At 45.3% G+C, this 144,179-nt stretch overlaps 3 protein-coding genes across 8 annotated transcripts in view; all 3 read right to left on the bottom strand.

Moving 5' to 3' along the window:
- Positions 1-67,942: 67,942 nt before the first annotated feature.
- On the bottom strand, positions 67,943-109,501 carry SLC25A10 (solute carrier family 25 member 10). The gene is made up of 11 exons (XM_030205155.1): positions 109,352-109,501; positions 104,401-104,520; positions 97,833-97,947; positions 76,424-76,472; positions 75,729-75,770; positions 74,729-74,772; positions 73,898-73,968; positions 72,048-72,140; positions 71,808-71,885; positions 69,976-70,032; positions 67,943-69,462 (listed from the first exon to the last, which is right to left on the bottom strand). Exons 1-11 carry the CDS (start codon positions 109,439-109,441, stop codon positions 69,361-69,363), a joined length of 861 nt encoding a protein of 286 aa, XP_030061015.1. The 5' UTR covers positions 109,442-109,501; the 3' UTR covers positions 67,943-69,360.
- A 12,368-nt stretch (positions 109,502-121,869) lies between these two features.
- On the bottom strand, positions 121,870-125,691 carry MRPL12 (mitochondrial ribosomal protein L12). 3 transcript variants are annotated; one of them, XM_030208671.1, is made up of 5 exons: positions 125,543-125,691; positions 123,815-124,001; positions 123,572-123,652; positions 123,027-123,167; positions 121,870-122,378 (listed from the first exon to the last, which is right to left on the bottom strand). In XM_030208671.1, exons 1-5 carry the CDS (start codon positions 125,596-125,598, stop codon positions 122,262-122,264), a joined length of 582 nt encoding a protein of 193 aa, XP_030064531.1. In that variant the 5' UTR covers positions 125,599-125,691; the 3' UTR covers positions 121,870-122,261. The 3 variants fall into 3 exon arrangements, with proteins under 3 accessions (XP_030064531.1, XP_030064532.1, XP_030064533.1); XM_030208672.1 differs by having other exon boundaries at positions 123,027-123,164; XM_030208673.1 differs by having other exon boundaries at positions 123,027-123,171; positions 123,588-123,652.
- A 6,219-nt stretch (positions 125,692-131,910) lies between these two features.
- Positions 131,911-144,179, bottom strand: part of HGS (hepatocyte growth factor-regulated tyrosine kinase substrate) — a 24,722-nt gene continuing 12,453 nt past the window's right edge. Inside the window, exons 11-22 of one of the 4 annotated variants that reach the window (XM_030208667.1) lie at positions 143,920-144,018; positions 143,704-143,799; positions 143,303-143,341; positions 143,074-143,217; positions 142,572-142,785; positions 136,733-136,905; positions 136,215-136,355; positions 135,934-136,114; positions 135,409-135,539; positions 134,665-134,781; positions 134,172-134,267; positions 131,911-133,206 (exon numbers count right to left, since the gene is read on the bottom strand). In XM_030208667.1, the coding sequence (XP_030064527.1) occupies positions 133,105-133,206; positions 134,172-134,267; positions 134,665-134,781; positions 135,409-135,539; positions 135,934-136,114; positions 136,215-136,355; positions 136,733-136,905; positions 142,572-142,785; positions 143,074-143,217; positions 143,303-143,341; positions 143,704-143,799; positions 143,920-144,018 (1,533 nt within the window). In that variant the 3' untranslated portion in view covers positions 131,911-133,104. The remainder of the gene's footprint in view (positions 133,207-134,171; positions 134,268-134,664; positions 134,782-135,408; positions 135,540-135,933; positions 136,115-136,214; positions 136,356-136,732; positions 136,906-142,571; positions 142,786-143,073; positions 143,218-143,302; positions 143,342-143,703; positions 143,800-143,919; positions 144,019-144,179) is intronic. The other 3 variants (XM_030208668.1, XM_030208669.1, XM_030208670.1) reach the window with 3 other exon arrangements.

Below are 144,179 nucleotides of genomic sequence, written 5' to 3'. Positions count from 1 at the left end.
CCTTTTGATTATGCCCCTTCGTCTCTCTCAGCCAATCACAGACAGGGGTCTTTCAACCACTCACAGACAGCTAAATGTGCTGTGATTGGCTGAGAGAGACCCCCCGTCTGTGATTGGCTTAGAGAGACCTGAAGGAGCATAATCAAAAGGGAGGGACATCCAAGTAGGTGGAGCTGTGGCCAAGTGGTTAGAGCACTGGTCTTGTAATCCACAGGTGGCCCATTCAAATCCCACTGGTACTACTAAAAAAGCCAAGCAACAGTAGTTTTGATTTAGGACGTCCCTGACGAGCACTTCGATTTTTTTTTTTGGGTGGGAGGGGGTTAGTGACCACTGGGGGAGTAAGGGGAGGTCATCCCTGATTCCCTCCGGTGGTCATTTGGGGCTCCTTTTTGAAGCTTGGTCGTGAAAAAAAGGGACCAAGTAGAACCGGTGAAATGCTCGTCAAGGCCAGCTTTCTTTTTTCCATTATCGGGCGAAGCCGGCCATCTCGTGAGCATGCCCCCGTCCCACCTTCACTACCCTACCGACACACCCCCTTGAAATTTTGCCGGTTCCACGATGGAAAGCAGTTGAAGCCGGCCAAAATCGGCTTTCAATTATACCGGTTTGGCCAGTTTCAGGAGATCGCTGGCCATCTTCCAATTTGTGTCGGGAGATCGCCGGCGATCTCTTTCGAAAATGAGCTGGTTTGTGTCATTAATCCATGCTTTTGAATATGCTCTGTAATTTTGTTCTTTATAATAGTCTCTACCATTTTGACTGGCACCGACATCAGGCTCACCAGTCTATAATTTCCCAGATCACCTTTGGAACCTTTATAAAAAATCGGCATTACATTGGCCACCCTCCAATCTTCCGGTACCATGCTTGATTGTAAAGATAAATTACATATTACTAACAATAGTTCTGCAAGTTCATTTTTCAATTCTGTCAGTACTCTGGGATGAATACCATCTGGTCCAGGCGATTTGCTACTCTTTAGTTTGTCAAATTGCCCCATTATATCTCCCAGGTTTACAGAGCTGTCATTCAGTTTCTCTGACTCGTCAGCTTTGAATACCATTTCTGGCACCAGTATCTCTCCCAAATCTTCCTCGGTGAAGACTGAAGCAAAGAATTAATTTAATCTCTCTGCTATGGCTTTGTCTTCCCTCAGTGCCCCTTTTACCCCTCAGCCATCTAGCGGTCTAACTGATTCTTTTGCCGGCTTTTTGCTTCTAATGTACCTAAAATGTATTTACTATGTTTTTGCCTCCAACACAATCTTCTTTTCAAAGTCCCTCTTTGGCTTCCTTATCAGACCTTTGCATTTGACTTGCCATTCCTTATGCTGTTTCTTATTATTATCAGTCGGTTCCTTCTTCCATTTTCTGAAGGATTTTCTTTTAGCTCGAATAGCTTCCTTCACCTCACTTTTTAACCATCAGGAGTGTCTACTACCTAGTGCAGATTTTGCTATCATCCGCAAAGAGGCAAACCTTACCAGACAGTCCTTCACCAATATCACTTACAAATATGTTAAAAAGAACTGGCCCAAGAACCAAATCTTGTGGCAGAACACTGGTAACATCCTTTTCCTCAAAGTGAGTTCCATTACCACAACCCTCTGTCGCCTTCCACTCAACCAGTTGCCAACCCAGTTGGTCACTTTATGGGTCATATTGAGGGCAACTCAGTTTGTTTATTAGTCATCTATGCGGAACTGTGTCATAGGCTTTGCTAAAATCTAAACACACCACATCTATTGCTCTCCCTCGATTTAACTCTCTGGTCACCCAGTCAATCAGATTTGTCTGACAAGACCTGCCTCTAGTGAAGCCATTTTGCCTTGGGTCCCATAATCCATGGGATTCCAAAAACTTTACTATTCTCTGTTTGAAAAGCGTTTCCATTAAGTCAGACTTACTGGCCTGAGGTTCCCAACCTCTTCTTTACTTCCGCTTTTGTGCTCTTCTCCAGTCCTTCAGGACCACTCCTGACTCTAGAAAAGCATTGAAAAGATCAATCAGCGAAGCCGCTAGAACTTTCCTAAGTTCTCTCAGTACCTTCGGATATATGCCATCCAGCCCAATCATTTTGTACATAAGAATAGCTATCCTAGGTCAGACCAATGGTCCATCCAGCCCAGTATCCTGCTTCCAACAGTGGCCAATCCAGGTCACAAGTACCTGGCAGAAATCCAAATAGTAGCAACATTCCAAGCTATCAATCCCGAGACAAGCAGTGGCTTCCCCCATGTCCATCTCAATAACAGACTATGGACTTTTCCTCCAGGAACTTGTAATTTCATTCACTGTTCCCTGGTCTTTGTACTTTTTGAAAGAGTGAAAAATCAATTCACTTTTACCTATTCTACACTACTCAAGATTTTATAGACCTCAATCATATCCTCCCTCAGCTGTCTCTTTTCCATGCTGAAGAACCCTAACCTCTTTAGCCTTTCCTCATATGAGAGGAGTTCCGTCCCCTTTATCATTTTGATCACTCTTCTTTTAACCTTTTCTAATTCCGCTATATCTTTTTTTGAGATAAGGCGACCGGAATTGAATGCAGTACTCACTTTTAGTCTAAACACAATCCTCTGAAAATTGATCAGGGGCTACAACCCCCTCCATTCCTATTAGTGTTTGTCTTCTGTGGTCCTGCTCCAGGCCCTTCAGCTGTGAACACAGAACAGAAATATTTGTTAAGCAATTCTGCCTTATCTTTATCAGCTTCTACGTATTCATCCCTGTCACCTTTGAGTCTCACAAGGCCACTTTTGCACTTCCTCCTATCACTAACATAAAATGTCTTGTTCTCCCCCCACCCCCCCATTTTACCATATTGGCTATTTTTTCTTCCATTTGCATCTTTGCTTTCCTGACTACTCTACCAGCTTCTCTCAGCTTTTCCAGATACTGTCGCCTGTCTCCCTCTTGTAGTTTATAAAGGTTAACCTCTTTTTCCTTAACTTTTCAGTTACTATTTTGGAGAACCAAAGTGGCCTCCTTTTTCTTTTATTTACTTTCATGACAAAAAAGGTTTATTGCCCATAAAATGGCTCCTTTCAATTTTGCCCACTGCTTTCCACCTTCTTCCAGATGTTCCTGTTCAGACAAAATTCCTTGAGGTAATCCCCCTTCTGAACAAAGTTAGTTTTTTTTTTTAAGTTACCCAGATATATCTTAGCTATGCCCCACCAGTAATAATTTACGAACCTGTTACTGATTAAAATTTGGATTAAGGGCAGTAAATCTTCTGACTTGAAAAATTGCAGAAAATCTTGGTAACCCGGGGCCTCATTGTGAGTTCCATACCTAACATAGTAACATAGTAGATGACGGCAGAAAAAGACCTGCATGGTCCACCCAGTCTGCCCAACAAGATAAACTCACATGTGCCATTTTTTGTGTATACCTTACCTTGATTTGTACCTGTCTTTTTCAGGGCACAGACCGTATAAGTCTGCCCAGCACTATCCCCGCCTCCCAATTACCAGCCCCGCCTCCCAACCACTGGCTCTGGCACAGACCGTATAAGTCTGCCCAGCACTATCCCCGCCTCCCAACCACCAGTCCCGCCTCCCTCCACCTGCTAAGCTTCTGGGGATCCCTTCCTTCTGAGCAGGATTCCTTTATGTTTATCCCACGCATGTCCCACAAGGACTCCTCAAATTCATACTTTATCATACTTATGTCTGGTTCACCCCAAGTGCTCAGACTCTCCACGCCTGAGAATTGAGCATGAAAAATTATGTCAGGGGATCATTCCTGTTACATTGAAGGAAGACTTTAAAGTGGGAATTAATGGACCAGTACTGTCTGGCAGCTCAGTGGCAGTGCTGGGGGTTGTGCCAGAAATGAAACTGGCAGGCTGGTTCTCCTCTGTCATCACACTCTGCCTTTCTACCTGGAGTGATGTCTACCAGCACAAATAAGACCCATGAGAAATGTTCCGGGACTTTGGGTGTAAAAGCCACAGGTACACACAGTGCAGAAAGGATTTCCTGTTGCTAGTTCCACTGACCTTTCACAGGTCTTCTGTGGTTTCATGTGCTTGTGCAAGCAACTACGGAATGAATTACCGATTGCCATAAAAACAACACACGACCTGACAACCTTCTGAAAGTTATTAAAGACCTACTTATTCATAAAGGCGTACAATAAAGATTCCCCATAACGATCTGACTTCCTAATTATTCCAATCACAACTATTAAGGAACCCTCCTATCTGTTCATCCTAATTACATCCTCCTCACGACTGAATATTATATCTTGTCCTGATATCAATATGTTATGTTGATCTTTCAATCCACTTCCAATCCAATATGATTTACTTATGCACTCTTGTAATAATTGTAAAATTATTATTCTGTTATTATGATTGCTTTGATATTCTACGTACCCATCTGTATCTATATTTTGAAATTCTTATCCTATAATGTGTACATGTTGCTATAACATTTGGAGGGGCATAATCGAACGCAGACGCCCATCTCCATGGGCGACTATCTCCGAGGACGGGTCCGCGAAGGGGCGGCACAGACCGTATTTTCGAAAAAGATGGGCGTCCATCTTTTGTTTCGATAATACGGTTGATGCCGGGCAAATGCATTGGATTTGGGCGGATTTGAGCTGGGCGGTATCGGTTTTCAGCGATAATGGAAACCGAAGCCGCCCAGCTCAAAAACGAACAACTCCAAGGCATTTGGTCGTGGGAGGGGCCAGGATTCATAGTGCACTGGTCCCCCTCACATGCCAGGACACCAACTGGGCACCCTAGGGGGCACTTGTAACAATTAAAAAAAAATTAAAATACCTCCCAAGTCCATAGCTCCCTTACCTTGGGTGCTGAGCCCCCCAAATCCCCCCCCAAAACCCACTGCCCACAAGTCTACACCATTACCATAGCACTTATGGGTGAAGGGGGACACCTAGATGTGGGTACAGTGGGTTTTTGGGGCGGTTTGGAGGGCTCCCACTTACCAGCACAAGTGTAACAGGTAGGGGGGATGGGCCTGGGTCCACCTGCCTGAAGTCCACTACACCCACTAAAAACTGCTCCAGGGACCTGCATACTGCTGTGATGGAGCTGGGTATGACATTTGAGGCTGGCATACAGGCTGGAAAAAAAAGTTTTGAAAGTTCTTTTTTTTTGGTGGGAGGGGGTTAGTGACCACTGGGGGAGTCAGGGGAGGTCATCCCCGATTCCCTCTGGTGGTCATCTGGGCAGTTGGGGTACTTTTGGGGGACTTGTTCGTGAAAAAAATGGGTCCAAAAAAAGTGACCCAAATTCTCGCTTCTGGCGCCCTTCTTTTTTCCATTATCGGCTGAGCGCACCCATCTCTCCTCAGCTGATAAACATGCCCCAGTCCCGCCTTCACCACGCCTCCGACACGCCCCCGTCAACTTTATCCGTTCCCGCGACAGACTGCAGTTGGAGGCGCCCAAAATCGGCTTTCGATTATACCGATTTAGGCGCCCGTGAGAGAAAGGCGCCCATCTCTCGATTTGGGTCGAAATATGGGCGTCTTTCTCTTTCGAAAATAAGCTGGTTTGTAAGCCACATTGAGCCTGCAAATAGGTGGGAAAATGTGGGATACAAGTGCAGCAAATAAATAAATAAATAAATATGAGCTCTATCCAGTTTATGATATCTGTTCTCTTATCCCAGACCCATTTTCAAAGCAGAAAGATATAAAAACTAAAAACAAAGCCAAACACCCCATTCTTCAGAGCAGGGGGTCCACAGATGGTTAAAGAGACTGAAAATAATGGAACGAGACAGTGGGTTGGGGGGGGGGAGGTCCCCCTTTGAGATTGCCAGACTGTATTACCATCATCATCTTCACCTAGTGGAGACAGGGAATCTCACCAACCTTTGCTGCCTTCGTCTCTCTCACACATGTGGGGGAAAAACCTCTTTCTGGGGCCTGGAAAAAAGTGGGGAAAGACCTCTGTCTGGGGCCTGGATTCAGCTACCGGCAGGAAGAGTCTAGTGGGCCAGAAAAATGAGCTGTACAATGTGAGATCTGAAAGCAAACGTGAAAAAGGAGACTTTAACTTCACGACTTTGAATTGGCAACTTATTCCGTAATCTCGGATCTGCTATAGAAAAACATGATTAGATATCTTGGCTAAACAAGCCTGTTTCAAGGAGAAAACTGACAATAACACTGTCCCATGGCAGCAAATACGCCATTCAGTCTTTAAATAAACAGAGCCATCCCTTTAAACTCAAAGGTGAAAGCCTTCTCCAAACTCCTGCAGTCACCAGTGTGATCTTTTAAACAAGCAGTAGCCTGACCACAGGGGCTGGGATTAGTAATTAACCTGGCTGTGGCATTCAGCCCCGGTCTAGAGAGAATGACAGTCATCAATAGGGCTGAGTTTCTAAAATCCCTCTGGACAGTAGAGCTTTCCACTGGCTCCTGGTCCAAGATTGTAAAACGCAATGCTGGGTTTTCCAGAGTAAGGCAGCTCTAGATTTCAAACTTCACAGGGAAAAGGAGAGTGGGCTTTACTGGAATAAAACTGGCCAAAAATTCTGAGGTCTTCTGAGATTCAAGGTTACTTGTACAACATTTAGCTGTTCACCACGGTCACCATTACTTGTGTGCCCTGTGTGTAAGGCTGTAGGTGAGAGCTTTTTATTGGGCAACCTTAATAAATCTGTATAAAACTTGTTTGTACACTCGGAACTTCTAGATAATCAAGTGGTCTAAGACGTCAACCACTAAATTAGGTCATGACAGAGGAGCCTTGAGTATATTCACACAGGATGTGTGGCTGGCAAGGGACAGGCAGAGAGAGATCCACACACAGGGACTGTTAATACAGAGCAAGACAGAGAGACAGAGTTACCCAGACCCAAAGACATAGAGAGAGACACAGACCCTCCAATATTCAAAATTAATTTTGCAACCAGGAACGGCTCCTGTTTAAAAGCCTAACCGGGGATATTCAGTGGGAGATAACCGGTTATCTCCTACTGAACATCCTGGTTAGTGAAAGAAACCCTAAGGGTTAGAGCAGTAGGCTCAGAACAGGGAAGCAAGGTTCAAATCCCAATACATGGTAACCTGGGGTTGACATTCAAAGGGTTTAAGTGAGCAGGAGAGCTCCCACTGACCTTGACTGGATAGTGTCACTGAATATCCCATCTGACTGCCAAAGCACTGACTGGAGTAGGCGGAGCTCAGCACTTAAAACAAATAGCAGGAAATATTTTTTCACTCAACGAATAGTTAAGTTCTGGAACTCTTTGTTAGAAGATGTGGTAACAGCGGTTAGCATATTTGGGCTTAAAAAAAACGTTTGAATAAGTTTCTGGAGGAAAAGTCCACTGTCTCCTATTGAGGCAGACATTGGGAAGCCACTGCTTGCCCTGGGATTGGTAGCATGGAATGTTGGCATGATTTGGGTTTCTGCCTGGCACTTGTGACCTGGATTGGCCACTGTTGGAAGCAGGATACTGGGCTTGATGGACCATTGGTCTGACCCAGTATGGCTATTCGTATGCTTTTATGTTCTAATATTTAGTCCACTAACCGGTTAAATGAGTGGATGAAGTCACCTGTCTGACACAGTTAGCTCCTGGGTGGCTGCAGTAGCCTGGATAATCCATTCTGGAGACCAGACACACACCAGCATTGAATATCCAGGGTGACAAAAATAATAAAGAGGATGGGACGAGGCTAAAGCAGCTAGGGCTCGTCAGCTTGGAGAAGAGATGGCTGAGAGGAGATATGATAGAAGTCTAAAATACTGAGTGGAGTTGAATGGGTAGACGTAAATTGTTTGTTTACTCTTTCCAAAATTACTAGGAATAGTGGGCACGCAATGAAGCTACAAAGTAGTAAATTTACAATAAACCAGAGAAAATATTTCTTCACTCAACGTGTAATTAAATGTAATTAAATTCTGGAATTCATTGCTAGAGAATAAAAGCAGTTAACTTAGCAGGGTTTAAAAAGGGGTTGGATAGCTTCCTAAAAGAAAAGTCTGTAAGATTATTAAGATGGACTTAGGGAAAATTCACTGCTTATTTCTAGGATACACAACTAAATCATGGATGGAGCCTAACCAGCTGTATGTATCTTTATATAATTAGATGGAAGTGTCTCATACAGTCACTGAAGCACCATTGTAGTGTGCAGTATCAAAGCATATGCTTATGTGACATTTTCTAATCATAGACAACCTCCAACCTCTGATAGTGCATACAATTGCTTAATCAGTGTCCTCAAAATCTTAATCCAAAAATAAAACACCGTGAAAAAATGTTTTTGTTATTTTTTTAAGCACTAACGGTATACATAAAGCTTAAAAAATATATCAGCAGGAAAACACTGATCTTGATATTAGATGTTCTGTAATCTTGTTGTAGTTTAAACTTCCTGTGTTTTCAATTCTCCTTAATGATTTTTCCGTTCTAATCCCGGTATATGCCAAGTCCCGACAGGAGCCTGTTTCGCAATTCATTGCTTTGTCAAGGGACAACTTTACATATACCTGTTAAAATATATAAAGTGTTTAAATACTAGTTATTCCTGCAAACATAATGAAAAATAGAATATTTGGCGTCTGGACTCACTTCAATAACACCCGGCACCGGCAGAGAACTAACAAACATGGCGCCAATGTGCTTTTAAAGTCTATGAGAACCGCCCACTGACGGTTACGTCGTAATCAGCTGTGTCCAATCATAGGAAACAATTCCACTGGAGGTATGTGTTTAAACCATGCGGTTCCAGCGTGTCAAGAGAATAGATCCATTGAGTCTCCTTCTGCAAGAGTAATCTATCAGTATTCCCTCCACGGGCATTAGGTATAATGCGATCGATGACCATACATCGTAAAGATTCACTAGAATGTTGTTTGTCTTGGCAGTGTTGTACAAGTGGAGCACCGGAACTCTGACTCGCTATCCTGGATCTGTGTTCCACCATTCTAGCATTCAAAGATCTGTTCGATTTGCCAATATATACTTTCTGGCAAGGGCAAATGATATAATATATGACATTAAAAAATAATTTAAAAAATAATTTAAAAAATAAAAAAAAATTTTCACTTGATGGACCTTCAGTCTTTCCCAGTATGTCAAACACTTATGTTCTTAGACAACTACAGACACACACACACACACACACACACAAACAAACAAACAAACAAACAAACAAACAGAAACACACAACCACACACACAGACACGGACATAGCCATAAAGACAGACCACAAGGAGAAACAGACAACCACACACATACACACACACACACACACACACACACACATACACACACACACGCACACTAACAAAGACAGACCAACAGTCAGGCACATACCCACAAAGACACAACAACAAAGCATTTATATACCATCTGTACCAACAGCTCTAGTTCAGTTCACAAAATATTAGGAATTACAATAGACAACTTAATACACAACTACAGACACAAACACACACACACACATACACAAAGACAGACACACGGACATAGACACCCACACCCACAAAGACACACATACAGACAGGCACATCCCCACAAAGACAGTCACATAGACTGCGCACACCCTCAAACACACACAACCAAGACAGATACACAATCACAGACACACACACAGACATCCACACATAGACAAAGACACACACACACACAACGACATGTATCTCATACAGTGGTTTCTAACGTGTTTTCACTCTCATTTCTCACTCAGACATACATGAGTTTGCACTGGAGAGAGGGAAAACTGGTATTTTATAGATGGTTCACAGTAGGCTCAGGCAGACTTCGTCATGTGACACAGAGACATACACCCTCACAAGTGTTACCCCTACAGAATTCTTTTCCTCCATTACAGCTCTGTGAGGTTCCTAAAAATAGAACTGAGCCAGAAGAAACAGCAAAAGAAATTAAGGTGGAACAAAAAGATATGGAGGGACCCAAAGACAGAAAACACACCAAAATATCAAATGTTGAAACACATACCAGGAAATGTAAATGGAAAGTGATGACCACAAATGCTCGCAGTCTTGGCAACAAAGTTCATGACCTTCAAGCCCTGATGTTGGAGGCAGACTTGGACGTTGTTGCAATCACAGAGACATGGCTCAATGGTTCCCATGAATGGGATGCAAATATACCAGGCTATAATCTGTTTAGGAAGGATAGAGAGGGTCGTAAAGGTGGAGGAGTAGCTCTATATGTGAGAAATGATATCACAGCAACCGAAATGACAGGGACCTGGGGTAAGGAAGAAGCGATATGGATCACCTTAAAAAGAGATGATAGAACCTCTGTCCACGTGGGTGTTGTCTACAGACCTCCAACACAATTGGAAGAATTAGATAAAGACCTGATCGCAGATATTCAAAAGTTGGGAAAGAAAAGAGAGGTGCTGTTGCTGGGAGATTTCAATCTGCCGGATGTAGATTGGAAGGTTCCGTCTGCGGAATCGGAAAGAAGTAGAGAGATTGTGGATGCTTTCCAAAGTGCTCTGCTCAGACAAATGGTCATGGAACCCACGAGGGAGGGAGCGACGCTGGATCTGGTGCTCACAAATGCGGATAGCGTGTCAAATGTCCGAGTGGGTGCCCACCTGGGCGGCAGTGACCATCAAACGGTTTGGTTTGATATGACGGCTGAAGAGGAGGGTGGCCACTCAAAACTCAAAGTCCTGGATTTCAAGCATGCTGACTTTAGTAAAATGGGGGAATACCTAAGGAAGGAGCTGATGGGCTGGGAGGACATACGAGAAGTGGAAGGACAGTGGTCCAGGCTGAAAGAAGCTATAAATAGGGCCACAAACCTTTATGTAAGGAAAGTAAATAAAAGCAAGAGAAAAAGGAAACCGATATGGTTCTCCAAGCAAGTGGCTGAGAAAATAAAGGCTAAAGAGTTCGCATTCCAGAAATACAAAAAAACTCAAGACGAGGAACACGGGGGAGGAATACCGGAGGAAACTGAAAGAAGCCAAGAGAGAGGTACGTCTGGCAAGAGCGCAAGCGGAAGAACAAATGGCTAGAAAAGTAAGGAGGGGTGGCAAAAATTTCTTCAGGTATATTAGTGAAAGGAGAAAGACTAAAAAGAGAATTGTGAGACTAAAAGATACTGCAAACCGCTATGTAGATAATGATGAAGAAAAGGCAAATTTGCTAAATAGATACTTTTGTTCTGTTTTTACTGAAGAAAATCCTGGAGACGGACCACGATGGACTGGCAAAAGTTCATTTGAGAATGGAGTGGATATACAGTAGCACCGTTCACGGAAGAGAGTGTGTATCAACAACTAGAAAAACTAAAGGTGGACAAAGCCATGGGACCGGATGGGATCCCCCCCAGGATATTGAGGGAGCTCAGAGAGGCTCTGGCGGGTCCTCTTAAAGATTTGTTTAATAAATCCTTAGAAATGGGAGAGGTTCCGAGGGATTGGAGAACGACGGAGGTGGTCCCTCTTCACAAAAGTGGTGATAGGGAAGAAGCTGGAAACTACAGGCCGGTAAGCCTCACTTCGATTATTGGAAAAGTAATGGAAGCGATGCTGAAGGAAAGGATAGTGAATTTCCTGGAAGAAAATGAGTTGCAAGATCCGAGACAACATGGTTTTACCAAGGGGAAATTGTGCCAAATGAATCTCATTGAATTCTTTGATTGGGTGACTGGAGAATTGAACCATGGACGTGCTATAGATGTAATCTACTTAGATTTCAGCAAGGCTTTTGACACGGTTCCCCACAGGAGGCTCTTAAATAAACTGGATGGGCTGAAGATAGGACCCAAAGTGGTGAACTGGATTAGGAACTGGTTGACGGACAGGCGCCAGAGGGTGGTGGTGAATGGAGTTTGCTCGGAGGAGGGAAAGGTGAGTAGTGGAGTGCCTCAGGGATCGGTGCTGGGGCCGATTCTGTTCAATATATTTGTGACTGACATTGCCGAAGGGTTAGAAGGTAAAGTTTGCCTATTTGCGGATGATACTAAGATTTGTAACACAGTGGACACCCTGGAGGGAGTGGAAAACATGAAAAAAGATCTGAAAAAGCTAGAAGAATGGTCTAAGATTTGGCAATTAAAATTCAATGCAAAGAAATGCAAAGTGATGCACTTAGGGCGTAGAAATCCAAGAGAGGCATATGTGTTAGGCGGTGAGAGTCTGCTAGGTACGGATGGGGAGAGGGATCTGGGGGTGATAGTATCTGAGGATCTAAAGGCGATGAAACAGTGTGACAAGGCGGTGGCCGTAGCTAGAACGTTACTAGGCTGTATAGAGAGAGGTGTGACCAGCAGAAGAAAAGAGGTGTTGATGCCCCTGTACAAGTCGTTGGTGAGGCCCCACCTGGAGTATTGTGTTCAGTTTTGGAGGCTGTATCTTGCTAAGGATGTAAAAAGAATTGAAGCGGTGCAAAGAAAAGCTACGAGGATGGTATGGGATTTGCATTACAAGACGTATGAGGAGAGACTTGCGGACCTGAACACGTATACCCTGGAGGAAAGAAGAAACAGGGGTGATATGATACAGACGTTCAAATATTTGAAAGGTATTAATCCGCAAAAAAAACTTTTCCGGAGATGTGAAGGCGGTAGAACGAGAGGGCATGAAATGAGATTGAAGGAGGGCAGACTCAAGAAGAATGTCAGGAAGTATTTTTTCACGGAGAGGGTGGTGGATGCTTGGAATGCTCTCCCGCGGGAGATGGTGGAGATGAAAACGGTAACGGAATTCAAACATGCATGGGATAAGCATAAAGGAATCCTGTGCAGAAGGAAGGGATCCTCAGGAGCTTAGCCTAGAATGGGTGGCAGAGCTGGTGGTTGGGAGGCGGGGCTAGTGCTGGGCAGACTTATACGGTCTGTGCTGGGGCTGGTGGTTGGGAGGCGGGACTAGTGCTGGGCAGACTTATACGGTCTGTGCCGGGGCTGGTGGTTGGGCGGCGGGGATAGTGCTGGGCAGACTTATAAGGTCTGTGCCAGAGTCGGTGGTGGGAGGCAGGACTGGTGGTTGGGAGGCAGGGATAGTGCTGGGCAGACTTATACGGTCTGTGCCAGAGACGGTGGTGGGAGGCGGGGATAGTGCTGGGTAGACTTATACGATCTATGTCAGAGCCAGTGGTGGGAGACAGGGATAGTGCTGGGCAGACTTATAGGGTCTGTGCACTGAAGAGGACAAATAAAAAAGTAGCACATATGAATTTATCTTCTTGGGCAGACTGGATGGACCGTGCAGGTCTTTTTCTGCCGTCATCTACTATGTTTACTATGTTTATCACACCGTGAGTGTAGAGTGTAATTTGTTACTGATTGTTATTCTTGTACACACATTCTAAAGATAATTATGCATTATTTCTATGCTACTTCTGTTCCTTCTTCCCCTATTTGTTGTTTGAAACGTAGCTTTTATTGTGAGGATACAATACTAGTTGAACTTATTGTTCTGATTTTATTATGAGAAATGTTTAGTTTCCATTTTATGCATTTTCATTTAATGAAACACATAATAGAATTGAGCTAATATCTCTTTGTTTCTTTCTCTTCCCCCTTGATTTTGTTTTTCTTTGTATGAAATGTCTTTTCTACTTGCTTGCCGAAATAACCCCTGATTCTGACAATGGTTGGGCCTTTTTGAATTATCATGTTCGAAGGACACATGAAATGAACTCTTTCATTCATCCAGTGGTTCATCCTCTCTTTTTTTGGTTTCTGAAAGAAACTGGGGCTCGGGTAATATTTGTATGAACTTTTATTCCACAAATCCAAGGGAAACTCCCCAATTCTTAGCAGATTACCATAAATACTGTACATCTATCCTTGCAATGAGACATAATGGCATAGCTAGGGATGGACTGATGACGGAGATGAATACATGGCTGAATGGGTGGGATTGACCAAGGGGTAAAGAGGGCACTCAGGGAAGACAAGGCCATACAGGAGAGATTAAATTAATTATTTGCTTTGGTTTTCACCGAGGAAGATGTGGGAGAGATAAGCAGTGCCAGAAATAGTATTCAAAGCTGATGAGTCAGAGAAACTGAAACAAATGTCTGTAAACGTGAAAGATAAAGGTGAGCCAGTTGATATTGTGTATCTGGATTTTCAGAAGGCGTTTGACAAAGTACCTCATGAAAGACTCCAGAGGAAATTGTTCTATTGTGGATTAAAAACTGGTTAAAAGATAGAAAACGGAGAGTAGGGGTAAATGGTCAGTATTCTCAATGGAGAAGGGTAGTTAGTGGGGTTCCCCAGGGGTCTGTGCTGGGACCGCTGCTTTTTAACATATGTATGTGGATTAAAAACTGGATAAAAGATAGAAAACAGAGAGTAGGGTTAAATGGTCAGTATTCTCAATGGAGAAGGGTAATTAGTGGGGTTCCCCAGGGGTCTGTGCTGGGACCGCTGCTTTTTAACATATGTATGTGGATTAAAAACTGGTTAAAAGATAGAAAACGGAGAGTAGGGGTAAGTGGTCAGTATTCTCAATGGAGAAGGGTAGTTAGTGGGGTTCCCCAGTGCTCTGTGCTGGGACCGCTGCTTTTTAACATATGTATAAACCATCTAGAGATGGGAATAACTAGTAAGGTAATTTGATGACACAAAGTTATTCAAAGTTGTTAAATCGCAAGAAGATTGTGAAAAATTGCAAGACTTCTACATCCTAGTATCATCCATTATCCTTTCCTTAATGTTTTTAGTCTCACGCATTACACCAATGGTCTCTAATATGTCTCATACCTCACACTAACACTATCTGCTTTTGTCTCACCTAGAATGTAAACCACATTGAATCCTGGAAAAGGGATATTAGCGGTATACAACAATTGATTTGAATTGAATTGAAAAATTGCAAGAGGGCCTTATGAGACCGGGAGACTTGGCATCCAAATAGCAGATGATGTTTAATGTGAGCAAGTGCAAAGTGATGTATGTGGGAAAGAGGAACCTGAACTGTAGCTGCATAATGCAAGGTTCCACATTAGGAGTCACGTCATTGTTGATGATATGTTGAAACCTTCTGCTCGGTGTGTGGCGGCAGCTAAGAAAGCAAATAGAGTGTTAGATATTATTAGGAAAGAAATGGAAAACAAAAATGAGGATGTTATAATGCCTTTGTATTGCTCCATGGTGCGACCACACCTTCACTATTGTGTGGAATTCTGGTCACCTCATCTCAAAAAAGATATAGTGGAATTAGAAAAGGTACAGAGAAGAGCAGCAAAAATGATAAAGGGGATGGGACGACTTCCCTATGAGGAAAGGCTAAAGCGGCTGAGGGGAGATGTAATAGAGGTCTATAAAATACTGAGTGGAGTGGAACAGGTAGATGTGACTTGCTTGTTTACTCTTTCCAAAAATACTAGGACTAGGGGGTATGCAATGAAGCTACAAAGTAGTACATTTATGTTCAAACATTTTTATTTAAAATAAAGTATAATTGATACAAAACAGTAAACTGAGTTGCATTTTGTTTTGAACATCAAACGCTATCTCCCCAAAATTCCCTTGTAAACCGCTCCCCAACTCTTCGTCTGATGCCCTACTCCCGTCCCCCATTTCTCCTGTGCTACAAACAATTATGCAAGATGCATATAGAACATTATGACCAGGGGTGTGCTGGTCAATTTTTAACAACAGGCTCTTTCTCCGGACGACATAACCAGCTCTGCAGTTGGAAGGGCCACCCTTGGCTACGCCACCACTCCAGCCTACCCAACCCGGCCTCCCAACACAGAGACAAGACCTAAAACAAAGATTAATATTCCTCAAAGATTTGCTCTAGACTCTCTCTTCTTGCAGTCAGTGGTCCCAGTTGTCATAGGTATCTCTGAGCTTCCTCCACTGAAGCGTAGGTCTTTGTTTCACCTTGATAAGTGATCTACAGCTTAGCAGGATACAGAAGGGCAAATCGTTTATTAAAATGGACTTGGGGAAAATCCAGTACTTATTTCTAGAATAAGGACCATAAAATATATTATACTGTTTTGGAATCTTGCCAGGTACTTGTAACCTGGATTGGCCACTGTTGGAAACAGGATACTGGGCTTGATGGACCTTAGATCTGTCCCAGTATGTTCTTATCCTATATAATAAAATGCACCTCCAATGTTCTGAAGCCGAGAAAGTGAAGTCTTGAAGCATTTGTGCGCTCTGTAAGGCTCCATCTTCTGAATTGACGACACGTAGTTCCCGGTACATCACCTGCAGCACTGACCAACCACACGACAGCAGGACGAGGCCCCGCCCCTGCCGCACTCGCCGCAATGCCCCCCCCCAGGTCGGAGCGCACAAATGCTTCAAGGCTTCGCTTTCTCGGCTTCAGAACATTGGAGGTGTGTTTTATTATATAGAAAGTGGAGGAGTGGCTGGAGAGGGAGCAGGGGAGATAGGACAATCGCTGGGTGGCTGGAGGGGGGGCAGGGGACACAGGAGAATCGCTGGGTGGCTGGAGGGGGGGCAGGGGAGACAGGAGAATCGCTGAAAATAACAAGAAGCAGCATGAGGAGTGTCAAAGCAAATGCAAGGCACAGATAAAGAAGGCCAAGAGGGATTACAAAAAAAAGATAGCATTAGAGGCAAAAAAACATAGTAAAAATTTTTTTCAGTATATTAAAAGCAGGAAGCCGGCAAATAATTCGGTTGGGCCGCTGGATGACCGAGGGGTAAAAGGGGCGATCAAGGAAGACAAAGACATAGCGGAGAGACTGAATGAATTCTTTGCTTCGGTCTTCACTGAGGAAGATTTGGGTGGGATACCGGTGTCGGAAATGGTATTTCAAGCGGACGAGTCGGAGAAACTTACTGACTTCACGGTAAACCTGGAGGATGTAATGGGGCAGTTCGGCAAACTGAAGAGTAGCAAATCTCCTGGACCGGATGGTATTCACCCTAGAGTACTGATAGAACTGAAAAATGAGCTTGCGGAGCTACTGCTAGTGATATGCAACTTATCCTTAAAATCGAGCGTGGTACCGGAAGATTGGAGGGTGGCCAATGTAACGCCCATTTTTAAAAAAGGCTCCAGGGGAGATCCGGGAAATTATAGACCGGTGAGTCTGACGTCGGTGCCGGGAAAATGGTAGAGGCTATTATTAAAAACAAAATTACAGAGCACATCCGAGGACATGGATTACCGAGACCGAGTCAGCACGGCTTTTGTGTGGGGAAATCTTGCCTGACCAATTTACTTCAATTCTTTGAAGGAGTAAACAAACATGTGGACAAAGGGGAGCCGGTTGATATTGTGTATCTGGATTTTCAAAAGGCGTTTGACAAGGTACCTCATGAAAGGCTACAGAGGAAATTGGAGGGTCATGGGATAGGAGGAAATGTCCTATTGTGGATTAAAAACTGGTTAAAGGATAGGAAACAGAGAGTGGGGTTAAATGGGCAGTATTCACAATGGAGAAGGGTAGTTAATGGGGTTCCTCAGGGGTCTGTGCTAGGACCGCTGCTTTTTAATATATTTATAAATGATTTAGAGATGGAAGTAACTAGCGAGGTAATTAAATTTGCTGATGACACAGTTATTCAAAGTCGTTAACTCGCGACAGGATTGTGAAAAATTACAAGAGGACCTTAAGAGACTGGGAGACTGGGCGGCTAAATGGCAGATGACGTTTAATGTGAGCAAGTGCAAGGTGATGCATGTGGGAAAAAAGAACCCGAATTATAGCTACGTCATGCAAGGTTCCACGTTAGGAGTTACGGACCAAGAAAGGGATCTGGGTGTCGTCGTCGATAACACACTGAAACCTTCTGCTCAGTGTGCTGCTGCGGCTAGGAAAGCGAATAGAATGTTGGGTGTTATTAGGAAAGGTATGGAAAACAGGTGTGAGGATGTTATAATGCCTTTGTATCGCTCCATGGTGCGACCGCACCTTGAGTATTGTGTTCAATTCTGGTCGCCGCATCTCAAGAAAGATATAGTAGAATTGGAAAAGGTGCAGAGAAGGGCGACTAAAATGATAGCGGGGATGGGACGACTTCCCTATGAAGAAAGACTAAGAAGGCTAGGGCTATTCAGCTTGGAGAAGAGACGGCTGAGAGGAGACATGATAGAGGTATATAAAATAATGAGTGGAGTGGAACAGGTGGATGTGAAGCGTCTGTTCACGCTTTCCAAAAATACTAGGACTAGGGGGCATGCGATGAAACTACAGTGTAGTAAATTTAAAACAAATCAGAGAAAATTTTTCTTCACCCAACGTGTAATTAAACTCTGGAATTCATTGCCGGAAAATGTGGTGAAGGCGATTAGCTTAGCAGAGTTTAAAAAGAGGTTGGACGGTTTCCTAAAGGACAAGTCCATAAACCGCTACTAAACGGACTTGGAAAAATCCACAATTCCAGGAATAACATGTATAGAATGTTTGTACGTTTGGGAAGCTTGCCAGGTGCCCTTGGCCTGGATTGGCCGCTGTCGTGGACAAGATGCTGGGCTCGATGGACCCTTGGTCTTTTCCCAGTATGGCATTACTTATGTACTTATATGGGTGGCTGGAGGGGGGACAGGGGAGAGAGGAGATTCGCTGGGTGGCTGGAGGGGGGGGGGGCAAGGGAAAAAGAAGAATTGCTGAGTGGCTGGAGGGGGGGCAGGGAACACAGGAGAAACACTGGGTGGCTGGAGGGGGCCAGGTGAGAGAGGAGAATCGCTGGGTGCCTGGAGGGGGGCAGGGGACAGAGGAGACTCGCTGGGTGGCTGGATGGGGGCAGGGGAGATAGGACAATCGCTGACTGGCTGGAGAGGGAGCAGGGAAGATAGGACAATCGCTGGGTGGCTGGAGGGGGGCAGGGGAGAGAGGAGAATCGCTGGGTGGCTGGAGGGGGGCAGGGAACAGAGGAGACTTGATGGGTGTCTGGAGGGGGGCAGGGGACAGAGGAGACTCGCTGGGTGGCTGGAGGGGGGCAAGGGAAAAAGTAGAATCGTTGAGTGGCTGGAGGGGGAGCAGGGGAGAGAGGAGAATCGCTGGGTGGCTGGAGGGGGGGCAGGGAACACAGGAGAATCGCTGGGTGGCTGGAGGGGGGGCAGGGGAGATAGGACAATCGCTGGGTGGCTGGAGGGGGGCAGGGGACAGAGGAGAATCGCTGGGTGGCTGGAGGGGGGACAGGGGAGAGAAGAGCATCGCTGGGTGGCTGGAGGGGGGACAGAGGAGACACACTCGCACCCAGCAGTCTCACTCTCTCTCTGACACACACACACACTGTATCTGTGTGAAATACACTTTCTCTCTCTCACACTCACTGTGTTTCAGATACGCAGTTGCACACACTTTCATTCTCACACACACACTCTCTCACAGACACACTCGCAACCAGTCTCACTCTCTCTTTGTCACACACACACACTCGCACATTCACTCTCTCTCACACACACACGCAGTCAATCTCACACATACTCTCTCAAACATACACACTCCGGGGAAAACCTTGCTAGCGCCCGTTTCATTTGTGTCAGAAATGGGCCTGTTTTACTAGTGTTGTTATAATGCTTTTTGAATTCAACCGGGGGAGTGAGTCTGATGGAGACTGACCTTGAAACAGCTGCATGGCGAAACATGGATTTGTATTGGTATTCAATGTCTCCTACATTTGGATTTTACATATAAAAGAAAAAAGAAACAAAACAAAACCAAGAAGGGATAGAAAAGGAATAAAGATAAGCACTAATTGTACTATAATACTTGAATGGAATAATTTGGATCAGGGAAGTTTAAGAGTTTGCCCTGTTCTATCAGGCTGTTTAAGGACTGAACGATACCATTTTGATGGATCCAATGTTATAACTTTTGTTAAAATTAGATGATTAATAGTATTCTGGAGAAAGTAGATATTCAGACCGCGGGAGTTAACCCGGCTAAACCAGCGCTAAACCTGGTTATTCAATGCCGAGCGAATTCCAGTGACCGGCATTGAATCTTCGCTTTGTTTTTGGCTGGTTTGAACATAACCAGCTGAATCGATATTCAGAGTTAGCTGGTTATGTTTAAACTGACTATTCACGCGGCCAAATGGAGCTGCTAAAGTGGGGCTGAAAATAGGCAGCATCCTAGCTATTAAAAGCTTTTGTTTCTGATTGCCGTAGACTTCCTTCATTTGAAAGTAGAGTATGCGATTGGGTGGGTGGGATTGAAGACAGCTCTCTGGCTTCCTGGGTCATAATACCATAGTATATGAAGAGGAAAGATGAGATGTGATTATCTTTCTTCACTACTGAAGAAAGCTTGAAACTAGATACATTAAGGAGCAGTGACAAAAGCTGGCAGGGGAGCAGGATGTGCAAAAGCCAGAATGAATGAATAGGAATAGGGAAGTGTGGAGGCCAGAGGTCTATTCTAAGAAACGGGAACACTGAAGCAGTGCAGACCGCACACATACTGTTTGTTGGATAGTATGAGGGGAGGTGGTTTCTGTGCATAAACCCTCTGAAAATTGCTCCCAGATTCTGAAGATTTGTTTCCTCAGAAGCATGACCTGGCCCTCCATACGTGTATTTTTTGTTAGATAGTGTGGGGGAGGGGAGGAGATGCGGTTTCTGTGCATAAACCCTTTGAAAATTGCTTCCACATTCTGAAGATATGTTTCCTCGAGAGCACCTGGCCCTCCGCACATGTACTGTTTGTTGGATAGTGTGAGGGGAGGTGGTTTCTGTGCATAAAGCCTCTAAAAATTACTCCCAGATTCTGAAGATGTGTTTCCTCAGAAGCATGACCTGGCCCTCCATACGTGTATTTTTTGTTAGATAGTGTGGGGGAGGGGAGGAGATGTGGTTTCTGTGCATAAACCCTTTGAAAATTGCTTCCACATTCTGAAGATATGTTTCCTCGAGAGCACCTGGCCCTCCGCACATGTACTGTTTGTTGGATAGTGTGAGGGGAGGTAGTTTCTGTGCATAAACCCTCTAAAAATTGCTCCCAGATTCTGAAGATGTGTTTCCTCAGAAGTATGACCTGGCCCTCCATACGTGTATTTTTTGTTAGATAGTGTGGGGGAGGGGAGGAGATGTGGTTTCTGTGCATAAACCCTTTGAAAATTGCTTCCACATTCTGAAGATATGTTTCCTCGAGAGCACCTGGCCCTCCGCACATGTACTGTATGTTGGATAGTGTGAGGGGAGGTGGTTTCTGTGCATAAAGCCTCTGAAAATTGCTCCCAGATTCTGAAGATGTGTTTCCTCAGAAGCATGACCTGGCCCTCCATACGTGTATTTTTTGTTAGATAGTGTGGGGGAGGGGAGGAGATGTGGTTTCTGTGCATAAACCCTTTGAAAATTGCTTCCACATTCTGAAGATATGTTTCCTCGAGAGCACCTGGCCCTCCGCACATGTACTGTATGTTGGATAGTGTGAGGGGAGGTGGTTTCTGTGCATAAAGCCTCTGAAAATTGCTCCCAGATTCTGAAGATGTGTTTCCTCAGAAGCATGACCTGGCCCTCCATACGTGTATTTTTTGTTAGATAGTGTGGGGGAGGGGAGGAGATGTGGTTTCTGTGCATAAACCCTTTGAAAATTGCTTCCACATTCTGAAGATATATTTCCTCGAGAGCACCTGGCCCTCCGCACATGTACTGTATGTTGGATAGTGTGAGGGGAGGTGGTTTCTGTGCATAAAGCCTCTGAAAATTGCTCCCAGATTCTGAAGATGTACATAAGTACATAAGTACATAAGTAGTGCCATACTGGGAAAGACCAAAGGTCCATCTAGCCCAGCATCCTGTCACCGACAGTGGCCAATCCAGGTCAAGGGCACCTGGCACGCTCCCCAAACGTAAAAACATTCCAGACAAGTTATACCTAAAAATGCGGAATTTTTCCAAGTCCATTTAATAGCGGTCTATGGACTTGTCCTTTAGGAATCTATCTAACCCCTTTTTAAACTCCGTCAAGCTAACCGCCCGTACCACGTTCTCCGGCAATGAATTCCAGAGTCTAATTACACGTTGGGTGAAGAAAAATTTTCTCCGATTCGTTTTAAATTTACCACACTGTAGCTTCAACTCATGCCCTCTAGTCCTAGTATTTTTGGATAGCGTGAACAGTCGCTTCACATCCACCCGATCCATTCCACTCATTATTTTATACACTTCTATCATATCTCCCCTCAGCCGTCTCTTCTCCAAGCTGAAAAGCCCTAGCCTTCTCAGCCTCTCTTCATAGGAAAGTCGTCCCATCCCCACTATCATTTTCGTCGCCCTTCGCTGTACCTTTTCCAATTCTACTATATCTTTTTTGAGATACGGAGACCAGTACTGATGTGTTTCCTCAGAAGCATGACCTGGCCCTCCATACGTGTATTTTTTGTTAGATAGTGTGGGGGAGGGGAGGAGATGTGGTTTCTGTGCATAAACCCTTTGAAAATTGCTTCCACATTCTGAAGATATGTTTCCTCGAGAGCACCTGGCCCTCCGCACATGTACTGTATGTTGGATAGTGTGAGGGGAGGTGGTTTCTGTGCATAAAGCCTCTGAAAATTGCTCCCAGATTCTGAAGATGTGTTTCCTCAGAAGCATGACCTGGCCCTCCATACGTGTATTTTTTGTTAGATAGTGTGGGGGAGGGGAGGAGATGTGGTTTCTGTGCATAAACCCTTTGAAAATTGCTTCCACATTCTGAAGATATGTTTCCTCGAGAGCACCTGGCCCTCCGCACATGTACTGTATGTTGGATAGTGTGAGGGGAGGTGGTTTCTGTGCATAAAGCCTCTGAAAATTGCTCCCAGATTCTGAAGATGTGTTTCCTCAGAAGCATGACCTGGCCCTCCATACGTGTATTTTTTGTTAGATAGTGTGGGGGAGGGGAGGAGATGTGGTTTCTGTGCATAAACCCTTTGAAAATTGCTTCCACATTCTGAAGATATGTTTCCTCGAGAGCACCTGGCCCTCCGCACATGTACTGTTTGTTGGATAGTGTGAGGGGAGGTAGTTTCTGTGCATAAACCCTCTAAAAATTGCTCCCAGATTCTGAAGATGTGTTTCCTCAGAAGTATGACCTGGCCCTCCATACGTGTATTTTTTGTTAGATAGTGTGGGGGAGGGGAGGAGATGTGGTTTCTGTGCATAAACCCTTTGAAAATTGCTTCCACATTCTGAAGATATGTTTTGTTAATACATCAATACACCCTCTTCTTCTGCTTTCCATCTGCTCGATTGTTTGCTGTTGGACTCGTGTGCATCATCCTACTTTGTATAGGTTTGGTTTTGTTTTTCACTACCCTGTTTACCTATACTGCTGACAGTAACCTCCTTGATCTTTGGATCACACTTACTGCCTTTCCCACTGGCAACGTTACCTTGCCAGCCGGAAACGTCACGGTACTTGCAACTACTTCTGTACTTGCAACTACTCCAGCAGTACTTGTAACTACTTCGGTACTTACATCTACTCCTGCTCCACCACTTGCTACAGCAGCCTACACAGAGCCCCAACAATACACCGCATTTACACGCCTGTTTGGATACAGATCCCCCCAGACGACCTCAAAGATAGGTCCCATTGCCACCAGTCATCCCACCCCCTGGGCAGACACATCTGCCACGACAGAAGTTTCAACTGGCAATCCCCCAGAGCCTATTGAAACCTCTGCGACTACTCCTGTCCTCACTGATTCTCCTGTTTTGCATTCTACAACTGTTCCCAATAATATCAGTAGCTCGGTCCATATTGTCCCCAATCTTACAACTACTTTTGAGGATAATATTACCTTGCTTGAACTACGACCCACCCCTCCTCCTTATTCTCTGGTTCCTCCTAGTGACGCTCCTCCTCCCACGAATACTACTTTAGCCACTCCAAACATCACCGTCCCAGCCACTCGACCTCCCAGATAGCTCATCATCCTTAAGTAACCATCAATATATGTCCCAGAATTTACCAGATAACCCGCCCTCTCCACCTGATTCTCCCCCACCATCGCCTTTTAGTATAGGTGTACACTTAATCCCTGAACCCCCAGAGTACCTTTTTGATCTAAGAGAGTTAATACATCCTCATTGGGACCCTGCTCCAGAAGACAATCCCAATTGGGACCCCTTCACCCGATATCTGACATTGTGTGAACCTTTGTTTGAGAATTGGACACTAGGTCCTAGCCGAACGGTTACAGACACTGTGATACTGTTTGGAGGAACCTTAGGTTTACAAATAGAACAAACCGACGACCTCCTAATAAGACCAGAAACTGGTGACGTTGTAGATTTTTGGATAATCACATACGCCGTACTGGGCACTGATTGGATACCCTTTGTGTTCATTAGAGAGGTTGGATTGGGACCTTTGGAAGTATACAGTCTTTTCGATATCCCCGACCCTCCTGAAAGAGGAGCTATTAGAATTTACCCACCCTACCCAGTCATTAGAATTTACCAACCCAACCCAAATTCTTCCTAATGATATATCAAGCTTTGGTATACCTAGGAATATTAATTATAGCAATTACAGTTCTGGTTAGGACCCTAGGATTTATTGTGTTACTCATTTTCATTAACCGCCAATTACCTTTGGTACAATCCAGATCTTACATTTAACCATGAAAACTACCAACATGAAGTCCTTAGTCTTCCTCCTGTTGGGTGTGCTCACCATGCCCGTGATACAAGGAACACAGCATCTAGAAAGTTTTCTAAAACAATTCATTACCACTTACGAAATAGCATTACCCACCACCGCGGACACAACCACAATAACCCTGGATGTCTGTGCTTACACAATGTGTGGGGCACATCCTGTACAGCAATACTTGTCAGCTTTTGAGGTATACCTGTGTCCCTTCTCCAATTGCGGAAGTTGGGCACAGGTATGGTGGTATACAGGTTCATGGGTCCCCTACTCAGGTAGTGAGATTCCAGATCTAAAGAAGAGCATATCTATCATGAAATTGCGAGTGACTGGCCTTTGTCCAATGACCAAATGTAACCAAGTGGCTATCACTTTCAGAGGAGTAACATCCACTACATACAGAACTTATTCCATAGGAATTGATGCCACAGGTAGAGATCCGGTTGGAACGTTCAAGATTGTTCCACCCCCAGCCCAACCAGAAAAAAATCCTTTGATGCCAACTAAAATCCCAGAAGTAAAGATTCCTTACCAGATCGTGCCAATTAATAACTCCAAAGATTTAATAGCATTAGAAACAGGATTTGGAGAAACAAACCTATGGCTCGAATGGGCACATTATACCACAAAGAGCTTGAATGTCTCTAATTGTTATTTTTGTTCCCATGCAAGAGCAGAACCAACGGTAGTTCCTTTCCCTTTAGATCTCCACAATGATCCAGATGGTTTTTGGTGTATGTTAGAATTATTGCAGGTAAAAGAAGAAGTCAATCAGTCTTGTCAGCATCTTGACAAGCATCACCCCTACTTGCCCCCTCGGATGAGGGTTCCACCTGCATTCAGGATTCCAGATCCTGCTACCAGATATCATACATGTATAGAACGATTTAGGGTGAAAAATACACGGTTTTTAGGAAATTTGACTAATTGTAACACAACCTTAGGAAATGGGAGTCTGCGAAATCTTAATCTCACAGACTTTTCACAAGCTAGAGCAGACATATGGTGGTACTGTGGAGCCCATACTATCCACCATACACTTCACAGAAGTTGGACAGGCAGATGTGCCTTAGTAAAATTGGTAATTCCAATCATAATAGCATCCTTACTCCCTCCTCACAGCAGCTCTTCCTCACGAGTGAAGAGAGATGCAATGCCTGGATCTTTTGATGATCGGGTCTATATAGATGCTATTGGTGTTCCAAGAGGGGTCCCTGATGAGTTCAAAGCCAGAAACCAAATAGCTGCAGGATTTGAATCAGTTTTCTTTTGGTGGTCTACTATAAATAAGAACGTAGACTGGATTAATTATATATATTACAACCAGCAGAGATTTGTGAACTACACTAGGGACGCAGTTAAAGGAATTGCAACACAATTAGACGCCACCAGCAGGATGACGTTAGAAAATAGATTAGTTCTTGACCAACTTCTAGCAGCGGATGGCGGGGTGTGCCAAAAGATAGGTACACAGTGTTGCACCTTTATCCCCAACAATACAGCTCCAGATGGATCAATCACCAGAGCTTTGGAAGGCTTAACCTCACTGTCACAAGAGTTGGCAGAAAACTCTGGCGTTGATACATCCTGGACTGGTTGGATGGATAAAGCTTTTGGTAAATGGAAGACATTTATCATTTCAGCAGCCACAACTATAATCATAGTGGTAGCGATTTTTGTGCTAGTAGGGTGTTGCATAATCCCTTGTGCTAGAGGCTTAGTAGAACGCTTAATTGAAACCGCAATCACGAAAAAGACAACAGCAGGACAATATGTCCTGTACGAAAATCTCCTTCCCAACACCACAGGAGATGACACATTGGACTATCTCCCTCTGAGAAGGACCAATCGCTATGCAACTGCTAGAGACACTAGAGAGATGTCTGCATCTGTATAATCAGGTAATAGCACACACAGGGATACAATATAACCATATAAAGCTTTATAAGATAAGATAAGCAGTATATAACCAAAGAATTAATGATAAAATAGGTAAGAATAAGATAGAATCTGCATATTAAAGGGTAGAAGTATAGTAACTATAAGTTTTTGTATAACCATAGATATAGATAAGTAGGAAGGATAGAAATAATTGAAGTGGTGTCAGGATGGTAATCTGAAACCAAATAATTCAGACTGTACCGGTTTGCATTGATACACAGAAAATTTGATGGCCTTGTAGGATACCTTCTGGAATGGATGGTACCATGGTACATTAACCCTGGTGTCACCCTATGGGATAGGGTGAAGAGGGGAATGTTAATATATGGCATGGTTTTAGATCTACCACTGGAATTGTGATGGACAAAGCCACAGAGCCAAAAACATCTGAAAAAGTACTGATTAGGCCAAACAAGTAACAAATGAATTAATATTTGAGAATCTGCAGAAAGCAGGTCTGAACAATGATTCAATAACACAAACAGGTACAATGTTCAAATAAAATATAGCACCTGTAATGAGAGAAGGATGGATAAAATGGAAAAAAATGTGGCTCTCAAAATGGGGCTTATTTTTGTATATTAAAGTATAAAATGATACAGAGATCAGAAGATGTGATGAGAGGTGTTGCAAAAACATTATGTGAAACTGGTATCTCAACAGAAAATTATGTTAGTAACCGCAAAAACAGTTTGTTCTAAAAACATGTTGACATAACCGGAAAATGTGGCAACCTGTTGAAATAGATGGAACGGAAGGAGCTGGGTACAAATGCACAGATGGCAGGACGCGAAAGTATAACCGCAGAAATTGAGAAATAACTGACAAAATTGTACCTCACCATAGACTTCTATGGAGAGGTAAGTGTATAAAAGAAGAGAGATTTTGGCTTAATTTGAGAAGTCGTCCTCAGCACTTCTCAGACGGCGGAGCGCTGTGCTATTGAACCCAGAATCAGTCCGATGTCTGTACTGAATTGAAACTTTGGTAAGAATAAATATCTTTCTATCTGAAATCTATTTCTGTCTTTATTTTCAAGTATCCCTTATTTTACTAAACAAAACTATATGTGGGAACATAAATGGCCCAGAATATACCTAGATCCAGAAAGACAGAAAGCTGTAGTTATGGGAATTAGTTTCGAATTGCGGCTGTTGATGCCTGCCCAGACCAGACCCCCATGGGACTGGGTGACAATGGAAGTAAGAAAAACAATTCAGAATCTTCTGGATGAACTTAGTACGTTCAATCCTCCATATGGAATAGCCCAAGGAGGACGAAAACGAGGTCAAACAAAACAGTAACAAAACATTAAGGTCATCTAAATTATAGCTACAAAACAGTTTCCTCGAGAGCACCTGGCCCTCCGCACATGTACTGTATGTTGGATAGTGTGAGGGGAGGTGGTTTCTGTGCATAAAGCCTCTGAAAATTGCTCCCAGATTCTGAAGATGTGTTTCCTCAGAAGCATGACCTGGCCCTCCATATGTGTATTTTTTGTTAGATAGTGTGGGGGAGGGGAGGAGATGTGGTTTCTGTGCATAAACCCTTTGAAAATTGCTTCCACATTCTGAAGATATGTTTCCTCGAGAGCACCTGGCCCTCCGCACATGTACTGTATGTTGGATAGTGTGAGGGGAGGTGGTTTCTGTGCATAAAGCCTCTGAAAATTGCTCCCAGATTCTGAAGATGTGTTTCCTCAGAAGCATGACCTGGCCCTCCATACGTGTATTTTTTGTTAGATAGTGTGGGGGAGGGGAGGAGATGTGGTTTCTGTGCATAAACCCTTTGAAAATTGCTTCCACATTCTGAAGATATATTTCCTCGAGAGCACCTGGCCCTCCGCACATGTACTGTATGTTGGATAGTGTGAGGGGAGGTGGTTTCTGTGCATAAAGTCTCTGAAAATTGCTCCCAGATTCTGAAGATGTACATAAGTACATAAGTACATAAGTAGTGCCATACTGGGAAAGACCAAAGGTCCATCTAGCCCAGCATCCTGTCACCGACAGTGGCCAATCCAGGTCAAGGGCACCTGGCACGCTCCCCAAACGTAAAAACATTCCAGACAAGTTATACCTAAAAATGCGGAATTTTTCCAAGTCCATTTAATAGCGGTCTATGGACTTGTCCTTTAGGAATCTATCTAACCCCTTTTTAAACTCCGTCAAGCTAACCGCCCGTACCACGTTCTCCGGCAATGAATTCCAGAGTCTAATTACACGTTGGGTGAAGAAAAATTTTCTCCGATTCGTTTTAAATTTACCACACTGTAGCTTCAACTCATGCCCTCTAGTCCTAGTATTTTTGGATAGCGTGAACAGTCGCTTCACATCCACCCGATCCATTCCACTCATTATTTTATACACTTCTATCATATCTCCCCTCAGCCGTCTCTTCTCCAAGCTGAAAAGCCCTAGCCTTCTCAGCCTCTCTTCATAGGAAAGTCGTCCCATCCCCACTATCATTTTCGTCGCCCTTCGCTGTACCTTTTCCAATTCTACTATATCTTTTTTGAGATACGGAGACCAGTACTGATGTGTTTCCTCAGAAGCATGACCTGGCCCTCCATACGTGTATTTTTTGTTAGATAGTGTGGGGGAGGGGAGGAGATGTGGTTTCTGTGCATAAACCCTTTGAAAATTGCTTCCACATTCTGAAGATATGTTTCCTCGAGAGCACCTGGCCCTCCGCACATGTACTGTATGTTGGATAGTGTGAGGGGAGGTGGTTTCTGTGCATAAAGCCTCTGAAAATTGCTCCCAGATTCTGAAGATGTGTTTCCTCAGAAGCATGACCTGGCCCTCCATACGTGTATTTTTTGTTAGATAGTGTGGGGGAGGGGAGGAGATGTGGTTTCTGTGCATAAACACTTTGAAAATTGCTTCCACATTCTGAAGATATGTTTCCTCGAGAGCACCTGGCCCTCCGCACATGTACTGTATGTTGGATAGTGTGAGGGGAGGTGGTTTCTGTGCATAAACCCTCTGAAAATTGCTCCCAGATTCTGAAGATGTGTTTCCTCAGAAGCATGACCTGGCCCTCCATACGTGTATTTTTTGTTAGATAGTGTGGGGGAGGGGAGGAGATGTGGTTTCTGTGCATAAACCCTTTGAAAATTGCTTCCACATTCTGAAGATATGTTTCCTCGAGAGCACCTGGCCCTCCGCACATGTACTGTATGTTGGATAGTGTGAGGGGAGGTGGTTTCTGTGCATAAAGCCTCTGAAAATTGCTCCCAGATTCTGAAGATGTGTTTCCTCAGAAGCATGACCTGGCCCTCCATACGTGTATTTTTTGTTAGATAGTGTGGGGGAGGGGAGGAGATGTGGTTTCTGTGCATAAACCCTTTGAAAATTGCTTCCACATTCTGAAGATATGTTTCCTCGAGAGCACCTGGCCCTCCGCACATGTACTGTATGTTGGATAGTGTGAGGGGAGGTGGTTTCTGTGCATAAAGCCTCTGAAAATTGCTCCCAGATTCTGAAGATGTGTTTCCTCAGAAGCATGACCTGGCCCTCCATATGTGTATTTTTTGTTAGATAGTGTGGGGGAGGGGAGGAGATGCGGTTTCTGTGCATAAACCCTTTGAAAATTGCTTTCAGATTCTGAAGATATGTTTCCTCGAGAGCACCTGGCCCTCCGCACATGTACTGTTTGTTGGATAGTGTGAGGGGAGGTAGTTTCTGTGCATAAACCCTCTAAAAATTGCTCCCAGATTCTGAAGATGTGTTTCCTCAGAAGCATGACCTGGCCCTCCATACGTGTATTTTTTGTTAGATAGTGTGGGGGAGGGGAGGAGATGTGGTTTCTGTGCATAAACCCTTTGAAAATTGCTTCCACATTCTGAAGATATGTTTCCTCGAGAGCACCTGGCCCTCCGCACATGTACTGTTTGTTGGATAGTGTGAGGGGAGGTGGTTTCTGTGCATAAACCCTCTAAAAATGGCTCCCAGATTCTGAAGATGTGTTTCCTCAGAAGCATGACCTGGCCCTCCATACGTGTATTTTTTGTTAGATAGTGTGGGGGAGGGGAGGAGATGCGGTTTCTGTGCATAAACCCTTTGAAAATTGCTTTCAGATTCTGAAGATATGTTTCCTCGAGAGCACCTGGCCCTCCGCACATGTACTGTTTGTTGGATAGTGTGAGGGGAGGTGGTTTCTGTGCATAAAGCCTCTGAAAATTGCTCCCAGATTCTGAAGATGTGTTTCCTCAGAAGCATGACCTGTGCATAAACCCTCTGAAAATTGTGCCCATATTTTGAAGGTGCATTTCTTCGAGAGCACCTGGCCCTCCTGTGTTTTCAATGCTGTTGGTTTTGTTCAGTAAGCGCAGCTGGTGGGTTTCCGAATTCAAGTCAGAAGGCTGTAGTTATATAGAAGCAGAGTTTGTATCAAATCTTGTTTATATGTTACTCTGGTTTCAGATGAAATGAGATAAGCTGAACACCCACATGTCCATTATCTCTGCAGCTGCTTGGAACCTTGCAAGCAAAATATTTACCTGTTGCATGTTAAGCATGAAAAGGGCCACAGGTATTTCTTCTTGAAACTCGAGAGGAAGTCAGAAGACGGGGGCAGGAGAGACAGAAAGCAAAATGGGACAGAGAGCAAAGAGGGAGAAGAGAAAAGTGGAGGATACCCTAATGGTTAGAGAATGAGGTTCAAATCCCACTGCATAGTAACCTGGGGTCGACATTGAAAAGGGTTTCACTGAGCAGGAGAGACTCTGCTGAGCTTGACTGGATAGTGTCACTGAATATCCCCTCTGACTGCCAAAGCACTACTACTACTACTACTATTTAGCATTTCTATAACGCTACAAGGCGTACGCAGTGCTGCACAAACATAGAAGAAAGATAGTCCCTGCTCAAAGAGCTTACAATCTAATAGACAAAAAATAAATAAAGTAAGCAAATCAAATCAATTAATGTGAACGGGAAGGAAGAGAGGAGGGTAGGTGGAGGCGAGTGGTTACAAGTGGTTACGAGTCAAAAGCAATGTTAAAGAGGTGGGCTTTCAGTCTAGATTTAAAGGTGGCCAAGGATGGGGCAAGACGTAGGGGCTCAGGAAGTTTATTCCCGGCGTAGGGTGCAGCGAGACAGAAGGCGCGAAGTCTGGAGTTGGCAGTAGTGGAGAAGGGAACAGATAAGAAGGATTTATCCATGGAGCGGAGTGCACGGGAAGGGGTGTAGGGAAGGACGAGTGTGGAGAGATACTGGGGAGCAGCAGAGTGAATACATTTATAGGTTAGTAGAAGAAGTTTGAACAGGATGCGAAAACGGATAGGGTAGTCTGGGGTGGGTGCAGACGGGGCTCAGCACTTTAACTGGTTAGCGGAAACATTCAGTCCGCTAACTGGTTATGCGCGTGGATGAAGTCAGGACAGCTAAAAGGCTGCCCCAGCTTTATCTGCCAAGGTAATGGCACACCTATCTGACATGGTTAGGTCCCGGGTGGCTGCAGTAACCTGGATAGTCCATTCTGGAGACCAGACACACCCCATCATTGAATATCTACTACTACTACTACTACTTAGCATTTCTATAGCGCTGCCAGGGTTACGCAGTGCTGTACAAGTTTAAACATGGGGAAGGACAGTCCCTGCTCAAGAGAGCTTACAATCTAAAGGTAAAAACTATGCAGTCAGTGTAGGTATCAGGAATGGGAAGGGGAGAAGAGATGGGCCTTGAGTAAGGAAAATGGGCAGCGAGGGCGCATGGCGTATGGGCTCGGGAAGTCTGTTCCAGGCATAAGGTGATGCGAGGCAGAAGGGGCGGAGTGGAGACCAGACACACCCCATCATTGAATATCCAGGGTTCACTCAAGCTGTGGCTTTGCTGCGGGCTGAATACCGACCCCATATTAAATTCCACCAGATAAAGACTTGACAGTCTATCCAGTCTGCCCAACAAGACTGATTATTAAAGCTGCAGCATAGTTACATTATGGTGATTATACACATGATTCAACCAATAAACCAACAATCCAACCATAGTGTTCACTAACAACATGGTACCCCGCTAATTTCATCCTTGAGATGCCTTCCTCGTCCTGAGATACACAGCACCCGCACTCGTAGCATACTGTACGAACATGAAGAATGATCTAAGGTCTGGCAGTTAAAATGTAATCTACTAAACCTCAGAAAAACAAATTAATCAAAAAGTAATATCTCACTACAACAACTATCTCACACAATGTGATATGTGTTTTAATGTGCTCAGTCCGTACCCATTCCAACCATTATATCCCCAAAAGGAATATGTGGTAGTGTCACAGATGGAACCATCACAGCACATTAGGTGTTCTGCCGCCTCCTTATGACGTGGGATGGCTCGGTGGAAGATCTGCAGCATTTTGTGACCTCTATTAATGGTGTAGATGCTCATATGAGCTTCACAGCTAAGTGGAATTCCAAATGTCACCATTAGCTTTGAGGAAGGAAGACTGCTTACCTCTATATACAGGAAAGACAGGGATAGCAACATGGTGCTACTTTACTCTACCTGTGAGGACTTGGTTACAATTCCTGGAATGTTTGTGCAATCAATAGCGATGCATTCGTAATCTATGATGGGCAAAGCAAGTGAGGACTATAGGGGACTAGACAGCTGTTTTTGTTCAACCAATGAGTGAGGCTGTGCTGGGTCCATACAGGTATTTAAAGAGTGCGGGAAATGTGATGTCACACGCTCTTGTGAGAAGGTGGATCCCGGATGCAGACCCGCTCGGGGTTTCGTGTCCGTTATTGGTTTTGTAAGTAGTTTGTGTCTTGAGTGTTAGTTTTAGGAGCTCAGGGTAAAGAGCATGTTCCAGTACATGTGGGGCTGGTTTTTGGTTAATGTTGATGTTGATTCTGGGTTTTTTTTTTGTTACATTTGTACTCTGCGCTTTCCTACTCATGGCAGGCTCAATGCGGCTTACATGGGGCAATGGAGGGTTAAGTGACTTGGCCAGAGTCAAAAGGAGCTGCCTGTGCCTGAAGTGGGAATCGAACTGAGTTCCTCAGGACCAAAGTCCACCACCCTAACCACTAGGCCACTCCTCCTTCCCTTTCTGATGATGCTATGTGAAACTTGGCCAGAGTAAAAGGGAACCTTCATTAAAATAGCAAGAACGGACAGGATGAATGGATTATGAGTGGAGTATGTGAAGTACAAGCACAAGCATGTCATATCCTCAAGGGAAGTGATACTCATATGGATTTGCTTTGTAACTTGTCACCTACTCTTAACCCTTATCTTGTCTTCCTCTCTTCAATAGTTCCCTTTTCTCTGTGTGTCCTGTCTGTCTGTCATGATTTAGATTGTAAGCTCTTTTGAGCAGGGACTGTCTTTTCTTCATGTTCAATTGTAAAGCGCTGCGTACATCTGGTAGCACTGTAGAAATGATTTGTAGTAGTAGTAGAAGTATTGGTTAAATCTTTAATAACATATGTATATGTGGGGATTCATACAATATTTTCTGGCACAAGTTATAATGATGTGCCTCCTTATGTTTTAATGTTTAGAAACTTGCATCATACGTATTTTGCATAAATGTGCATATGTGATATCTTGTCTACTGTACAACATTGTGTTGGAGTACAGATAAATAGATATGAATTAGAATTTATCATCAACTGCAGTATATATGTGCCAGTGGCATAGCCACCCAGTAGCAGCACACCTATGATGTGGCTGGCAGGGATCCCCAAGCCCCACCAGCTGAAAACTCCCACCAGCGGTCCCTCCTGCGTACCTTGTAAACAGCAGCGAGAAGCAACTGATACATACTGCTCGCACCGGCCCCACAACCTTCTCTCTGATGTATTCCCACCTATGTGGAAACAGGAAGTTGCATCAGGGAAGGTTGTGGGGCCAACACGAGCAGTGTGTATTAGTTGCTTCTCGCTGCCAGTGAAAATCTATTTAAAAGGTATGCGAGGGAGGGGGGATGTATGATACCATATGGCATGTAGACGAGAGAGAGAGAGAGACCAAATCACTTGTGGGACAGGGCAGAGTTCTTCTGCCCACCAATCTTGGGCCCAGGCCCACCCAACACTGGGTGTCTGCCCCTGATATGTGCACATGTAGTTGGATGTAGTGATGCGTTATAGATCTATATCAGAGAAGCTATGGATGGCTTAGTTGTATGTAGCCAAAATTGGGTGGTGGAGCCGGTGGGGGGAAGAGGGGTTGGTGGTGGGGAGGCGAAGATAGTGGTGGGCAGACTTATAGGGTCTGTGCCAGATCCAGTGGTGGGAGGCGGGACTTGTGGCTGGGAGGCGGGGAATAGTGCTGGGCAGAAGTATACGGTCTGTGCCAGAGCCGGTGGTGGGAGGCGGGGCTGGTGGTTGGGAGGAGGGGCGTTTGACAAAGTGCCTCATGAAAGACTCCTGAGGAAACTGGAGAGTCATGGGATCAGAGGTAGAGTATTACTATGGATTAAGAGCTGGTTGAAAGATAGGAAGCAAAGAGTAGGGTTGAATGGTCAGTATTCTCAGTGGAGAAGGGTAGTTAGTGGGGTCCTGCAGGGGTCTGTGTTGGGACCGCTCTTTTTAACATATTTATAAATGACCTAAAGATGGGAGTAACTAGTGAGGTAATTAAATTCGCAGATGACACAAAATTATTCAGGGTCGTCAAGTCGCAGGAGGAGTGTGAAAGATTACAGGGGACTGGGGGATTGTGCGTCCAAGTGGCAGATGAAGTTCAATGTTGACAAGTGCAAAGTGATGCATGTGGGAAAGAGGAACCCGAATTACAGCTATGTCATGCAAGGTTCCGCGTTAGGAGTCACAGACCTAGAAAGGGATCTGGGAGTCATCGTTGACAAGACGTTGAAAACTTCTGCTCAGTGTGCTGCGGCGGCCAAGAAAGCGCACAGAATGTTGAGTATAATTAGGAAAGGGATGGAAAACAAACACGAGGATGTTATAATGCTGTTGTATCGCTCCATGGTGCGACCGCACCTCGCATATTGTGTCCAAGTCTGATCGCCGCATCTCAAAAAAAATATAAAGGAATTGGAGAAGGCGCAGAGAAGGGCGATGAAAATGATAAAAGGGATGGAAAGACTTCCCTATGAGGAAAGGCTGAGAAGGTTAGGGCTCTTCAGCTTGGAGAAAATGCGGCTGAGGGGTGATATGATAGAAGTCTACAAGATAATGAGCGGAGTAGAGCGGACAGATGTGAAGCGTTTGTTTACACTTTCAAACAACAACAAAACCAGAGGACACAAGATGAAGCTAGAATATGGTAGATTTAAAACAAATAGGAGAAAGTTTTTCTTTACTCAGCGTATAGTTGGACTCTGGAACTCGTTGCTGGAGAATGTAGTGACAGCAGCTGGCCTTACGGAATTTAAAGGGGGTTTGGACAGATTCCTGAAGGAATAGTCCATTGAACATTATTAATTTTTTTTTTTTTTTTGGGGGGGGGGGGGGGTTGCCGGGTTCTTGAAGCCTGGATTGGCCACTGTTGGAGACAAGATGCTGGGCTTGATGGACCCTTGGTCTTTTCCCAGTATGGCAGTGCTTATGTACTTATGTACTAAGGGCTAGATCTAGAGGACATGAATTGAGGTTTCAGGGGGGCCGACTCAGAAATAATGTCAAGAAGTATTTTTTCACGGAGAGGGTGGTGGATTCCTGATTTGCCCTCCCACGGGAGGTGGTGGAGATGAAAACGGTAAAGGAATTAAAAAATGCATGGGATAAACATAAAGGAATCCTGTATAGGTGGTGTGGAACCAAACAAGCTTTAGCGGTGATTAAATGGCAACACCTGTAATTGGGAAGCAAAGCCAGTGCTGGGCAGACTTCTACGGTCTGGGCCCTCAAAATGGCAAAAACAAAAGTTCAAGTTTACATATGTAGTATGTATACATTTATTTATTTAATACATTTATACCCCGCATTTTCCCACTAGTTGTAGGCTCAATGTGGCTTACATAGAACCGTAGGGAAGACAACAGTACAGAAAAGTACAATTAAACAATGTAAGGTAATAGACAGATAGGTATCATTTAAACGAGTAAGGTAGCAAAAGATAATACAAAGTTACATGTTAATAAGGTTGATGAATCTTGCTGAAAACCAGGAATGGGTGGGTTAGGTTGAGTCAGGAAAGTAGGCCTTCTTGAACAGGATGGTCTTCAATCATTTTCTACAATTTAGATAGTTCTGGGTTGATTTTATGGATTTGGGTAAAGCATTCCATAATTGTGTGCCTATGTAGGAGAAGTTGGAGGCGTAGGTACATTTATATTTAAGGCCATTACAATCAGGATAATGTAAATTTAGGTAGGATCGGGTTAAACTGGAACTGTTTCTAGGTGGTAGGTCAACCAGATCAAGCATGTATTCGGGAACTACACCATAAATGATCCTGTGAATCAGGCTGCAGACCTTAAAGGCAATACGTTCTTGATGGGAAGCCAATGTAATTGTTCACGAAGGGGCTTGGCAGATTCAAATTTACATTTACCAAAAATCAGTCTCGCCGCTGTGTTCTGGGCTGTCTGAAGTTTCTTGACTAGATGTTCCTTGCAGCCTGCATAGATTCCATTACAATAGTCCAGATGGCTCAATACCATTGACTGTATCATACATACTTTATGCTATGAGTTTATCTTGTTGGGCATCCACTGAAAACCTCCAAATCGCAATTTTCAATAGGCAGAATTTGGACGTTTTACACAGCAGCTCATCCAAATAGCAAGGGGGGTATGTTGGAGGCGTGTTTTGGGTGGGACTAGGGGGAGCCCATAATGAGGACGTCTTTTAGTGATAATGTAATGGGAAGAAACATCCGAGGCAAAATAGAAGGATGTTTCATTCACATCCAGGGTACAAAAAGGTGTCCTGTTTGAGCAGCTCAGCACTGGAGGGATGAAGGCATGACCCCTCCTTAATCCCCCAGTGGTTACTGACCCCTCCCACAAGTGACAGTGGATACCAAGCTCTATGACAGCTTCAGGTATTATGGCCATTCAGTAGCAAGTGTAAGGAGTAGCCTAGTGGTCAGTGCAGTGGACTTTGAACAAGGGGGACCCAGGTGTAACTCCCACTTTAACTCTTGTATTTCTGTACTAATGTGTGAGTTCCTCCTGGAACCCAGGACCTGAGTTTATGGTACCTGCAAGTGTGAAGGGTCAATTGTAGTAGTGGACCTTTAGGTACAAGAATTAAGGTGGGATTTGTACCTGGGTCCCCTTGTTTAAAGTCTATTGCACTGACCACTAGGCTGCCCCTCTGCAGGGATGTCTGTGTTGGCCACTTATTTTTTTTTTTTTTAACAGATGATGCCAGACATTTTTGTGCCTGCTTTTCTGGCATTCATAGTTTGGATGTTTCGGTTTGGAAAATGGCTGTTCATTTTGGATGTTTTAAATGCCAGAATGTGCTTCTTGTGGATTTTCAAACAAGAAATCCCAACATTTTTCCTGTTCACAAATGGCCATGAGATGGACATTCTTTTTAGACGTTAAAAGTTTTTGCACAAGGACAGTGCTGGGCAGACCTCCATGGTCTGTGCCCTGAAACTAGCATGAACAAATCAAGATCTGGTGTTTAGATGTTGGATCACCTCATACCTTTATGTAATGACAGTGGTGTTCCTAGGGGCGCTGACACCCGGGGCGGATCGCCGATGCACCCCGCCCCCCCCCCCCCGGGTGCAGCGCCCCCTCCATGCAGTGCAACCCCCCCCAGCGAAAGGACACCCCCCCACCCCAGTGAAAGAACCCCCCCCGGGTGCACGCCACTGGGGGGGGGGGGTGCCGCGCGCCGGTCAGCATCGTTCGTTTCCATGCTCCCTCTGCCCTGGAACAGGTCACTTCCTGTTCCGGGGCAGAGGGAGCATGGAAACGAACGACACTGACCAGCGAGCGGCACCCCCCCCCCCCAGTGGCATGCACCCGGGGCGGACCGCCCCCACCTTGGTATGCAACTGTGTAATGAGTTTATCTACTCGGGCAGACTAGATGGACGTATAAGTCTTTATCTGCCATCATCTACTATATATCACTATTAGCAGAACATCCCAATTCTGACTTGGACATTCCTTCAAAAATGCCCCTCCACATTACTAGATTACTCGATTGTGTTCTGTCTTTGCCATTTTCAGGACACAGACTGGAGAAGTCTGTCCGCCACTGGCCTTGCTTTCCAACCACCCCTGCCTGTCATAACACATCTAGAGCCATGAGGTCATCTGAGTTTTGTTTTGTTTCCAATTTCTTTCTATTTAGGGATCCTTTGTGTTTATCCCATGCATTTTTGAATTCCATCGCTGTTTTTGTCTCAACTGGGAGGGCATTGCATTTCGGACATCTCCCACCCTCTCAGCGAAAAAGTATTTCTTGATGTTACTCCTAAGTCTATCACCCTCCAACCTCAATTGATGTCCTCTAGTTCTACCTCTTCCTCATCTCTGGAAAATATCTGTTTGTATATTAATACCTTTCAAGTTAAACATCTGTATTATATCTCCCCTTTCTCTAGCAGTTCTTCACATATGTCTTTTGATACAAGCTCCATATCATTTTTGTGACCTTTCACTGAATCACTTTTTTTTTTGTTTTGTTACATTTGTACCCCGTGCTTTCCCACTCATGGCAGGCTCAATGCGGCTTACATGGGGCAATGGAGGGTTAAGTGACTTGCCCAGAGTCACAAGGAGCTGCCTGTGCCTGAAGTGGGAATCCAACTCAGTTCCTCAGTTCCCCAGGACCAAAGTCCACCACCCTAACCACTAGGCCACTCCTCTACTGTTGCTACTATTTGAGATTCTACATGGAATGTTGCTATTCCACTAGCAACATTCCATGTAGAAGTCGGCCCTTGCAGATCACCAATGTGGCCACGCAGGCTTCTGCTTCTGTGAGTCCGAAGTCCACCACCCTAACCACTAGGTCACTCCTCCACTTCAAGTCTTTTTACATTTTTAGTGAGATACAGTCTCCGAAACTGAACACAGCTCCTTATCTGGGTTGAGTCACTTAACCCTTCATTGCCTCAGGTATAAACTTAGATTATAAGCCCTCTGGGACCCTGGAAAATATTTCCTGTACTTGAATGTAAAGAGAAGTCGAAAGGAGGTGAGAACAGGAAAGGAAGAAAATAAAGAGGATAAAGAGATAGAGGGAGACTGTGTTTCAGCAGGAGCAGGTCCTGGGAAAGTCTCTCGGTGGCACCTCCCTCCCCCAGCCTATTGGCTTTTCAGGATACCTGTGATGTATGCATGCATTATGCAAATAGCTCATGCATATATTCATGAGAAGGAATTCATTGTGGAAGGAGTAGTGCAAGGATGTTTGAAGCAAAGAAAGAGGTAAGCTAGATATTGAGGCATTATTTTCACCCGAAAATGTGATGGAGGAAGTGATTTTTTTTAAATTATTTTTATTAAATTTCAGCAAAAGCATATACAAATGAACAATACAGTTAAGAAAGATACCAACAGTAGTTACTGTCCAAGATATGATGTACATTTCTCAGTGAATCTCCTTCATTTTCTATTCCAGTTACTTAAACCCTACTGCCCCTCCCCTAGAAATTAAGAGGGGAAAAAAACCCTAATTGCCTCCCTGCTAATCCTAGTGGTGGAAGGGTCAAAAATTCAGTATTTGACTATGTGCCGTTGATGTCAAGGTGGTCCAAAAAGGCTCCCAAGTTTGACAAAATGGCACCCCTGTACAGTGTCTAAATTTTGCTCAGCACTTCATTCTACTCACACTTGCTGTATCATCAGGGATCTCCATTGGGATATTGAGGGAGGTTTACCAGTGAGCCATTTTTGCAAAATACATTTCACGCCCAACAACATGGTTCGCTTTAGAAAGGCTAAAAGTCCCCTTGGCAAAGGTTGAGATACAACAAATTTGGCAAACAGGGATAGTGGCTTGGGGGGGGGGGGGGGTCCATCGCACCCCCACATCATAGAAATATGATTGCCCAGGTGAGTCCAAAAAGTTTCGAGCAAGGCCAAAGCTGATGTCCTAGAGTCGCTGTTGGGGCAGCACATTTTAAGCAGGATGCAGAAGATCTAAAGTGTGGTGTGTACGACCGATACGGTGAGATATGTAGACACAGCACTAATTTGTACTGCTGTTCCCAACGCAGTTTCTCCTTGGTAGCCAAACGATAAGTTTGGAAGCGGGTCATCAATGTTGAGGGATGAATTATGGTATGAAGTTCCTCCAACCACTTCTCTCAGGTTGTAGGGAGAATGCAAGGGAACCCATAACTGGGCCTCCAGGCTATGGAGTTCTGTCATTTCTTTGTCTGCTTTATTGTTCAACACAGATTGCAATAAGGAGCGAAAATAGTGTTGCACTTGCAAATATGGGAAGTTGTCTCCAATTTCAAGTTGATCCTTCTCCCGCTAGGAGGCAATTGGCTTAATGTCCCCGTCTTCGCCCAGCACATGAAATAAATAACAAATACCTTTCTGATACCAGGAGCGGAAGGGAGCCATAGTCATTCCCCGGCGTAAAGTCTCCATTGCAATCTAGGGATAAAAAACAGGAGATCTCCAAAGGTCTATCCAGTGCTTTGCATACCCCACTTCTAAGTGGTCCGCAAAGGTGAAAATATGGGACAAGTATTCATATCGTTTTCCAATAGCAAAACTCTTGCATGCAGCACACGTCAGATGTAGTGCTGTTTTAAATGCAGCGCACAGTGGCGCAGCGCTGCTTGCTGCGTTGCCAAAAGTATGCTTCTTAGCCGTCTCCTTTGCACAGCAACTTGAGCAGCGATTTGAACAATTAATGCTAAATAGATTGTTATCAAACAGTACTAGTCCTGTCGTGGTTTCTACTAGGCCCAATGTTATTAGAAAGGGGTTTAATGTTTACAGGCCATGTGTCTTAACATCTGTTCCTGTTGAAAAGTCAAAGACATCATCGCAGCAGATAGAGTGACCTAATAAATGTTGGAGCAGTAGGAAAAAAGAAGGTTGATATTAGTAATTGGATTATTCAGCATGGGTTGCATTTCTTATGCTTAACAGAAACATGGATGGGAAGGGTGATCGCTCATCACGCCTACTGTATGTCCAACAGGATATGCCTGTGTTAATAAATCACAAAGTTTTAAGGGGGGGGGGGTGGCTTACTTTTATCTATCACTCACAATTGATGTTTTCACAATTTCTAATTCAATATTTTATTTTTATTTTATATTTATTCATGTATCAACAAATTATCAAGACAACTCTTGAAGATAGAAATAATTGAACAGTGGAAAAATGTCATATAATAATAAATCCCTCCTTAGACCACGAAAAAGGGGGTAGGAGGAGGAGAAAATCAAAATCTAGGAGATGAAACAAAAGGTAAGAATTGCTGAAACACAAGCTTAACAGGTCCTACCTCAAGGTCCTTTACTAACATGCAGGCAGAGTTGTTATACACACTATAACTTCTTCAGATCCAAAAAGGAGCACAACTGCTCTGGAACAAAAAAATACATCCTTCAATTGAGTATATCTGATCCTACATTTACAGGGAAAAGCCAACAGGAAAGTACCCCCAACATTCTTGATCTCTTGTCTCATTGAGAAGAAAGCTGTCCTCCTCACTTGGGTAATTTTAGCAACGTCCAGGTAGATTCTTATTTTCTGACCATAAAAAAAGATCTCGAGAGAGTCTAAAATATTGATTCATTATAGCATTACCCATTTTGTTCAAAAACCATAGACACTAATAAAGTGGTCCGTTCTGAAGATTCAGTGATCGATTCCTCCAAAACAGCAGAGATATTTTTCAGATCCATCAATGGTTCAGGCTCTGAACCAACTATTTTACCTTGGACATTTTTTTGGACATACCAAGTAACATCTAACACGACCATATCAGCCCCATGCACACCTGAATGTGGAGTCCCCCAAGGATACCCCCTCTCACCAACCCTATTCAACCTAATGATGATACCCTTAGCCAAGTTACTAGCCAATCAAAGCCTCAATCCATACATATATGCAGATGATGTCACGATCTACATCCCGTTCAAACATGATCTAAAGGAAATTACCAATGATATCATCCAAAGCTTCCAAATCATGCATTCCTGGCAGACGCATTTCAGTTAAAACTCAATGCAGAAAAAGCACAATGTCTTATACTCACCTCACAACATAACACTAGTAAGTTCACTACCATAACCACACCAAATGTTTCCCTTCCCGTCTCAAACACTCTGAAAATTCTTGGAGTTACCAATGATCGAAATCTTACACTCGAAAGCCATGTGAAGAATACAACTAAGAAGATGCTCCACTCCATGTGGAAACTCAAAAGAGTAAAACCTTTCTTCCCAAGATCCATTTTTCGCAACCTAGTACAGTCAATGGTACTAAGTCACCCAGACTATTGCAACGCACTCTATGCCGGCTGCAGAGAACAGACTGTCAAGAAACTCTAAACAGCCCAGAATACCGCAGCCAGACTCATATTCGGAAAAACAAAATATGAAAGTGCAAAACCCCTAAGGAAAAAACTACACTGGCTCCCACTCAAAGAACGTACCACGTTTAAGATCTGCACGATTGTTCATAAAATTATTTATGGAGATGCCCCATCCTGCTTGCTAGACCTTGTAGACCTTCCTCCCAGAAATGCTAAAAAATCTGCCCGCACATTTCTTAATCTACACTTCCCTAGCTGCAAAGGAGTAAAATACAAACTAACACATGCGACCAGCTTTTCCTACATGAGCACGCAGCTGTGGAATGCACTACCAACTAGCTTGAAAACAATTAACGAAATAACTAACTTTCGCAAATCTCTGAAAACACATCTCTTCAACAAAGCCTACCTCAAGAATCCATAGCTTAATTATAACACTTCACCACTCCACTCTTCCCTGAGTATCTTCTTTTTATAATTGTTTGATTAGTTCTTTTTGTTATCCTTGATCTCTTGTAACACCAATTGTAACTTTTACCCTGGAATGACAATGCCATAACAGGTCTCTGTAAGCCACATTGAGCCTGCAAATAGGTGGGAAAATGTGGGATACAAGTGCAATAAATAAATAAAGAAATCAAAATATAATACATCTTGTTTACTGGAGGAAAACATCAGAGGAAAACTTCAATATGTCAACTAAATATTTTTTGAAGATATCCAAGAGAGGAGTGGCCAGAGCTTTTGGAAAGTTCAAAATAAGTAAATTGAGCTTCAAGGTTTTAATTCTATCAAATGTCTGTTAGTTGAGTCCAAAATGTTGTCTGCATTCCATATTCTTATTGTTCCCCAGACACTCCTGTAATTCACATTCATTCATTGATTGAATATATTTCTGATTTGTCTATAAAATGAGACAGACTTTTAATTTTAGGAGATTGGAAGAATGGGTTTGCACCTTGGCTTATGGACACCATGGGGTTCATTTTCAAAAGAGAAAAATGTCTAAAAAGTGGTTTAAATCTGCATTTGGATGTTTTTCTCACAAAAAGTCCAAAGTGGTATTTTCAAAACCAATTTTTGGGCTTTTTTTTTCTGTCAGAAGTGCATTCAAATCAAAAGAGGGCTTGTCAGGGGTATGTTAAGAGCGGGAGCTGGGTGTACCTAACACTTGGACATTTTTCAGCAATAATGGTACAAAACAAAAACGTCCAGGACTAAAATTAAGACGTTTTGAGCTAGACCTGTTTTTTTTTTTTATAACGAATATGGCAGAAAAAGGTGCCCTAAATGACCAGATGACCACTGGAAGGAATCAGTGATGACCTCCCCTTACTCTCACAGTGGTCACTGAACCCCTCCCACCCCCACCATGTGATTAAAAACATTACTTGCCAGCCTCAGATCTAATCCAGAGGTTCATTAGAGCATCGTAAGCTCTTTGAGCAGGGACTGTCTTTTTTTGTATGGTGTACAGCGCTGCGTATGCCTTGTAGCGCTATAGAAATGATAAATAGTAGTAGTAGTAGAGCCACATGTCGGTCTCTGTAGTCTAGTGGTTGGTGCAGTGCACTATGGACAGGTGGACCCAGGCCCATACCTCCCCCTACCTGTTACACTTGTGTTGGAAACTGGGAGCCCCTCCAAAACTCACCAGAAACCCACTGTACCCACATATAGCTGCCCCCATTTTTTTTTTTGAATGGTGAGAAAAAGCAAATGCAGCATGTTAACGCTGTTAGGTTAAAACAGCAATTATCAGACACTGATTCAAATGCAACCCTGGCTCCTTCTCTGCCCAATACCTTAGACTTTAATTTGGTAGAAGGTGTTGATAACTGGTTTAACACCTTACAGACAGTAGCAGATGATCTGTTGGAAGTTAAAGTAATTTCTAGCTCTTCAGCGATACCACCAAGGGCTATTTTTGTTAAGATGACAATTATTTCAGCTTGAGCGTAAATAGTGGAAGAATCCCTGACAAGAGCTTAAAAATAGATGTAAAAACACACCTAAGTTTTATTATTCCGAGGTGTGATGCAGCAAGAGATGACATGAAGAGTAAACTGCATGAAGTGGATAATAATCCTCAGCACCTCTTTAAAACTGTGTGAGATTTGACATCTCCTTCGTTGGTATTCCCAGGATGCATCTTTCATGCCTTCTGGAAATGCTGACTTTTTTCATAGTAAGGTTGACAATCCGATTAGCGTTAGCTTTTTTTTTTTAACTAGAAACTGTGTCTGTTGAAAAGTGTTGGTCTCAATTTTAAAAGTTACTGATAATACAGAGATTAAATACCTTCAAAGCTTATGTTCCTCTGTGAAAGCTCTGGATTTAATTCCTTTTAATACTTTATTTCAATGAAATGAAGTCTTATTACCGATGGTGGTTTATTTGGTCAATCTTTCTTTACAAACTGGAGAGGTACCCGTTAGATTAAAAGAGGCTGCCACTAACCCTATTTAAAAAAAGGGAAGGAAATCTGAGGATGGATATTCCAGTTTCCGTCCAATTTCAAATTTGTCACTGTTAACTAAGCTGCTTGAGAAGTTTGTCTTACAGCAGCTAAGTGACTTTCAGGCTTATTTTCAAAAGAGAAGGGCGTCCATCTTTCAACACAAATCGGGAGATGGGTGTCCTTCTCGCAAGGTCGCCCAAATCAGCATAATCGAAAGCCGATTTTGGGCGTCTTCAACTGCTTTCCGTCGCGGGGACGACCAAAGTTCACAGGGGCGTGTCGGAAGCAAGGCGGGACTGGGGTATGCCTAACACATGGGCGTCCTCGACCGATAATGGAAAAAAGAAGGGCGTCCCTGACGAGCACTTGGGCGACTTTACTTGGTCCATTTTTTGTTACAACCAAGCCTCAAAAAGATGCCCGAACTGACCAGATGACCACCAGAGGGAATCAGGGATGACCTCCCCTTACTGTCCCAGTGGTCACCAACCCCCTCCCACCCTAAAAAAACCTTTTTAAATATTTTTTTGCCAGCCTCAAATGTCATACCCAGCTCCATGACAGCAGTTTTAGTGGGTGCAGTGCACTTCAGGCAGGCGGAGCCAGGCCCATCCCCCGCTACCTGTTAAACTTCAAAACCCACCAGAAACCCACTGTACCCACATGTAGGTGCCCCCCTTCACCCCTTAGGGCTATGGTAGTGTACAGTTGTGGGGATTGGGGTTTTTGTTTTGGGGGGGGTGTTGGGAGCTATGCACGTGGAAGCAATTTCTGAAGTCCACTGCAGTGCCCCCAAGGGTGCTCGGTTGGTGTCCTGACATGTGAGGGGGCCCAGTGCACTATGAATGCTGGCTCCTCCCATGACCAAATGGCTTGGATTTGGTCGTTTCTGAGATGGGCGTCCTCGGTTTCCATTATCGCTGAAAATTGGGGACGACCATCTCTAAGGTCGACCTAAATTTCGCGATTTGGGCGTCCCTGACCGTATTATCGAAATGAAAGATGGACGCCCATCTTCTTGCAATGATACAGGTTTCCCCGCCCCTTCGCCGGGACGTCCTGCAAGGGCATTCTCAGGAAAACTTGGGCACCCCTTTCGATTATGCCTCCCCTCGTGGAAAAAAATACAAACTTTGCGTGTATAATTGGGGCACAGGGTCTCATCACAGCACTGGGGATCTTCTGGCGTCTATTATTAATGGGTAACCAGGGGTGTGATGCGATCTGGATACAATTAGATGTCGTGCAGCTTTCGAAACTGTTTCTCAGTCAACGTTACTTGGTCTTTTGTGTAACAGTTTGGCATTGGCTCCACTTGTTTTGCATTGCTTTGAATCCTGTTTCTCTAAACATTCTCAACGTGTATCTCTGATCTGAAGAAGGATCACCTTCGAAAGCTAATCAAAAAATGGATTTAGTCCAATGAAATATATACCATTTTATTTTATTTTCTCTGTTTTATTTCTATTTATTACCTTTAAAAGTGGACTATTACGGCTACCACATCACTTTACCCAATGTGTACGTGCAATTATGAGTCATCTTCAGAGAGACGAATACCACAAGGTTCGTTGCTTTCACCCAAGATCTTCATGTACATCTTGTTCCTTTAGCTGAATTGCTTGAGACCTGGAGGTTTACTTTTCATCTTTTTGCTGATGACATACAAATAATTGTTATCATGCAGGAAGATCAGTTTCAGGAGATGTCATATCTCAATTGTAAATTTGATCTGTTAGAGAAATGGCTGACAAATCTTGATTTAATTGTGAATATAGAAAAATCAGCCATGATTTGGTTATCTCACAAGAACGAGCCTTTGCTTGTTCATCCAAAATTGTGGAGCAAACGAATCCCTCTTAAAGAGGAAATAAGTACCTTGGGATTTCACTGTGATAATTCTTAGAAATGCAAAAAAAACCCCAATTAATTATGCTGTCAAATCTTGTTACTCTCAGTTGAGACAGATTCGGCAACTGAAGCCTCTTGTGATTCAGGCCAACTTGGTAAAGTTAGTGCATGCATTTGATTATTGTAATTCCTTGTAGCAGGGCAGTGGTTCCCAAACCTGGTCCTGGAGGCACCCCAGCCACTCAGATTTTCAGGATTTCCACAATGAATATGAATGAGATAGATTTGCATGCAGTGGAGGCAGTGCATGCAAATCTTGGTAAGACACTGTACCAGGGTCTTACCAGGACTAGTCAGAAGAGACTTCAATTGGTTCACAACACTGCAGCTCATTTAAATAGTTAATGGCAAAAGAACAGATCATAACACCAATTTTAAAAGAATTACACTGGTTGCCCATTTCAGCCAGAAACCAGTGTTTGGTCTTTAAGGTTTTCTTTTTGGATGCTCCTAAGTAAAATTCTCATACATTAAACAAGAATAGCAGGCATTTTCTGTGCACTTCTCAGTGTTGCTTATTACAGCTTCCCTCATAAGTACATAAGTAACTCCACACTGGGAAAAGACCAAGGGTCCATCGAGCCCAGCATCCTATCCACGACAGCGGCCAATCCAGGCCAAGGGCACCTGGCGAGCTTCCCAAACGTACAAACATTCTATACATGTTATCCCTGGAATTGTGGATTTTTCCCAAGTCCATTTAGTAGCGGTTTATGGACTTGTCCTTTAGGAAACCGTCTAACCCCTTTTTAAACTCTGCCAAGCTAACCGCCTTCACCACGTTCTCCGGCAACGAATTCCAGAGTTTAATTATGCGTTGGGTGAAGAAAACTTTTCTCCGATTTGTTTTAAATTTACTACACTGTAGTTTCATCGCATGCCCCCTAGTCCTAGTATTTTTGAAAAGCGTGAACAGACGCTTCACATCCACCTGTTCCACTCCACTCATTATTTTATATACCTCTATCATGTCTCCTCTCAGCTGTCTCTTCTCCAAGCTGAAAAGCCCTAGCCTCTGGGAGGCGGGGATAGGGCTGGGCAGACTTATACGGTCTGTACCAGAGCCGGTGGTGGGAAGCGGGACTGGTGGTTGGGAGGCGGGGATAGTGCTGGACAGACTTGTACGGTCTGTGCCAGAGCCGGTGGTTGGGAGGCAGGGCTGGTGGTGGGGAGGTGAGGATAGTGCTGGGCAGACTTATACGGTCTGTGCCAGAGCCGGTGGTTGGGAGGAGGGGCTGGTGTTTGGGAGGCGGGGATAGTGCTGGGCAGACTTATACGGTCTGTGCCCTGAAAAGGACAGGTACAAATCAAGGTAAGGTATACACATATGAGTTTGTCTTGGGCAGACTGGATGGACCATGCAGGTCTTTTTCTGCAGTCATCTACTACGTTACTATGTTACTATGTTCATAGGGAAGTTGTCCCATCCCCGCTATCATTTTAGTCGCCCTTCGCTGCACTATACAGATGGTTGACTTCCACGAGAAAAAGAGCCTTCCGTTATATCTTATCAACAGGTTATATACTGCTTAATCCAAACAAATGGTCTTAGGCGGTTTACGGGAACAGCAAGAAACACAATATTACATCTTTACACAGAATCAAGAAAAACAAAATATTTTGAATAAAAACTAAACCAAGAAACAATCCATAGTAAAAATAAAAATTTACAAAACATAAGAATTTTCAAAAAAGTATATCTTCAGCTTTTTCCTAAAGGAATAGTATGAACTTTCCAGCCTTAAATTCCTTGTGGAATTCATTACCTGTTAATCTAGTTATTCTGGTTTCTGTAAGGCTCTGAAAAGGTGGATCTTTGAAAATGTTTTTCAGGTCTTGCTTCTGTTCTACTGCTGTTGCTTTATTAGTAATTACTACTACTACTACTTAACATTTCTAGAGCGCTACTAGGGTTACGCAGCGCTGTACAATTTAACAAAGAGAGACAGTCCCTGCTCAAAGAGCTTACAATCTAATAGACAAGTGAACGGTCGGTCCGATAGGGGCAGTCAAATTGGGGCAGTCTGGATTCACTGAACGGTAAGGGTTAGGTGCCGAACGCAGCATTGAAGAGGTGGGCTTTAAGCAAAGACTTGAAGATGGGCAGGGAGGGGGCTTGGCGTAAGGGTTCAGGAAGGTTGTTCCAAGCATAGGGTGAGGCGAGGCAGAATGAGCGGAGCCTGGAGTTGGCGGTGGTGGAGAAGGGTACTGAGAGGAGGGATTTATCCTGTGAACGGAGGTTACGGGCGGGAACGTAAGGGGAGATGAGGGTAGAGAGGTAGTGAGGGGCAGCAGACTGAGTGCATTTGTAGGTAAGAAGGAGAAGCTTGAATTGAATGCGGTATCTGATCGGAAGCCAGTGAAGTGACCTGAGGAGAGGGGTGATATGAGTATATCGGTTCTGGCGGAATATGAGACGTGCAGCAGAGTTCTGAACAGACTGAAGGGGGGATAGATGGCTAAGTGGGAGGCCGGTGAGGAGTAAGTTGCAGTAGTCCAGGCGAGAGGTAATGAGAGCGTGGACGAGAGTTCGGGTGGTGTGTTCAGAGAGGAAAGGGCGAATTTTGCTGATGTTAAAGAGGAAGAAGCGACAGGTCTTGGCTATCTGCTGGATATGCGCAGAGAAGGAAAGAGAGGAGTCAAAGATGACTCCGAGGTTGCGGGCAGATGAGACGGGGAGGATGAGGGTGTTATCAACTGAGATAGAAAGTGGAGGAAGAGGAGAAGTGGGTTTTGGTGGAAAGACGATAAGCTCGGTCTTGGACATGTTCAGTTTCAGGTGGCGGTTAGACATCCAGGCAGCAATGTCGGATAAGCAGGCCGATACCTTTGCCTGGGTCTCCGCGGTGATGTCTGGTGTGGAGAGATACAGTTGGGTGTCATCAGCATAGAGATGATACTGGAAACCATGAGATGAGATCAGGGAGCCCAGGGAAGAGGTGTAGATTGAGAAGAGAAGGGGTCCAAGGACCGATCCCTGGGGAACACCAACAGATAAGGGGATGGGGGTGGAGGAAGATCCATGAGAGTGAACTTTGAAGGTGCGGTGGGAGAGATAGGAGGAGAACCAGGAGAGGACAGAGCCCTGGAACCCAAATGAGGACAGTGTGGCAAGAAGTAAGTCATGATTGACAGTGTCAAAAGCGGCGGATAGATCCAGGAGGATGAGGATGGAGTAGTGGCCTCTGGATTTGGCAAGGAACAGGTCATTACAGACTTTAGAAAGTGCTGTTTCTGTCGAGTGAAGAGGGCGAAAACCGGATTGAAGCGGATCAAGGATGGCATGAGAGGAGAGAAAATCAAGGCAGCGGCTGTGGACTGCGCGCTCAAGTGTCTTGGAGAGGAAGGGTAAGAGGGAGATGGGGCGGTAGTTGGAGGGACAGGTAGGGTCTAGTGATGGTTTTTTGAGGAGTGGCGTGACTACAGCATGCTTGAAGGTGTCGGGGACAGTTGCAGTGGAGAGAGAGAGGTTGAGGATATGACAGATGGAGGGGGTGATAGTAGGAGAGATGGTGTTAAGTAAGTTGGTGGGGATGGGATCAGAGGAACAAGTGGTGCATTTTGAGGAGGAAAGAAGGCGGGCGGTTTCCTCCTCGGAGATATCAGGAAAGGAGGAGAAGGAGGTCTGGGTTGGTTGGTTGAGGGAGAGGGTTGAAGGGTGAAGAGGAGGAGGTGGCTTGGTAGTGAACTCAAGGTTGATCTTTTGCACCTTGTCGCGGAAGTAGTCAGCCAGTGATTGAGGAGAGAGTGACGGGGGGGGGTGGGAGCGGAGGGCACTTTGAGGAGGGAGTTAAGGGTGGCGAAGAGACGACGAGGGTTAGAGCTGAGAGAATTAGTCAATTGGGTGTAATAGTCCTGTTTGGCAAGGAATAGTGAGGACTGGAAGGAGGATAGCATGAATTTGTAGTGAAGGAAATCTGAATGGGTGCGAGATTTCCTCCAGAGGCGTTCAGCAGATCGGGCGCAGGAGCGAAGGTAACGGATGCAAGGGGTCAGCCAGGGCTGGGGATTAGTACGCCTTGTGGGACGGGAGGTGGATGGTGCAAGGGTGTCCAGAGCAGAGGAGAGAGTGGCATTGTAAGCGGAGACAGCCTCGTCAACAGACTCGGAGGACATGATGGAGGGGAGGAGATTAGAAATACTAATTGTGCAATGCTATTTTTTTTAATCTAATGTGCACGCTATGTTGTTATCTTTTGCTATTTTTAATGTAATGTGCCCCTCTTTAAAACTTTGGTATTTAGCGCTATATCAAGTTAATAAATCCAATCCAATCCAAAGCCATGTGTCAAAAGCTTCTATAAACAGCCAAGTCTTTCCCTTGGCACAAAAAACTTTTTGAGAAATCAGGGCCGGTGTTAAACAGGATGGGGCCCAGGGCAGAAATTTGGGTGGGGAGCCCTGCAACCTCCCGACAGACTGCATCTCATTCAGATTCCGATAGGCTTGGGCCCCCCCCCCCCCCCCCCCAATGCCGGCCCTATGAGAAAAAGATCACAAGAGGAATAGAATGAGTTCCAGCCAGATCTCTGGATTTCCAAGATGTGGTGCCCTCAACCGATTTCTTTAACACTTACAGGAAACCTCCTCTGTATGAATTTCCAGCTATTTGCCATTGCTGTCCAGCTTTGACAGGAGCTATTTGAGTGTCACCTTTTCCAGTTTCCCCCAGATTGCCCCTTAGTGCACTGGTAATAAGGAAGACTATAGAGAAATTGCAGGTGTTCTGGGTAAGGCCCCCCCCCCCCCCCCATTTCCAATTAGAATAAATACCTTGGTGTTGCCTGTCTGAAACAAGGTAACGTTGGGTTGCTCATTCTTTCTTTAGCACCTTGAGATATCCTGCAACAATTACAACCTTCCTTTCCCCACTGGATCTGATGAAAGTGCCACGTGGGGCTTTTACCATTTTGATGTAATGCTTTAGTGTTCCCGAGAAGAGCTTAAATTATTACACAAGACGGCTGTAGGATCTGATCTACTACTACTACTACTTATCATTTCTATAGCGCTACAAGGCATACGCAGCGCTGTACACCATAAACAAAAAAAAGACAGTCCCTGCTCAAAGAGCTTACCATCTAGATAAGACAGGCAAACAGACAGAACAATAAGGGTAAGGGAATAAAGATCTCTGAATTATAGAGCCACTAGTTACCAGACACTTCCTTGATATTAGGCAGTTTGCTGTCTGAGATCTGCTTCCCGGGGGTAACTAGTGATTCCAGACCAAAAGGAGGTCATGGTGGTACCTTAACTCCCTCCTCAAAGTGCCCTCCGCTCCCCCGCTCACTCTCTCCTCAATCACTGGCTGACTATTTCCGCGACAAGGTGCAGAAGATCAACATCAAATTCACCACCAAACCATCTCCTCCTCTTCACCCTATAACCCACTCCCTCAACCAACCAACCCAGGCCTCCTTCTCCTCTTTTCCCGATATCACCGAAGAGGAAACCGCCCATCTTCTCTCCTCCTTGAAATGCACCACCTGTTCCTCAGACCCCATCCCCACCAACTTACTTAACACCATCTCTCCTACTGTCCCCCCCCCCCCCCCATCTGTCATATCCTCAACCTCTCTCTCTCCACCGCAACTGTCCCTGACACATTCAAGCATGCTGTAGTCACACCACTCCTCAAAAAACCATCACTTGACCTACTTGTCCCTCCAACTACCGCCCCATTTCCCTCCTACCCTTCCTCTCCAAGTTACTTGAACGCGCCGTTCACAGCCGCTGCCTTGATTTTCTCTCCTCTCATGCCATCCTCAATCTGATTCAATCCGGCTTTCACCCCCTACACTCAACAGAAACGGCACTATCTAAAGTCTGCAATGACCTGTTCCTTGCCAAATCCAAAGGTCACTACTCCATCCTCATCCTCCTTGACCTATCCGCCGCTTTTGACACTGTCAATCACAACTTACTTCTCGCCACACTGTCCTCATTTGGGTTCCTGGGCTCTGTCCTCTCCTGGTTCTCCTCTTATCTCTCCCACCGTACCTTCAGAGTACATTCTCATGGTTCTTCCTCCACCCCCATCCCGCTCTCTGTTGGAGTTCCTCAGGGATCTGTCCTTGGACCCCTTCTTTTCTCAATCTACCCTGGGCTCCCTAATCTCATCTCATGGTTTCCAATATCATCTTTATGCTGATGACACCCAGCTGTATCTCTCCACACCAGACATCACTGCGGAAACCCAGGCCAAAGTATTGGCCTGCTTATCCGACATTGCTGCCTGGATGTCCAACCGCCACTTGAAAACATGGCCAAGACTGAGCTTATTGTCTTCCCTCCCAAACCCATTTCTCCTCTCCCTCCACTCTCTATCTCAGTTGATAACACCCTCATCGTCCCCGTCTCATCTGCCCGCAACCTCAGAGTCATCTTCAACTCCTCCCTCTCCTTCTCTGCGCATATCCAGCAGATAGCCAAGACCTGTCGCTTCTTCCTCTATAACATTAGCAAAATTCGCTAATGAGCACACCACCCGAACTCCCATCCACTCTCTCATTACCTCTCGCCCTGACTACTGCAACCTACTCCTCACTGGCCTCCCACTTTGTCATCTATCCCCCCTTCACTCCGTTCAGAACTCTGCTGCACGTCTTATCTTCCGCCTGGACCGATATACTCATATCACTCCTCTCCTCAAGTCACTTCACTGGCTTCCGATCAGGTAACGCATACAGTTTAAGCTTCTCCTTTTAACCTACAAATGCACTCGATCTGCAGCCCCTCCCTACCTCTCTACCCTCATCTCCCCTTACGCTCCCACCCGTAGCCTCCGCTCTCAAGACAAATCCCTCCTTTCAGTACCCTTCTCCACCACCGCCAACTCCAGGCTTCGCCCTTTCTGCCTCACCCCATGCCTGGAATAATCTCCCTGAGCCCATACGCCAGGCCCCCTCACTGTCCATCTTCAAAGCCTTGCTCAAAGCCTACCTCTTCAATGTCGCCTTCGGCATCTAACCACCATACCTCTATTCAGGAAATCTAGACTACCCCAACTTGACATTTTGCCCATTAGATTGTAAGCTCCTTGGAGTAGGGACCATCCTTTTTTGTTAAACTGTACAGCGCTGCGTAACCCTAGTAGCGCTCTAGAAATGTTAAGTAGTAGTACTTGTCAGTCCTCCCTCCTTCCCTGTGCACACATTCAAATATGGCTGTTCCAACAAGAGATTTTGTACAGAGATTGTACGTCCCCTGGAGGAGCGCAAGCACACGATTTGCATATCTGCGCATTGAAAGGTATAACCTACATTTCTGCCTTTCAGCGCATTGCCCATCATTCCAGTCACGCCACCTCCCTCTTAACCCTGCACTTAGTGACGTGATCATCACTGTCCCCTCCTCCCCCATCGACTCATCCCCTTCAATAAAATCAGAAAAGAAAAGAAGCAGGTATGAAACCCTCAATCTTGCTACCCACAGAAGAAAAAGCCAACTTTTTATTCCTCTAAAGCCCTGATGCTAGAAAACGGCTCAGCGCTGATGTCTGTGCGAGGCCTTGTGCACTAAACTCCTCCGCGCATTGGGTGGTTGAAATAGTGCACAAGACTCACTAAGTTGTGCCCCAGCTTCCCCCCAGTTTACCCTCATCTTAAGGTGGCCAAAGAGGTGGAAAAGGCTTCACTCAGGTCTGATGAGTGAACCGTCCATCTTTGGTTTGGGCTCATCCGATCTATCCTTCTACATAATCTAAACCTGGGACCCCTTTACCACAGGTTGTGTTCTGGGTCGGACAGACATACTAGCGATAATACACTCAGGGATTTCAGCCTCTGCCTAGACCCAAATGCTGGAACCAAATCGCCATCAGTCACACAGCGCACAACCAGGTTTACTGATATCCTGATTCCTGGCACCAGAGCAGAGGGTTTATATTAGTTTCAGATTATTAGTTTAACTATTGGGAGAGGCTAGGAGCCCACAGGTGCTGTCCTGCACCCTTCCCTCTAGCACCTCCTACTGGGAGAGATTGACACTGCAGCAACTGGTAGCTCCTCCCAGCTGCTAACAAGGACATTCTCCCAGTTCCAGATCAGGGCACAGCCCTTTGCTGTTTTATCCAGGATTACAGGATGAACTAGATATAGAGCTGCTAGGATTACTCTCAAGTGTGTGTCAAGACATTAATTACCGACAAAGACTTTATGCTTCCTGCCACCTGCAGGCTCTGATAACAACTTTATGGAAATGGGAAACTGTCACAGGCTGCTGGCAGCTTTCCCAAACTCTCCACTTTAACCTTCTGATGCTCAGATAAATATTTCTTGGGAGATGAATTGTGTGTTTATGCTGGGGTTTGGCATTCATCTCTGGATTACAAACAGAGAAATTCACTCACACTGGAGCACACGATGAGGCTTATAAGAGCGGGGTTTTAAATCCTCATCAGGGCCTCGGAGTTCTACAACTACCCTACAAGCAATACCTGTCATGACAACAGGAGAAAGAAACTTGCATTAGATTTAGTCAAGACAGAGAGATGCAATTATGATCCAGTAATGTGTCAAAACGTTTCTTTCCCTGTGAGCTTGGGGTTGTTTTAAGATTCTCAATGACTGTGGAAGCTGCAGTGAACAGTTTGATTCAGATCATTGCTTCATCAGTTACAAGTCTAACGTAAGATCAAATCAACGCTCCCAGCTGATGAGTTTCAGATAGCGGTTGACAGCCTGGTCCTGCCTGTCTAGATTGGATTAGTGTAATGTGCTATGTCTGGGTTTGACGCAGACAAGGTTTAGGACCTTACAAATTCAAAATGCAGCAGTGAGACTAGCATTAACTCATAATGGGCCTGTTACTCCTGTCTGCCTTTTATGGCATCAGATTCAGACTTTGAACTTTGCTGTACTGAACGGCAGGGCTGCTGAGAGACTAGGACGGGCCCGGGGCAAGGCCACCCCGCCTCCGCTCCCCCGCCGCTGATGCCCCCCGTTGCTGCAGTCCCCTGTCTCACCTGCCTACCTCCACAGCTCCGGGCCCCATGCATTCAAAGCGGCAGTCGCAGATCGCCTCTCTTCTGGCCTTACCTCCCTGTATCCCATCCTCGGCTGATGTAACTTCCGGTTTCCATGAGGGCAGGACACAGGGAGGGAAGGCCCGAAGGGAGGCGATCTGTGACTGTCGCTTCGAATGCAGGGGTCTCGGAGCCGAGGAGGGAGGGAGGCAGGCAGGTGAGACCAGGGATTGGAGCGCCAGCGGCCTGACCCCGGCGCCGGGCCCCCCTTGGAGGCCCGGGCCTGGGGAATTTTGCCCCCCCCCCCCCCCCCCCCCCGTCGGCAGCCCTGCTGAACAGTGAATCATTTGACCCCAGCACCGGGGCGCTATCAGGCAACGCGGGTTCTGAAGGATCATGACGTGTGATGCCTTCATTAACAGAGCTGCCTTATTCCTACATGAGGGACACGGTATTTGCATGTGCTGGTCCCTTACTATGGAATACGTTACCCAAGAACTTGCACCTTATTCTTGAAGTGTCAGGGTTATATCTGTTCTGCCCTGAGATGAACATATCAGAACTTATGAGGCTTAGACCATGAACAGAGATGGATCTGTGGATTTCAGTAGTGTCATTTAACTTATGTTTTTCATTGTAACCTGCTTAGTTAATAGGCCAGGCTAAAAATGAGAATACTAATTAAATACATAAAGAACACTGTGTATCCTAATTACACTATCCAAACTCACTCCTTCAGTATTAAAAGGACCCCCAGCGCAGGGGTAAGTTACCTCAGACCTTAGAAAAATTATAGTTCTGGATGACATAAAACTCTTCAGATTTGTCAAAACGCAGGTGGATTGAGAAGAATTTGCAGGAAGACCTTAGGAAACTGGAAGACTGAGCATCCAAATGGCAGATGAAATTTAACGTGGACAAATGCAAAGTGATGCACATTGGGAAGAATAATCCGAATCAGAGTTATTTGATGTTAGGGTCCACCTTAGGAGTCAGCACTCAAGAAAAAGATCTAGGTGTCATTGCAGACAATACGCTGAAATCTTCTGTCCAGTGTGCGGTGGCAGCCAGGAGAGCAAACAGAACGCAAGGAATTATTAGGAAAAGGATGCAAAATAAGACCAAAAATATTATAATGACTCTGTATCACTCTATGGTGCAACCACACCTTCTGTATTGCGTTCAATTCTGGTCGCCGTATCTCAAAAAAAAGATACAGTGGAATTAGAAAAGTGGAATCAGAGAACAGCGACCAAAATGATAAAGGGGCTGGAACTGCTCCCATATGAGGAAAGGCTAAAGAGGTTAAGGCTCTTCAGTTTGGAAAAGAGACGGCTGAGGGCGGGATATGATTGACGTCTATAAAACCCTGAGTGGACTGGAATGGGTGGAAGTGAATCGGGGCCACTCCATGAAATTGCATGGGAATACTTTTAAAACAAATAGGAGAAAATATTTGTTCACTCAAAGAATAGCTATGCTCTGGAACTCGTTGCCGGAGGATGTGGTAACTGTTTAAAAAACGATTTGGACATGTTCCTAGAGGAAAAGTCCATAGCCTGCTATTCAGATGGACATGGGTGAAGCCACTGCTTGCCCTGGGATTGGTAGCATGGAATGGTTCTACTGAGTTTCTGCCAGGTACTTGTGACCTGGATTGGCCACTGTTGGAAGCGGTACACTGAGCTGGATGGACCACTGGTCTGACCCAGTATGGCTGATCTTATGTTCATATCAGGGAGTGGCTGCAAATGAGCCCCCTGCATTGCTCACACTCACTGATGAGAAAGTTTCATTCAAACCCACTACTCAGGAGGACATAAAAAAATACAGACCAAAGGTCCAGCATCCTGTCTCCAACAGTGGCCAGTCCAGGCAGTGCCGTTAGCAAGGGCGGCTGACACCCAGGGCGGGTCGCTGCTGCGCACCCCCCCCTCTCCGGAGCGCCCCCTCCCCCCCGGAGCGCATTCTTAATTGACGAAGAAACGAAGAAGCGAGGGGCAGGAGGGCCGATCCGCCCCCGAGTCCATGTCGCTGGGAGCTGCGTCGGCTCCGTTGGTTCCTTGCTCTCTCTGCCCCAGAACAGGAAGTAACCTGTTCCGGGGCAGAGGGAGCAAGGAACCAACGGGGCCGACACCCCCCCAGCGGCATGCACCCGGGGCGGACCACCCCACCGCCCCCCCCCTTCCTACGCAACTGAGTCCAGGTCAAATTCCCAGCAGATCCCAAACCGATGATGCAACGACTCTCCCCGGCTAATATATTTTTTATGAACTTTTTCTCCAGGAACTTATGTTCTTATGCAAATGTCTTTTAAATCCTGCCACGCTGGTCACTGGGGTCACATCCTTCAGCAACAGATTCCACAGCTGAATTACACATCATGTGGGAAAAAAAAACTTTCTAGGATTCGTTTTTAATCAGCTGCTGATTAGATTCATGGATTCTCCTTTTGTTTTATTGCTGTTTGAAAGGTTAAACTTTTCTATTTTAACCGGTCCCCCCACTTGTGCTTATATAAACGTCTATCATCTCCCATCTCAGCCTTCTCTCTAATTGGAAGAACCCCAACCTGTTCAGTCTCTCTTCATAAGGGAAGTTTGCCATCCCTAGCACAGTGCTTCTCTCAACCCAGTCCACGAGATCTGCATGCACTGCCTCCTTTGCTAAGCAAATCTCTCTCATGCATATTCATTGTGGATATTCTGAAAACCTGACTGGCCAGGTGTGGCCCAAGGACTGGGTCGAGTACCCCTGCCCTAAAGAGGATGTGTGCCAGCCCTGCAAGGACGTGAGATTTAGACACTGGCAGGAAAAGAACAACAGCATTCAAATTTATAGCTAAATATTTCACTGCAAATCCACTAAAGACACCTCCCTAGAGTCAACCCATAATGAAAGCCAAACTGTCACTTAACTGGATTACACTTTGTTTAGTTACAGCGACCAGGGGATAAATTCTTCCTGCTTTTCGAAAGCCTAAATCAGGAGCTGTTCTGTTGCAAGCTAAGCTTTGCAGACACATGCTTAAGCAGCTGCAGCTCTGCTGCTCATCCAGGGGAAACCCAAGGTCTGAAAGCCTGAGCAGAGGTGAGCAGAGTCTGCAAACACTTCCTCTGCTCTATTTTTGAAACATGGTTTCACAGTCAGATTTCTTTATTTGCAAGGAAAGATGACACGTGTTGTCAAAATCATAGTTTACAGCGAAGGACCCAAACAATTTGCAGCTTCCGGTCCATATTGTCCCTAGTCAGGTCACGTTCTCCTCAGAGGAAGATTACAACATCTTTTGCTGCTGGAGCTCCTGTTTCTCCTCTTTTCCCTAGCATTGCACAGATTTTCCTGCTCAATCTTTTGCAGAAAATCTTTGAGTTTCTCTGTTAGTTTTGGGGCAATTCTGGTCGCCATATCTTAAAAAAAAAAAAAAAAAAGATACAGCGGAATTAGAAAAGGTTCAAAGAAGAGAGACTAAACTGATAAAGGGGATGGAACTCCTCTGGTATGAGGAAAGGCTAAAGAGGTTAGGGCTCTTCCGCTTGGAAAAAAGACGGCGGAGGAGAGATATGACTGAGGTCTGCAGAATCCCGAGTGGTGTAGAACGAGTAGAAGTAAATCAATTTTCTACTCGTTCCAAAAGTAAAAAGACTAGGGGGACACTCAAGGAAGTTACATGGAAATACTTTCAAAACAAATAGGTGAAAATAATTTTTTTCACTCAAAGAATAATTAAGTTCTGAAACTCTTTGCCGGAGGATGTAGGTAACAGTGGTTAGCATATTTGGGTTTATAAAAAGGTTTGGACAAGTTCCTGGAGGAAAAGTCATAGTCTGCTATGGAGACAGACATGGGGAAGCCACTGCTTGCCCTGGAATTGGAAGCACGGAATGTTGCCACTATTTGGGTTTCTGCCAGGTACTTGTGACCTGGATTGGCCACGGAAACAGGATACTGGGCTAGATGGACCATTGGTCTGACCCAGGATGGCTGTTCTTATGGAGATGTGTATTCCTGATGGCTTTCCATTTTGGACAGTGCGATATGAAATGCATGTGTGTTTCTCTTTCTCTAGTATTGCACTGCTTTCGGGGTCTGGCTTGGTGCAATGATCTGTAACAGTCCAGCTTGTTCTGTGTTGCTTTTCATAAGGCAGGATGTAGGTATTTGTGTTTCAAAAAGATGGAGACCAGAGTGGAACCGAGGATATTGCTGGTTAGATCGAAGAGGGATTGAGAACAAAGGCACCACCTCATCGAGGGCCAAATGCAGTATTAAATTCCATGAATTAATCCGATCCACCAATGAAAGAACTCTGGTGGGGAAAGAGTCCAATGACAGGTGAAAGTATCCTGACCAGGATCCACAATCTTGCAGAAAGTTTGCAGAGATGAGCAGGAGAAAAAGATGAAGCCCCCCAAAATGGAGTAAGTGGGTTCTCTGTCCATGGAAAGGAGTAGACACAAAGGTGTGGGTACAGCAGAAACAGAGGATGCAGTGGCAGACCAGGAAGAAAGGATTGTTAAAGTGGACAAGCGACTAGGACTCAGACTCAAGATGTCAACTTTGCAAACAGTGGCTGCATCAGCTTAGCTTTGGATAGGCCACGTGGTCTTTTCTCTGCCTTCATTTTTCTCCGTTTCTATTTGCAAATGGACGTTTTGGAAAACGGCTGTAGAGGAGGGGTTCCCACGTTGGGACACACCTAGCCAGTCAGATTTCCAGGGTACCCATAATGAATATGTATGAGACAGATTTGCCTGCCTTACCTCCGTTGTATGCAGATTTCTCTCATTCACATTCATTGTGGGTATTCTGAAAAGCTGTCGGGTTCAGCTAGGAACCCTGAGATTGTTTTATTTTGGCACAACGTGCGGGTGATACTAAGGTGCTTTTATAAGAGCAACATTTCAAAGGATTTTTTCTTCCTTAGGCATAAGCTTTGCAGTGAATAGAAGCCAGTGTTGTGTATTTTACCCTCTTTTTGAAGACTGCATGACCCCTGATGCAAGCATACTAGCCAAAACAAAGCGTTAACTAGTGATATCTCTTGGTTGTCCTGCTTTCTCAGCCTCCTCTGCTCTTCTGTCGCTGTGTTTGTGTGAGGAGGTCAAAGCTGGCCCTGGGTCTGGAGAAAATTCTTATGCTACGACTGTTACAAACCCGTTTAATTCTGTGCATCATTGAGGAAAACCTAACGGCCTCATTACCATTCCACTGCATGCAAATCTCTCATGAATATTCATTATGGATATCCTGAAAACCTGACTGGCTGCCACCGGGTGAGTTAACTGCTGTGCTGAACCCCTTTCAGCATCATAGGGCCAGTAATACGCTGACAGAACGCTTCCTGCTTGTGGTACTTTTCTGTATCAGCTTCATTATTCATAAGTAGTTGGTCAAACTCAGCTTCATCTGGACAGTGATTACAGCCCCAGTCACAGCAGATATTTTGAAAATCTATATTACTCATGGACAAGTAGCCTAGTGGTTAGAGGAGAGGAAAGAGAACCAGGGTTTAAATCCCAATCACCCTGGGCAAGTCGCTTCAGGCAAAAAAAAAAAAAAAAAAAGATTATGAACCCTTCATGGACAGGAAAAGACCTTCCGTAACCAAATGTACCACACCTTCAGCATGGGTTTGGAAATGCGAGTCTCAGATCTAAAACCCAAACCCTCCTTTAAAAGCTGTAAGCTCTCCTGACCAGGAACTGTTTTATATATTTGTGTATAGTTGCTATATATCTAATAGCGTTACAGAAATAAGCAGAAGAGCAACAGCAAAACCTACATCTCGGGATTACGCTGAAAACATGAAAATGCGAAGCAGAGCCCAAACCCTGGGAATCCAAAAGTCCTTCACTTCCTGCAACAGAGGTATGGAAGCTGGAAAGGGCCAGGGCTGCTTTAGCCACTCATGGAGCCCTGGGCAAAACCTTTGACAATGGAGCCCCCTTTATTTTATTCCAAAGTAAGCCCAGGCCCATGTGAGGAACAGAGTAGCATAGTAACATAGTAGATGACGGCAGAAAAAGGCCTGCACGGTCCATCCAGTCTGCCCAACAAGATAACTCATATGTGCTACTTTCTGTGTATACCCTACTTTGATTTGTACCTGTCCTCTTCAGGGCACAGACCGTATAAGTCTGCCCAGCACTATCCTCACCTCCCAACCACCAGCCCTGCCTCCCAACCACCAGCCCCGCCTCCCACCACCGGCTCTGGCACAGACCGTATAAATCTGCCCAGCACTATCCCCGCCTCCCAACCACCAGCCCTGCCTCCCAACCACCAGCTCTGGCACAGACCGTATAAGTCTGCCCAGCACTATCCTCGCCTCCCAACCACCAGCCCTGCCTCCCAACCAACAGCCCCGCCTCCCACCACCAGCTCTGGCACAGACCGTATAAGTCTGCCCAGCACTATCCCTGCCTCCCATCCACCAGCCCCGCCTCCCAATCTTGACTAAGCTCCTGAGGATCCATTCCTTCGGCACAGGATTCCTTTATGCTTATCCCACGCATGTTTGAATTTCGTTACCGTTTTCATTTCCACCACCTCCCGCGAGAGAACACAATGCAAACTTATGAAATCTTATAGACCGCAATTACCCTGTAACTTAGCTCAACACAGTTTACAAGAACTGAAGAGAGTCAGCAAATGCAGAATAAGCGACCTCAAACAAGCTGCTGGAAACCCTGAGAAGCGAGACGCTTAGAGGGAGGGGTAGGGTGAGATGAGAGAGAAGAGATACTGGGGAGCTGCAGAATGAACGCAGTGATAAGCTAATAATGAAACAAAAGCAGTTATGAGAGTGTAGGCCACAGCGGCAGGAAATAAGAATACAAGTCCTGCAGCAGAATTTTAAACAGACTGAAGGGGAGAGAAATCTTTCGTGAGAGACTTGTGAGAAGCAGGTTACAGTAATCTAAACGTGAGCTGATGAGCGTGGATAAGGGTTTCAATTCTCTGTTCTAATCTGATATAGGAGTTGAATAGGTCCTAAGCAACTTACAAAAGAGACCTCAACAATTGTGGGGGGGAGATAGTAAAAACAGATAAAATTATATAAAATCCTAAAAGGAATCAAACAAAAAGGTTTATTTCAACCTCTTATGATTATCAATAGAAATCAAACAAAATAAAACATGGAAAAGAAAATAAGATGATACCTTTTTTATTGGACATAACTTAATACATTTCTTGATTAGCTTTCGAAGGTTGCCCTTCTTCCTCAGATCGGAAATAAGCAAATGTGCTAGCTGACAGTGTATATAAGTGAAAACATTCAAGCATTACTATGACAGTCTGATAGGGTGGGAGGAGGGGGGTGGGTAGGAGGTATGCATGGGGACATCAAAGCATATCATTGATATTCTAACAGGATGGGTGTGGATAGGTGAGGGGTGGGGTGATCAACAGAGAAATACAGCTTTATGGTTTATAATGGGCTAGGAACCCCAGATCCTTGTTAAGTCCTTCCTGTTGGGTGTTAAAATATTCAATCATTCTGATTTCAAAGGTCTTACGTTCTTGTATGGTTTTAAAGTTACCTTTCAGGATTCTCACTGTGAAGTCACTGGTACAGTGTCCTGGTCCTGTAAAATGCTGACCAACAGGGGTGGGAACCCTACTGGCACCAGTATTGTTCACGTGATGCATACCTCCTACCCACCCCCATCCTCCCACCCTGTCAGACTGTCATAGTAATGCTTGAATGTTTTCACTTATATACACTGTCAGCTAGCACATTTGCTTATTTCCGATCTGAGGAAGAAGGGCAACCTTCGAAAGCTAATCAAGAAATGTATTAAGTTATGTCCAATAAAAAAGGTATCATCTTATTTTCTTTTCCATGTTTTATTTTGTTTGATTTCTATTGATAACCTTAAGAGTGGACTAACACGGCTACCACAAACCTCTTATGAAAAAGAGTCTACAGTTTAAAATCATGCTAACAGAACTAGGTATTACATTCCAAACGTTAATAGCCAGAAATGAAATCACAGAAGTTTATGCTTGTAACGGATAACAGCAGAATATCTCAGTAGCAATTGGTCTTGAAATTGGCGAGACCAACAAGTAGAAGATTGAAAAAGTAAATGAGCTACTGGTTCTGGGATGCTGTCTTGTAAAATAAATAACACAGGCTATGTTAAAAGCAACACATGGGTTTAAAAAAAAGGTTTGGACAAGTTCCTGGAGGAAAAGTCCATGTTATTTAGACAGACATAAGGGAAGCCACTGCTTGAGCCTGGATTGGTAACATAGAATGCTGTTACTAATTGGGTTTCTGCCAAGTATTTGTGACCTGGATTGGCCACTGTTGGAAGCAGGATACTGGGCTAGATGGACCATTGGTCTGACCCAGTATGGCTGTTCTTATGTTCTTAACAGAAGCCAAAGCAAATCCTGTCGGTGTTTTGCAACACTTTAAAACTTAGTGATTAAAAAAAAAAAAAAAAAAAACATCAAACGGGCTGCCGTATTGAATTAATTACAATTTTTTTTCAGCAGGGTAACATTCAACCAATATATAGGGAATTACAATAATCTGAGGATCGTTTGCTAAGGTGCGCTAGCATTTTCGTGCTAAACGCTGAGACGCCCATTATATTCCTATGGATGTCTCAGCGTTTAGCACCAGCTGATTTTTTGCACACCTTAGTAAAAGACCACCTAAATGAAGTCAACATTTGAACTAGGTAAGCAAAGTGATGTTTGTGAAAATATGATTAAACTAGCCGGAGTTGTCTCATTTGAAAGGAAGTGTTTTTCCAAAAGGTGAGCAACGAAGATCAAAACCAAGAGAAGAATCTAAGCCAATACCTAAATCCCTTGAGCTTTCCTCAACAGGTAAGGACAGTCCCAACAGTGGCGTTCCTGGGGGGGCTGGCACCCGGGGCGGATCGCAGATGCGCACCCCCCCCGATGCAGCGCGGACCCCCCCCCCCCCTTAGGAATGCCACTGAGTCCCAATGATAAAGTGATTTGCTGTTGGAACCTGAACATTAAGATTTCTAAACCATAAAACCCTAATCTTGGTACATAAGTACATAAGTACATAAGTAGTGCCATACTGGGAAAGACCAAAGGTCCATCTAGCCCAGCATCCTGTCACCGACAGTGGCCAATCCAGGTCAAGGGCACCTGGCACGCTCCCCAAACGTAAAAACATTCCAGACAAGTTATACCTAAAAATGAGGAATTTTTCCAGTCCATTTAATAGCGGTCTATGGACTTGTCCTTTAGGAATCTATCTAACCCCTTTTTAAACTCCGTCAAGCTAACCGCCCGTACCACGTTCTCCGGCAATGAATTCCAGAGTCTAATTACACGTTGGGTGAAGAAAAATTTTCTCCGATTCGTTTTAAATTTACCACACTGTAGCTTCAACTCATGCCCTCTAGTCCTAGTATTTTTGGATAGCGTGAACAGTCGCTTCACATCCACCCGATCCATTCCACTCATTATTTTATACACTTCTATCATATCTCCCCTCAGCCGTCTCTTCTCCAAGCTGAAAAGCCCTAGCCTTCTCAGCCTCTCTTCATAGGAAAGTCGTCCCATCCCCACTATCATTTTCGTCGCCCTTCGCTGTACCTTTTCCAATTCTACTATATCTTTTTTGAGATACGGAGACCAGTACTGAACACAATACTCCAGGTGCGGTCGCACCATGGAGCGATACAACGGCATTATAACATCCGCACACCTGGACTCCATACCCTTCCTAATAACACCCAACATTCTATTCGCTTTCCTAGCCGCAGCAGCACACTGAGCAGAAGGTTTCAGCGTATCATCGACGACGACACCCAGATCCCTTTCTTGATCCGTAACTCCTAACGCGGAACCTTGCAAGACGTAGCTATAATTCGGGTTCCTCTTACCCACATGCAAATTATCAGCAGTCCAATGCTGAAAGCTCATTAATGTCTCTAAAATATTTTAATATTCTATATGTCACATACTGGAACAAGCATAAAAATACATCAGCAGCAAACGAGAAAAAAAAAAAAGAGACATTCATTCATCTTGGAGCAATTTAATTGAGCCAAACGAACTCATAAAAAGATTGAGCAACATCAGGGAAGGGGAAAGCCTTGGGGCTGATCAGAAAGGAAGGGACAAATTTGGGTGATGTTATAAACAGGTTTTAGTAGTGTGTTGAATGAATATTTACAGAGAACAAGAAAGAAGGACCCCATGGTTATGAGCTGACGAGACAGGGAGGATGAGAGTGTTATCCACAGAGATGGAGAATGGGGGAAGAGGAGAGGTAGGTTTAGGGGGAAAGATAAGAAGCTCAGTCTTGGCTATGTTTAGTTCTAGATGGCGGCGAGATGTACAGACCGAGACTTGAGCCTGGATTCCTAGTGAAATTGTAGTCATCGAAAGGTGGATTTGGCCAGAGTCAGTGTAAAGTTGCTGCTGAAAATCCTCGTATCTTCAGGGGCCAAACTTAAAAGTAAGTGGCTCTACCCAAACTACAGCTTCCTACCTACATCTCTGCAGCTATTTCAAGAACCTAAGAGCAATAGCCCTACTGGGTCAGACCAATGATCCATCTAGCACAGTATCCTGTTTCCAACGGTGGAAATCCTGGTCACAAGTACCTGGCAGAAACCTAAACAGTGGCAACATTTCATATCTGCCTCAATGGCAGACTATGGACTTTTCCTCCAAGAAGTTGTCTAAACCTTTTTTAAACCCAGATACACTAACCGCTGTTACCACATCCTCCGGGAATGAGTTCCTAACTATTCGTTGAGTGAAAAAAATATTTCCTCCTATTTGTTTTAAAAAGTATTTCCATGTAACTTCCTTGAGTGTCCCCTAGTCTTTGTACTTTTGGAACAAGCAAAAAATTGATTTACTTCTACTCGTTCTACACCACTTAGAAGTTTGTAGACCTCAATCATATCTCCCCTCATCCATCTCTTTTCTAAGCTGAAGAGCTCTATCCTCTTTTAGCCTTTCCTTATGCGAGACAAGTTCCACCCCCTTCATGATCTTGGTCACTCTTCTTTGAACCTTTTCTAATTCTTGAGATACGGCTACAAGAACTCAACGCAATACTCAATCTGAGGTCACACCATGGAATGATTCAGGGGCATTATTGTAATTTCGGTTTTATTGACAAATCTCTTTTCTAATAATTCCTAGTATCCTGTTTGCTTTTTTGGCCGCTACCACACAGCGTATTATCTACAATAAGTCCTAGCTCTTTTTCTTGGGTGCTGACCCCAAGGTGGACCCTGTGATTTCCATGGAAGTAGGCAGGGCAGGCTCACTCATACAGGATGGAGGACTGGAGACGAGCAGATCAAGTCTTTCAACTCTGAAAAATATCCCAATGAGGTTGACATCCTTCTAGCTTCAGACATGAATGGGAAAAAATCAGTGGAATCCTGAAAAGCCAGACAGTGGCCATTTGTAACCTTCTGAGCTCCCCTCGGGATGTCCATGACCATAGCGACAAATATTAGTTGGCAGTAAAATTCAATCCAGATTCCACAGTAGAAATTAAGAACGAGGAAAATGAAATCTCTTTCTGAAAAACACAGCTGGAGAATTATTTGGAATCCGTGTGTGTTTGTGTGCGCGATTTGCATGTGTTGTGTCTGTGGTGATTTTTGGGAGTAGAAGCAGCTTGTGGGTCAGTGGGGCAGCTGCAGGGTGGGACAGTTTCAAAGGAGCAATTTTCACTGTAGTTCTATGGGCCATTTCCTTTTGGGGGGGGGGGGGGGAGAAGCTAATTTCTTCTGAAACCCATGGTTCAATTTGATCCATTTTTTTTTTTAACTCAAGTTACCTGTTTTTCCCATTCTATTAAAATTTTGGAGCATTATTTTGCTCCCCAGAAGACATTCTTACTGCTCTGTTTCTACCACAGACACCATAAAAAGAATCTAATAACACATTTGTGACCCCTTTGCTATATTTCTTTCCAACTTTCATTGGGTTGGAAAGAATAAAAAGAAAGATAACACAAGTACTGACTGGGCCATTATCTTTTTGTAAGTTATTTAATCTAAAAAAACAAAACACCACCGTTATTCTTCACAAGTTTTAAAGCTGCTCCAGAGGGACTCCCGTGTTTGGCTCGTCCGTGCTCCGTATCGAGCAGGAGATCCTGGTGGGCACAATGTGCTCCACCCGGCAGGGCTTGTGTCAGGTCCCAGCCGGCATGAGCCGATTCAATGACGAAGCGCTGTCAGGGCTCAGCGTCTAATCTCCTTTACTTAAAAACACCAGACCCAGTTAGCCAACAAGTGGAGTTTTACAGAGAGTCCAACATCATGCGACACGATTATTACGCAGCCATTTCTGTTGAACAAATGTACTCAAAACAGAGCAGCAAAACGGCTGCGTTTCTCAGAACGATGGAGCTGGAATGAAGTTCCGTTTGATGGTGAAGACTTTTCCATATGACCCTTCCCCTGCTCACTTCTCAACATGATTGCTAGACATAATCCCAATAACCCGTTTCAGAAACCAAAAACCTTCCTAATCATCTGGGATGAGCTGCAGTTTCTGAAGCCTGGCACCAAATTCCATGTCTGCCTCAGGACAGACGACGCCCCAAACTGAGCGATGCAAACAAGCTGTGTGCTGCTCCCGCTCTGTAATGTACTTAAAAACACAAGTTTTCAGTGTGTGAGTTGTCTGAGCTGCAAAGACCACCTGCACCAACTATTTCAAGGGCTGGGGTCCCCAAATAAGCAGTGGACTCGTCTGCAGAGAGACCACCGATGACCCCATTCCCATGTTTTCAGGAAGGTGGCATGATTAACCTAATCCCTTCAGAGTTATTTGTGGCAGAAAAGCCCGCTCTCCTCCCCCCACCTCCCAGTAACTGGAGCATTGACAGGTTGGAAATAAAGATAATTCACCCCCACCCCAAATAAAAAGGTTTCCATCCTGGGATAAGTCTGTGCAAGGGGATTTAGTCCTATTGGATTGAGGGCAGAGCAAAGGGTGGAGGAGATACGAGTCCTTCTCCAAGGTCAGAAATGAGGAAAGGGGGAATCTGAGGGACAGATAAAAGGCTTCACTGTATTCCAATTCAACAGGGGACCTGTGGAAGGTGTGTGGCCCTTGCCAGTGGGTGACGCCTCTACAGCTCATGGCGACTCTGTATGGAAAACGTCGCTGAATCAGGCCAGCACTTTGATTCCAAAATGTTTGCGTAGCTGTTCCAGGAAGATGAAGGTCAGTACAGTGTGAGGGATCAGTCGGACACCAGCAGGAACGAGACCCTGAAACAGCAAAGCAAAAAAATGCCAGATATTGCAAGAGCCAATGAACAAAGACCACCCCTTCCCCCCCCCTCCCCGTGTCCTGCAGAGAAACATCAAAGAACCCTCCACACCTAAGTATTTATCTGTCATTTTTCTCAAATTCCCTCTTGGCCCTGGAGGGATCACACAGAAAACATCAAATAACATTCCATCAATATAACAAAACATAAAACCCATCGCAAAGCAGCAATCAGATGAACACACAAACGGCAGAACTAGGCAGTGTCTGAATCAAAGTCATCAGAAGTTCATCCCACCAACCTCTTCCTCAGGCTTCTTAGACTTACCACACTTCCATCATAGATTAAACTCCAAGGAAGAGTCAGGTCTGTCCCTTTTTTCAAAAGATAAAACCTCAACTACAACCCAATATCCCCTGGCAACTTGCTTCATATAGAAGGTGCCGGAACTGAAAGAGAAATGTCGGCTCAACAAGCACCTGAAGAAAAACATTGGTTAACGATCTCTTACCTTATAAAATGCCAAAGGACCCAGTTTAGCAGTTTCCACTGCGCAGTGAATAACTCCCTGATTAAAAAAAAAAACCACACACACACACAGTTATCACGTGGTCTTGCCCTGATGCACAAATGGTGTTTCACAGACATAAGCACAAGCAGAGGGGGTCTGTGGGAAGAACTGCGGAGTGAGGCATATATTTGGTAACTTACTGATATATGAGGCAGTTACCTTCTATATATAAGTAATGCCACACTGGGAAAAGACCAAAGGCCCACCAAGCCCAGCATCCTGTCCCCGACAGCGGCCAATCCAGGTCAAAGGCATCTGGCAGCTTCCCAAATGTATCTTACTAGAAACCCTAGATGTATACAACACTTCAAGCTTACTCGGTCCTAGATATACAATGTTTTCTTATACACTTATCTTCACCATACTTTCCAACGTTTACACTTTATTCAACTTTTTTTCAATTTTTTTGCCTCAGTTGTGCTCATTTGCCAATAATTGTTTTTTCTGGCAATTCATTTAGCACCAAATTCTTTATTGGCTTTTATGCAATCATTTTGGTTATATATTAACTAGCCGTTAAGCCCGTTAAAACGGGCGAGTATTGGTATGTTCTATTTTGATGTCTAACTCCCTCCCTCCCTCCCAGCTCCAAGGCCCCATTTCCTCCCCCTCCCCTCCCAGCTGCAAGGCCCCCGCCCTCCCTCCTTCCCTGCCAGCTCCAAAGCCTTCTGTCCCTCCCTCCCAGCTCCAAGGCCCCTCTCCGTCCCTCCCTCCCTACCTCCCAGCTACAAGGCCCCCGTCTCTCCCCCTCCACTCCTAGCTCCAAGGCCCCCTGCCCTCCCTCCCAGTTCCAAGGCCCCATTCCCTCCCAGCTCCAAGGGCCCCCCTCCGTCCCTCCCTCCCAGCTCCAAGGCCCCCCTCCTTCTGACCTCCCATGTCCAGCATCCTCCCTCCTTCCCTGCCAGCTCCAAGGCCCTCTGTCCCTCCCCTCCCAGCTCCAAGGCCCCCTCCCCCTGTCCCTCCCAGCTCCAAGGCCCCCCCTCCATCCCTCCCTCCCAGCTAGCTCCAAGGCCCCCCTCCCTCCCAGCTCCAAGGCTCCCCTCCATCCATCCCTCCCAGCTGCAAGGCTCCCCCTCCTTCTGAGACCTCCCATGTCCAGCATTTCTCCTGCCCTCCCCTCCCTCCCCCCACTGAGGTTGCCGCTACCGCTCCCCCCCCCCCCCCCGGGGTCGCTGCCACCCCCCCTCCACCCGGGCCCTCTCCATTAAACGTACAGCGCCTCACCTCCGAACCCGCAGCAAGCAGATTGCCTCCCGTCGGCCTTCCTTCCCTGCCTATGCCCCACCCTCGTGTGACATAACGTCGGTGAGGGCGGGACACAGGCAGGGAAGGAAGGCCGATGGGAGCTGATCTGCCTGCTGCGGTTTTGGCGCTGTAAGTTCAATGGAGAAGAGAGGGCCCAGCGGCGACCTCGGCGGTTCCCTCCCTCCCCTTCCGTGTGGTGCACTCCTCAGCGCAGTTTCCCTCTCTGTTCCATCATCACGTCTTGACGCGGGAGCGGGACAAAGAGGGAAGTCTCTACTGCACATTTGCAGGTGAGTCGGTCACTTGCCATTTATATGTTTGATGCTTTAAACACTTATCTTTATAGATAGTCAGACTGGGGGCTCAAAACTATTCGACATGCATGTTTCGCCTGCTAGGCTGTGCCAAGGACGTCCCCCTTTGCCGTATTCAGCGCCAGCTTTGCTATATTATTTTCGGGATTACCCCTGCAAAGATATATTTGGTAAGACACAAGTTCGGAGGCAGGGTACAGAACCGACACTCACTTTGTATTCGCCTTTGGCGTTCATAAGACGGGTTTTGAGTACATCCAACGGCTGGCACAGGAATGTAGCACATCCACCCTTAACAGAAGAGGATGCATCGTGTTAGTAAGGAAGGGCCATGTCCTAATTCCACATCTCCACCACCGAGGAAAGCCCCTGCCCCTCCCCCCGTCCTCCCAAAGGGGTTCATTACGTTAGTCTCTGCCATTTGATGCCTACCCTCCATGATCACGGACTTACAGCAATGAAACTGGCCAGGAAGTGAGTGAAGATGTTGTCGGACAGAAGGCCGGTGGTGAGAACCAGCTGCTTGGCCTGATCATAACAGGAGAGCTGCAAAGAGAGAGACAGACAGGATCAGTCGTCACTTAGGGCACATGGCAAGTGACACACCCACCCATTTGTCACAGAACACAGCAAATGACAACACAAAGACCAACTAAGCCATCCAGTCTACCCAGTTTCCTGTTCGCACTGGTTAGAATCTTTCTCCAATGACAAACAGGTACCACCTCAGTTCTTTTCGCTCCACAGAACCCAAACAGATGCGACACCCCAAGTATCCAGTGGGATGTTGCTTCTCTCCATGCACCCTGTGGGTCTTTAGCATAGACTACGTTTAAGGAGGGAGCCGGATGGGAAGAGCCCGATGCCGATTCACCATCTACCAAAACCACTGCACTGGCACACAAGAATTCACGCTAGCACCTGAGGAACAGCATGGAAGCTGCTGCCTCAATTTCCCTCAAAGGGCATCAGATATGCTGATGACCATCTTTGCTGCGTCACCGACACTTCAGTCTGGATTGAAGTCTAGGCCCCAAGAGTCAAAGAGACCCTCACTGAGGCCTTGAATGCTATCCAGGCTCACACAAAACACATCTCCACCAGAACATTTTTCCAACTCCAAATACGACTGGTCCTGAGAGGGTATTAATACGGACTTGTGAACTGTTCTTATCTGGTCTTCCCACCACAGCCAGAGAGTTTCCACTAGAAGAACTGTCCTGCACAGATTTGGTTACAGAAATGGCAGAGGCCAATTCCATTTTCATCACTACACTCTGTCTCTCATTCAACTAAGTTCCCAGTCCACCACCTCGGATGCCAACTCCAGGCTGGCTCAGTATTTTCATGAGCTTCTCATTCAGGACTGTATTAAAAGCTTACATAAGTACTGTCACACTGGGACAGACCGAAGGTTCGTCAAGCCCAGCATCCTGTTTCCAACAGTGGCCAATCCAGGTCACAAATACCCAGCAAGATCCCAAAAAAGTACAAAACATTTTATACTGCTTATCCCAGAAACAGTGGATTTTCCCCAAGTTCAATTTAATAATGGTCTATGGACTTTTCCTTTAGGAAGGCATCCAAACCTTTTTAAAACTCTGCTAAGCTAAACGCCTTTACCACATTCTCTGGCAACGAATTCCAGAGTTTAATTACAATTAAAACACATCCACCACATGCTCAATCTAGTTCTCTGGTCATGTAACAAAGAAATTAATCTGATTTGTTTGACTCAATCTCCTGTTGGTAGATCCTGCGACACCCCACCCCCACCCTGAATGCTAGATAATTTACTATTCTTTCCTTCAGTAGCCTCCCTTTATAATCTCAGTGATAGGAAAATTCTCAAAGGCCTGTAACTCAATTTTTTTTTTTTAATGAAGAGGGACATGTGTCCTCCCCTCCTCCCCCCCCCCCCCCCCTCCGAATGAACCCATGCCTGTTATGTCTGGCCTGGAGTGAATGTTACTTTCCTATTTTAAAATGGCGTTCCTTTCTAATTTGTTTTTACTTTTTTTTTTTAAACCGCTTTGGCCTACTGCTTAGTAAAAGCGGTTTACAAATTTCCTGAATAAACATATATAAGACCATTCCTACTTCCAAAGATATGTTTAAATGGATCCTTCGGCAAGAACCTCTCTGCGCTCCTTTAATATTCCAGGATGGAAACCATCTGGCCCCAGAGCTTTGTTCACTTAAAGTTTTGCTAGTTCAGTATAAAAAGGTCTCTTCTGTAAACGGTAAAGTATCCACCGCAGTCAGTGGATCAGCAATCCCACAGACAAGAGATGCTCACCCACCTGGCCCACTGTAACCAGTGCACCTCGAGATGACGCCATTGTAGCTCCTGAGAACAACTTCTTCAGGCCCTCTGAGGGAAGAAAGAGCATAGAACAGAACAGAAGATAAAGACCAACTGCCCAACTTTCCCATCTGCACAGTTCTAACACTATATCCCATCCGTTAGCTGTAGAAGCCGGATCACCTGCTGGACATCGCTCATCTGCCTTCTCTGTTGCTTCATCGTTCTGAGTAGATGAACAAACTCCTTCAGATTCCCACGTGCATTTAAGTTACTATTAGACTATCTTAAGCATCCACCACCCTGCCAGCAAAGAAGCTCCCCTTGTTTTTGTAGAGCATTCTCCCTTTAACTTAAAACCCTGATCCCTTATTTTCCAATTTTTTTTTTTTGGGGGGGGGGGGGGGAATTGGAGAATGCCACACCTTCTTATTATATGCTGCTGAAGCCTGAGAAAAATATCAATTGGTTTAATGGCTATTGCTTATAAATAAATATGAAGTTTTTTTCTCTTTTCTTCAGAGAGCACAATGTCAGTGCTTTAAGGGTCTTATGTCCTGACAAAGGCAGAATCAATCTCTAGCAGTGAGCTCAGAACACAAGGTGGAGTTTCATTAATGACCCAGACAAGACCAACATCACCCCTTCCTCCTCCTAGTCAAAAAAAAAACTTTCCTTACATTTATTTCTCATAAAGGCAGAAAATCATAATACCCACAAAGGGTCTCCTTACTACTACTACTAGGGTTACGCAGCACTGTACAATTTAACATAGAAGGACAGTCCCTGCTCAAAGGAGCTTACAATCTAAAGGACAAATGTACCTTACCTTCCCGCAGAACCCGGTACAGTCCGTCCAGCGCATGGGCGTAGCTACAGGGGAGAAAAACAGTGGCGATTTGCTCACAGTGCGCCATCATCCTACCTAATAGACCAACTAATCTGAAGAAGTCAGCTAATGCGGTCGCTTCTGCCTTCTTTTTTTATTACAAGCTTTATTAACTTGTCAAAGAGAGTCCATAGTCAATAACAATAGAACAATGCACAACCATGTTCAAATCCCACCCCCCCCCCCCCCCCCCAAAACCCTCTTCTTCAAGAGCCAAATTACAGGAAACAGAAAGAATAACAGCCTTAACCAAGAGCTGCTTCTGCCTTCTTGAGAAACAATTCCAGGATCAGGGCCATGAGAGGATCCTTTTTCCCGTGGGATAGGATCTGTGTGATTATGGATGTGTGATGGGGAAGATTTTGTGAACGTGCACTTCAAATGCATATCTAGCAAGCTGACATGTGTTTCTATGCACTGCAGAAATGACAACCAGTTTGGAGTGAGAGAATGTATGAGGATACACACACACACAAAGACATACATGACAACCTGTCTCTGAGGATTGGACCGAGTGATTCTGGGTCTCTGCATCACTGCCCCCCTTCATCGGGGCAGGTGATGGGCTTCCTAAGTTTTGAACAGCCCAAACAAGAAGCCAGTCCCTGTGTACTGTGGTGCGAGGTCAGCAAGCTGAATTCTCCTCTCAACAGAGTCAAGTGGACACGGCAACCCCATACACCCAACTATCACTTATTGCCACCCTTGGGGGAAACTTTACAGTGCTTGTCCCTCGTCACTCTGGATTGGGTGTGGCCACGGGTGAGCTGCTTCCAGTGTCTCCAAAATTCCACTGAAGCAGACATTGTCTCTTAAGAGCAGAAAAACATTTCCAAGAACCTCCCCAGTCAGACCACAGGAACAGTAAATGATAACACATACATTGGCCCCTCCAACCTGCCTCACCCAGAGCTACCCACTCCAGTCCAGATAAACTTACTTTCTTCTCAGGTGAGCTGGAAGTTTCATGTCATTCTGCATCCTAGAACAAGGGAGAACACGATCAACACATGTCCACACCTAGGGAGGAAGGGACGAAAGAAAAAGAAGCAAGGATGCTTCTATAGCCCCAGTGTAAAACCTGAACAGATGTGAGTAGGTTTCCACATACAGTGTGTGTCCCTGCCCCACGAAACTTACATCTAAGAGGATTCCTGAGGCAGTGGGAGTTAAAAACTCACCCACTCACCCAAGGTGTGTCAGAGGCAGAAGTGGGATTTGAACCCTGGCTTCCCTGGTTCTCAGTCTGTGCTCTGCTAGGCCACATCCTCTCTCCATGGTCAATTTTAATTCTGAACACACAAGTAACTAGAGGACTGTACCTTCAGACCTCTGTAGGGTACCCTGTTTAAACCCTGCTGTTAAGTAACCAGAGACTCAACTGTTCAAGGGTCACAACCTCAGGATGCAGCCCAGGGGATTCCCCTCTAAGCCACCATTTTCAGGTTGATGGCACAAAGATTATGTATTATGTATAGAGGGGGCTCAAGAATCTTTGATCAAAAGGATTTTTGTGTTCTCATCAGCATCTCAGTGTTGTACAGCTCAACACCACCACCTGCTGTTTCCACAGGGCACTGCAGGGACAGTGGCAGAGATATGGAAGGATGGGTAGACGAAGCGTTACTCACTGACCTAACATTCACCATGTCTGCAGGAGTCCCCACAAACCCACCAGTGAACCCTGAAACAGAAAGAAAAATACAGTAACAATAGCCAGATTGTCTGCATGTTACATATCACAGTAACAGTGGGATACCACAGTACAGGTGTGCACGTGTGTATATGCACATACATGACAGCAGGATATTATCTATCACTATACAGTAACACAAGGAATTGATCCATCCAGGTTCTACTTCTCTAAGTCGTTCTTTGCTTGGCCACTTACAAGGTCTTAGGCCACTGAGGCCAGATTTTGTTTCCTTTCCTCATCCTAAGTAATGAGCTCACTTACGTTCAATGATTTATAACATTCAGCAATAAGCTAAACAGCTCCAAAACAGCAGCCAAGACTCAGCCACCACAAACACCCTTGGCTTCTGGGTCATTATAATTGAACGGCAGCCAGATTGGTACTCTGTGGCCTGTGACATCACTAAGCTGTGCTTCCTCTCCCGTGGCCTGTTCTATCACTATTCTGCGCTTCCTCTTCCCGTGGCCTGCGCTATTACTATTCTGCGCTTCCTCTCCCATGGCCTGCGCTATTACTATTCTGCGCTTGCTGTCCTGTAGCCCGCGCTATTACTATTCTGCGCTTCTTCTCCCATAGCCTGCGCTATTACTATTCTGCGCTTCTTCTCCCATAGCCTGCGCTATTACTATTCTGCGCTTCCTCTCCCCATTACCTGCGCTATTACTATTCTGCGCTTGCTGTCTCGTGGCCTGCGCTATCACTATTCTGCGCTTGCTGTCCTGTAGCCTGCGCTATTACTATTCTGCGCTTCTTCTCCCATAGCCTGCGCTATTACTATTCTGCGCTTCCTCTCCCCATAGCCTGCGCTATTACTATTCTGCGCTTCCTCTCCCATGGCCTGCGCTATTACTATTCTGCGCTTGCTGTCCTGTAGCCCGCGCTATTACTATTCTGCGCTTCTTCTCCCATAGCCTGCGCTATTACTATTCTGCGCTTGCTGTCCCCGTGGCCTGCACTATTACTATTCTGCACTTCCTCTCCCCGTGGCCTGCGCTATTACTATTCTGCGCTTCCTCTCCACGTGGCCTGCGCTATTACTATTCTGCGCTTCCTGTCCCGTGGCCTGCGCTGTTACTCTTCTGCGCTTGCTGTCCCGTGGCCTGCGCTGTTACTATTCTGCGCTTCCTGTCCTGTGGCCTGCGCTGTTACTATTCTGCGCTTCCTGTCCCGTGGCCTGTGCTATTACTATTCTGCGCTTCCTCTCCTGTGGCCTGCGCTATTACTATTCTGCACTGTCTCTCCCGTGGCCTGCGCTATCACTATTCTGCGCTTTCTCTCCTGTGGCCTGCGCTATCACTATTCTGCGTTTCCTGTCCCGTGGCTTGTGCTATCACTATTCTACGCTTCCTCTCCCTGTGGCCTGGGCTATTACTATTCTGCGCTTTCTCTCCCGTGGCCCGCGCTATTACTATTCTGGCCTTCCTGTCCCGTGGCCTGCACTATCACTATTCTGCGCTTCCTCTCCCATGGCCTGCGCTATTACTATTCTGCGCTTGCTGTCCCGTAGCCTGCGCTATTACTATTCTGCACTTCCTCTCCCCGTGGCCTGCGCTATTACTATTCTGCGCTTGCTGTCCCGTGGCCTGCGCTGTTACTATTCTGCGCTTGCTGTCCCGTGGCCTGCGCTGTTACTATTCTGTGCTTCCTGTCCCGTGGCCTGCGCTGTTACTATTCTGCGCTTCCTGTCCCGTGGCCTGTGCTATTACTATTCTGCGCTTCCTCTCCTGTGGCCTGCGCTATTACTATTCTGCACTGTCTCTCCCGTGGCCTGCGCTATCACTATTCTGCGCTTTCTCTCCTGTGGCCTGCGCTATCACTATTCTGCGTTTCCTGTCCCGTGGCTTGTGCTATCACTATTCTACGCTTCCTCTCCCTGTGGCCTGGGCTATTACTATTCTGCGCTTTCTCTCCCGTGGCCCGCGCTATTACTATTCTGGCCTTCCTGTCCCGTGGCCTGCACTATCACTATTCTGCGCTTCCTCTCCCATGGCCTGCGCTATTACTATTCTGCGCTTGCTGTCCCGTAGCCTGCGCTATTACTATTCTGCACTTCCTCTCCCCGTGGCCTGCGCTATTACTATTCTGCGCTTGCTGTCCCGTGGCCTGCGCTGTTACTATTCTGCGCTTGCTGTCCCGTGGCCTGCGCTGTTACTATTCTGCGCTTTCTCTCCTGTGGCCTGCGCTATCACTATTCTGCGTTTCCTGTCCCGTGGCTTGTGCTATCACTATTCTACGCTTCCTCTCCCTGTGGCCTGGGCTATTACTATTCTGCGCTTTCTCTCCCGTGGCCCGCGCTATTACTATTCTGGCCTTCCTGTCCCGTGGCCTGCACTATCACTATTCTGCGCTTCCTGTCCCGTGGCCTGCGCTATCACTATTCTGCGCTTATCAGTTCTCCTGTGGCCTCAGCTCCAGATGGAGTGAAGGATGTGTTACCTGCAATACTGTAACCTCCAGGCCCTGGACTATCACTGACCTACAATTGGTCAGGAGATAATGGTCATTTATCCCTGGTTGAATGCCATGGACCCAGCTAATCTCAAACTTTCCCATCACTTCTCTACCACTAGGCAAATGCTGTTTAGCTTCAAACATTTTAAGTTATACAGTGGTCTATCTATTAGTGCCAGCTTCGAAAATCCATGTAAAACTTTAAATGTTTAAGCTAAAAACGTAAGAGTTACACTGGCACTTTAAAACCAAATCAAGGGGTCACATGATGATGTGCTGAGAGTGCAGACACAAGTGGGAAGAGCTCCCAGCTCGGATCGCCAAAACTCACCCTTCTAAAGTATTTTGCTGGAACCAAAAGCTGGGCTTGAAAGGCACAATTCCTTCTGAAACATACGCAGAAGCAGAGAAGCCGATTGCCTGCATTTATGACTACAAACGGCTCACAGAGAGAAGGAGAAGCTAGCGAGGTGCGACTCCAAGACGGCAGCGGAAGGCGACAGAGGCCCCTCCTCGGTCAGCTCCGAATGGGTGTCTGAAATTGTTACGGACGTAAAACAAGCTATCGATGACTCCCTAGATAAAAAAAATGCAAGTAGTTTTGGATAAATTGGACAGTGCTGATGGGAGCCTGGAGGCCCTGAAAGGGGAGTTTTCGGCTTACTGTCAGCGGGTCTCTGATCTGGAAGATAAGGTGCAACAGCTTACGACCATGACGGCTACGTTACAAGATAAACTGAGATCTCTTGAGGATAAGACGGAGGAAATGGAGAATTTGCGATTGGTAGGCCTTCCTGAGTCTATACCAGAGGCAGATTTGAGGAAGTTTCTGGAGACATGGCTGATCTCCACCTTGTGGTTACAGCCGGTAGCGGGGCCCTTACGCATAGAACGGGCACATAGGCTGGGACCTAAAAGATCAGAAGAGGCACGTCCACGTGTTGTAATCTGCAAGATTTTGAATTATGCACATAAGATGGACATTTTGAGAGCGATCAGAGCGAAAGGTCCCTTAACATATGAAAATAAAACAATATTGTTTTCAGGACTTCTCAGCCAGGGTCTCGAACTTAAGAAAGGCGTTTGCGCGGATCTTCACCGGCGTCATATCCAATTCGTCCTGCTCTACCCAGCGCGCCTCAAGGTCTTCACGGGAAGGCAAAATTTTTTTGATTCTCCTGAATCGGCTAAATCATGTGGAAAGAGTGAATGTGGACTGTGGAGATTATATTGTTACCAGTATGTGGACTTTTCACTGGGGCGGTTTTGCCATGGACTGTTTATGAGTAGAGGGTATCGATCTTGAAGAGGGCATAATGCCTGGATGTATGGACCCTCACCGAGGCCATAGCTAATGTACTTGAAGTATTTAGCGCGCTTTCAGACCCTCATAGAGGGTACATTGTGCTATGTGTAATTCACTTGGTGAGGCTGAGTTGTTTCGCCAGGGTTCGCAATCTTAGCCAACCCCTATTGCTGTCATGTGGAGAGAGCCTGTGGATTGTGGGGTTCATCTGACTGATAAATGGTGCTGGGTCTCGACGGGATCACCTCTCACTGGACTGGGCCTATGATTGGAAGACTGGGAAGTGGAGTCATGCGGGGTCTCTGTATGTGGTCCTTATGGCTGAGCTATAATAGTCTATGTTTCTGTTTAGTTTTGGCCTTGCTGTCAGTTTGAAGGGGCTAAGAGGGATTTCTTTGGTCTCTAAGCTCTTGGTCTCGAAGGAGGGTCATGTATCTTTTCTCCTTTTTTTTTACTACTATCGTAAGGGAACAAGAGTGGCGTGTGAGGTTTTTTCTTGCTGTGTTGTTGTGTGTTGGGGTGTGAATGTTAGAGGGGAGAGGGTTGTGAGCATGTGGGAGGGGTTGGTATACATGTTGAGGGTGTAGAGGGTTGGGGGTGGGATGGTGGGAAGGGGACATGGAACTGATCTTCTATATGTGTTGGTTGATATACAAATGTTTGCGGTTTGTAAGTTCTTAAGGGTTGCATATTTTGTTTTTGTTATATTTGTACCCCGTGCTTTCCCACTCATGGCAGGCTCAATGCGGCTTACATGGGGCAATGGAGGGTTAAGTGACTTGCCCAGAGTCACAAGGAGCTGCCTGTGCCTGAAGTGGGAATTGAACTCAGTTCCCCAGGACCAAAGTCCACCACCCTAACCACTAGGCCACTCCTCCACTCATATTGACTCATCAGGTGGGATTATGTTCTCACTTATGCGATTCCAAGGTTTTTTTTGTTTTCTCTTCGCTTCTTGGATAATTGGTGTTTCTTTCCCTGAATGTTGTCATGATAAAGCAAATAATTTTAATTATGGTTCATCTTGAGCTATGATCAAGGAGGATGGAGGAGGTGATCTGGGGGAGGGCGGACAGTCCCACACTGACCTTCTCCATCGGGTGTGTTGGACAGGCTAGGGTGGGGGGGGGGGGGGATTTTGGTTTTGTATGATGGGGTTCTTTTTTGGAGAGGGGAGGTTGGGATACGGTGGCCCTGAATGGCTTCAACCTGGAGGTAGAGTGGGTGTGAAGGACTGTCTTTTTAAATTTGGGTGGGTAGTGCCAAAAAGGTCAGGTATTTAAAAACGGTAGAAATAGTTAGAGAGAGGAAGTTTCAGTGGCGGAAGTTTGATGTTCTGCCAGGACAGTGGTCCCGCTGGTAAGCGGCCGTTAACATTATTATTATCATGTATCTGAATATAGGGTAAATGATGGTGTAGTTCAGCTTGTTAAGTTTGAATGCAGTTGATAATTAGGATACATGTTGTTGAATTGTTATAGATTAAGAAGTGGTTCCTCCTGAGGGGAAGTACCACGAAATGCGGTCCCACATCGAGGAACCGATCGCAAATCAGTAATGTGATTCAATTTGGAGGAATACGTAGAGGCATCTCAGCCACGACCAAGCGTTAAAGTCAATGGAAGGATCATGACGGTTCATTGAGAATCCATAAATTGGACACAGTGATTATGTTGAGATCAAGATAGCCCTGGAAGTATTGAGGGTTGAAACCTGAAACATAAGTGGCACACACAGGGCAATACATGAGATAAGTGGTAATTTCATCACACATTTGGTCTAAAGAACTGTAGACCACGATATAGAGCTTAGCGGATTATACACCGCACTAAGAAGATTTCCTTGTGTATATGCAGAAAGAACTTAAGAATTGGGGACTCATTATATTGCATGTATTCTAACATTGTAATAACAAGTGACATTATGTACAAGATCAACAAATTTAATGTATGTGTCCACCCATAATTTAAGCTTCAACGCTGTGAATGTGGAGTGAGGGTTATCAAGAAACTTCAAACAGCCCAGAATACCGCAGCCAGACTCATAGTTGGAAAAACAAAATATGAAAGTGCAAAACCACTAAGAGAGAAACTTCACTGGCTCCCACTTAAAGAACGCATCGCGTTCAAGATCTGCACGATTGTTCATAAAATCATTCACGGAGATGCCCCGACTTACATGCTAAACCTCGTGGACCTACCTCCCAGAAATGCTAAAAGATCAGCCCGCTCATTTCTTAATCCTCACTTCCCCAGCTGTAAAGGACTAAAATACAAACTAACACACGCGACCAGCTTTTCCTACATTAGCACGCAGCTGTGGAATGCACTACCAACTAACGTGAAAACAATCAAAGAAATAACCAACTTCCACAAATCTCTGAAAACCTCTCTCTTCAACAAAGCCTACCACGAGAACCCATAGCTTAATTGTAACACTTCACCACTCCACCCTTACTCTGAAAGTCATACTTCTATAAATGTTTGCGTAGATCTTTCCTGTCATCCTTGACCTTTTTGTTACACCAATTGTATCTTTTACCTTGGAATGGCGATGCCATAACAGGACTGGGATACAAGTGCAATAAATAAAATAAAACATATATATATATATATATATATATATATATATATATATTCTGGAGTCATTTATGGTAACTAATTAAATTTTAACTGCCAGACCCTCAACCATTCTTCTAATGCTTGGAAATCCCTTCTCATTGTTTCTACTCCGTCCAGGGTATCCACTCTATTGGTTATCTTCGTGTCGTCCGCAAAAAGGCAAACCTTTCCTTCTAACCCTTCAGCAATATCTCTTACAAATATATTAAAGAGAATTGGCCCCAGCACCGACCCCTGAGGAACTCCACTGCTCACCTTCCTTTCCTCCGAGCAGATTCCATTTACCACCACCCTCTGCCACCTGTTGGTCAACCAGTTTCCTATCCAGTTCACTACTTTTGGTCATAAGTTCAGCCCTTTCAGCTTATTCACGAGTCTTCTGTGGGGGACCGTATCAAAGGCTTTGCTGAAATCCAAGTAGATTACATCTAGTGCACGTCCTTCATCCAGTTCTTTGCTCACCTAGTCAAGGAAGTCAATAAGATTCGTTTGGCAGGATTTTCCTTTGGTAAAGCCATGTTGTCTCGGGTCCTGTAACCCGTCGGCTTCTAGAAAGTTAACTATCCTTTCTTTCAGCAGCGACTCCATTATTTTTCCTACCACCGATGTGAGACTTACCGGTCTGTAGTTTCCCACTTCTTCTCTGTCTCCACTTTTGTGAAGAGGGACCACATCTGCTCGTCTGCAATCTCGCGGAACCTCTCCCATCTCTAAAAATCTATTAAATAATGTATAGAGCTGTCTGGTTTTGTACATCAATCAGTTTTGTACATATAACATTCCCTTATCTATGATCTAGTAGAGAAATTAGCTAGCTTGTGTCTTCTTGGTCTTCTCACAGACCATAGACAGGCTTGCTTAGCCCTAGTAATGGGCCATAAACTTTAACAAGTGTCTGTTTGTTTCAAACAGGCTCTTAAGATAACACAGACACATGTTCAGTGAAGGACAAGTATGAGTGATAAGTATTCGAGGGAAGGAGGTTACAAAGGGCAAATGATATTTGAGAAAAATACCAAAGAAACAGAATTCACATAATTATGTGAAGGTGACCTTAGAGGTCAGAGTTGAAGAATACCAGATAAGTAAGAGAGAAAATATGAAGCATTAAGTGATTGGACAAAATTGGGCTTCAGTAATCTGACAAGCACATCTTGTGGAAGTCAGGTTTTGTTAAGCTCAAAGGAAATATACAGAAAGAGAGAGAGAGCGCGAGAGTAATTGATTTTATTTTCCTTATACTGAAATTTGAACTGATATAAATAAGAATTCAATTTTCTGTAATACTGGGATAAAAGAAATTTTATTGTAACCATTTATTTACTCTAATAAATTTTAGCATTATTATAAAAGAGAGAAACTGAACTCTAAAGTGGTTTTCCTTTGCCAGAAGGGCTTGCTTTTTTTCAGTCTCTTCTGTTGAGCCCCCCCCCCCCCCCCCCCCCTTAGAGACAAGAAGGGAGTGCCCTACATACAATAAATCTGCTTGGAGGGTGCTGAATCTCATGGAGCTGAAGTTTACTTATTATTCATGCACATATTAAGTTTATGCTCATCTTAGTCAATTCAGAACACAAAGTTTCTGCAACCAGAAGATAATTAAGTCTCACACAGAAACACAACAGTATCAAACCACTCAGAAGTAGAAACTGGGGGATGGGAATAAGGGTTTTATATGCAGGATGAACCCAATTTTCTTTGAAAATATGGAGTTACATGTGCCCCACAGAAAAGTCTGGTGGGTTAAGAAAGAAATAGGAAGGGGGGAGTCCAGTGATCTATTGAACTCAGGGCGAAAACAACAGCACGAAGAAGGAATGAGCCAAACAAATGGTGCATCTCGGAAGGGTAGAGATGAGCGTCTGAAGCGACAGGCATTAAACAATATCAGATTCTAGAACTACTGGGAGATAAGTGGGGGAAAAGGGAGCGGGGAAGCTGACGGCTAACTTGGTAAGGCCCAAATTAGCAAAATCTCTCTTCACAAGAGTGAAGGATGATACTGGGAGAGGGTTTATCACAACTGAAGAGATAGCAGGGGGGTCACGTGATGTGGAGGAGCTGAACGGACGTCCCGAAGGCTGGCTCCGCTCCCATCGGTTAAAAACCTGCTAATTTAATGTTGTAAACTCACCGGAGTGATCTTCCCTCTACCATTGGCGATTTCAGCAATAAGCAGCGCTTCTTTTGAGGTGGAAACGGAATCTGGTGGAGTGCTTGCGAGGGGGTATGCCATCTAGGGCCCCGCGGGCGAGGAAACACAGTGCATTGAAGGAGAGACCTAAAATGGCGGTGGTGGCGGCAAATAGCACTCCTCAGCAGCTCGTGATGCCAGCAGAGACGATCCGGGACCTGACCCATCAGATTACTGCAGCGTTGGATGAGAAATTGACCAAACTACAGGCAGGGATGGATCATATCACGGAGGCATTGGAGGGACAGAATGTGAGGCTGCAATTGGCTGAAGAACGCATTTCTAGACAAGAAGACAGAGCGGAGACAACGGAGGCGCGGATAGCTGCGTTGGAGGGCCAGTGCAAGCAGCTGGCTCAGCAGGTCGATGACCACGAGAACCGCAGCAGGCGCAATAACATTCGCATTATCGGATTACCTGAAACAGTAAAGGACACAGAGCTATGGGAGTTTGTAGAAAAGGGGATCCCAGAGCAGCTGAATATACAACTCCAAGAGAAAACACTACGTGCTGAAAGAATACACCGTGTGGGAGCGCTCCGCGAGGGAGACCAGCGACCGCGAGCCGTTCTGGCGCGAATCCTCAATTATGCGGATAAAGATAAGATCATGCAGGCGTTCCGGGGAAAGAAGAAAGTGGCGTGTGGAGGTCATCAGATTTTGTTGTTTCAGGACTACTCTGCGTCAGTATCCGACCAAAGGAAGAAAATGGGCCTCCATTGCAAGCGTTTGTATGACAAGGGACTGCGATTTGCCCTCCTTTACCCTGCCAAGGTGAGGCTCACTCATGACAACAAAACCTTATTCTTTACGGATCCAAAAGAACTTGGAGCCTTCGTGGATAAGTTGCCCTGAGGAGCAGGAGAGGCTACAATTGGAGCGGAAGACTGCTTTAAGTAGGGTGCAAGAAGTTTGCCAGGAGAAGCAGAGGTGTAGAGATGTGTGAGCAATTTAGGACAGTATTGCTTGGATACTCGGGGACCTTATATATAAAAGGGGGAGGAGGGGAAAAGGAAAGAGAAAGAAACATCTGTGGAATGAATTTGCCTTTTCTCCCTTCTTCTTATTCTTCGTTTTCTTGTTATATGTAGTCTAATGTTGCATCTAACCTGATATGGTTTTTTTTTTTTTTTTTTTTACTTTTTACTGTTAGATGATGTAATCTTACACTTGTTTAGAGAGTGGAGGAGCAGCTGTTGAGCAGTGCTCTTGTAAGTTTAGCGTTCATGGTAGAGGGAGGGTTGGGGGGAGGGAAATGAGAGGGGAGCAGCTTCTTTGAGAAGGGATTGTAACACTGGGTGTTCTGGGAAGAAGGGTAGGGATGGGGAGGGGGGAGGAAGCGCAAGGGAATATGAGTGGAGGGGGAGCATGGGATATGGATGGGGTGTGTGAATGGCATAAGAAAGGTGGCTGTGGGGGAGGGGAAGGGGAGAAGGGGAGGGGGGAGGGGGGTGAGGAGTTGGGCAGTAGAATAGGGGGGGGAGGGAAAGTTATTCCTGGAAGACGAGGGACCATGGCTAGATGTGCAGGGCGGAGGAGGCAGAGGGCAAAGCCCATTTTTGTGTGGGAGGTGGTGAGCTGGGACACCACCTCTGGATTTCGGAAAGATAGCAGGCTTACTAGGCCCATACAGCCACATGGGTAGTTTGAGATTCGGGTCTCTAAATGTGGATGGAATCCATTCCCCAGTTAAACGTTCTAAGATTCTGTCCTATTGTGTCAGGATGAAACTTGATGTGCTTTTCATGCAGGAGACTCATCTCTCGCAGCAGGAGCACAGAAAATTACAACGAGGATGGGTGGGAGAAATAGTATCCTCATCCTTCAACAATAGGCAAAGGGGTGTAGTTATTCTGTTCCATAAAAAGCACCACATTACTACACATAAGACAGTTCAGGATCCGGAAGGACGGTATGTTCTTTGGCTGGGAGAGGTAGCGGGTCACAGAGTAGCCCTTTGCTCTATATATGCACCCAATATATACTCTCACTCTTTCTTTTCGGGGGTACTGGCGCAATTGGTGTCGATAAGCGGATACAAATTGATAGTCGGGGGAGATCTTAATATTACTGCAGATCCCCTGATAGACTGCAAGCCAGCAAAACCACGTTCCTCAAGGTGGCAGGATAAAGGGGTAAACTTTCTAATGAAGGAGCTAGGATTATTGGACATATGGCGCGTGCTGCACCCAGAGGATTACGACTATACTTTTTTCTCACAGGTGCATGGGGTGTATGCAAGGTTAGACTATTTATTGGTGGATTCCTCCCTACTTTCGAAGGTGCGTGCAGCGGAGATAGTAGATGGGGCGGTGTCCGACCACTGTTTAGTATGGGTGGATATACAATGGAGGCAGGACAGCGAGACAAGGATGTGGCGAATGAACCCTACCTTGTATTTGGACTTGGAATTTCATACCTTCTTATTGCAAATGTGGGGTAATTACATGACGGAAAATGATCCGGAAACAGTAGACCCTGTTGTGTACTGGGAAGCGGGGAAGGCTGTACTAAGGGGACACATTTTGGCGTACACAGCAAAAAAGAACAGGGAGAGGAATGAGAGATTGGTGACCCTGTCCAATCAACTGCAGCAGCTAAGGGGGAGATGTGCCCGTCAGAGAGATGAGGAAGCGAAGAAAGAGTACTGGGCGACAAGAAGATGCATCAGTGATATTTTGAATGAAAGAGCGGCCCAAGACATCAGTATATATAAATACAATTTGTTTCGTTGGGGGAATAAAGCAGGGAAATTGATGTCGTCACTGGTGAAAAGTAGAGGGGCCAGGAAGATCATAACAAAGATAAAGTCGCCTAGCGGGGAGATAGTGTCAACGAATGTAGGTATACAGGAGGAGTTTGTGAGATTTTACAAAGCACTGTACAATAAAGGAGAGGTGGACGGGGTGCAGAGAGAGGTATTTTTCAAGGATATTTCTCTACCACAGCTATCTAATGAGCAGAGAGATAAACTGAATGAGCCAGTAGTGGATGAGGAGGTTAGACAGGCAATCAAGAGATTAAAGTTAGCCAAAGCACCGGGCCCGGATGGGCTAGGGCCTGAATTTTACAAAATTTTGGGAGCCAAGATTTGCCCCCCTTTTCAGGAACTCTGCCATCATTTATGTACAACCGGAAGGGCGGGAGGAGGTCTCACACACGCCCATATAGTAGTACTTCCTAAACCCGGAAGGGATGAGGAGAAGTTGGGCTCTTATAGGCCAATTTCGCTTTTGAATCAAGATATTAAGCTTTTTGCAAATATAATGGCGAGTAGACTGGGGAGGGTCTTGCCTGAGTTAGTACATACGGATCAGGCAGGGTTTGTGCCAGGGAGGTACGCCTCTTCCAATATTATGAGAGCGTTGACAGTTTTGCAAAGAAAGGGAAAGGCTCCGGGGGATGCAATAATCACAAGTTTGGACGCTGAGAAGGCTTTTGACAAGATCTTATGGGATTATCTGTTCTGGGTCCTGCCCCAATTCGGCATAATGGGAGAATTTTTGGGCGGAATTAGAGCTTTATATAGTAACCCTACAGCCCAGATATTAATAAATGGGGCAATGTCTCAAGCTTTCTCATTGGAAAGGGGCACCCGGCAGGGATGCCCACTATCACCTATGCTATTTGTACTGTCATTAGAGCCCTTTGCTATTAAAATTCGCCAGACTAAAAATGTAGAAGGGATTAGATTGGGGTCCCAGGAAATTAAAATTAATTTATTTGCTGATGACATGCTTATCTACCTAGACAACGCCTCGGCAAGTGTCCCCCACTTAGTAGCTTTGCTCGTACAATTTGGATCGTTTTCAGGCTTGCGGATAAACTTCGACAAGTCTGAGGCTTTGCCGGTGTCTGTCCCGTGTGCATGCAGGCAGTTGCCTACTTTCCCTTTGGCGTGGTCAACGGGCACGTTGAAATACCTGGGAGTATATCTACATAAAGATATGCGAGTGATCTACAGGAGGAATGTCCAGGATAAGCTGGATAGCCTTAAGGCGTTGTGTCAGCGATGGAAGGACTTACCGCTTTCTCTGCTAGGCAGAGTAGCCCTCGTTAAAATGGTCATGTTACCAAAAATACTGTATTCTCTGCAAATGTTGCCACTTTGGATCACAAAAAAGGATGAGATGTATTACAAAGGTTTTATAGGCACTTTTATTTGGGCCGGGCGCAGGGCTAGAATCAGTTTTGCCAAGCTAACATTGCCCAGAACTAAAGGTGGATTAAACTTTCCAGACCTTCGCTTGTACAACGTGGCAGCTATACTTAGGTGGATTCATGAATTGCATGAGGGATCGGCTAGGTATGCACCGCAATCCATCTGGCAGGACGAATCTTTATCATATTCTGCATTTAACATGATACAACTGAGGATGGGTAGGAAGGGAGAATTGCAGTTTCTGCTTCAACCGCTGCAGAGGGCTTGGGAGTGGTGGAGAGGATATTTGGGTAAGGCGACGGGTGCATCTCCATTCCTGGCTGCAGTGGATAACCCTGCTTTTCCAGCGGGACAGGGGGTGTCGCGGTTCCAGGTATGGGCAAGAAATGGTTGTCGGTATGTGGGGGAATTTATTACATCTGAGGAGGGTTTACTCCCATCGTTTGAACAGGCACAGGCTAAGTGGAACTTAGGAAGGGTGGACTTCTTTCCTTTCCTACAGTGGAGGCACTACTGTGCCACCTTGACTACTTCAGCATCGCAAGGGCCTACCTTTACCCGATTAGATAAGATGTTTTGTCAAGTTCCGAAGTCAGCGAATAGGTTGGCGGTGTGGTATGCACTGGGAAAGGAACACAAAGATGCTACTTTTTTTGCTGGCTTGGCGAGTTGGTGGGGGGAGCAGTTGGGAGAAGAGATCACAGTGGATATGCTTTCCAATTATTTTACATGGGCATTTAAATCAACTCCTAGTGCGAATTTGCAAGAAATGCAATTTAAGTTGTTACATGGGGCGTTCATAACACGGGAGAAGGGTAAGCATATGGGCTTATGGGAGGATAGTACATGTCTGAAGTGCAAACATAGAGAAGGAACATTGATACACACTTTTTTGGAGTGCACAAAGTTAGCCCAGTTCTGGAGCACAGTGGTGGAATCGCTGGAGTGCACATTGGGAGTCCCCATAGAGTGGTCTTACAAGATACTGCTGCTGGGAGATGAGTCTGAATTAAGTGATCAAGGCCTGCAATATTCTCAGGTTCGGTTTGTGGGTGTCGCTCTTATGGTGGCACGGAAAACAATATTGGCCCAATGGACACTAGTAGAGCCCCCAGTTGTCAATCTCTGGTTAGCCAGAATGAAGCAGATGGCTTGCTGGGAACAGGAGCGCTCTAAGTCTTTGGGTCCGCGTGGACGGGGATTTGGGCATTTATGGCAACGCTTTGAGATGTTGTACTTTGGGTCTCAGGTTTCTCCAGGAGCAGGGGGGGAGGGCAGGGGGCAAGGGGGGGCGGGGAGGGAGGGGAAACATTAAAACAAAAAATGAGGTGGAAGGTTAGGTGTGATAATAGCTGTTGTGATCTTTGTCATGTATACATAGGATGTGCATTTGTCTGTGGCTTAAAGTTATTTATCATACTGGATAAAGGAGATGTCCTTGTTCTAGAGTTAATGGACAGAAGTTGCTGTTCTGTTATGTTTGCTGCAAAGTATGAAAATTTCAATGTTCTGTTATATGCCTTTCACACTTACAATAAAAATATTTACAAAAAAAAAAAAAAACAAAACTGAAGAGATAGCAGAACAATTCCTAGGTTAAAACAGAGCCTGCAGTCACCTTGCCCTAATAACGAGGGAAACGAGGGTTTAAAATGTGAAGAACAACTTCACGCACTGTGTGAACCTCTGTGAGATGAGGACAGAGTGAGTCATCCAGGTCACGTTTCTTTATACTCCACCTATCGAAATACAATCTAAGCGGTTTACTGTATATAATAAAAACGTACATTTTAGGAGCAGGGATGAAAAGAATTTACAATACGAACAGCATAACAGGAACGTGAGTGAGAACAGATGTTTGATATGTGATCCAGAACTTCTGCCTCGTTCCGCTACCTTGTTCTGACAGTGATAGGGATAATTAGTCAAGATTTTGTTTTCAAAATAAATGACAATTCTAAAAACTGGCACCTAAGGATTAATGCCAGCGGATTTCTACAACCGTCTAAAAACGCTACCATGGCTTAGACCACCAAGTTCAGGGCATATAGGCACCATTGCCTTGCTGTAACTTTAAACACACCACATGCCGATTTCTACTTGATGGTACTGTCTATTCATTAGAAACAGCTGAAAAATATTAGCAGTGATTCTGGATAATTGTTTTTACTTTTGATATTCAAATACAGGCAGTCACAACAAAAGTGTTTTGATTCTGAGGTGTTTTGGCTTATTGTACAAACAGCTCGTCTTAATTACTGTAAATGTTATATATGTGGGATGCCAAGAACAGTTAAGGCGGAGACTTCAGACAGTACAGAATACGGCTGAACCTCCGATCTGTGTCGTTTCAAATTTTGAGAGGGGAACACCTTTATATTTGAGACTTCATTGTTTCCATCTGAGGCACATGACATCTTTAAACTAATATTTTCCATCCTTCATGGCCAAGCTCCAGATTATGTTCGATCCCGTCCACTTGTCACTAAGAAACTGATACTTAGTCCTTGATTATCCTACTGTCCAGTCTGTTTCCTTATCAATCAGCAAAGTGGTGGGATTCTTTACCAGATCATACAAGACTAATGACTAACCATACAAGATTTCGGAAACTATTAAACACTTTTCTGTTCCAGAATTGTGTTAACATTAGTGGCTAAAAAGGGAAAATCTGTAACTGTTAACTATCCCAGGATTGTCCCGGTTTCTTAGTTTGTAAACCGCACTGAACTCATCAGACTAGTGTAAGGTATAAATCTCTAATGTAATGCTTGGATTTTCTAACAATCTCAGCCACTCATTTATGGAATTGCCAGCTATGTTTTTAAGACCATTTTAAATTTCTGGAATAATTCTGAAGCCATATAAGATGGTAAATTTATCCATATAGTTGGTTGTGTTACGAGTAAAGTCAAGTGTATTGCTGGTAAGAAGAAATTATTAGAAAATACTGCTGGGATGATCACAGGGCGATGGAAGAAGCGTATGGGACATGTGTGTTTGACAGAAACAATGGAGGCCTGTATTATGTACTTTATCAATTAAAGTTGGTGGTTTATCTGAAGCCAGCCGAGGCCCAGATGGGATAAGGTGGGGACAGGGCCGGTCTTAGGAAGGGGTGATAAGGGCGGTCACACCGGGCCTCGTTCTCCTAGGGATCCCACTTCTCCGGCATGTCTGTCCTCCTGTCTCGGAACATCTCCTTGTTGCGTACTTAAATGTACATCAGGCAGTGGCAGCGATTTTCATATCCTGTCAGCTGCCGAGCCCAGAGCCTCCGGAAGCAGGAAGTGACATCAAAAGGGGGTGGGACGCAGCAGCGAGGAAGCTCTAGGTTCAGCAGCTGACAGGATATGAAAATTGCTGTTGCTCTCTACTGAAACGTGCTGGATGCACATCAAGGTATGGGGTGAGGTGGGGTACCGAGAGCTCTAAACCTCCTTTTAAACTGATGGCTTATGGTGGCAGGCATGGGGGGGGGGGGGGGGGGGCCCACTGAACTGGTCTGCACAGGGTCCCACAATTGCTAAGACCGGCCCTGGGTGGGGAACTTTACAAAATATTATGGGGGCCTTTAACTAAAGATTAATGCACGTTATCTGCATAGGAATAAAAGGTCTGTTAGATAAATAAATAAATAAATAAATAAAAGATTAGTGCATGTTATTTAAAAGATTTATATCCTGCACATTTACAGCTCTGAGTGGGGAACAATCTACATTAATGATGAAGACAAACAACATAACCATGTTATCTTCTAAAACATCAAAATTCAACAGTAACCATAAGACTTAACAGCCCTTCATCGCAAAACAATGAATACCGCGACCATGTGGCAGCGATATGTAAACCAGGTACAAATAAGGCGCATGTGCAGTCTTATGAATTTTTGTCATCCTGATTTAGGAGTGAAATCGGTCTCTACCAGCCATGTTGGCAATTACAATGGCCAATATTTTACGGCAGCTGAACTAAGAAGACCAAGTTGGTTTTGTGACGGAGATACGTACCAAGAGAAAGTGAGAAGAGGGTGTCGTGCTGGTCAGTCTGGGCAGCGGACAGACAAACTTTGACCAGATCACATGGGAGCACCTTTACCGGGAGTTTTCCGTCTGCACTCAAAGGCCCTTTTCAGAAGGGGTTAAACTATTCATAGCAGGCTGAGGGTGTAGCTCGATTAATGGAAAGAGGATGGGATGTTGGAGCTTCAGATAGGCGTTGGCCAAGGAAGGCCTCTCTCTCTCCCTTATTGTTCATCCTATCTTTGGAACCACAGAACAGATGAGGACATCAAAAGACAGAGGCCAAAGTTGGGGATGCAAGAATATTAATTTATTTGCAAATGACAAGCCTCCTTTTTGAGAGGTCAGGCATAACAGAACATGATGGAAACTGTTACGCTATGAAATTGTGAAAACTCGGTGGTGGGAGACGAGGCTGGTGGTTGGGAGGCGGGGATAGTGCTGGGCAGACTTATACGGTCTATGCCAGAGCCGGTGGTGGGAGGTGGGACTGGTGGTTGGGAGACGGGGATAGTGCTGGGCAGACTTATACGGTCTATGCCAGAGCCGGTGGTGGGAGGCTGGACTGGTGGTTGGGAGGCGGGGATAGTGCTGGGCAGACTTATACAGTCTATGCCAGAGCCGGTGGTGGGAGACGGGGCTGGTGGTTGGGAGGCGGGGATAGTGCTGGGCAGACTTATACGGTCTATGCCAGAGCCGGTGGTGGGAGGTGGGACTGGTGGTTGGGAGACGGGGATAGTGCTGGGCAGACTTATACGGTCTATGCCAGAGCCGGTGGTGGGAGGTGGGACTGGTGGTTGGGAGACGGGGATAGTGCTGGGCAGACTTATACGGTCTATGCCAGAGCCGGTGGTGGGAGGCTGGACTGGTGGTTGGGAGGCGGGGATAGTGCTGGGCAGACTTATACGGTCTATGCCAGAGCCGGTGGTGGGAGGTGGGACTGGTGGTTGGGAGGCGGGGATAGTGCTGGGCAAACTTATACAGTCTGTGCCAGAGCCAGTGGTGGGAGGCGGGGATAGTGCTCGGCAGACTTATACGGTCTGTGCTCGGAAGAGGACAGGTACAAATCAAGGTATACACAAAAAAGTAGCACATATGTATCTTGTTGGGCAGACTGGATGGACCATGCAGGTCTTTTTCTGCCGTCATCGTCATATACTATGTTACACCAGTTTTTCTTAATTCCGCCTGTCCCTATTCAGTTCAAGGACGGATTCCAAAGAATAAGAGCTGGACCAATGTATCCAGGAAGTACAAATAATTAAACCAAACAAACTACTAAGGTGCTGTAACAGTACTTAAACCAGCTTTACCAAACAGAAAAAGCTTTTAGAGGTTTTCCAAACTGAAAATAATGAGTACAAGACCTTACAGAAAAAGGAAGCTGGTTCCACAAATTAGCTGTGTGACTGAAAGAACAATTCTCGGGATTAAAGATTAACTACAGGAAGTTGAAAGCTTGTGACCTGTCCAGAAATAGGTCAGGAGAGAAAATGAAAGATTTCTTGTTGACGGGATGAATGGTGATATGAGAAATGTGAGGTGAAAAAAAACAAAAAACCAAAACAAAACCCTGAAGGGGATGTTTACATTCTCTGGGGCACATAATGAGATTGTGAAAAATTGACCACAGTTAACGACATTATGTTATGGCTCTTAAACCCCCACCTTGAGCCAATAAAGAATAAATTTAGAAAAAGAAGTCTTGCGAGGCCACCAGTGGAAGTCTCAGCAGCCATTTTTAAAGAGCAACGCGGCAACAGAGGGGTCAGTGCTGGCAGAAAAGACTAGGGACCTTTCCTGCTCCGAAAACTCCACTAAACCACCAGGGTGGCTTCAGGTAGGTGCCGGGAGGACACCCTGGTGGTTGGGGGAGCGGAGAGGAGGTCTGGATATACTGTATATAAAAAAAAATCAAAGTAAAATTTGTGTCATTTGGAGAGGCTGGTTAAAGGGACACCCTAGTACTTATATATTCATGCAGAGATTTTTTTTTTCTCCTAGTAAAGGGCCACTAAACAGACATCATGTTATGAGAATTAGTTTCTATCTATCTATTTACTTATGGCATTTTATCCCACATTAAACATGAATTAGATTGAAACCTAGGAGCATTTAAAACATTTTTTTTTCCTGTGCCTACGTCAAAAGAAAAAAAAAAGATGGAATGTGGGAACTTGCTCCTTTTGCTTTGTGGAATGCAGTGGTATATTATAAAAATTAACTTGCTTTTTTTTTTATTATTATTATTACTATTTCACAGAGAAGGTATTGATTAATGAGGGAAGGGTTTCCTTTGTGCAGAACTGTCCAGAGTCAGTCTAAACGTGCCAACATTGTCCAGTTCAGCTCAGCCAAGTTCATACAAAGTTAATTATGTTCAAAGGAAAATAAATCTGTTGGCTCAGGCTGCTTTCTACGTGAATATTCAATCACTGTTTCATTATTGCTACCAAGTATTACATATTAAGGGGATTAATTTTAATTCATTTATCCAGTCCTTACGTGCACATGGTTTTGCCTTTTAAACCCAAAGGTTTCCTATGATAGCATTTTACATATTTGAATTAGTTTTTCCTGTACAAGTTTTGCTTGATTTGTCTTTATTTGAAATAAAAAAATGCTTAAAACACATCTTAACAAGGGGCGGGGCTAGGTGGGACTGGGGTGGGGTGGGGGGCTCACCAAACTGGTCTGCACAGGGCCCTGCAATTGCTAAGACCGGCCCTGCCTGAACCAAACTATCTGAGCGGTTTACAATCAAATACAATTATGAAACATGGAGGAAATACAAATAAATGATAGAAAAGTAACAGGATAAAATAGAAAAGATATAACAGAGAAATACATTTGCTAAAAACTGATGCCCCGCCTGTCAGGAGGGAAGAGGAGGGAGCTTGAGGCCAAAAGGCAGGTCTGTAAATCAAATTAGTTTGTGGAAAAAGCATCTCTAAATAAAAACGTTTTTCGTTCTGATTTAAAAGTGGACTGGAACTTTTCCAACCTTAAGTGTAGTGGCAGCAAGTTCCACTCAACTAACAATTCAGGCATGAACAGTGCCTGGTCTAATGTACAGGAACAAAGGAATTACAAAGTGAAACTGTTGAGTCGACTGGAGAGGTCGGAAAGAAATGTATGGGTTAAAAGGGGAAAGAGGTACCACATTGGTTGCTCCGAATGATGGATTTTATGAGTAAGAATCAAGATGTTGTAGGTTATTCGATGAACAACCGATAGCCAGTCTTCCTGGCGCAATAGCGGGGTTACATGGTCAGAAATAGAGATGTACTATCTGTAAGCGTTGGATGTTGGTTAAACGAGTACTGTAAAGCAGTGCGTTGCAATAATCAAACTTGCTAATGAAAGAAGCATGTATTAGCACCCGAACAGCAGGTTGTGAAAATCGATTTTGACAGAATACAGCATACAGAGTTTGAAAAAGCAGGAACGTTTGATAGCAGAAATTCTGTCCTAAATGTCAAGTGTTAGATCTAGAATTTACACCCAAATCTTTAATGGTGGGTTGAAGTGTCACAACAGAGCCAGTTATACAGATAGAAATAAATTTATTTATTTGTTGCATTTGTATCCCACATTTTCCCACCTCTTTGCAGGCTCAATGTATTGGGTTTGGGATCACCCTACCTGGAGAACAGAACACCTTGGGTTTATTTAATTTCGATCTTATGTGATGTTAGTCAGTGAGAAATGAGATCTAATTTATTATTTACTGCAGTGATATCTTGAGGCGAATTGTAGTCAAGAACCTGAATGTCGTCCATGTATATGTAGAAAGTTAAATCTAGCGATTGTACTAGAGCGAGCAGGGGTGACAAATATATTAAAAAGCATAGTGGCGAGTATGGTGTCTTGGGATACCCCACACGGGAGACCGTACCTCCGAGATTATCGACATGCAAATCTCTCATATGCATATTTATTGTGAATATCCTGAAAACCTGACTGGCCAGGGGGTCCTTGAGGATTATGTTGAAAGCCACTGTGCTAGAAAATCACCTTGGTCTTTCTGAGCTCTAAGAAAGCTGATCTCTATCAGTACCGCCATCTACCAGTGAGTGATTTATGCTGCTGACTCAGGTGAAACCAGAATGTACGTGAGTGCGCGAGCAGAACAGGTGCACTGGACCCAATCTGAAGACTTCAAAATGAGATCTACCAGAATTTCTCATAATTAAAGCAAAAATACACAGCAACAAGTAAATATTAAATCTTACGTGAAGTTTATACCAAAGAATTTACGTAATATTAAATAGTTTTAATGTATTGACGTGTCCACATCCTGGTCAACCCATAATCCTCAGAATTTCAGAAATACATCTAATTCCTTTTCCCTCTGGTCATCTCCTTTTCTTGCTTCCTCCTCCCCCCCCCCCCCCCACCCCTTCTGTAAATACATCCCTAAAAATGGCCTTTGCTCCTGCTTTTCCCTTTAAGAAGCAAATATAGGTCACAACAATTGTGAGAAGCCAATCAACAACTTTCACCCAATCTGATTAAGGAAATACAACAATTATGGCAACTTCTACTTCAACCCCGAGCATTTGCCTTGTGTGCCCACAACAATTTCCTCACCTCCAACGGCTCCCAGCAGTACCTTCTGGTAGAAGGGGAGGGGCCCCTTGCTGCCTCCAGCCAGCTTGTCCCTCACCGTCTCGTAGATGGCAAATCGTGTCAAGGAGTAAGTCATCTGTTAACAAAAAAGGCCAAGAACGGATGAAATTGAGATTTGTTAACACACTCTCAAACGCTGCAGCTACTTCAAGCTATAGGGGGGAGAGTGAACCTAACTACTCATGTCTCCAGCCTCACATAAAATAGTGCCAACCACAATCCAGCTACCAGAACTGAATATCCGTGCAGCCAGTGGCCTACTGAGAGTTTACCCAAGCATCATCAATAATCAGCAGTGGTACCCAGAAAACAGCCTTCATACTGTCCCAGACTAACCATAAAAACATAAGCATTGCCATGCTGGGACAGAACGAAGATCCATCAAGCCCAGTATCCTGTTTCCAACAGTGGCCAATCCAGGTTACAAGTGCCTGGCAAGATCCCAAAACAGTACATTTTATGTTGCTTATCCTAGAAATAAGCAGTGGATTTTCCTCAAGTCCATCTTAATGATGACTTATGGACTTCCGAACCTTTTTAAAAGGTAACTGCTTTTACTACATTCTCTGGCAACAAATTCCAGAATTTAATTACACGTTGAGTGACGAAAAATTTTAAATTTACTACATTGTAGCTTCATCGCATGCCCCCTAGTCCTAGTATTTTTGGAAAGAGTGAACAGACGCTTCACATCTGCTCGTTCAACTCTACTCATTATTTTATAAGACCTCTAACATATCTCCCCTCAGTTGCCTTTTCTCCAAGCTGAAGAGCCCTAGCCGCTTCAGCCTTTACTCATAGGGAAGTCGTCCCATCCCCTTTATCATTTTCGTCGCCCTTCTCTGTACCTTTTCTAATTCCACTATATCTTTTTTGAGATGCGGCGACCAGAATTGAACACACTATTCAAGGTGCAGTCGCACCATGGAGGGATACAAAGGCATTATAACATCCTCATTTTTGTTTTCCATTCCTTTCCTAATAATACCTAACATTCTATTTGCTTTCTTAGCCACCACCGCAGAAGGTTTCAACGTATCATCCATGATGACACCTAGATCCCTTTCTTGGTCTGTGACTCCTAACGTGGAACCTTGCATGTCATAGCTATAATTCGGGTTCCTCTTTCCCACATACATCACTTTGCACTTGCTCACATTAAACATCATCTCTCATTTGGATCTCCAGTCTCATAAGACCCTCTTGTAATTCTTCACAATCCTCTTACCAGAGCACTATCCACATGCCCGGGCGTGAGGGAGTGTACAGCAGACTGCGCATCCCCCTTAAAGAAACTCCCTCCCTAGGTCAACTTAAGGAGCCAGGTTCGGTACACAGAGGGCAGATAAAAACCCAACCTAGAAAAAGGGAGAAGCAAGCAAGCAAGCTAAGGCCTGGAGTAGCCTAATGGTTATTGCAGTGGGCTTTGATCCTGGCAATTCCCACTGCAGCTCCTTGTGACTTTGGGTAAGTCAGTAAACCCTCCATTGCCCCAGGTACAAAAACAGATTGTGAGCTATCTAGGGACAGAGAAAGTACCTGCTTATGTGTACAGTGCTGCCCTCTAGGGACAGTGAAAGTACCTGCTTATAATGTGTACAGTGCTGCATACATCTAGTAGCGCTATAGAAATGATTAGTAATAGTAAGCTGTACCTCCACAGTCTAAGGGTAAAAAGACTGCCAAGGTAGGAAGCTCTGTCCTTGACTTATTCTGACGAAAGTGATCCTATGTGTCCAGGCTGAAGTCAGACCTGGCTTCCTCTGCGACTAGCCAGAAGCCAGTCCTGGTAAGATTTTTCCCTTTCATTTGCAAGAGACTGAGCCTGTGAAGGAACAGGCTTCTGTATATCTGAATACAGTAATGAGAGATCTGTTTCTTTTTACACCCCATCTGGCTGTTCTTTGAGGCCCTGCAGCCACCCCTCACCCTCGCTAGTGCACGGGGTAACTCCCAGGTGGTAACCTGGTGGTCTCTGGATTTTCTGCTGAAAGTCCGGGGATTACCCACTCAGCAGGGGAGAGATTCCCACAGTTCTACCGTTAATTGTTGCACATCTGACATTCCGTAACCTGCATGTGCAAATCTGTGAACAAATTTATAAAACTAGAGGATTACACGTGTGCTTGGATTAATCACCGTAAAATGGATGGAGTATATGTATTTATATTCCTTAATTTAAGTGCTATGACCATTTACATTTTTTATATATTACGATTTTCACGTGTTTTAATACTTTTACTTCTACACGTCAACAATTGTAGATAGACTTTGCTGAAACACGGCCGTGTCAGGACATTGCGAGTGCTGAGCTAATCGCCGACACATCTGGATACCATAATAAAGTTATTCATCCCTGACGACTTCCTGACCCGCCTATTTCTTCTTTTGGTCGTCACCACTGTTCCCTTTCTTTTCAATCAAATATACACATGCAAGAAGCTAACGTTTCAGAGTCGGTGAGAAACCGAAGCCACACGTGAAAATCTATCAAGAAACGCTTACAGGAAAGAAAGGTGAAGCTTTTGGCACGGCCTCGACACACCCAAAATGTGATTATTTAAACTCTGTGGAGAGACCTGAAGCACAGAGAACGAAGACATCTCTTAACGAGAAGAACTGGGAAAAATTCCAAAATCAAGAACAGAAAGACTCTTTGGCAGCCTTCTGCTAAAAGGAGATGTTTATTAGCGGTTGCGGAATGAAAAGGGAGTTCAATATTTGCATTTGCTGTATTCACTGTAAAAAAAACTAAATGCAGATAAGCAGTAACTATGCATTAAACACAGACTGTTGTGCACATTTCAGCTCTACACCGTGTACAGGTTGTGTTGGCTTCTTTTCAACTACAAATTCATCGAAACACAATTTGACTAGAGAATCCGACATGTACAAACCTGTGTGAAGCAGACTTTTGGGTGGTTACCGAAACGTTGATGCATCAAGCAGCAGTTGTAACACCACCGAGGAGCGGGGACTGGGGGTAAGCTGCAGGGCAGAAGTGAAAAGTTCTGGACTAACACCCTAATTCTACAGATGGTGCTCAAAACTGCGTCTGCTAATTTAGACGGGCCATTCAATTTGCACATATAAATTAACTAACAAATGAGCCAATCAGTGCCAATAATTGGGCACGAATAATCAATTATCAGAACTAGTTGGCAAATGTATGCGTGAATATTTAGGTGCCAGGATGCGTGTACATTTTACACACAGATCCAAAAAGGGGGGGGGGGGAGGAGAACAGGCAGATCAGCGACATTCCTTTTATTATTATTATATTTATTGATTTTAAATCATATCACAAGCATTACATCTTGTTAAGAAAAGCAGAAAGAAAAAAAAAACATTTTTCAGTACATTATTCTGCCAACATAATTCAACTTCTTTCTTAGACCACAATAATTGTAGTGAAGGGGCCAAGATACATTAGGAGTAAATCAAAAGAATAAGTTGTTTTTTTAAAAGAAATAAGGCCTGGATTCACCCACAAAACATTTATATTGTGAATAACATGTTCTTAAACTAACAGAGGATCTAATTGTTCACTTTCTTCAAATCTATGAAATTTCTCAAGTGTTCAGGATCTAAGAATTGATATTTATTTTCCAGATATTTAATCTGACATTTACAAGGATATGCCAGTATAAAATTAGCACCTAATGCCTTGACTTCGTCTCTCATTGCCAAGAAAGAACGCCATCTTTCCTGGGTAGTCTTCACTACATCTGGATATATCCGAAGAGTTTCACCATAAAATGGTTTAGCCAATTTTTTGATCATGTTCAAATCTTGTTCAAAGACCATTGAAACAAGGAGAGTTTGCCTCTCAAAAATCCCATCATTAGAATTTTCCAAGAAGGCCGATAGGTCCTGCAATCCTTCATTCCCCTCTATTCTCCTTTTAGGAACTGGTAAATAATATATTTTGTTGATTGGCGGTATTAAGTCTGAAGAAATAGATAAATTTTCAACAAGGTATTTTTTAAACAACTCAAGAGCATTAATTTCAGAGGAGCGGGGGAAATTTAAAATCCGGAGGTTCAAACGCCTATTGTAATTTTCGACAGCGGCATTCCTTTTATCTATGTGCAGTAACACTGAATAAGGGAGATTTTGCCTAATTTAGAGCAGGTTTCAGCTGGTGTCAATTTCAAGCTCTGATACTGGCACCAAACACTATTCTAGAAATGGAACCAAACTTTAAGCATCATTTATAGACTAGCGATTACTGCTCATTTTTATTGGTGCCATCAGGACTGTTAGGGGGGGCAGGGGGGGACAAAATTCTCCAGAACCAGCCTCCGGGGGGGGGGGGGGGGGGGGGGGAGATGATGCTGGCAAGTTTTTTCCTGCCTGTTTCCAGATCTGTCTCTCTCCTGCATGCCAGGACCCGGATGTTTGCAATAACGTGATAACCCGAGCCACCCGGGTCCCGGCACACAGAAGCAGGAGACGACAGACCGAGGGAGGAGCAGTCAGACACAGGAAGGTAAGTGGGTAGGCGGGGCGGTGGCCCGAGTGTGGTGGAGTGGGGGGCGCGTGGCGGGTGGTCCAGCCCCGGACGTGTCTCTCAGCAGCCCTAGGCTGTGAACGTGCAGGCAGTATGAAGATTCTGCATGAGGGGGTAGGGGTTAGCTGGATTATTTATCTTCACTACAGCACTAGCCTTGGTGGATGCTGGGGAGGTCCTATCCGTTGGTTTTGTGGGAAAGTTAAGGACGGCAGAGCCTGAAACGGTTACTAACAGCAAAGACGATAAAACAGTCTCAAAGCAAGCAGTGTGTTGCAGAAACTTTAACAACGACAGCAATTCGTAGCCTGGTACAATCAATGGTGTTAAGTCACTTAGACTATTGCAATGCTCTGTACGCTGGTTGTAAAGACCAAATCATCAAAAAACTTCAAACAGCCCAAAATACTGCAGCCAGACTCATATTTGGCAAAACAAAATACCAAAGTGCCACTCCCCTCAGAAAAAAACTGCACTGGCTCCCAATCAAAGAACACATCACGTTCAAAATCTGTACCCTGATTCACAGGATCATTCATGGAGATGCTCCGGTCTATATGTCAGATCTCATAGATCTACCACCCAGGAACGCTAAAAGATCATCTCACACACACTTGAATCTCCACTTCCCCAGCTGCAAAGGATTAAAATATAAACTGACACATGCATCCAGCTTCTCTTACATAGGTACGCAGCTATGGGAATGCATTACTAACTGAACGACCTACTTAACTTTCGGAAATCCTTGAACTCACCTCTTTAATAGAATATACCATAACAATCCATCATTTGAACATTAATACATTGCCGCGTTACCTGTTATTCCGATAATGTTATCTATATATATGATGCTTTTATATTTATTTATTTAGTTGCATTTGTATCCCACATTTTCCCACCTATTTGCGGGCTCAGTGTGGCTTACAATACATTGTAAATGATGGGAACACAGTTTCTTACATTACATTTCGATTATGGGTTACATTGTGAGCAGATTAAGGAAATTAATAATTGTATATGCTATTCTGTCATGGTGACACCTTGGCGGAGCAACGTAAGCCACATTGAGCCTGCAAACGTGTGGGAAAATGTGGGATACAAATGCAATAAATACATTTAGAGTTAGACTAGCGGCAGAGACAGAGAGAGACTTCTTTTATCAGCACCAGTGTTTTGATTGTCATAAGGTGCAGCTTAAGACGCAAACCTCAGGGCGCCAGGAACAGACTCCTGATGGAGGCCTCAAGGCTGAAACACAATTTGTGTTCAGTCTGACCCACTAATAAAGTTTCTGCAACACACCGTTTGCGCTTTGGGACCGTTTTCTCGCCTATTGTTATCTTTGTTTGCAAAGGCTTGTTTTTCTCAGTGTCCAATATTTTAGGCCAACATCGCAACCCTTCTGGGAAGGCTCAGGACGCTGGAGAGAAGGGCGGAGAGGACAAGCCAAAAGCTCTGCGGGATTCAACTGAAGGATGAATCCTTCTGTACTGTCTTCATCTAGCACAGGGCCTGCGATGTATGGGGAAGGGGGAATTTAAGGCTGAAGTGAGGTAATAATACGATCTTTTTAAGCTGGTCTCCAGAATTTCATTTTCCGTTTTTCTGGTCACTACATTCTTAGTTACTGTTTCCTTTGCGTTTCTAGGGAAATGTTTTGAAAACTGAAAAATAGAAGGACTTGGAGGAGGAAGAGCTGGTCTGGAATTCCTTAAGGGATTGTGTGTGCATTTACAGAAGCCAGTGAATCTCTGCCGGGCAGCATTTTGCTCTTTAATTATGATGCCACGTTGCAGAGACACTTCTTTCAGATTCATTCTCCAGCTAAGAACGTTCAGGGCCTACAAACCAAACAATGCCTAATGTGGTCTGGAAGCAGGTGTAAAAATCCCCCCACCCCACGTCAGCAGAGTCCAGTGAGCCCTCAGGTGAAGACATGGTCTTTAGTCAGTCATTAACCTTCAGTGTGTCTACTGATGGGGGGGGGGGGGGGGGTGGCATAGACCTCCCACTTACCTGCCTGCAGAGAGAGGCGCTCAGTCCATTATACAAAGCAAGGAAACCATCATTTCGGACCACCGCCAACGCCATTCCCGTCATCCGCATCTTTACCTCCTGCTGCGTCTGTAAATGTACCTAACACCAAAAGAGAGAGAGACAGAGGCAAGAAAAGTAGATGAGCAGAATCAGAGGCACTGCTGCATTGACACATTTATGACAACTTAATGCAGTTGAATATTTGGTACAAAATGCTTGGGAAGAAGCGGGGACCAGTTGGTGTCATCGAACATCCACACAGACGACACTGCAGGAGGAAGTGATGAAAAACCATGGCCTAGAAGCCTCTTCTGGCTCCTGCCTGCACTTATGTAGACGACACCTCCGTGTTTCTGAATGTTGCCACCAGGTGGCGTTTTAGGGGATGGGGTAGAGAACTCCATGTGTGCCATTGCTGAGTCATTCTGGGGAAGTTGCAGTTTCCTGCTGCAGAAAAGAGAAATCTGGGATAGCCTGTTCTCTCTTGTGCAAAAAGCACCAGACAAGTCTTATTACACTCCCTTTCCCCAATATAGAAAAACCCTCTGCCAGTGACCGGTCTCTCTATATCAAGCAGCATCCGAGTACTATCTCAGAGAGGATTTAGCACCCACAGAACCAGTAAGGGTTAGACTGAGAAAGTTTCCAAAAACTGCTCCAGCATATTGAGAAACCTTGGCGGTAGCAGATGGATACACACACGAAAGGTCTCGCTCTGCCATCTGCTCAGCATAAACTGAAGGCAAATGTGTGACTGTTTCCCACAGTATGAGGTTCAGGGCTTCACACTTTCATAGACATGCAATTCTCAGAACACTCCTGCATGTGTAGACAGGAGGCGGCATACAGAGCAGGATGCTTTCCAGAGAACCACAAATCCTGAGGCTTAGCCAGCACTTTTATCTTAATCAGGTGAAATATTACCCCAAGGTTATGCAAGACATGGTGTGCCAGCGATTACAAAAGGGTGTGTAGGCTTGAACACATAGAGGCAGGAAAATAGATCTGACAGAATTTTCCATGCAGAGAAACTGTTGATTTGCTCATTAACACCACTTGGCAGCTCCCCCTCCCTTGTTCTTGGTAACCATGAGGAGCTCGATCAAAGGGCAAAGGCAACGCGGTTTCTGGCCAGAAACCAACACCTGTGACTAGAGTTTCACGTACTCATTGAAACTGCCACCTGGACACCAAACACCCCAACTGAGCAGCAAGCAAGACATGGAATGGACAAGGAGGACGGGAGTGTTGGGGTAGGGCATATTCCTAAACCTTCTAGACCAGGAGCGAGTGAGCGCCACAACTCAAGTTGGGTTTCCAGGAAATCCACAATGAATACGCATGAGATTCAACCTGCATACGATGGAAGCAGTACATGCAAATCATCTCATGCATATTCACTGTGGAAATCTTGAAAACCTGACTGGGTTGTGGCTCTCAAGGACTGGGCATGCCCACCCCTGCTGTAGGCCATTTGCAATGCTGTCTGCCAAGAAATTAGGAAGGGAATTTCTATAGCAGAAGTGGGTATCTTGCAGCTTGATGGAGGTTACGACAACCCAAAGGTTAAGAAAAAGGGCAGCAAAGAGGGCAGATTTATACACATGGGGTGCAGGGGGAATCATACTGCACATGCAAAAAGAAAACTTCCCTGGGATGGGAAAGAAAAATGGCAAATAAACACGCAAAAAAAAAACTTGTATCAATACTTCTAACAAAGAGTAAAGGTGAAGAGATGAAAGCATGAATAATGTTCGTCGTCTGCCCTACAAGTGGAGAATGACATCAACAATGTCTATATGTGAAACATGCCAGAGGAGGGCAGGACCCCAACCCTTGAAGCTCTGAATCACAAAATTTCCATTCTGTTTCAGACACCTGGTCTTGTAGCTCTACCACAGCCTCTCCACCTCTAAACACAGCGACAGTGTTGCGTCAAACGTACAGCAAAATTAAGATTCTCTTTCATTTGGCCTCTTTCTCCAAGAGCCCAACTTTTCACCATCCGGTCCCATACCAACACCTTTCGCTTTAACATCATGTCTGCTTTCTCCTACTTTCCCTTGTTAGCAGGTCTCAACCTTTTCTCACTCATAGCCTTCCTTTCCTGTTCTGTCCAGGACTTTGAGCGGGTTTTGTAGACGCTCCAGCACTGCCCTATCCATGTTCAACTCTCTAAAGGATGGAATTTTCTCTGCTAAAAGAAGATTTATCCAAAGTGAAAGGAGTTTCTCCTTAGCATGATCCCAAAGAGCACCCCCAAAACAAGAAGCTAACAGATTACAATGAAGTCTGGTAGGATACAAACTGCATGTCAAAGACACCCTGAACAATACTACAAAACTCCTTCATAGCAGTGACAGTAAAATCCATAAGGGTCACGGTAGGCGAAACTAATGATACCACTCAGCACAGCACCAGGTCAACACTGGTCAATCCCAGTAATTGAAGTGCCTGGTAGAGAATGACACAGGGACAAGAACCTGCACAAACTGCTGGGATGGGGACAAACTTTGTCCCTGTGTCATTTTCTACTTTGAAGCCTGTCAATGAACTGGACTGTTATTTTTGTTTGAGTGAAGCAGACGACGCCATTTTGATTTTTTGGAAAAACAAGCAAACGTGCAGGCCACAACAAGCAAAATTTACATGGGGGGATCCTGTACATCCTGCTACCAGCACATCTTCTAAGAAGACATCTTCTATTGCAGGAGGGACTGCGGAAGACACAGGAGAGCAAGACTGAATCTTGAGATTGTTGATGACTTCGTATTCATCCACAGATTAAAAAATCATAACAGTGCTTCATAGGGCATATTTCTCCCCTCTAGGGCATAAAGAAAGGGTTGTATTTTGTACCCCTGGACAAGGTGGATTAGGGTTACTTGGGGTAGAAATCAGCTGTTGTTGGGGTTGGAAGGGTAGAGGGTGGTGGTAGTGGGAGGGTTATTATAGCTGCTCATTGTTATTATTGTTTTCTATTTGTAATTTATACACAGCATATTGTTCCTTTTTATACTTTAATATAAAGATGTAAATATAAAATCATAATTGTTCAAGGCTTCTGCAGATGAGGACAGAGCCAAACCTTGTCCCCGTGTCGTTCTCTAGTGCCTGGCAATCATTATGAAGGGTCAGGAAAGGGATCACCAACTCTTTCTTCTGGGAGCAAGTGCATGGAATGGACTCTCCCTTATGAATGCCAGACACTTCCAAGATACTTGGGTTACCTACTGTTCCCATGTCTGCCTAGCCAATAGTCCTTGAGCCCTTCTGAGGACAACACCCACCAAATGAACTTTTCATCATGACTCTCAAAGACCAGAAAACTGCACCCAGAGGATCCAGAAACTGCATCTGATGAAGAGCCCTTCACCTCCTGGTCTCAGCAGCAGCAACATCTTCAGTTTTAACGCAAGGATAACCCAGGTGCTATCAGTCCAGCGATGGGGACAGGCAAAGATCTTAATAATACTTTGGAAGAAAAGCAGGAGAGGGGAGATATGATCGAGACTTTTAAATACCTCTCTGGCATAAATGCACAGGAGGCGAGTCTCTTAACTGAAAGCAAGCTCTAGAATGACAGTCATAGGAAGAAGGTGAAAGGGGGCAGACTCAGGCGTAAACGAAGGAAATACTTCTTTATGGGAAAAGGGTAGATGTGTGGAAAGGCCTACCAGTGGGGGTGGGGGAGACGAGGATTTTACCGATTTCAAGAAAGCAAAGGACAGGCACAGAGGATATCTAAGGGAGAGGAAGGGATTGTAGAACATAGTAGTTGGTATGGATGGATGGATAGGCCATATCTGCTGTCATTTTCTCTGTTTACAGGAAAAAACAAATGAGCATCCGCTGTGTTGGGACTTTCCTTGCTAATGTGAAGTAAAAGCTGACGGTGTGAGAAACTTGGATTACAGCAAAAGGACAAGCAGGAGCAGTTGTCAAAGTCTGCTGCTACTCTTCAGTCTGTGACAGAGGGAACGGAAGATTGCAGAGCAAAGCAAGTCATCCCAGTTTTACTGGGACTTTATTTCATCTTTGGAAAGCAAATTCTTACCAACACCCCCTACATTTTGTGGATGTGATCATTTGGAAACCTGTACAGCACTTCTGGGTGTCGTCGTCCCCCATATTCATTGTTGGTTAAGATGTGATGATACTATAAAGCTTTTTCCACACGGAAATGGATCTGATAATACACCTTTCTGTGGTACAATCAAAGCAGTTTAACCTGTGTTATAGGCAGGTACTTTCTCTGTCCCTGGAGGGCTCACAATGTAATTTTTTTGTGCCTGGGGCAATGGAGGGTTAAGTGACTTGCCCAGAGGCTCAAGCAACTGCAGTGGGAAATGAACCCGAATCCCCAGGTTCTCAGGCTACTCTTTCACTCTTGTGTAGTAATTTCTGGAGTAAAATTTGGGCTGAGCACACAGCTGGCACGTTATTTACGTAAGCACATATAGCACTTTGGATCTGGGCTTAACGTGTGCATCAGCATTTGCAGGGACCGATTCCGGGTGTCTATGTCACAAGGGTTCATAGGCTCCTTTTGGAACTTGTCACACGGAATCAAACCTTATGCTTTTGTCTTTTCAGAAACATGTGTGTACTAATGTCTTCAGTTCCTGTTACTTCTCTAATCTCCAAAGCCCATTTTTGCATTCCTTAAAATATAAGAAAAAGGTTCAGGGCACGTAGTAAAAGAAGCAGGACAGGTGGGTCTGAAAGTCATATAATGCTGGTGGCAGGCCTGTGCATCCCATCCCCGCTCCGGATCCAGTCCTGGCTTTACCCCACTGCCTCCAGGGACGTGTAGTCCGACTGTCCTTAGGAAATGCAATGGGCCAATGCGAATTACACGTCCTGCAGACAACGGGGTAAGTTGGGGACTGGATGGGCTGGAGCCAGAGGGGCCGCAGCTCGCTCTCACCTTCAGCAGGTCCAACGGGTGGGTGCAGCAGGCGGCTCCGCACGATGCCAGCCCGCCGAAGTACCAGCGCGAGACCCGCTTCTCCACCATGACGGCTCCGGCTCGCGATCTCTCCCCGGGCTACCGCCGCGCGGGCATGGGCAGCAGCTGAGAGCGAGGAGGGCGGGGCCACTCCCGATGGCCAATCGGCTGTCAGCGCCAGGAGAGACCGCCCTCTGCTCCTCCCAACGAGGTGCCACGCCCACGCACTCTGTGAAGTTCCCGAAGCCATGACCACGCCCACCTCACCAGAACCGCCCACTGGAGTAGTCGAGACCTTCTTGCTGCTGCTTTTGGCTCCTGAGTCCTGACCTAACCCCTTTTCCTTTTATCATTCCCACCTTCTAAATTCCCTTTTATCCCTGACTTGTCCCGTTTGTGTGTCCTACTAGATTGTAAACTCTTTCAAGAAGGAATAGTAGTAGTAACTCCTCCTGCTGGATCCGAGGCCCCGCCCACCCTCTCAGCTCCTCCTCTTGTTTAGCGCCGCGCGCGCCTCTTTCCCTCACCGCTGACAAGTTAAGCAATGGAGGTTCATAAGAACAGGTGCTTTAACTTCATGTCGCCTTCACGTTCCTACATCATCCATCGGGTTCTCTACGGACCCATCGTGACCATAAGAAGCAGGAAAAGGCATTTTAAGGCGAAATGATAAATAATAGTAATAGATTCCCCAGCATTAGGTTTCCTGATGACGTGTACGCTTCAACGACCAATCCCATGCGGGAAACGCTCCGGGGCTGCAAAACTCAGCCAATAAGAAAGCGACAGAGGGGCAGGTGACGTGACGCAGTAAGAGGAGAGAGCGCGAGCGACAGACTGCGCGTACGCGGAGCGGCCCAGAGAGGGCGGAGCCATTGGTAGTGCTGCGGCTGCCAGTGTCAGTCTCTAAGCGGCTCCTTAACAGAAGTGAAGTGCGGGTGTCAGATACACTGGCAACAGAATTTCCCGAGGGTTGATAACAGGAGACGGCATGACGTTACAGGCTGAAGCCAGTCTCAAACCAGGAGTGCCGCCATCTTGGTACACCCAAAACAATGTAATTGACAGAACCAGATAGGCTGCTTGTCTCCTCTCCTTTCATCAAATTTCCTTGCTGGAAGTGATCACAAAACTGACGAGGACGCTTTGCTGCCCTGGGTGACCTCCTTGTCTGCTCCAGGGAAACAAAACAGATGGAAGCACTTTTTGCTTCTCTCCGGTGTTTTACATAAGAATATGAATAGCCAAACTGGATCATACCAGTGGTCCATTAAGCCCAGTACCCTGTTTGCAACAGTGGCTACAAGTATCTAGCAGAAACCCCAATAGCACTAGTGCATGCTAGCACTGGCTTCCCCATGTCCATCTTAATACAGACTATGGAGATTTCCTCCAGGAACTTGTCCAAACCTTTTGTAAACTCACCTATGCTAACTGCTATTACCACATCCTTTAGCAATGAGTTCCAGAGCTTAACTATTCTTTGAGTGAAAAAGTATTTCCATGAAATTTCATTGTCAACTGGTCTTTGTACTTTTTGCGAGTGAAAATTCTATTCACTTTTACCCGTTGTAAACTACTCAGGATTTTACATAGTAAAACATAGTAACATAGTAGATGACGGCAGAAAAAGACCTGCACGGTCCATCCAGTCTGCCCAACAAGATAACACATATGTGCTACTTTTTGTGCATACCCTACTTTGATTTGTACCTGTGCTCTTCAGGGCACAGACCGTATAAGTCTGCCCAGCACTATCCCTGCCTCCCAACCACCGGCTCTGGCACAGACCGTATAAGTCTGCCCAGCACTATCCCTGCCTCCCACCACCAGTTCTGGCACAGACCGTATAAGTCTGCCCAGCACTATCCCCGCCTCCCAACCACCAGCCCCACCTCACGATCTTGACTAAGCTCCTGAGGATCCATTCCTTCTGCACAGGATTCCTTTATGCTTATCCCACGCATGTTTGAATTCCGTTACCGTTTTCATTTCCACCACCTCCCGCAGGAGGGCATTCCAAGCATCCACTACTCTCTCCGTGAAAAAATACTTCCTAACATTTTTCTTGACTCAGGATTTTATAGATCATTTATCAATAGAAATCAAACAAAATAAAACATGGAAAAGAAAATAAGATGATACCTTTTAGCTTTCGAAGGTTGCCCTTCTTCGTCAGATCAAAAGCTAATCAAGAAATGTATTATGTCCAATAAAAAAGGTATCATCTTATTTTTCTTTTCCATGTTTTATTTTGTTTGATTTCTATTGATAATCTTAAGAGTGGACTAACACGGCTACCACACTCCTCTACTTATAGATCATTTATAAATATGTTTAAAACTAGTGGTCCCAGTACAGACCCCCTGGGTAACTCCACTATCTACCCTTCTCCATTGAGAATACTGACCATAAGAACATAAGCATTGCTATACTGGGACAGACCAAAGGTCCATCAAGCCCAGTATCCTGTTTTCCAACAGTGGCCAATCCAGGTCACAAGAAACTAGCAAGATCCCAGAACAGTAAAACAGATTTTATGTTGCTTATCCTAGAATTAAGCAGTGGATTTTCCCAAGGGAGGGAGGTGGTGGAGATGAAAACGGTAACGGAATTCAAACATGCGTGGGATATGCATAAAGGAATCCTGTGCAGAAGGCATGGATCCTCAGAAGCTTAGCTGAAATTGGGTGGCAGAGCAGGTGGGGGGAAGAGGGGTTGGTGGTTGGGAGGCTAGGATAGGGGAGGGCAGACTTATACGGTCTGTACCAGAGCCGATGATGGGAGGCGGGACTGGTGGTTGGGAGGCGGGAAATACTGCTGGGCAGACTTATACGGTCTGTGCCCTGAAAAAGACAGGTACAAATTCAAAGTAAGGTATACACATATGAGTTTATCTTGGGCAGACTGGATGGACCATGCAGGTCTTTTTCTGCCATCATCTACTATGTTACTAATGGTCAATGGCCTTTAGTATCCAAACTTTTTTTTTTTAACCCTACTACTCTAACTGCTTTTATCACATTCTCTGGCGACAAGTTCCAGAGTTTAATTACACGCTGAATGAAGAAATATTTTCTCTGGTTTGTTTTAAATTTACTACCTTTTAACCCAACTCTCTATTTTAACTTTTTCTTAATCCACAATAGGACTTTATCTCCTATCCCATGACTTTCTAATTTTCTCAGTTTTTCCTGAAGTACTTTGTCAAATGCCTTTTGAAAATCCAGATACACAGTATTGACCGGCTCACTTTTATCCACGTTCATTCACCCCTTCAAAGAAATGTAGTAGATTGGTGAGGGAAGATTTCCCTTCCATGTTGGCTTTGTCTCATTAGTCCACGTTTATGAATATGCTCTGTAGTTGTGTTAATAGTCTCTACCATTTTGCCCAGCACCAACATCAGGTTTATTGGTCTATAATTTCCAGGATCACCTCTGGAAGTTTTTAAAAACTGATATTACATTGACCACCCTCCAATCTTACAGTACTGAAGGAGTGGAACGCCGGGTACTACCTGAATACTACTGACCAACAGAACAACCTCATGTTTTGTTCCTACTGATGGACTTATACTTATGGACTCTACCTCTGCTTTTGGCCTTTTAGCCATACCTTATTACTGCACTGGACATTTGTGCCTTATCCAGTTTTACTGTTTACTAATGAAAGAAGTTGCTGTTTACTAATGAAAACACAGAATGCAGGGCTATTAGACATATAGCTTGTAACAGTAGTTAGCAAGGCCTATACAAGACCAGCTTGCCTGTAGCAACGCCATCTGAATAGACGACCTTGGAGGGTGCTGACACCCCCCTGCATTCCTGAGCCGAACCTTATCTCCTGTGCTAGAAAGGAGCATTGTGTGTGTGTGAAGAATAAGCTGCTAAGTTTCGTTCTTCTTGCCAGTATCATTTCAGTGTTATGACGTGTGTACGTACTGGGACTACAATTTTGTACTGTAAGAACTACAAATGTTTACTGCGCATGTCGGTTGTGACGTGTAAGGGGCCAAATGCGCAGGCCCAGTAGGGAAGTATAAATGTACGTGTCAGATGATTTATGACACACAGTGTCCCGAGGCTACTCGGTGCTGTTCACTTGCTAGCAATAAAGTTGCCTTGTTTGGAACCAAAATTTGCCTTTCGTCTCCTGATTTCCCACCTGTTTCAGTACCATGCTTGATTTTAAAGATAAATTATATATTACTAGTAATAGCTCTGCAAGTTCATTTTTCAATTCTCTCAGTACTCTGATGTATACCATCTGGTCCAGGTAATTTGCTATTCTTCAATTTATTAAATTGCCCCATTATATCTTCCAGGTTTACAGAGATTTGTTTCAATTTCTATAACTCATCAGCATTGCATACCATTGTATCTCCTCCACATCTTTCTCAGTGAAGACCGAAGCCAAGAACTCGTAATCTCTCCTCTATGGTCTTGTCTTTCCTGAGTGCCTCTTTTGCTCTTCAGTCATCTAGCATTACAACTGATTCTTTTACCAGCTTTTTGCTTCTAATAAAAAGATTTTACTATTGGGCTAATTTTCAAAAGAGAAGGATGCCCATCTTTCGGCATAAATCAGAAGATGGACGTCCTTCTCCCAGGGTCGTCCAAATCGGTATCATCGAAAAGCCGATTTTGGACATCCCTTGCTTTCCTTGTGGGTGCTCTCAGAACTGGTGGCTGCTATGGACTGTTTTCTGCTGTCTTCCGTGTTCCAGACTTCAGTGAGTCCGGTCCGGATTTTCCAGGTTGCCAGCCTTGCTCTTCTGGGTTGTTCTGGAACAGCACCCTTACTTGGCTGGTGATTTACTGCAGCTGTGGGTCAGCTGCTGAGGGGCTTATTAGCTTCTGTGAGCCTTGCTTGCCTTGCCTTGGTATCAAAGGTCATCCATGAGTTCCTGGTGGTTTGTGGGAGTTCCTCTGAAAGTTTCCTTTGTGTTGGACCCTGCCTGTTCCTGGACTTTGACTTTGCTTGCTTCCTGTGCCTGTGACCCTTGGCCTGGACTTTGCTTTCCGCCTGCCTATAGACTCTGGTTAGTTTATGGATTATCCGTGTTTGCTGCCGGCCCCTTTGACCTTGCTGTGCTACTGGATAATGTTTACTGTCTACTATTAAAGCCTCTTCTAGTTATATTCTGTGGTTCCTGCCTGTTGTGTTCAGCACTGCTTTCTGCTTGGGTGATTTGCCTGACAGTGGCCCAAGGGTTCACAAACCTAGTTCCTGCTTTGAGAACGTGACAATCCCCAACTGCTTTCCGTCACAGGGATGGCCAAAGTTCAAGGGGGCGTGTCGGAGGTGTAGCGAAGGCGGGACTCGGCCGTGCCTAACACTTGAATATCCTTGATCCATAATCGAAAAAAAGGACGTTCCTGACGAACACTTAGACGTTTTTAACTAGTCATGTTTTTCTTACGACTCATCAGCTCTGAATACCATTTCTGGCACCGGTATCTCTCCCAAATCTTCCTCGGTGAAGACCTTCTGATGAATGGTAATTATTCAGAGGATAAGGGAGTTATCACCCTTAGACCGTTGCTTAAGGAAGATAAATTAAACCCCTGGATTACAGTAATTATCCCCACACTGATTAGGGTGATGGAAGCAATAGGAATATGTGGATAGTTTTGATCTGTTAGATCCTTTCAAGCGGGTTTTTGCTCATTATCACCGAGACGGTGCTCTTAGCAGTTGTCTATTCTTTGGGGTTATCTTTATAAAAAGATAGAGGTGTTCCTGATGCAACTGGATTTATCTGCAGCGTTCAATTTGGTGAATCATGATGCATTATTATGTAACTTGGAAGCTGTGGGGATGGGAGGAAATGTGGCTTGAGTGTCTTTTTACAAAGCATTTTTTGCAGGCCTGTTGGCACACGCCGATGAGGAAGAGCGCTTCCCGGCCTGAAGCAGGGAAGCCACCACTGAAAGCGAATAACCTTTCTTCCTCAGCTGAGCCCCCTCCAGGGCCAGGCCGCAAGACCAAAGGAAAAAGGGGGAACCTCCATGGCCACTAGGCCCCAACAGAAAGACCTCGACACTGAGGGAATCACAATGGCTCCCCAACCAGAAGCCTCACAAGATCTGCATACCATGGAAGCCATGGCCAGGCTGGAGACCAGGATCACCTTGCCCCAAAGGTCTGCCACTCTCCCCCACAGCCAGCCTAAAATCGGCATGGGGGAAGGCATACGGAGGTCTCTAGCTCAGACACAACCGTCACAGGGCGAATAGATCCCTAGAGTCCTATGCCTGGCACAGAGGAACCTAGACATAGGACTAGGCCACAAGCTGAAAACAGCTCGACCAACCGCTCCCTCTGCTGGAAACCAGAGCGTACCGACTGGGCAGACTTATACGGTCTGTGCCAGAGCTGGTGGTGGGAGGCGGGGCTGGTGGATGGGAGGCAGGGATAGTGCTGGGCAGACTTATACGGTCTGTGCCAGAGCCGGTGGTTGGGAGGCGGGGCTGGTGGTTGGGAGGCGGGGATAGTGCTGGGCAGACTTATACGGTCTGTGCCAGAGTCGGTGGTTGGGAGGCGGGGATAGTGCTGGGCAGACTTATACGGTCTGTGCCCTGAAGAGCACAGGTACAAATCAAAGTAGGGTATACACAAAAAGTAGCACATATGAGTTGTCTTGTTGGGCAGACTGGATGGACTGTGCAGGTCTTTTTCTGCCGTCATCTACTATGTATGTTACATTGAGGGACCCCGCAAACAAGCCGAAGGCACAACCGAAGTCTCACTGCCCCATCCATTAACAAGCTGGACTCCCTTGCCAGCAGACTGCTAGGAGTCCCCCCCCCCCCCCCTGCGAGGTGAAAAAAGGCACCCGCCGCAGACAAGACCGAAAGGCCAAAAGGGCAGCATTCCCAACAGTGGGGCAAAGGCCTCCAGAGCTCAGCTCCAGAGGATAGAGGGCCAATGCCCTCTTTGGAGACCAAGAGCCCTGCACCAAGGAACCCCAGCAAAGGGCACTCCCCAGCCCGAGAAGCTGGTATCCACAGACACCACCTCCCAAAGCAGGCTCGAGGAGCTTCCCAGGGTCAACGACTGGGGAAGCAGCAACCCCCTCATGCACTGACAGCAAAAGAGCCAGATGCCACCACCCTCTGAAACCTGAGACGAGTAGCTGAGCAGGGCCCCCTAAAGCGGCCGCATGAGAGAAGAAGGAACCCTGCTGCTGCCATAGATCTAAGGACCTGCACGAAATACCAGGCCTGTGGCTGATGTCAAAGCAGGAGCGAGAAACTTGGAAGCTAACAAAGTGCTGTCCCTCTGAAGAAACACTCAAGCTCATCGGGAATAAAAGTTGGTGTGCTGGCGCCAGCCTGCTCCTGTTGAAATTAAACACCCAAACCAGACAAAAAACGGGGTAAACCAGCGCTGAAGAAGTCTCTACACAGGCTAGGCAAGAAGAGACCTGAAGTCATCCAGGTACATGAGAACACAAAAACCTGTGTCTCTGCAGAAAGACCGCCACTATGAGCATGACCTCAAAAAGGGGCCTTGGGTCCGACGGAACCAACTGGCAGGGTCCAGAACAGGAATGAACTGCCAAGATAGCCCGTAGCGGGAAAGAGAAGTATGCCTCCATCGAGAGCGGAGAGAAACTTTCTCTCCCAAACGGAGGCGATCAGAGACCTCAGGGCCGCCATCTGAAAATGGATACCTGTGGATCCCTTGAGATCCAGAATGGGTTGCACTGTTCCCGTCTTCCTGGGAACCCCAAAAAGGATGGAGTAGCAACCCAAACAGCACTCGGCAGGAAGGACAGGAACAATGGCCCAAAAGGATAGCAGCATCTTTACTGCTCTTCCGCTCTGACAGACAGAGGCCCCCTCTGACCAAGAGACTGCAAGAAGAGAGGGGCTACCAGAGGGGAGAACGCCAGCCAGACGCCAGCACCCCGAAAATCCAACACCTAAGCTGAGGAGAAGGTAGTCCACACATCCTGAAATGCCCGAAAGCGGCTCCATGTCGGCCCAGATGGGCCAGCCAGCCAGGCCACTGGCCGGGAGACAGCAGCCACTCACCCCAAGTGCCATGCTGGTTCCTGGTTCCCCGTCCCCCGGGAGATTGCCAGGTTCAAAACCAAGACCTTTGGCCAAAATTCTGAGGACAAGGCCTACCCTTAGTGCTGAGATGAAACCGGGCACTTGCCGAGCCCACAGGACAGTCCAAGAACGAGGCTGGCAAACGCTGGAGCCTGACTCACGAGCTTCTGAACCAAATCTCAGAGGGTGTTCCCAAAGAGAAAGGTGCCCCAAAGTGGAAACCTGACCATGCAGGCCTTGGAGGTGGCAACCACCGCCTACGACCGCAGGCAGAACTGACAGCTTGTGGTGAATGCCAAAGACATACCTTAGGCCGAAGCCCGAAGAATGTCATACACAGCGTCCACCAGAGGCAAAACGTGCCTCCAACCAGGCAACCCGGGGATTGCCCCGGGAAACAGACTGCTGTTGCCACTGCAAACAGGCCCATGCCGCAGCCCTCGACCCAAGACAGCCCGCAGCGGGAAAGAAAGTGCTACCAATAGAAGCCTGCAGCTCCTAATGCAAACACCTTCAAGATGGGCTACAAGGTCTGATTCAGCTTCCCATCTAGCAGATTCCGCGAGGCAATGCCGCCAGCAACCAGGAAGGGAAAATTCAAGGTGACTGCAGACACTGAGTCCAATGTAGGGAACCTGCTGGAGATAGAAGATACTGAGGGGCTGAGCTGCTAGCAGGGAGCTCAGTTCTGTATTCTCTATTTCCACCTGCTGGTCAATGGGCATAACTACCACTTGTCCTGGAATTGTGGGAATGAACGTAATGGAAGATTTTGTTTTAAGTTGAAGATGTTGCGTAGGTTAAGACATTTTTTTCAGAGAGATGGTATTTTTGGCTTGTGATCCAGGCAGTTATTCTCCCAAAGTCTCCCTGTTGATGTCCCATTGTGATATTCCTAATGATAATTCGATTATCTCGCATAACTTGTACAATGTAACCCATAACCAATGTGTAACAACTGTATTCTCATTATTCATATCTTATTGTAAGCCACACTGAGCCCGCAAAGAGGTGGGAAAATGTGGGATACAAATGCAAACAATAAATAAATATCTTTTGGTTACTGTAACGTTTGTTTATTAGGCTTACTAGCTAAACAATTGCAAAGACTTCAATCCACCAAATTGAATTTGAAAGGAAATAGATTTGATCATGCTACGCCATTTCTGTGTGAACTACACTGGTTGCCTAATCGGGCAAGAATCAAATTTAAACTTTTAATTTTTATCTTTAAAATTTTGTATGGTTTAACTGCTGGATTTGTAGTGGGATTGATTACTGTTTACAAACTATCCCGTTGCCTACGATTGTCACAGGAATTATTACTATCACCACCACCAGCTGCCTGTTTGGCGATTGCTAGTGATAAAAAAAAGTACATCATTTGAAAGAGCCTCTGGAATAATTTGCCATCAGATGTTTTGGACCAATTTTGACTTAATTTCAGTAGATGAACTCACACACTGGCTCAAAAAATATGCCAAATCTCAGTGCAAACTCGACATTTGCCCTACCAGCCTAATAAGAGCGACACCCAAACAATTTAAAAAAGACCTCACGAACCAAATAAACTATAGACTCCTACATGGTCTCTTCCCGACGGAAAATGGAAACATACTACTCACTCCGTTGCCAAAAGATGCCAAGAAAAGCACAATGGACTTAACCAACTACCGACCAGTCGCCTCTATCCCACTCACTACAAAGTTGATGGAAGGCATAGTGACGAAGCAGCTCACGGATTATCTGACCAAACACTCAATTCTACAAGAGTCACAGTCAGGATTCCGATCAAATCATAGCACCGAAACCGTACTAGTATCCGCAATGAACTCCTTCAAAAAAAAAAACCAATTGCAACCGGCAAGAACATACTCATATTACAATTCGACATGTCCAGTGCCTTCGACATGGTGGATCATGGAATACTACTACACATACCAGAATACTTCGGAATCGGAGGCCCAGTTCTCAAATGGTTTAAAGGATTCCTCTACTACTACTATTTAGCATTTCTATAGCGCTACAAAGCATACGCAGCACTGCACAAACATAGAAGAAAGACAGTCCCTGCTCAAAGAGCTTACAATCCTCACCACTAGATCTTACCAAGTTATAACGAATACTACCAGATCACCGCCTTGGACACCGGAATGTGGAGTCCCTCAAGGATCCCCCCCTTTTCACCCACAATCTTCAACCTAATGATGACACCACTAGCCAAACTCTTGGCCAATCAAAATCTTAACCCCTACATATATGCCGATGACGTCACAATCTACATCCCGTTTAAGAGTGACTTAAACGAAATAACCAACGAGATCAACCAGAGCTTCCAGATCATGCACTCATGGGCGGACTCATTCCGGTTAAAGCTCAATGCAGAAAAAACCCAATGCCTAGTTCTCACCTCCCAATACAACACAAACAGTTACTCCACTATAACCACACCTCACTGCACACTTCCTATCTCAGAAAACCTGAAAATTCTTGGAGTCACCATTGATCGAAACCTCACACTCGATACCCATGTGAAGAACACAACGAAAAAAATGTTCCAATTGATGTGGAAACTCAAAAGAATTAAACCTTTTTTCCCAAGAAATGTCTTTCGCACCCTGGTACAGTCACTAGTAATAAGCCACTTAGACTACTGCAACGCTCTGTACGCAGGCTGTAAAGAACAGACCATTAAAAAACTCCAAACAACCCAAAACGCGTTAGCCAGACTCATCTTTGGAAAACCTAAATATGAAAGTGCGAAGCCCCTAAGAGAGAAACTACATTGGCTTCCGCTCAAGGAACGTATTGAGTTCAAGATCTGCACAACCGTGCACAAAATCATTCACGCAGACGCCCCACTCTATATGCTAAACCTAGTGGACCTACTGCCCAGAAACGCCAAAAGATCGGCCCGCAAATTCCTCAATCTGAATTTCCCCAGCTGCAAAGGAGTGAAATACAAACAGGCTTATGCTACGACCTTTGCATACAAAAGCACACAGTTGTGGAATGTGTTACCCAAGGCCCTGAAATCCATGAACAATCTAACCAGCTTCCGCAAAGCTCTGAAAACACACCTCTTTAACAAAGCTTACAAAAGTCACCCTCAATGATACAAATCATCCCCCAAACCACCCAAGCACACCTAAAACACTTCTCACACAACTTATCAAACATCCGCTCATCTAAATCCGCTTTTACCTCAGCTTATGATCAACTGTATTTAAATCATGTACTGAATTTATCATAACCTTACTCTGTAAGCCACATTGAGCCTGCAAAAAGGTGGGATAATGTGGGGTACAAATGTAATAAATAATTATAATGTAAAATATTTCTATGAGTTTTCAAAGAGCTGTTTTTCAACACTATTTGCTATAATTATGGGGTTGATTTTATTCTTTCTGTATTGTATGATTTTGTTCTTGATGTAACCCGCTTTGAACTTGCAGTTAAGCAGGATATAAATGCCGTTATTAAAGCCGCCGAAAAAATGTATACTTAAGCATTGGATGCAGGAGGAACCTCCATCTTTTTGGTACTGGAGAAATTGTTTTCACAAATTAATGCTTTGGGAGGCACGGGAAGCAGGGGCCACTCCAAAGAGAAGAAAGGCCTTTTATAATATTTGGAACAGCTATTTACAGAACACTTCCCACAAAGCAAGACGTGCTGTTCTAAACAAGCTCTATACTTTATAGAGAAATAACCATAAGAAACAGGAGTTTTGAATTCTTTAATGGAGAGTTTTGGGTGAAAGGACAGGGAGGAATAGAGTTCAACTTTGAGAAGGCGATGTCATCAGTAAACGAATAGTAAGTTAAATTGGTAATCATTAAAGTTTGAATAGTATAAGATGGTCGTAAAGGAGATCCTTGAAGTATGGAGGAAAGTTTGGAAAGGGTGGGGGGAGGAGGAGACTGGTTCATATGGGGGGGGGGGGGGAAGAAAAAGAAAAAAAATTATTTGATGATTGAGTTGAACGCTGTATGTTTGTAAATATGTTACGAGATTCAATGGTTATATTTGGAATCTTGTGGTTATGTCTTGTATGCAGAATCATCAATAAAAATTATTGAAATAAATTAAAGCCGCCAGAGGCAGCCATAGTCACTCTGCTGGCCCTAGCAGACCAGCGATCTCGGGGATTTTATTTTTTTGTTGAGGAACTGGTTGAAATTGGAGAGAGCGAGGAGAGCTGCAACTGTTCAGGAGCAGAAGAATAAAAATTGAAGCGGATAGAGGGAATTGCAGCTAGCACAGGAAGTCCTGCGAATATCCAGTAAGTCAAAAGGCTTCCTTAGCTAGAGGAGAGCATTGACACTCAAGATACATCCAGAAAATGTCACCACTAAGTGTGGCTGCACCTTCCCTGCTTATCTCTGGAGAACACTGTCTCTCACTAGTGATACACAAGGGAGGAAGTCACACATTTTACGTAATGTTTAATATTTAAAAAAAAAATCCCCACAGATCCAAGAAATGGGTCAGACTTCATACTCTCTGCAACCCACGAAAACACACCTGCCTGTAAACCCCCCACAGCTACAAACACAGGAATAACCAGTACAGAGCTGCTTGGGGGATTTTTCTACAGTCAAGACTTGACTTTACAGCTGTACACACATTTCCTGAAAGTGTGGAAGACAGTCCTGGTGGAGGTTCATTGCAACAACAGGCAGAGCAGTCAGTGATTCTTAGCCCAGTCAGAGTTCCAGAAACAGCTGTAACAATCCCAGGCCAAAGGTAGCTGGAGAGATTCTGGAGGGTTTTGTGACATGGTCCCCACTTACAAGAAGCACAGCAAAGGGCCGAATGCTTCACTCCAAAACCACTTTCCCCCCTGCTGCCTCCAGCGCTGCCTTTACCTTCTCAGCTTCAGCTTTTGAAACATTTGTCACGATCTCCTGTGGAAGGGATTCCACCAGTTTCTTTGCCTGTCAGACATAAGAGAGAGTTAGAGGGGTGGTGGTGGTGATGATGAAGCAGAGAAGAATGGTTATTGTTATTTTTTCTACACGATTCCACAAAGCAAAAACAGATACCCCTAATGCATTCCCTGTCCAACAGAGAAAAGCCCTCCAATGCAGACTTTTCATGCACCCTAAAAAAGTTCCAGAAAACCTCCGCTGCAGCAATGAAAGATATTATCAAAAGCAAAAGCTCACATCTTGGAAAACTGAATATTCTCATCGTCTTTTTCATGCTACACTGGTACAATTCAGAAGAAAAAGATTGTGACTGGGAAATTCTGTTGCTCTAGATTACTGATGGCAATAATTCTTGCAAGTGAACACCTCCAGAAATGAACCCGGCTTCCAGACAACTGCCAAGGTATAATCTTGTGCACTGAATGCACCAAATAGCCTCCAGGTGGAATCAGCAGGGGCAAGATGGCACTGAGGGCAGCTGGAGCATAAATAAGGCAGAATGGACAGACAGATGAGCCGCCCGGAGCTCCATATTTTTCCATTTCTAAGCTGAATGAAGAAGACACACGTACAACAGTTTGAGCTGCAGCCAAAGACCATGACACCGAGTTGTAGTGGTCTTTTGGGCTTCATGAATGTGCCAAGCCCTCTCACCTGTACTAAATTGAGACCTTGCATACAATTCTTCACTTCCTTGATCAATTTTACTTTATCTGCTGCATTCAGCTCTGTCAGTTTCACAATGAAAAGAGATTTTTCTTTCTTCTCGGGAATATCTTCTTCCTCCACAGCCTGCTGAAACCCAAGAGCCACATGAGTTAGAAATCTCCCCCATGATCTGGTCACAATCTGTAATCAGGTAATAGGAAGTCCAGTTTTCCCTGAGCTGCGGTTGCCTTACTTCAACACATGTACAGGCCACCACCATCAACAGCCACCCACACCCTCCCCCACAGCTCTTTGAGGCTGTGTATGAATATGTAATTGAGGGAAAAGCAAAGCATTTCTAACTCAAATGCTTCACTCTTACAAAGATTACCATTTGAAATCTAATTCCACAATAATGCCTCTCTACCCTTGTTCAGTTCTACCTGTTGCAAAACTTCAGGAAAGTTTAATTTAACACAGGTGATGGAGCAGCTAAGTTGGGGATGAACTCAAGACCCAAATACAAGAAGTCAGTCCCAAACAGCAATTACCTGAGCAGCTGGATGGGCACTTGATCCTGGCATCACTGCTCCCATCGGCATCATTCCCATATTTTCTATTTTCAATGTCTTCTACAGGGAGGAAGAGATGGAATGGTTAGCAGACACATATGGCTAGTAAACCACTTCATACTCGTATCCTCCATCCCTCAGAGCTACAGACAGCTATTCATTACATGGTTTTGTTTCTCACAGGGAGAACTGCAGGACAACCCATCAAAGTACGGTTCACACCTTCAGCAAGTCATTGAGTTCAACAATCTCAAGGAGCGTCAGACCAGCAATTTCGTTCACCAGCTGCTGGATCTTTGGGGGGTACTGCTTGGGTGCACTGTCCAGAGGAGCGCTAGCGAGAACTTCATTTTTCCTCTCACAGCTCATCCTCACCATTCTGACAGGGCAGAGTCCTAGCAGTCGTTGCCTGTTGTGAAAACAAAGATGTGATTTCAGAGAAAAGAGGGGGAAAAATATCATGGGTTGTGGCTGACCGGATTTCAGTTTCAGCACCAAAAGCAACCCGAAATCCAGGTTTGGGTTGAAACTGAAACTCCCCCCATCTGATACTAGTAGGACCTCCTTGGACCTGCCTTAGGAAGCACTTGTGGTGTAGTGGCTTCTTCAGGGGCAGGAACGAACCCCACTTGTTCCTGCCCCGTGCTACTGCGCCAATGGAAATGGCAGGCAAGACTACTGTGGGAAGTCCTGGCAGCCATTTTGTGGTTGGAACCAGCACGGGCAGGGGTTTTGTTCCTGCTTGTGCTGGTTCCAATCCTCTTTCCTTGTGATCGATAGTTTTCACTAAACCCTCTTCCCCGTGATCAATACAATTCACAAAATCCTCTTCTTTCTGATCAATGCATTTGACTAAACCCTCTTCCCTCTGATGAATGCATCTCACTAAACCCTCTTCCCTGTGATCAATGAGTTTCACTAAACCCTCTTCCCTGTGATCAGTGCATTTTTTTTGGTTATATTTGTACCCCACACTTTCCCACTCATGACAGGCTCAATGTGGCTTACATGGGGCAATGGAGGGTTAAGTGACTTGCCCAGAGTCACAAGGAGCTGCCTTTGCCTGGCCCTTGCAGATCATAAATGTGGCCGCGCAGGCTTCTGCTTCTGTGAGTCTGACGTCCTGCACGTACGTGCAGGACATCAGACTCACAGAAACAGAAGCCTGCGCAGCCTTCTACATGGAATGTTGCTAGTGGAATAGCAACATTCCATGTAGAATCTCCAATAGTAGCAACATTCCATGAAGAATCTCCCATAATATCTATTTTATTTTTGTTACATTTGTACCCTGCGCTTTCCCACTCATGGTAGGCTCAATGCGGCTTACATGGGGCAATGGAGGGTTAAGTGACTTGCCCAGAGTCACAAGGAGCTGCCTGAGGTGGGAATCGAACTCAGTTCCTCAGGACCAAAGTCCACCACCCTAACCACTAGGCCACTCCTCCACTCGACTAAACTCTCTTCCCTGTGATCACTGCGTTTGACTAAACCCTCTTCAATCTGATCAATGTGTTCCCTCTGGGATAAGCAGCATAAAATATATTGTACTGTTTTGGGATCTTGCCAGGTACTTGTGACCTGAAACAGGATGCTGGGCTTGATGGACCTTTGGTCTTTCCCAGTATGGCAACACTTATGAACTCATCAATGCATTTCATTAAACCCTACTACTACTTAACATTTCTAGAGCGCTGCTAGGGTTACGCAGCGCTGTACAAACCCTCTTCTCTGATCAATACATTTCTGCACCCGACGCTAGTTGCCTGCTTTAGCTTTGTATCTGGCGCCCCCAAGTGGTGAAAGGCGGTATTGTCAGCAGTGACCTGCGCTTGGCCTTCACGTGGGTAAAGCGTGCAACATCCCGCCCTTGGCTTCAGTACTGCAGTAGTAATTCAATGCTAGACCCCTTGCAATAAAGGTCAAGTGCGATCTGGAGCCCCTCGTTACCTGTACGGGTTCCAAAGCCTCAGGCAGACCCGACCCAAAGGGCTGACCGACTGCATGTCGGCGGCGAGAACTGAGGAGGAGGGTCGGCGACTCGCGGAGCACCGGACCAGGGCTCACAATCGGAAGCGCGCGACGCTCTAGGTCTCGCTGATCCGGCGTCTGACTTCCTGGCGACGCTCTATACCTTGTGCCGCCTCTCGCTGGTATGGCCTGAAAGGAGCCGGCACCATCCTATCTAGTCCATTATCTGGGCTGAAGTTAGTGGGCGGGGCTTGCCGCCATATTAGTCAGAACAAAACCTTAGCAATCGCAATTGAAAGTATTGCATATTTGCATTGTCTCTGTTAGGAGGGGGAGTTTCCAGCGTTTTCGAGGGGTCTGCGAAGGGGGGGGGGGGTATATCCAAAATGTATTTGTCAAATACTCTGCCTCAGTATTTTATAAGATATTTATTTATTTTTTGCATTTGTATCCCACATTTTCCCACCTTTTTGCAGGCTCAATGTGGCTTACAATACATCATGAATGGAGAAGATATATTAGCAAATAGACATTTGGTGTTACAGAAGAATCATGGGTAACATGATAATGATCAAACATGATAGTACTACTATTTAGCATTTCTATAGCGCTACAAGGCATACGCAGCGCTGCACAAACATAGAAGAAAGACAGTCCCTGCTCAAAGAGCTTACAATCTAATAGACAAAAAAATAAATAAAGTAAGCAAATCAATTAATGTGAACGGGAAGGAAGAGAGGAGGGTAGGTGGAGGCGAGTGGTTACAAGTGGTTACGAGTCAAAAGCAATGTTAAAGAGGTGGGCTTTCAGTCTAGATTTAAAGGTGGCCAAGGATGGGGCAAGACGTAGGGGCTCAGGAAGTTTATTCCAGGTGTAGGATGCAGCGAGACAGAAGGCGCGAAGTCTGGAGTTGGCAGTAGTGGAGAAGGGAACAGATAAGAAGGATTTATCCATGGAGCGGAGTGCACGGGAAGGGGTGTAGGGAAGGACGAGTGTGGAGAGATACTGGGGAGCAGCAGAGTGAGTACATTTATAGGTTAGTAGAAGAAGTTTGAACAGGATGCGAAAACGGATAGGGAGCCAGTGAAGCGACTTGAAGTCTTGCGAGGCTGCTTCAACTCTTGGCGGCCATTTTGAAATGCCAAGAGCCGGACTCACGCAGGATGCAGCAGGGCAGCTAGCAGCAGCGCTCCGGGCAGGAAAGAGGGGGCTCTTTCTTTCCTGCCCCGAGCGAAGAGATACCTCTAGACCACCAGAGATATTAGCGTAAGGGGAGGGAAGGTGATGGGGGGAAGAGGGGGCGATCGTGGGCGAGGGCGTGAAAGGGGCGGGGCAAGTAGCCTCTTTTTATGAGGACAAAAAATGGTAACCCTAGGAAAGTGCAAATTAAGGAATGTGCGGGATGATCTTTTAGCATTCCTGGGTGGTAAGTCTATCAGGTCTGACATGTAGGCTGGTGCTTCTCTGTGAATGATTTTGTGAACTAGGGCGCATATTTTGAACATGATGCGTTCTTTAAGTGGGAGCCAGTGTAGCTTTTCTCATAGGGGTTTAGCACTTTCATATTTTGTTTTGCCGAATATGAGTCTGGCTGCAGTGTTCTGGGCTGTCTGAAGTTTTTTTTGATTATTTGCCCTTTGCAGTTGGCATACAGTGCGTTGCAGTAGTCTAGATGGCTAAGCACCATTGATTGTACCAGGTTGCGGAAAACAGTCCTTGGGAAGAAAGGTCTTACTCTTTTTGATTTCCACATTGAGTGGAACATCTTCTTGGTTGTGTTTTTCGCATGGCTCTCAAGTGTTAGGTGTCGATCGATGGTGACTCCAAGAATTTTTAGGGTATCCGAAATTGGAAGGATCAGATTTGGTGTGTTAATGGTGATGAATTTGTTCGTGTTGTACTGAGAAGTAAGTACTAGGCATTGGGGTTTTTTTCTGCATTAAGTTTCAGCTTAAATGCATCTGCCCATGAATGCATGATATGGAGGCTTTGGTTAATGTCATTGGAGATATTTCAAACTCACTCTAAACAATTATGCTAGCAAGAGAGTTAAGACAAAGGAAAACAGAAACGAGAGACTAGGACCAACACACTTAGAAAAATAAAAAGAGACGACAATGACTGCAAGTCTCTTGCATGAATATTCATTGTGAAGATTCAGAAAAATCTGACTGGCTGAGGACTGTGCTGGACAGTAATTCTCAACCCAGTTCTCAGGACCCATCTAGCCAGTCAGGTTTAAGGGTATCCACCATGAATATGCAGGAGATAGGCTTGCGCATAGAAAGGATGTAGTGTATGCAATTTATCTTTTGCATATTCATGGTGGATACCCTGAACCACTGGATTACAGCATGCCAATTTTTGAAATGTACATTTGCCAGAACTGGTTTTAGACATGGCTGAGGCCTGCGAGCAATACTTCCAGCATAGCAGTGGTAAATCTCCAGCTTTGGGATAGGCCTCCCTTGACATCTCCAAGTATATCAAGTAATTTAGATTGAAAATCAGAAAGACCGGTACTTCCCCAACCTGGTCCTAGAGGCACCCCAGCCAGTCAGGTTTTTAGGATATTCACAAGATAGATTTGCATGCAGTGGAGGAATGCATATCTCTCTCATGAATATTCATTGTCAGGACTGGCTGGGGTGCCTCCAGGACCAGGTTTCAGAACCACTCATAAAGACCGTTAATAGTGTCAGACTTGAAACTAGAGAGGTGTGGTAGCCGTGTTAGTCCACTTTTAAAGGTAACCAATAGAAATCAAACAAAATAAAACATGGAAAAGAAAATAAGATTATACCTTTTTTATTGGACATAACTTAATACATTTCTTGATTAGCTTTTGCAGATAGACTTGAAAATAAAACTAGGGCAGGAGAGATACCCCATTATAGAGATTTTGGTTATTGACCATGCTTCGTTCCAAAAGAAAAGGGCATCAATTTGGAGTTGCCACCCAGCTACCACCTGGCCCTTGCGGGAATTTCATTTTTAACACGCGTCCACTACGCGCGCAGGAAAATAATTTTTATTTTCTTGCGTGCAGCAGAAACCAGGCAGTTATTGTCATTCTGCACGTGTAGACGATTACCGCGTGAGACCTTACCGCTAAGTCAATGGTTGGTGGTGAGGTCTCAGAATGAAAACAGACGCGCACCAGTTTTTATTTTGCCAAACATCCATTTTTGGCAAATATTTTTAAAAGGCCTTTTTTACAGGCTCGCTGAAAAATGCATCTGTGCGTACCCAAAACACGCACCTACACTAGCACAGCCCATTTTTCAGCACACCTTAGTAAAAGGACCCCTCAATCTCTATACAATGTTTTAGCTGCAACCAATGGAAAAATGTGAAAACATTTTTTTTAAAAAACACCCAGTATTAGAAAAAGGAAGGAACTTGTTTTGTTTTTTAAAGTGGTTTTCAACACGGTCTTCAAGGACCACTTGTTCACTCAGGTGTTGAGGATATCCACAATGAATATTCATAAGATAGATTTGCATGCAGTGGAGGCATGCATATCTCATGAATATTAACTAATCTTTTCTATAGCACTACTAGAAGTACACAGCACTGTACACATTATATACAGGTACTATCTCTGTCCCTAGGGGGCTTACAATCTAAGTTTTAGTACCTGGGGCAATGGAGGGGTTACTGACTTGCCCAAGGTCACAAGGAGCTGCAGTGGGAATTGAACCCAGATTGCCAGGATCAAAGCCAGATGCAATACCCATTAGGCTACTCCACTCCACATTCATTGTGGGTATCCTGAAAACCTGACTGGCTGGGATGTCTCCAGGACCAGGTTTGGGAACCACTGATAAAGACCATTAAGTGTCCAACTTGAAAATAAAACTAGGGCAGGAGAGATAGCCCAACATTAGAGAGATTTTGGTTATTACTGACTAAGCATCTTTCAAAAAGAAAAGGGTATTTTAAAATATCAAATACAATAATGTGGATTGTTGACTGACAAGACCAACATTAATTAGAGGAAGAGAGGCCAGCAACAAACACTTTTTGTAGTGCCAATAATACTGTATAATGTTTTTTAAAATGCATTGACAGTTACATTAGCTGAAGAAAGAGCTCTTACAGTTGAGACCATTGTTTTAGGGAGAGTTCACAGTCCAACTCTGATTCCCAATCAAGTTTGAGATCAATTTGATTGTAATGCTGATGCCAAGTAGCCATCAATGTTAGTTGTGAACCTGGAAGAAGTACTGAGCCAAACTGACAAATTAAAGAGTAGTAAATCATCTGGACCAGACGGCATACATCTAAGGTTACTCAAGGAACTCAAGCATGAAATTGCTGATCTGCTGTTAGTAATATGTAACCTGTCGTTAAAATCATCTGTAGTACCTAAGATTGGAGGGTGGCCAATGTGACGCTGATTTTTAAAAAGGGTTCTAGGGGTGATCCAGGAAACTACAGACTGGTAAGCCTGACATCAGTGTCGTGTAAAATAGTGGAAACTGTTATAAAGAATAAAATTACAGAACGCATAGACAAACGTGGTTTAATGGGACAGAGTCAGCATGGGTTCAGCCAAGGGAAGTCTTGCCTTACCGATCTGCTTTATTTCTCTCAAGGTGTGAATAAACATGTGGATAAAGCTAAGCTCGCTAGATTTTCAGAAAGCTTGTGATAAAGTTCCTCATGAGAGACTTCTGAGAAAATTAAAGAGCATGGGATAGGAGGCAAGGTTCTGGAGTGGATTAGGAATTGGTTATTGGACATAAAACAGAGGGTAGGGTTAAATGGTCATTTCTCTCAATGGAGGAGGATAAGCAGTGGAGTGCCACAGGGATCAGTACTGGGAACAATGATATTTAACATATTTATAAATGATATGGAAATCAGAACGAGTGAGGTGATGCAGATGACACAAAACTATTCAAGGTTGTTAAAAAGACGTGCAGACTGTGAAATATTGCACCAAGACCTTAGGAAATTGGACGACTGGGCAACTAAATGGCAGACAAAATTTAATGTGAACAAATCCAAGGTGAATCACATTGGAAAGAGTAATCCAAATCATAATTACCTGATGCTAGGGTCCACCTTGGGGGTCAGCACTCAAGAAAAAGATCTATGTGTCGTCGTAGATAATCCACTGAAATCTTCTGCTCAGGTTGCGGTGGTGGACAAAAAAAATCAAACGATGCTAGACATTATTAGGAAAGGGATGGTGAATAAGACTGAAAATACTATACTGCCTTTGTATCGCTCCACGGTGCACCCGCATCTTGAGTATTGCGTTCAGTTCTGGTTGCCGTATCTCAAAAAAGATATAGCGGAATTAGAAATGGTTCAATGAAGAGTGACCAAAATGATAAAGGGGATGGAACTCCTCTCGTATGAGGAAAGGCTAAAGAGGTTAGGGCTCTTCAGCTTGGAAAAGAGACGGATGAGGGGAGATATGATTGAGGTCTACAAAATCCTGAGTGGTGTAGAACGAGTAGAAATAAATCGATTTTTTTCCTCGTTCCAAAAGTACAAAGACTAGGAGACAATCACGGAAGTTACATGGAAATACTTTATAGTAGGAAATAGTTTTTCACTCAATGAATAGTTAAGCTCTGGAACTCTTTGCCAGAGGATGTGGTAACAGTGATTAGCGTATCTGGATTTAAAAAAAGGTTTGGACAAGATCCTGGAGGAAAAGTCGATAGTCTGCTATTGAGACAGACATGGGGAAAGCCACTGTTTATTCTGGGACTAGTAGCATGGAATATTGCCACAATTTGGGTTTCTGCCAGGTACTTGTGACCTGGCTTGGCCACTGTTTGGAAAACAGGATACTGGGCTAGATGGACCATTGGTCTGACCCAGTATGGCTACTCTCATATTCTTATGTTATTTTCTTATCGTAAAACAGAAGGTTCTTCATTTCTAATAGGTGAGAGAGTAGATTCAGTCTCTATAAGTATTGGAAAAAGGAAGGAAGTTTTTGTTTTTTGAGAGTGGTTACCAACACAGTCCTCAGGGACCACCTGGCCAGTCAGGTGTTGAGGATATCTACAATGAATATGCATGAGAGATTTGCATACACTACCTCCACTGCATGCAAATCTCTCATGCTTATTCATTGTGGACATACTGAAAGCTTGACTGGCTGGGGTGCTTCCAGGACCAGGTTTGGGAACCATTGTACTATATTATAAAGTCATTTTTGGAACACTTGTCTGTTGGGTGGAGGGGAAAGAAGTTGGCAATAGGGGAGATGTTATGATTAGGGCTGAATAGCAGTAACCCGGGGCTCTACTGTGCTAAATCGTACTGAATTTAACACTTGATCTCCAATTTCACGTTGCTCTTTTCTTTTATTATTTGTTATGTTAAAACTCAATGCCCGTTATTCATCTTTGACTGAATAGTAAAATCTGCTGTTTGGTACAGCTCTAACTGTGATATCTTTGTGTAACTTGTCTTTTATGTTTCCTTTTAACTACCTATAACAGTAGCAATAGGAGAGAGAATACATGGATGGAAGCAGGGAAGGGATTCGAGATTGGGAGGGATGATACCATCATTCAGCTTCTTACTATCAAACATACAGAGCACCAAACACAAACATGGAAGACATAAGTCCCTGCTGATACACAGAGAACGGCTGAACTGCCTCCATCAGTGAAGACACACTGCAAACATTTATGAGATACCTTTACATTTATTTCTATTCTGAGTATCAGGAAAGAGAACCAAACGTACAATACAATCAGGACACAAGAACCTGCTGGCTCTTTTTAAAACAATTTATTAGCCAGGTTCCCTTTCTGCCCACAACACTAAATACAAGAAAAAAAAAATGCCCAGCACACTATTCACTGTGTACAAGAACCACCAGAGAAAGACTGAACACAACACATGCGATAGGTGAAAAGCTGCACCTGCGAGGTCGGGGCCTTCACCACAATCACAGGACAAACTCTTCCTGAGCAACTGCACCAAGAAAATGTGTCAACAAGCTGCAGCTTTTGGGAAAGTCCCGATGCTGGTTCATTAAGGAGCAGTCAGTCCATCCTGGGTAGGATTCTAGAAAGGACTTTTCCCATGCTGGGCTCATGGAGCAGGTACCAAGCATTAAAGTAATGAATAAGCTATGAAGGCTTGCATACATTATCAGTGTGGTTGGGCCTCTTAAAAACCCCCATCACCCCAGGACAATGGCATGCAAAGCAGAGAGAACAAAGCTAAAAGCACAGGCCAGGGAGGAGGAGGTGAAAGCTGGAGAGGGCACACATAGCTGAAGGAATTAAACAGATTTCATAAGGGGGAGGCAACAGTGCAATGAATAGCAAACTAAGTGACTATGTACACCGTGGAGAGGGCGGGGCCTGGCTCTTGTCTCTGCTCAGACATCCAAGCTAAGTGTCTCTTGGGCAGGGCTGGACATGAGGTGATTTCAATTTACAGATGGCAGTTACACACTGTAGGGTTAGATGGGGCCATTAAAGCCCAGTAAGTCATTTCTGCTCAATAGTAGTGTTACATAGTGTCAGAGGTGGGCTTGCTCTTCGATGTCGAGATCAGTCAAAGGAGATGAGCTGTGCTTCTCCACTGCTTTGTGGCTGCTGCCCCTGGGATGACTGCGGCTGCTGTTGCTGAGAGAGACCTCCAGGAGGAACCATCTTAAAGGTATAAACAAAGTGATCAGAGGCCATCCATCCTCCCTCTGTTCATCAACAGCCATCCCCTTCCCCATCAAAATCAGCCCACACAGTGTACAAATGCAGTCAAATGCAAGATGAAAACAAACACAGAAGAACACATCTGCTGCTATTTGTACTTAGTACACCTAATTTAATCCCTCTCCAAGTGTATGTATATACATATGCCCAACTCCACCTGAGAGAGTCTGCTACTTAGGCAGAGAAGCCGTAAGGACACAGAGCAGTGCAGGTGGGTACTCAGCAGCCGGGACGCAGAGCCATGCAGGTGGGTACTCAGCTGCAGAGAGGCCGCAGGAACGCAGAGCCATGCAGCTGGGTACTCAGCTGCAGAGACACCGCCAGGACGCAGAGCCGTGCAGCTGGGTACTCAGCTGCATCGACAATGCCACCAGGACGCAGAGCCGTGCAGGTGGGTACTCAGCTGCAGAGAGGCCACAGGAACGCAAAGCCGTGCAGGTGGGGTACTCAACAGCCGGACACAGAACCGTGCAGGTGGGGTACTCAGCAGCCGGACGCAGAGCCGTGCAGGTGGGTACTCAGCTGCATCGACAATGCCACCAGGACGCAAAGCCGTGCAGGTGGGTACTCAGCTGTAGAGCCGTGCAGGTGGGTACTCAGCTGCAGAGAGGCCGCAGGAACGTAGAGCCGTGCAGGTGGGGTACTCAACAGCCGGACACAGAACCGTGCAGGTGGGGTACTCAGCAGCCGGACGCAGAGCCGTGCAGGTGGGTACTCAGCAGCCGGACGCAGAGCCGTGCAGGTGGGTACTCAGCTGCATCGACGACGCCACCAGGATGCAGAGCCGTGCAGGTGGGTACTCAGCTGTAGAGCCGTGCAGGTGGGGTACTCAACAGCCGGACGCAGAGCCGCGCAGGTGGGGTACTCAGCAGCCGGACACAGAACCGTGCAGGTGGGGTACTCACCTGCTGATACAGAGGCTGCTGCCCAGGAAGATACGGCTGTTGAGGGGGCAGTGTGCTTAGAGCTGGATCCTGTCCAGGTAGGGTTGACATGAGATTCTAAGCATAAGAAGGAAGAAGACGCAAGAGAGAATGTACAAGTAGAGCTGGTTTAAGCAGAGAAAAACAATAACAGGAGTCCAGGTCAGCAAAGCCGATTCAGCTGCAGCGTCGTAGTACTCTACCCTGCTCACAGTGCTGATCCCCCCCCTCCCCTTTAGCAGCACCAGAAGTGTCACTGTGGAAAGTGACTCCTACAGAACCTGGACAACACTGTGCTTTTCTAAAAGATTCTCTTGATACAGACCACCCAGACCTACTGAGTATCTCAGCAATTCCTAAACCCCATTTTAAGCAGCACCCTGAACTTTTCCCCACTGAATCCCATTCTCTCCAGAAGCTTCCACCCTGGCATTCCAACCCATGATCTGTGTAAACCGGGAGATATTTGACTTACTTGCATGTTATATGTTTGATAGCCCATTGCAACTGACTGATTCCCCATGTAGCCCATTCCAGCAGGCTGAGGATTCTGGGACATTGGAGGAACGCTCTGCGATTGGGATGACATATTCTGTGTAAGAATGGGATTAAGCGAGTCAAAACATAACAAGTGGTTGCAGTGGCAAAAGCCCCCCAAGCCCTCCCCCACCCCACAACTACTGTCAAAATCCCAAATGGGCTCACAATTTAAGCTTGTAGCTGAGAAAGGTGACTTGCCCAAGATCACAAGGAGCGGCAGTGGGATTTGAACTGGGCTTCCCTGGTTCTCAGCCTGCGGCTCTAACCATTAGGCTTCTTCTCCACGCCACAGAACAAGTAGAAGATATGTTTTTGTTTTTTCTTAAAGAAATCTCACAACACAAAATTAAGTTATGGAACCTCTTTCTGAAGGATGTGGTCAGGCATCCAGCACAGTCGGGTCTAAAAGGAATTTGGCTAAGCTTTTAGAGGGGAAAAAAAAAAAGTCTATACGTATTTTTCAGCCAGAAAAAGTTGGGAAAGACACTGCTTATCCTTGTCTGGAAGCAGCAAATCTACTCTCTGGGATACCACCACAATGCTGGGCTTCAGGGACACATGGTTCTCTTAAGAACCCCTTAGAATAATGGAAAGCCAGAGGAAACGCATGAAGATGAGCAGAGGGTATTATGGACTTATTGAACAGCAAAGCACTGCCTGTAACCCCCTGCCTGCGTACCTGATAGCCCTGCGAAGTTGGCTGGTAGGAAGAATAGGCTGCATTGCTGGTGGTCACAGCACCGCCCTGCTGTGCCGTCTGTCCCGACGTTGCTCCTGCCTGGTACATGTAGGCATTCACCATACTGGGATCTAATCCAAAAGAGAGATGATCGATCTGCATGAAAGCTGCTCTTCACTCACATTTCAGGATTCTGACAAGCAGTCAGACATCGTTGCTCATCACGGTTATACCCCAAGGCTCTTTTCAAAAAGCAGGGGTAAGTAAGGTTCCTTGGGAACAGGTGTGCAACTGATTTATAAACTCCTATACCAGACAAGAAGACAACTGGGCTGGCCAGTATCTGCTAAGGCTGGCTCCCCTGCACTTCAATGACATTAACCTGAATCATATGATGTCATCAGTGATGACAATCAGCGTGGACCAATCCAAAGATTGAGGCACTGTGCAAATCCAGCTAATACACAGCTGCTGAAAGAATTTCAAACTGGGTTGATAGGAAAGACGCTCCAGAGCAAGCTTTACCTGTTCCAGTAACGGGCATAGATGGATAGGAGCCAGAGCTGGCCTGAGAAGGCTGGTTCATATACACAGTATGCATGGGGGAGCCCTCTACAGAGCCTGCAGGGCTGAAGGTGCCGGGGAAGTTGGTGGGCCCAGATGACTGGTACAGCACTCCCCCTGCAGTAGTAGGCAGGGACTGCAACTGCAGGAGCAAATGATAGGAAGAAGAGGTTTAACTAGAGAGCTCGTAATTCCAGGGGTGGCTGTATTCCCCAAGCAGCACTCCTATTCTCCCTGTATACCTGAGCATATGGAAGGGAGAATGCTGGCATCTGAGCTCTCATTTGGATGGTTTGTTTCTGTTGTTCCAGACGCATCTGCCGTTCCTTCTCCTGCTCCTGCAAACGCTGAATTGCCAGCTGTCGCTGCATCTCCAGGTACTCCTGCAGGAAGAGAGACCGGGCATCACAAATCAAAGCAGCAGCAGAGTGGGGGGGGGGGGGGGGGGGGACAGTGAGACAAGCATATCATGCACTGGGGAGAAGGGCACGAGCACGTAAGGAGTGGGGAAGGGGGTTGGGATGGATAGTAAGTGCATACACCAAGTGGTGAAACTTATCACACACTAGGGCAGAAGAAGGGGCCGGGGAGAGCATGACGTGACGCGACACAGAGGAAGGGGCCGGGGAGAACCATGTGACACTCACAGGGGAAGGGGCCGGGGAGAACGTGACATGTTGCTCACGGGGGAAGGGGCAAGAGACATCAGTGGAGAGACGAGGAGAGTTACACAGGCTTAGAATGAAGTGCGACATATCACCTGCTTTTTCTGTCTCATGATCTCCAGTTTCTGCGCCAGCTGTATCTGTCGCTGTCGCTCAGCCTCTGCTGCAGCCCGTCGCAATTTCTCATGATGCTCTTCCCGAAGTGCATTGAGAGCTCCGCGGGCATCTCGGATCTGTGCCAGCTTGTCTTGCAGACCCTCATAGTAAACTGAGAAGAGACAGAGCTGTTGTAGGAGTGTGACACCTACCGCATCAAAAACCCAATGTGAAAGCCAACACATGCCATAAGCTAAACTTGTACTGCACAGGGACCCTCATTCTCCCATCACACTGCAGGGTAAATCCCTACTGCACAGGGCTCCTCCGATTCTGCCTGGTTACACCTTATGTCTGCAGGGAAGCCTGTAGTACCTTCATTACTGCCAGCCTGGAAAGAGGGTTCAGTGAGCACCATGACCCCTCACAGCAAAAGCAAGGGGAAATCAGATCTTGCCTACTAATTCTTTCACTATATCCCTCCAGATCTGTTATAAGCATGGGTATATTCTGCCAGCAGATGAAGAAACAACCACTGGCTCAGAGCTCTTCCCCTATAAATGGTCCTGTGCAGTCGGCCTCTAACCAGTATAAGAGCAGGAAACTTCCCTTAAGGGCCAAGGGGCAAGAAAGAACAGAAACATGAAATTATTTCCATTTGGAATGTCAAGAGTTCCAGAGCTTAACTATTCGTTGAGTGAAAAAATATTTCCTATTTGTTTTAAAAGTATTTCCATGTAACTTCCTTGAGTGTCCCCTAGTCTTTGTACTCTGGAACGAGTAAAAAAAAATCGATTTACTTCGACTCGTTCTACACTACTCGTGATTTTGTAGACCTCAATCACATCTCCCCTCATGCATCTCTTTTCCAAGCTGGAGAGCCCTAACCTCTTTAGCCTTTCCTCATACGAGAGGAGTTCCAGCCCCTTTATCATTTTAGTCGCTCTTCTTTGAACCTTTTCTAATTCCGCTGTATCTTTCTTGAGATACGGCTGCGACCAGAACTGAATGCCATACTCAAGGTGCGAGCGCACAAAGGAGCGATACAAAAGCATTATAGTTATTTTCAGTCTTATTCACCATCCCTTTCCTAATAATTCCTAGCATCCTGTTTGCTTTTTTGGCCGCTGTCACACACTGAACAGAAGATTTCAACGTATTATCTACGACGACACCCAGCTCATTTTCTTGAGCGCTGAGCCCCCCCCCCCCCCCAAGATGGACCCCTAGCATCAGGTAACCATGATTCGGATTATTTTTTCCAATGTGCCTCACCTTGCACTTGTCCACATTAAATTTCATCTGCCATTTGGATGCCCAGTCTTCCAATTTCCTAAGGTCTTCCTGCAATAATTCACAGTCCGCCCGTGTTTTAACAGCCTTGAATAGTTCTGTATAATCTGGAAATTTGATCATCTCAGTTAACGTTCCGATTGCCATATCGTTTATAAATATGTTAAATAGTACTGGTCCCAGTACAGATCCCTGCGGCACTCCACTGTCCTGAGAGGAGAAGACATTTCTCTGGTAAGTGAACATTATTTTGCTTTGTGCTTTGGGAACTTAAAGATTGGGATTTAAAGGAGAAATTGTAGGTTAGTGATAGGCAGAATACAAATACAAAAAAGCAAACTTTATCAACTAATCTCCATACTTTGCCCACCTAGTTTTAAAACTTGAACTTTGTACCACAGCATTAACTGCAGCACCTACTTTAGTCTTAGGGGATCTTGTAATCTGTTGGATTCCAGGAAACTCGTTATCCTTTCCTTGAGCAGAGCCTCCATTACCCATTTCCAACCAGTAAAGTAAGGTTTACCAAGTCTATAGTTTTCTTCTTCTTCTCTGTCTCCACTTTTGCGAAGAGGGACCACATCCAACTCTTCTCCAATCCCGCAGAACCTCCTTCCAGTGCAGTCCAGATGTGTGGGAAAAACAAAAGCAATACGCCTGCCAAGCTTTCTGTCACTATGCCAGCCCCAAAGGCCACATCTTGGTGGCTGTAGACGTCTAACATGCAACGCCTAGCAAAGAAATACAACAAGGACCTCTTGCAGAGGAATCAAACTATACTCTGCCCAAGTCGTGGCTTGCACTTTCTAAACCACAGACAACAGCTGTCCTTGCATAATGGATGCCTCCTTAAGCCAATTAGCTACCGTTGCTTTGAAGCCACTTGTACCTTCTTAGCATCACTAACCAGCATAAACAGCTCAAAACTCCTTTATCCTCAAGGAACAATGCAGTGACCAATGAACATCCAGGACATGCAGATGTTGCACGCCTGTGGAATCTCCCTCCACCTGAAATACCGGAAACTAAACTTACTAAACACACTTTGGGCAGAAAGGATGGGACAATGTGGAGAATCACCTTCTCCTTGGACACGATCAAAAACAATGCTTGATAGATTAGGGCTTCCAATGCCAAGATTCTTCAAGGTAACATCCTTAGGAGAAACACCTGCTTCAATGGCTCAAATGGAGCCCAAACCAATACCAACAGCACCAAATTCAGGTCCCATGGCAGCATCACAGGTTTGTGAGGAAGTCTTAAGTGCTTTATTCCTTTTTGAAATAGGATATATCCAGGTGCCATGCCAAGGGATGACCCTGAATCAACCCCCTAAAACCTGCCACACAGCTGCCAGCCATCCTGCAAAAAAAACCCTCCAAAATCTGTGGCACTGAAGCCTACAGTGGAACGTACCTCTCCTGACGACATGCCTCAAACATTCCCCAGACCTTATAAAGGCCAGGGAGGCGGAGGACTTTATCCAAACTGAAGAGCGGTTATAACTCAGCTAGACCACCCTCTTCTCTGCAACCTCACACTTTCAACAGCCAAGCTGTAAGGCAGAACCAAGACACCTTTTGCATTCAAATCTGTCCCTGACACAGGACTTTGCCCTTAGCCCCACGAGTTCCCAATACTAGGATTTCCAAGGCCAATATGAAGCTACTAGCATGACTTGTCCCAGATGATCTTCCTTTTTCTGATGAATCTTGCCCATCGAAGGCCAAGGCAGAAACATGTACAAGAGACCATGTCAAAGCCAAAGCTGCACCAGGGCACCTATGCCCACAAACCGAGGTTCCCTCTTGCAGCTGAAGAAATACAGTACTTAGGGATTAGGATGTTCCTGCTGAGAATCTGTCTGATAGAGCCACCAGGTGGATTTCTGCCCAAGACATAAGCATCTGTCTCTCTTCCTCCACCCTGATAATTCACATATACTACCACTGTCACGCTGTCCAAAAGTATTCACACAGCTCTGCCCTGAACTAGCAGCTGGAAGGTCCGTAGACCCAACAGTACAGGTTCTCAAAGCTAGATAAGCAACGTATCACAACAAATCCTATTTCGACCAGCAGCCCTGAGCAACCTGGTCCAGACAATGATTCCCCTCCACCCCCACCCTCAAGCAGAAATGCATCAATACCAGAACCCAATGTGGTGATTCCAAATCCATTCCTTGCTTCAGATTGGATGGATCCATCCACCAGGACAGGCTGACTCCTGCCTCCCTCTGAAGTGAGGAGGGTTCAGGTCCCACCAGTATACATGAAATTAAATACATAAAATAGACAAGCAGTACATGTTATCCTGATGAGAGCAAAAATAAGAAAACGCGACATCTAAAAGAGAGAGAGAGAGAGAGCTGCACAGGAATGGGGATGGGAGAAATCTCTATGGATTTCCTACAGGAGGGTACTGCAAATGTCTGGTGATGCCAAAACGAGGCTCAGAATGCATGATAGGGGCTACTGGAGGCCCAGAATATACAGAGGGGCTACTGGAGGCCCAGCTCCATTCTGCAGGTACAATATACTTGTTTGCTATAAACTATCTGATCAAAAATGTCAATGCCAAAGATTAATCTGAAATGGTTTGAGCCTTTAAAAAGAACTGAATCTGCTCTAAAAATAAATTCCTCCATTTCTTTTTTTTTTAAATTAGCATCCTAAGTGCTGGAAGTATTTGGGGGGATGGGTGTGGTAGATTCCAGAGGGGGTGGGTGAAATTTCTGTCCCGATGCAGCTCTCATCTAAAAACTCAACACATGGTGGATTTTTCCAATTGTCTGCTCTCTCTCTCTGGTCTCCCTCCCGGCTCCTACACAGAAGTCCTGCTTGGTGACATCTCGGCCACAAAGCACCAGCTCCCGTGATGAACACAACATCAGAGGTGACCATGGCCCCAATTGCCCCAGAGAAACTCCTGGGCACAAGGGGTCTCTGTGGTGGTGGTCAAGGGGACTGTGGCGAAACAGAGGGTTTTGAAGCCTGTGAACTGTTTTATTCATGCAGTGTATTTCTCTTATTTGGCCAGAAGGTGGTGTTTTTTTTCTGTTTTAAAGCTGTTGCAGAAAAGACTGTTTCTCTTTCAGTTTAAGCCCTGTGGGAAGGCCACCTATAGTGCCATTGCACAGGTATTTTTAAAGTTGGTGCTCTGGGCTCTGATTGGCCCTGGAGTTCAAATCCAGCCAGGAGATGCTTGATTTTCCCCACTCTCAGAGAAGGAGTGCAGAGGGTAAACATCTCTGCCCAGAGACCCTTTTCAAGACCTGTGAGCAGTTATTTTCCTGAATCTCCCCAGGTGCTACCCAGGTAGTAACAAAGTGGTTAGATAGCTTTAATATTGATCCTTATTCAGTGACCTGTTATTGCTTGTTGTTTTTCCACCTGTTTTATATTGTTCACTGTTCTATTTTTCTAATAATAAACCCATTAGTTTACTAACTCTGTTATTCTGGACTAAGAATCCTGGTGGTTTATGCTTTGGGTCTGTGGGTGCTTTCTAGGAACTGTGGGACCCCCAAAAGTGCAGCCCCAGTGACCTTAGAAATCACAGAGGAATAACTTGTGAGTGGGCGACTCACCCAGAGGCAAGTGGGACCCAGTTGGTGGGAGGAGGATGCTAGTGTAGAGCACATGCCCAGGTGCAGGCGGACCCGAGCAGTGCTGGGGCCAGACCCTCCAGGCAGCCGCAGGATTAATCCCAGGTGGGTACCAGCTTTCGTGACAGGGGCTATTCTTCTCTCAGGCCAGCGCCTAATAAAAGCCCATTCTTTGATCCTGCTAGCACCAAGGCCCTGCGCTACCTCAGCTCAGGTCCATATTAGTGTGTGCATCCAAGGAGGAACATGGAATTGTTGGCAGAATGAAGGGTTGACCTGACCCCTGGAGGCGTGAACTGCTAGTTTGCGCTTTCTCCGGTCTGATGGGTGGAACACATCTTCTTGTGCACCCAAACGATGGAGCCCAAAGTTAAGCACCCATCTGTCTAATAATGGAGAGTTTTGGGTTTTTTTAGAGGGTGGCCCAGCTTTGATGGGTATCAAAAGCCTTCCACCCTCGCTCCGTTACCTCCTATGCTGGTCCTCAGTTTAAAGAGCAGTGGGTGCTGTGTGGCCCCCATAAGCACAGACCCACACTCAAATGCTGTCTGGTCCCTTTACCCCTCTGAGGCAGACTTTCTGTTGGAAGGGGACAGGGAACAGCAGCACTTCAATGTGGGCCTGTACAGCACAAAACCTTTAAGTTTGGGGCGTGTGCAGGAGGAAGTAGGAGGTATCTGCAGCAGACTGGAAGTGGGGAAGAAAGAAGAGGGAAGATGCTGAACTATAGGGGAGGGGAACAGGGCTTTGATCCACAGCTGGAGGGCACAAGGCCTAAGATTCCCCTTGGGCTGGGCCAGCACTTTACACAAAGTAGACCAGGGGACAAGTGAAGCCAGGGTAGCGCCATTAAGGAGAGGAAGATGCAACACAAGTCGGGATGGGGAAAGAAAGGCATCTTGCCTGACTAGACCCAGGATCCCCTCCCTCATACATACGCCGTCTCTCATCCAGCTGGTTGAGAAGTTCTAGCAGCTGTGGATGCATGTTGTTGATGGACTGGAAGAGGGAGAGGACGGCAGAGTCATTGGTGATGCTTCGGCCTCGCATATGGTTGCTTTTCATGCGGTTCACAAAGGTGGTGACGGCATTCTGCAATGCTCTTAGGAACTGCTCGTGATTCTCCTCCGACTCACCGTTCTGGTACTGCTGCTGGAAACAACACGGTGCCTGTCACACCCCAATATTTTATCCTTACCCCCTAAGTCAGAGCCTGGTCTGTGGACCCCTTCTTTTTCTATCATAATTTCAAACGGTGTCCTTCTCCAGCCTGGATCACAGCTCCCCTCCCCCTCTTCATTCCTGTGTGCTATAGTACACGTTCTGACCCATCTCTTATCTCCATACTAACAGGAGTAGAATAAAGGTCTCTATGCTGAGGGAGGGGCTCAGTAACAGGGACAGGAACGGATGGGGTGAGGCTCTGAAGCTTCCTCTTACCTCCACAACACTAACAGGAGCAGAATGAAGATCTCCATGCTGAGGGAGGGGCTCAGTAACAGGGATGGGAGCGGATGGGGTAGGGCTCTTCCGCACCTCCTCCTGCTTCTTTTCCCAGTAGTTCCGGTTCAGATATCGAGCCAGCTGCAAACCAAAGAGGAGCCCCTTACTCAGCGGGCACTGTGCATGCCAACCCCCTCCCCAGGTCTATTTACAAAACACTCCTTACCTCTGGGTCTATTTCCTCAGCCAGGGGGGCAGAGGAGTTCTGTGGAAAAAGAGCAAAGAGTTAAAACCTCATACTGTCCCCATCGGCGAGTGGCTGCAAGCCAGACACAGCCTTCCGCCCTCAGTTTCTCTTATAAGGCATTAAACATTTTCTCTGTACTTTGGAAGTTCTCACGCAAAGAAGGCAGCTGAAAATCTATTTAATATTCCACACCAGAAGAGGTGCAATGTTTTTCAGATAACTGTAAAGCATGCTGGAGACAAGGTGTTAATGGAGAAGAAAGGGAAGAAACACAGGGCTTGTGGATTATCTTCTGTTCTTAAGTGGAAGCAGTGACTGCACCAGGCCTTACTCTGGCCTATGAACGTCTGTGAAAGTGCTGAAGTACACATGAATCTCACCACAGGAGAGGAGTAGAGCGTGCTGACTGGGGGAGCTGAAGAGGTCACAGGTATAGGGTCAGCCTTCGGGTACACGGAATAAGTTGTCTTCTGCCTCTAAACAAAATAAAGCTTTCATTTTCATAAATGCATAAATATTCTTGGACCAAAATATTCAATTAGGCTGCCATATTCTGAAATCCTGCCAGCGTCTCCACGTCTCGCTCCAGGACTCACCATCCTCTCTTTCTCTTCGGCTTCAGACTGTGAGAGAGCGATGGCCAGCTGTAGCTCCTCCTCCTCCTGTAACGCAGCCTCATCCCTCTTGGGTGGAAGCTGCAGAGGTGAGGGGAAAAAAAAGGTTAATGTTGCAGACTCGAACATACAAAATAAGGGAAGTCCCTCAGGCAGGAGAACCACCATGCTAAAGGGCTCTGGAGGCAGCAGCCCCCACACCTGTGCAGATCAGGCCTCCTGAGATAAATGCAGAGGTAGAA

The sequence above is a fragment of the Microcaecilia unicolor genome, chromosome 6 (assembly GCF_901765095.1).
Source record: "Microcaecilia unicolor chromosome 6, aMicUni1.1, whole genome shotgun sequence".
NCBI lineage: Eukaryota > Metazoa > Chordata > Amphibia > Gymnophiona > Siphonopidae > Microcaecilia > Microcaecilia unicolor.
Note: the sequence above shows the minus strand (reverse complement) of the source record. Positions and strands in the feature narration are given on the sequence as shown.

What these genes read in the sequence shown, in the direction of transcription:
- SLC25A10 (XM_030205155.1), bottom strand. Translation starts at nt 109,441, where the DNA reads ATGGTGGAGAAGCGGGTCTCGCGCTGGTACTTCGGCGGGCTGGCATCG. An exon ending in CACTGGTTACAGTGGGCCAG is followed by an intron (nt 72,141 to 73,897) that starts GTGGGTGAGCAT and finishes CTCTCTTTGCAG; the next exon opens with CTCTCCTGTTATGATCAGGC. An exon ending in TCCTGGCCAGTTTCATTGCT is followed by an intron (nt 71,886 to 72,047) that starts GTAAGTCCGTGA and finishes TCTTCTGTTAAG; the next exon opens with GGTGGATGTGCTACATTCCT.
- MRPL12 (XM_030208671.1), bottom strand. Translation starts at nt 125,598, where the DNA reads ATGCAGTCGGTCAGCCCTTTGGGTCGGGTCTGCCTGAGGCTTTGGAAC. An exon ending in AACTCAATGACTTGCTGAAG is followed by an intron (nt 123,653 to 123,814) that starts GTGTGAACCGTA and finishes TCCTCCCTGTAG; the next exon opens with AAGACATTGAAAATAGAAAA. An exon ending in AAGGTCTCAATTTAGTACAG is followed by an intron (nt 122,379 to 123,026) that starts GTGAGAGGGCTT and finishes TATGTCTGACAG; the next exon opens with GCAAAGAAACTGGTGGAATC.